Consider the following 144,179-nt stretch of genomic DNA (forward strand, 5'->3'; position numbering starts at 1 on the left):
GTTATCTGCTGCACTATCAGGTCATAATGGCTTCATAGAATGTAAAACAACAAAATAATTCCTTGGTGGTGGTGATATTCTCCTCCGTATACAGGGTCAGTCCTCTGAACCTGGCTGGCATGGCGGTGGAGTGCTACTGTACATCGTAGTGGGTGATAGAAATATGATAATATAAATATTACTTTTAATGGGGCCATACCGGAGATAATGGTCACTTGTTCCAGACAGGTTCCTCAATTTTGATAGGAAGTGGCAAATAACTAATTAATAATGATGATAATGAGAAAGGGTTGTATAATTCTTTGATAGCAGAGCAAGAAACTCTGGAAATGTAAAAATACTTTTAAAGTAATCAGATTAAAATTGGTGTTCAAACCCCAGGCAGGGAGCATTTAAAATGCAATTTACCAGAATGGTAGAAATATTATTAAGCAAGTAAATATTCAACTTTAATGTTATAATGTTAAACCTATATTAATAAACCTTTTAGATTGTTGAGTTTAAGAATTAGCTTTAACAGGAATACTTTAAGTAAACACACACACACACACACACACACACACACACACACACACACACTGAAGCATCATAAAAGTGATAGTGACAGTTAGCAACAAAGAATAGTCACACAAAGATGGTATTACCTGAAATAATGATGGAGCCAGACACAAGGATAGGACGAATTATGGTAATGAATTTAGTTTGATCTTAATTCAGAAAAAGTATTTCTCTTTTACAAGTCACAGGTCACAGCCTCAATATACAACTAGAAAGGTCTAGGAGGAGCCTTTACTTTACTTCCTTGTTTTGTCATTTGTCATTTCTTTGTTGCCAAGAAAGTACAATTTAAGTTTATGTCAATTCATTGTTTGGCCATGCTGGCTTCAGTGCAATTGTTGTTAATTTACTGTGCACAATTAGACCTTGCCTGTTGGAGAGAGATGATACACTTGTTGTGGATCCTACTAATTAGTGCAGTGGTGATTGACCTAAATTGGAACCAATTTGACTGCTTTTGATGTTGAGTTTGTGTTAATGTGAGAAGATTATGTACAATGTCTGTAATACAATATTTTCTTTTGATTGCGGTTTTACAACTAAACATTCTGCCAATGAAGAAACTCGTCTCTGTCTTTATTGGAGCTGTTGTTGTTAACTATCTGTCACGTCACATAAATGGGCAGAATAACTTTTCTTTCACTTAAAGGAGGAAACTGACAAAAAGATACAAAAAGAGAGAACTATGACTCATTTCGACTTTATCAGTGGACATATCAGTGGTGCAGTAGATCATATCATGGAGATGCGGTCCGGTACGCTCTTTTTTTTTTCAGTATCAGTTTCAGTTTCAGTTTCAGTTTCAGTTTTCTGAAAAAATGTTTCTAGTCAGTCATTCTTAAAGTTTTTCATGTCAAGGACCCGAAAAATATATGTAATTGGCCGCCGTCCTCCATCTGAAAATATGTTGTTCCAGGGACCCCCATGAAGCAAAGATTGAGTTAAAAACGATCGCTCTGACAGAATATATATTCAAAGATTTGCACCACATTTTCACGATTTTTCAAAAATAGCAGACCTACAAGCTCTGAGCACTATTAGCTTGTAGATCTGATATTTTTCAATAGCTAAAGTATAACATAATTCTTAAAACACCAAAAGGGGTTCCCGCCCGTCACTACACCATTTCACAATAGCAACATTTCACAATGGCAAGATCATATTAACATATTGTGTGGAAGGGTGGGGAAACACTTATAAAACCATAGTTCATCCCATCTTTATGCTACAAAAAAAAGCTATTAGAATTGTAAATTTGTCTGACTATCATGCACCAACAAACCCACTCTTTATTGAAAACCGTACACTGAAACTGCAAGATTTAGTCAACCTCAACTCCACTGCAATAATTTACAAGGCTCATAATAACTCACTTCCAAGCTGCATGCAGGAGCTGTTCAAGCCAAGAGAGGGCAAATATGACCTCAGGGGAACAGCTATGTTTAAAACAACAAAGGCAAGGACAGTTAGCAACAATGATACCTAGAATAGTCACATAAAGATGGTATTACCTGAAATAATGATGGAGCCAGACACAAGGATAGGACGAATTATGGTAATGAATTTAGTTTGATCTTAATTCAGAAAAAGTATTTCTCTTTTACAAGTCACAGGTCACAGCCTCAATATACAACTAGAAAGGTCTAGGAGGAGCCTTTACTTTACTTCCTTGTTTTGTCATTTGTCATTTCTTTGTTGCCAAGAAAGTACAATTTAAGTTTATGTCAATTAATTGTTTGGCCATGCTGGCTTCAGTGCAATTGTTGTTAATTTACTGTGCACAATTAGACCTTGCCTGTTGGAGATGATACACTTGTTGTGGATCCTACTAATTAGTGCAGTGGTGATTGACCTAAATTGGAACCAATTTGACTGCTTTTGATGTTGAGTTTGTGTTAATGTGAGAAGATTATGTACAATGACTGTAATACAATATTTTCTTTTGATTGCGGTTTTACAACTAAACATTCTGCCAATGAAGAAACTCGTCTCTGTCTTTATTGGAGCTGTTGTTGTTAACTATCTGTCACGTCACATAAATGGGCAGAATAACTTTTATTTTTTGATTGATTGATTGAAATATTTATTAACAGTTTGTAGAATTTACAGTACATTTTAAGCACAAACTCAATACAAAGACTGTTAACTGTGAGTGGACGACCCAATTAAGCATTACACTTGTTTACAACAGGGTCCACATTGTTCAATTCATCAAAACATTTAGAGACATACAAATAGACACTTCTATGTAGCTAAAGAACAGAACAGGAATTCATCATATAGGAAGCAAAAAGGGAAAAGATACATATACAGTGAGGGGAAATGGGGTGGGGGGGGGGGATTCAGATTTTACAGAGGCCAGTTTCGAATTGCAGCCATCCGTAGGTGCCCTTTGAGAGCGGTTTTGAAGGAGTCAAGGGATTCACATGTCTTAATGACTGTTGGTAGGGCGTTCCACATTTTGGTGGCATAGGAGCGAAAAGAATTTAGTCCCTTGTTTGTGCCGAATCTGGGTTGTACATGGTTTGTTGCACTCCCTCTGGTGTTGTGGGTGTGGACTTCGTTTACATTAAGGAAGTATTTAGACAGGTACATGGGTATCATGGTGGTGTATCGAATCTTGTGGACCAGACCCATTGCAAGATGCTGTACTCTGTCGTCGACCCTAAGCCATCCCAGCCTGTCAAAGTGGGCAGGGGTGAGGTGGGTTCGGGGGGTGAGGCCAAGTAGGAGCCTGACCAGTTTGTTTTGGGAGGTCTGGAGCCTTGTTTTAAGGGCCTTTGAGGTGCTGTGGTACCAAGAGGTGGATGCATAGTCAAAGAAACCTTGTACGAGGGCTCCTGTTAAGGTCTTCAAGGTGTTTTTGCTGACCAGTGAGGAGATCCTGTAAAGGAATCTTGTTCTTTGATTGACTTTTTTGATTACGTTGGTGGCCATCTTATCACCGGAAAGATTGGCCTCCAGGATGGAACCTAGGTAGGTAATTTGATCTTTTCGTGTGATAATATTGTCACCCACTCTAACCAAGAAGCCATCTGCCTTGCTGAGATTACTATTTGATCCGAAGAGGATGGATTCAGTTTTTCCCAGGTGTAAGGATAGTTTGTTATCAGCGAGCCAGGTGCAGATTCTACCGAGTTCAGAGCTGAGGGTCTTTTCAACCTGCAGTTTGTTCCTGTCCGAGACCAGCAGTGCTGAGTCATCTGCGAACAGGAACAAGTTGCAGTCACAAGCTGAAGTCATGTCGTTAACATATATTAGGAACAGTAAAGGCCCTAGTATGCTTCCTTGTGGGACGCCACAGCTCACTTTCACTTTCACTTTTCATTTTCACTCTTTCACTTAAAGGAGGAAACTGACAAAAAGATACAAAAAGAGAGAACTATGACTCATTTCGACTTTATCAGTGGACATATCAGTGGTGCAGTAGATCATATCATGGAGATGCGGTCCGGTACGCTCTTAACCCAATTAGACCTGAAGACATTTCTGCAAATGTCTTCTAAATCCTGACAGTTTTCTGAAAAAATGTTTCTATGTCAGTCATTCTTAAAGTTTTTCATGTCAAGGACCCCAAAAATATATGTAATTGGCCGCCGACCTCCATCTGAAAATATGTTGTTCCAGGGACCCCCATGAAGCAAAGATTGAGTTAAAAAACGATCGCTCTGACAGAATATATATTCAAAGATTTGCACCACATTTTCACGATTTTTCAAAAATAGCAGACCTACAAGCTCTGAGCACTATTAGCTTGTAGATCTGATATTTTTCAATAGCTAAAGTATAACATAATTCTTAAAACACCAAAAGGGGTTCCCGCCCGTCACTACACCATTTCACAATAGCAACATTTCACAATGGCAAGATCATATTAACATATTGTGTGGAAGGGTGGGGAAACACTTATAAAACCATAGTTCATCCCATCTTTATGCTACAAAAAAAAGCTATTAGAATTGTAAATTTGTCTGACTATCATGCACCAACAAACCCACTCTTTATTGAAAACCGTACACTGAAACTGCAAGATTTAGTCAACCTCAACTCCACTGCAATAATTTACAAGGCTCATAAAAAACTCACTTCCAAACTGCATGCAGGAGCTGTTCAAGCCAAGAGAGGGCAAATATGACCTCAGGGGAACAGCTATGTTTAAAACAACAAAGGCAAGGACTAACACCATGGGGAGATGTATAACTGTGATAGGAGTGAAACTGTGGAACAAATTGGATAACGAGCTTAAATTGTCTAGGTCAATACATACATATAAGAAATTATTTAAAGCAAGATAATTGATACATATATAGCAGCAGAACAAACAAAATGAGAAACGGTTGAATGGGTGCTTGGCTGTATATATTTGTAAAAAAGAAAACAAAAACAAATATGTATAAATTTTCATGTATAGACATTTAGATAAGTATGGTTATATTTATTTCTATTTATAATTATATTTAAGTTTATATTTATATTCATATCTATATTATTATATATTATATTATAGTATGTAATGACAAATGTAAATCAACATCCCGTTTACTTTTGTTATATTTCCTTTTCCTTTTCTGTTTTTAGTAATATTTCTATGATATTACTCCTTTTTTTCCCATTTGTGTTTTCATAAATTATGCTACTGTGATAATTGATCACAGACTTATTATTATTATTATTATTATTTGTATTATATAAAAAGGTGGGCAAAATAAGCTTTATGCTTCAGCCCATACCTTTTCGGTCAGAACTAGTCACTGCGTTGACTAATTAATGTAATATAAATTAAGCAATGTAAATTGCTTAAACCTATTTTTGTTTATCTGTTTTTGTAAAAATGACCGAAATAAAGATTCAAACTCAACTCAACTCAACAAGTTCAAGAGCATGCGCACGCCGCACACACACACACAAACACACAAAAAGACAAGATCAAGGTTTTTATTAGGCCGGTGTGATGCCTTCTTCTTGGCTGCCTACTGTACTACATGCTACAGTACATACAGTACAGTATACACATTGAGACACAAGCTTATAACCTTTTAAAATAGTTCAAATAGCCGATCTACAAGCTCACAATGCCTCGATGTATAGATCGGCTATAGTTGAACTATTTTAGAATGTTTTTCAAAATAGTAAAAAAATGGCAAATACGTTTAGGGATAAGGGATAAGATGGAGCCCCAGGGCTGTTTTCCAAAGGAAGTTATAAGAAAATCTCTTCACCATAGGTGACGGCCACCAGGAGAAGGACAGCGAAAACAAAAACCTTCATCTTGTCTTTTTCTTCTGACTTCTGCAGGGAAAAAATAAAACAGTTTTGCACAGAATGAATAGGATAGTAAGGCTACATTAATCTCTCTCTCTCTCTCTCTCTCTCTCTCTCTCTCTCTCTCTCTCTCTCTCTCTCTCTCTCTCTCTTCAATAAAACACTAACTAAAATGTTTTAAGTGAACTGCAAACTTCTTACCTTCTGAACTTACACAGGTGACTGTGTGCCTGGTCTTCCTCTCCCCTTTACTTTTATAGCTGACTGATGGATAAAGATCACTGCTGTGGGAGAGAGACCAGGTTGCATCAATGTTTGTACCTGCCATGGAATCGAGTAGCGGACCACATTGAGAGATATGGTGGGGGAAAACATCACCTTGGATTTCTAATCACACACACACACACACACACACACACACACACACACACACACACACACACACACACACACACAGTGCAGAGTGCAGAGTATAGCCTATGTACAGTATGTACTGTATGTAGTTTTATGCTGTATGACTGGATAAACATGATTAAGTACACGTGATTAATATTATTGTCTGAATGGGGTGCCGTAGCAGGGAACTATAAGCAAGGACGATACGGTGCCATCTACATTAGTGTTTACTGGGAAAGGAGAACTTTTTAGCCAAAATACTGCATAATTTCCGTCTGATTATGTTTGTTGGGGTTATCCTTTCATCTTCTTGGAACTCTAGGTTTCACCAACTTATCTGTGTCAGACTCCCATCGCCTTCCAAGGACGCTGTCCGTTTGAAATGTCTATTCTCTTTTCAATCCATTACTCTTTTTTTATTATTATCTTTTCATTATATTATTGTCATCTGTTGTAATTAAATACTAAATAATCTACTAAAGACATTTAGTTGCAATTCTTCATTCTCTCACAGAAGAAATATTGGATTTCCACAACACTATACAGTATGTGCTGGGCCTTACACAAATGTAACTCTGCTTGACCCGTTGGGTAGAATATTACTTTACATTATGGTGATTATGGTGATTTTCACGGTTGTAATCTGTTGAGAATTTTTTTCCAGGTTGCCAATACTGTCACATGGCACTGACATCTGGGGCAAATTCCAGCCTTGTGGAGAGTTGTTTAGACAGCAGTCTTGGCACCCACACACATCAAACATCGCTGCACTGCTGATTATGTCATAGACACCAAACTGACCCATGTGTCTGGTCCTTTGATTCTTCCTCTCAGTGTCACTGTCCGCTCCCTTGCGCATGGGACTTTGTGTGTGTATATTTGTTTTGGGACTTACTTGCATTTGTGTTCTGTATCTTATTTTGTAGTAGTGTTCTGTGCTTTCCTGTCTGCCTTGTTTGCTGTCACCAGCTGCCTTGTCTCACGTCCCTGTATTAGTGTAACCCAGAGTCGTATAGATGAGAGAGTTACGACAACTCAGTTCACTTCATGGGGCCAGTCTGGTGGTTCTTCTACATAGACATCTATTGGCAAAGAGTGACAAAAGCCTGAACTGGAAGTTTATGGAATGCATTGTAATCTATGGGCTTTAGTGACAAACGAGTTACATGAACCATGTGACAGGGTTGTTTTCTGTGCCCTCTTTGGCAGAACTCTCCTTTCAATGTCTCATGGTGTAACCCAGTCACCTGTGTTCTGTTTGCCTGTTAGCCCATACCAGTGTTGATTTTGATTGTCGGTTTCAGTTCACCTGTGTCAGTTTGTTGTCGTATTTTGATCGATCAGTTCCGTGTTATTCCTAGTTATTCTAGTCCTTGAGTATCTTGTTCCTCGTGTTTTCCTTGTGTGGGTTTTTGGATAATACAATCAAACAACTGATCAGATGACAAGACAGTAAAGGCAATGCTTTCTATGAAGGCCATGTCTATAATGCATTTCACACTTCAATGTACATTTATTATAATCTGGTTATGTGTATTGTATTCATAAAGTCATGAACTCATGAATATATATAATTTATTATTATAGTATTATTACAAAAATGTGTGTGATAGAGGGTTAAGAAAAGAAGATGCAGCAAATAGATGATGTGTCACACTGATTTGTGCTCCTAGAACCTCAACCCAAACTACACTGTGTGTGTGTGTGTGTGTGTGTGTGTGTGTGTGTGTGTGTGTGTGTGTGTGTGTGTGTGTGTGTGAGTGTGTGAGTGTGTGATTAGAAATCCAAGGTGATGTTTTTCCCCACCATATCTCTACCCAATGGGTCAAGCAGAGTTACATTTTTGTAAGGCCCAGCACATATAGTGTTGTGGAAATCCAATATTTCTTCTGTGAGAGAATGAAGAATTGCAACTAAATGTCTTTAGTAGATGTATTTAATTACAACAGATGACAATAATGAAAAGATAATAATAATAATAAAAAAAGATTAATGGATTGAAAAGAGAATAGACATTTCAAGCGGACAGCGTCCTTGGAAGGCGATGGGAGTCTGACACAGATCCCATAAGTTGGTGAAACCTAGAGTTCCAAGAAGATGAAAGGATAACCCCAACAAACATAATCAGACGGAAATGATGCAGTATTTTGGCTAAAAAGTTCTCCTTTCCCAGTAAACACTAATGTAGATGGCACCGTATTGTCCTTGCTTATAGTTCCATGCTACTGCACCCCATTCAGACAATAATATTAATCATGTGTACTTAATCATGTTTATCCAGTCATACAGCATAAAACTAGGCTATACTCTGCACTTTTGTGTGTGTGTGTGTGTGTGTGTTGTGTGTGTGTGTGTGTGTGTGTGTGTGTGTGTGTGTGTGTGTGTGTGTGTGTGTGTGTGTGATTAGAAATCCAAGGTGATGTTTTCCCCCACCATATCTCTCCATGTGGTCCACTACTTGATTCCATGGCAGGTACAAACATTGATGCAACCTGGTCTCTCTCCCACAGCAGTGATCTTTATCCATCGGTCAGCTATAAAAGTAAAGGGGAGAGGAAGACCAGGCACACAGTCACCTGCGTAAGTTCAGAAGAAAAAGACAAGATGAAGGTTTTTGTTTTCGCTGTCCTTCTCCTGGTGGCCGTCACCTATGGTGAAGAGATTTTCTTAACTTGCTCTGGAGAAAACACTTTTCATAATCCACCATGTACTTTACTTTATTTGTTTATTTTGACGGGACAGTGCATTATAAATGGACATTATATGTAGGCCTAAATGCAACGTAAATATAGGCTACCGGATTTAGCAAAGATGCAAATTTTCATCCATGTGAACTAGTTGAGATCTCAAATATGTCAACTGTGAACAGAAATACAAACACTTCATTTCTCTCTCTCTCTCCCAGGTGAGGCCCTGCAGTGTGCCAACTGTGTCCGTGAGGCGCCTGACGCACACCATCCTAATAAAAACGTTGATCTTAGATTTTTGTCCGTTTTCTTTTCCTTTTGGGGGGAGTGAAAACCATATATGACTTGTTTGAATTGGTTGATGATGAGCAGCGGTGTAGGAAGTATAGGCTACTGAAATTAAAGGGAATACCATAACATAAATAAATATACTCTGCTTATTTTTTGTGATAATATCAAAGTAAGTAAAAGACGTAAAATAAAGCAATGGTTTCTTCCCCCACTATGGCCCTGTAAAATAAAGCAATGGTTTCTCCCCCCACTATGGCCCTGTAAAATAAAGCAATGGTTTCTCCCCCCACTATGGCCCTGTATGTATGGGGTGAAGTGGTTACTGTAGGCCTATGTTTTGTGATACTTGTTTTGGCGGCGGGCCCGGGAGAACAATAACGTCACACGAGACAGTATCACGCTAAAGGTTCACGAAGTATTACACAAACAGGAACATATATAGTGCTGGATCATAATGACGTGACAACAAGACATCATAATAAGGTGCCTACTGCATGTTTTTATAATAACGTGCCTAATGAAAGAGAGACAGGCAGAGAGAGGACTGGACTGTGGTACATGGGCCAACTGATTAACAGAGTTTAAAGTAGGCTATGATTTCCACAAATAAAAGGTCAAAGTCCAGCATGATTTGAGTGGTTGTCGATTGCTAGCGGATCAGTGTTTGACAGAAGACAAAACAACAGGAGAGCAGAAGAATGTTTTTACTGTAGATAGGAGCGTGGACTCATGAAAATGGATTCATCCTCTGCTGTATCTGTGTGGTCCATGTGGCACTGGGCAGACATTCAGCTGCTGCTCATCTTCTTCATCGTCTTCTCAATAATAGGAGACTATTTCAAGAACCGTCGGACTGGTAGCTTCCCTCCGGGGCCCAGGATGCTGCCTCTCGTTGGGAACATATTCACTGTTGACTTTAGTAAGGCCCACACAAGTCTGACTGAGGTATTGAGAATCACATCAGCTGTGTACAGTTTAGTCATAATAATGCTTACCAAAATAATGCTCTCATGCTTGTATCTTAAGCTGGCTTTCATCCTGGCAAACATTTTGGGGGTGAGAAGAAATGAATGAATGGTTACTTTTGTCAAAACTCTTTGCAGTTGTCGGAGAAGTATGGTGATGTGTACAGCATGAGAATGGGCCAGAGCTGGACAGTGGTGTTGAATGGATTCAAGGTCATCAAAGAGGCGCTGGTAACCCAGGCAGACTGCGTGGCAGACAGGCCAATCCTCTATCTGGAGGCGGTGGACATAAGCAACAATAAAGGTGAGAGAACAAAACTACCTCGATTCATTCATTGATCTCCATTGAACTTCATATGATCATGTCCGCCATTCATTAACTCGGATGATTCCCAACAATGTACAGTACGTACTCTATTAAAGATGGAGTACCGTGATTTTTGTACTTTTTCTGTTTTGTATATGTCTATGGAGTTATTAGTTAACATTACTATAATAGTCTTAGACATCATAACGCTAACCCCACCCCAAACCACAGGCCATTATCATACAACACAGTAACACACAGCTGTCGGTGAGGCTTAAAATACACAACCAGGTTTGGGTTGTGTAGTTACCTTGCCATGATGCAACTTTAAATGTGGACAAGAAATCTAAAAGGATTGCTCCGGTGATTAGAAATTGATAAATCAAAATATGCTGCTCATTGACTTACAGTACATTGTGCTGAAACAAAGTCACTCTTTTATTACGTAAACAAACACAAACAAAGTTGATTCAGACAATATAGAGCAGTGGTTCCCAAACTTTTTCATGTCAAGGACCCCAAAATTGACACTAATCAGCCCGCGGACCCCCATTTGATAAGATATGCCAGGGACGCCCATAAGAGAAGACTTTTGCGGCTCTAGCAGTGATTCTCAACCATTTTAATTTCAAGGACCCACAGTTTGACATGCATTAGTCTATGGGCCCCCATTTAATGACATTTCTAACTCTGGGACCCCCAATTTATATTGTAAAATCAATGTTAATTTAACTCTGAGAAAGTACACATGGAACCAAATGGACTCTTGACTCTCTGAGTTGCAGACCCATAACGGTCCATTTGGTTCCAAGCTATCATTATGCTGGCCTTGCTGGGGACCCATTGGAACTCCCTCTGGAGAAAAGAAAACGGACTGGAGCCGTGGATCCGGATCCAGATCTTCAAATCAACAGGAAGTTTTTAGATTTCTTGAGGGTTTGTGTAGCTACAGTAACAAGCATTTCTCCACAGGTATTGTGTTCTGCAGTGGACATATGTGGAAACAGCAGAGGCGTTTTGCTCTGTACACTCTCAAATACTTTGGAGCTGGCAGGAAATCCCTGGAACCAGCTGTCCTGGAGGAATTCACACATTTAGCCACATATTTTTCTGAGCACCAAGGTAAAACACTGAATACACATTTCAATCAACACACAAACCCATAAATGACTTTGTTTCTGTCAATTACACGTGGGGTTTAACATGAGCTGAGTTCACAGGCAGACACTCACCCCAGCAAGTTCCTCGCTCGTGCATGACACTGTTCATGATAATTAGGGATGTCACGATCACGTTTTTTGCTCCAGATCCGATTATATTTGTTTATGGCCATATCACAATAGTAATAATATCAGGATATGAATAATATTGATAGCCTACTATATGGATGTCCTGATCACGTTTTTTGCTCCCGATCCAATTCCGATCATTTGAAAATGAGGTGATCGGTCCCGATTTCCGATCACGTGATTGGATTGGAACAACCCTGATGATAATAATAACAGCTCAGATTTATGTAGCACTTTTCACCCAAAGTTGCTTTCCTTTGTTCAGGTAGGCCCTTTCAGCCCCACTTCGCCTTCCAAAATGCTGCCTCCAACATGATCTGTTCCCTGGTGTTTGGCCATCGCTTTGAATACACTGATGAGAAGCTGATTAATTTGATGGCGAAGTTTGACCGTGCTTTTCAGTTACATGGCTCTATTTGGGCACAGGTAGCTTCCACATACATACTCAATACTCTCATAATTCATCATTTTATGTGTTTGATACACAGGACCTGCACATGAAATAATGCAACTATTGTAATGATGATATGGTATATATGCGTGTACATCATGTGTATGTGATTATATATATATTTTATGCATATTGTACATGTATTGTATATATTGTATGTGTATGTCACGTCGTCTCAAAAGTTGTCCACCAAAGGTTGCTGAAACAACTCAACTATTCTCACTTCTAGGTTGGCGTGTTGAGAATGAATTATCAATATCCAATGACACTTAAATGAATGGAATTCTCCACAATTCTGCAGCTGTACAACTCCTTTCCTACACTGATGAGGCATTTGCCAGGGCCACATAAGGCCTTACTGCGCATCTGGGATGAAGTGAAGGACTTGATAAGAGATGAGATTAAAGAGCACAAAAATAACTGCAATCCCATGAATCCCAGAGACTACATCGACTCCTACCTGACTGAGATTCATAAGGTGATTATAACACCTGACATAATGTCAAATTAACCCGAACCTAAAGGGTATGTCCTCTGACAAACCAAGTTTTGTGTTGACCCAGGAGCAATACTTGTAAACATTAAACCATAGAAGAACTTCAATGTCCCATCAATGTGAACTGTGATTTGACTTTCCTTAGAGTGAAGGGGATGTGGACTCAACTTTTGATGAGGAGAACTTGGTGATGTGTTGCTTAAATCTGTTCTCGGCTGGCACTGAAACCACATCGACCACCCTGCGCTGGAGCCTCCTCTACATGACCAAGTACCCTGAGATTCAGGGTAGGATCATAGAGTCCTTATTAGTAGTAGTTTATGCCAGTGGCATCGTATAGTTGGTTATAGATCTTACCTGCTTTTTTCAAATAGCCGATGTATACGGTTAAAGTGGTTAAAAATATATATTTTCCATACTATATTAACTCCTTTTGCTGGGGACCCTTGAGGGTCCTAAGACCACACTTTGAGAACCACCGGTTTATGCACAATGTGTCATTTCAGAAAGGAACTGAAGTGTGGCACAAAAGTAACCACTTTAGCATACAATAATAACAGATCTAAAAGATCACACGTCTCACAATAGCACTCAGAAAGTGCAGACAAGGAGGGAGAGAGAGGCCCAGGCCGTAGCGTAACGGTCTGGGCACCGGACTGGTAATCCAGTCGCAGTGTGCCGCGGGTTCGACTCCCGGACCCGACACGGCCTTTACTGCATGTCATCCCCCCATCTCTCTCCCGTTTCCTGTCAGCCTACTGTCTGTCCCTTCAAAAATCAATAAAAGGCGTAAGCCGCAAAAAAATATCTTAAAAAAAAAAAAAAAAAAGGAGGGAGAGAGAGAGAGAGAGAGTGGAAACACATGAGACATGATGGGAAGAGTTCACACTACAACAAGATAATGGTGAACGATATAGTTAAGTTATCATTATAGTGATAGTGCTCATTGTGAATGGCCATTAAGATGAACAGGATTTACGCCAAGATTTAGGACAGTAGGAAATTAGACGGCCAAGCAACATTACTAAAAAAAGTTAAACGTAATGTGTTAATAGTCAGAAGTTAGAAATGTGTTAATTTACCCACAGAGCAGAGCAAAGTATATCCGCCCTTCACAGTCCTGTTCTACAAATCATGTAATTATTTCTTATACCCCATCACCCCCTGGCTGTTGCACAGAAAAGGTCCAGGCAGAGATAGACAGAGTGATTGGACGGTCCAGACTGCCCTCCATGGCAGACCAGACTGGTCTACCCTACACTGACGCCGTCATCCACGAGATCCAGAGGATGGCAAACATAGTTCCCCTCAGCTTGCCTCATATGACCACCAGGGACGTCCAGTTGGGAGGCTACACTGTTCCAAAGGTCTCTTTCTCAAAACAATGCAATGAATTCAGCTCTGTGCACACCTGTAGTCCTTGAGGTTTCCACAAGGTGGCAGTATAGCCGCTTCTTGTTCCAGTTCAGTGTCCCATAGTTTAATTTGCTTGGCAGCAGATTTGAACAGGAAACACAAATGACATCTTTGTGTTTCATTCAAATCGACAGGCAAGCCATTACAATTAAGCTATATGGGAAAGTGAACCAGAACATCTTCTGAAAACCCGCCCCGGGGCCACAGTTATGCACCCTGAACTGTGAGATTTCACACAGGTTCTTGTAACCATAAACCATATCAAACAATTCTGTACAAAACAATTACTTTAATAACAGTTTTACACCGATGCTGAGCTGCTTTCTAATGACTTTTTAATCCCCAATGAACAGGGTGTGACAATAATCCCCAATTTGACTTCAGTGCTGTTTGACACGCATGAATGGGACACGCCCTTCACGTTCAACCCGGGACACTTCCTGAGTGAGGACGGCAGGTTTGTGAGACGAGCAGCCTTCCTCCCGTTCTCTGCCGGTAAGGAGCATCAAAACACCAACACCACCACCTTCTAAGTCAGTGTTTTTTAACCAGTGGTCCTTGAGGGGGTTCCAGGTGGTCCCCAGCTAAATGACGGATCTTGACCCTTACGGTCCATTTGGTTTTATTTGATTTCAAGAGTTAAATTATTGTTATACATCTGCATGCACTACTTAATTAATTTACAAATCTACACGATTAGAGAATGTATAGAATAATTGTTATTTTGTTCAACGCCTTGTTTCATACTTCATCATACAGCATGGAAAATAACGACAACAAAATATCAAAATATAAAGTCTTTGGTCTGAGAGGCTAAATCTCAAGTTCTAAGTAGCCTATAGTGCCTCAGACCCATATTTCCTATTACTGATTGACCGTGAATTCCACCACACTACCCACAGCAAAGGAAACATGTTCTCCCACAACATTATTGTTTTGTAGGTAAACGAGTGTGCCTGGGAGAGAATCTGGCCAGGATGGAGCTGTTCCTGTTCTTCACATCCCTCATGCAGAGGTTCACCTTCTCCATGCCCGCTGGTGTGAAACCCACGCTGGAACCTCACTTTGGGATCACCCTGGCACCGGTCCACTATGACATCTGTGCCACCCTACGTCACGACGAGTGATTCCATGCAATGGAAAGGCACAATTAGCCTTAAACATAATATACATGTCCTAGATTTTCAGAAACGTTCAAAACAATTCCCTTTTTTATTATTTTAAAAACATATTGCAGTATAGCCAATCTACAAGGTCACAACGCGTAGCCTGCAGACCTGCTATATTTTCACTATACTTCTGTGTGGCTGTTGTATGATGAAGTACGGCATTATTTTATGAAAAAAACTTAATGTTTTGAGGTTTCTACTCTCTCTCTCTCACACACACACACACACACACACACACACACACACACACACACACACACACACACACACACACACACACACACACACACACACACACTTTTTGACATATATTGCTGTGATTACTACTGTATGTGCAAAAGTGTATGATGCAATCGTCTAAGTAAAGTAAATTAACTTGTTATAATGAAACATAGTTATTGTGAGTCTTCTTAACATGATTGATTGGTATATATTGTGTGTTTAATACCGGATATGTCCGATTGAGTTTGTAGATCAAACAGGTTTGTCCTGTGAGAAGACACAATGTGTTTTCTTTCTTAAAGAATATTGTTTCCTATATTCAGCTTTATTTAGAATAGATGGTGTGTAGAGCAAGAGCAGATTCTCAACATGTGGGCCACTAAGGTGGGCCCCAAAATAATTTGTATGACAAATTATGTGATACCAACAAATAGGCACTTAAAGTATATTGATCCATGCCGGAACACAATTGATTACTTGATCATTAAAATAAACATGCTCTGAAAATGCACGCAGCACAAAAGTGGGCCCTGATTTAGCAATGTGTAGACTGTACTGTAGAGTATGAGAGACAGGACACCGAGAGAGGCAGAGAGGCCTTAATGTTTGACTTCACCCCACAAAGCCTTGAATTCATGAGATTCAAGACAGAGATTGATAGAAAATAAGTGAATTTCTGGGTGAATTTAAGCCAATAAACCCTATTTGAAGTGAAAATACCATTGAGCTTGACATTTTCTGATTCTTATTATTAGTTATTTATGATTGATAGAGGTGTTCCAAAATACCTAGAGTAGTAAGAATGCTGGTCTTTTGGTATGCCCGTCAGACGTTAATGGGGTATGCTAGGGGGGGATTTTATTTCCTTTATTATTTAATGTTTATATGGATGATTTGTCAAATCAATTGAATGGGTGTAATACTGGCTTGTGGGAGACACAGTTGTCAATCATCTCATGTATGCTGATGTATGCTGCACTCAGTATGGTAACGATTTTGATATAAAATATATAATGCCAAAAAAAGTAACATCATGATTGTGAGAAGCAGAGAAGACAGGAAGACTTTCCCTGCCTTTCAATTGTGTGATGATATTCCTCTCATAATATGCAAGCAAGGAAGTAAAATACCTTGGTCATGTTCTCACTGATGATTGGCTGGATGACAGAGATGTCTACAGACAACGTCGTAAAATGTATGCACAGGCAAATATGTTACTCCGTAAGTTTTCTATGTGTTCTGTTGATGTTAAGTGTTCACTGTTCAGAGCCTATATGTCACACCTCTGTACACTACTCATCTCTGGCATGCGTACTGCGTACAGAGTATGCAGAGGCTCAAAGTGGCCTATAATGATGCTATGAGGTTGTTGCTCCACATTCCTCGATGGCATAGTGCCAGTCAAATATTTGTGACCGCTGGTGTACCCACCTGTGATGCACTGTTAAGACAGTTGATGTATAATTGTATGTGTTGGCTTGATGTGTCAGAGAACAGAATCATAGAGGCTCTAACCGTTAGAGCCTCTATGATTCTGTTCTCTGACACATCTTGTTCTTCATGGGGTTGGTTATACCGTTAGTCTAATGGTATAACCAACCCCATGAAGAACAAGATTCCTTTACAGGATCTCCTCACTGGTCAACAAAACCACCTTGAAGACAGGAGCCCTCGTACAAGGTTTCTTCGACTATGCATGCACCTCTTGGTACCACAGCACCTCAAAGGCCCTTAAAACAAGGCTCCAGACTTCCCAAAACAAACTTGTCAGGCTCCTACTTGGCCTCACCCCCCGAACCTACCAAACCCCTGCCCACTTTGACAGGCTTAGGGTCGATGACAGAGTACAGCATCTTGCAATGGGCCTGATTCGATACACCACCAAGATACCCATGTTATGTACCTGTCTAAATACGTCCTTAAGTCCACAACCAACAAAAAAGGGACTAAATTATTTTCGCTCCTATGCCACCAAAATGTGGAACGCCCTACCAACAGTCATTAAGACATGAAAATACGTTGACTCCTTCAAATCCGCTCTCAAAGGGCACAGGTCTATGGACGGCTACAATTCAAAACTGGCCTCCGTAAAATCTGAATCCCACCCTACCCACCCACCCCTTTTTCCCCTCACTGTATGTTTCTTTTCCCTTTTGTGTATATTTGGACATCTATAAATGTTTTGATGAAAGTAAACAAGCGTAATGCTTTATTGGGTCGTCCACTCACAGTTAACAGTCTTTGTATTTGTTGTGCTTGAATTGTGTAATTCTGCAAACTGTTAATAAATATTTCAATCAATCAATCAATTATCAATCAATGAAAAGCAGTTACAAATACACAACCAGACATAGAGAGCATTGGCGTAACAGCCTCTATACTTTTTAGTTTATTTACCTGCCTGAATCCTGTGGAGTTGGCACTGGACAGACAACTTATGACTATGACTTGATGTATTTTATATATTGTAAATATTTATATACTGTGTCTTTTATATTCTGTGCTGTTTTCTTTTATATGGACCCACGGGTCTGAAATAAAGTTTATTATTATTATTATTATTATTATTAGTAGTAGTAAGTAGTAGTAGTAGTATTATTATTAAATGTTCTGAATGTCGACAGTATACTTCAGCAATGCATTAGCCTAATAACAAGAACATGTACTTCGTAATTTGTACTATGCTACCGACGCGTCTACCCTACCCTTGCCTTGAGTAAACAGTAAACACTGACCAATAATATTCAGGCAGCACTGGCCGCAGCAGGTGATCATGTCGGGTCATAACCATAACCTCATAACGCGTATAACGGTGTGGGTACCAGATCTCTGTCCCTACCAGAAGTCTGTGGGGTCCTAGTCGCGCAGGAGACCGACGTCATCACGTATCACGTACGCAGCTTGCAGTACACAGAGCTCTATGACACAGAGGTAATATTATGTTATATTATGCTTTATGCAATGTTATATTATGCTTTATGCAACATAATGACTAAACGGATGTATAATGTTGTGTGTTTATTAGGCTCTATGTTATGTGTTCATCTGATTAAAGAAATAGGAGCTAATCTAGCCAAACAGATGTCGTTGGTTAGCCAAACAGAGCTATTAAACCTGTTAGCTCTGCCTTGTCTACATCTTCTATTTAGCATAATCGTTTCAGGAATTTAACATCACAATGCAACGTTTGGTACTCCGATATCATGTATTATTAGTCAGTTAAATTAACAATGATTTTACAATATAAATTGTGGTCTCAGAGATATAAATGCCATTAAATGGGGGTCCGTAGCCTGTTGCATGTCAAACTGGGGGTGCTTCTTTGGAATTAAACTGGTTGAGAATCACTGCTACAACTGTAAAAATCTTCTCTTATGGGGGTCCCTGCAATATCTTTTAAAAATGGGGGTCCACATGAATGATAAGATCAATGTGGGGGTACTTGGCATGAAAAAGTTTGGGAATCACTGGTCTTGAGAACCTATTGAATATATTTTCCCATAAATTGGTTATTACTGGACAGTGCCAGAAACTATGTGGCTTTCTAAACATAATTGAGCTATAGATAGACAGTCAAGCTGGTCAGATAGACCTATTTGTTACAGCAGATCTGCTAGCTCACAATGTTGTGATCTTTTATGATCTTTGTATGTAGGGTAAAAGGTTAATAATTAGATGTCATACTGTGCAGATTGTAGATTGTACTGCTGATTGTACTGTAGGCCTATTCACATGCAAGTAACTTTAGGCAAAAGTGTCACAAAGCAACAAAGAAAAGCACTGGTGGTAGTACTATATCATACTGTATGATATACAGAGTGCAACTCTCTGCAATGCTCAACCTTGCTGTGTCACTTTAGTCCTGATGCATGTTAGTTTACATCAAACGTCAATCACAATTTCAATAAATTAGAATGTAAAGACGCTGTGTTGAGATTACAACTGTGATATATAATGTTTATTTTAGGTCAGACAGCCTGCTGCTGTGCATGGCAGCTGTTCATTTTACATTGTATTGTTTTTATATAGAAGTAAATTGAGAAATAAAAACAGAGTGACAAATACAAAATAAACTAAAACACACACACAACAACAAAACACAAACTCCAAATCAAGACAACCAAAGAACATTCAAAACACAAAACAATAAAAACAATATATAATATATATATATAAAAAATAAAACTCCAAACTCCAATATAGTCAATATACGTAGCAGATCTATGTCATTGATTTAGATAGATGTGTTGAAGAAGTCACTGTTTTGGGCTCTGTTGCTTACTTATGCTGCATTTCTTTTTTCCCCATGAATTTTTATCCCACGATCTTGTAACCCATTTTTCACCCCTGTGTCAATTATCTAATGTGATCCTGGGATCTACACACCCTCCGCCAACATGTAGTCCACAGGCCAAATGCCTCATTATCGGATAACGTTCCCATAAAAAGGGACAGTGATTTTTGTATTGCTACATGTCTGTAGTTTATGAAATGATGTGATAGCAATGTCAAAATGGCAGCTGATTACTTGTTTTTGTCCCTTTTTATCTGATATAAAATTGTATAGTGAATGGCATAACTAAGCAAATAATGGGCCGATTTGGATAATTCTGCCATCAAAGTATAGGTTTTCTGGGGTGGGGTGCCGAGTTGATTTATGAGGTGACTGAAGCAATTTGAGTGCAGTGCAGGTCAAAGGTCAAGGTCATTTTGTATCCAAAATGTCCTATAATACTACACTAAACCGTCTTGGACTTCTTTTGATCATGTTTTCACCTGTTATCCTCTGATCCTGAAGCCGTAGATTAGACATGGGAATACATCACATATATAAAAAGCATTTATCATGAAACATGCGTAAGCTAAGAACGTAACAGTGGAATATCTATATAAAGAAACTGTACATATATATACTATACTATGCTATACATATGTACTATGATGTGCTATGACTACATACAATGCAATTATAGTGCTGTCTACATAACATACTATAAGTAAGTATCCTTGCCGAGCCATGAGTCCCATAGGGCAGGAGCCTATCTCCTGTTTCGTGAGGCAGCTTGATGTACAAGTACACCCCCTGGACATGACGCTAGTATGTCGCAGGGACTTACCCCCAATCCAACCCTTGATGCTGAGTGTCAAGCAGGGAGTCCCTGGGTCCCATTTTTAGAGTCTTTGACTGCGATGCCCGGCCAGGGATCGAACCCCGACCTCCCAGTCTCAGGGCGTCCACTCTAACCACAAGGCCAATGAGCTGGTAACATGCTATAAGTCTGTATCAAATGCTATCTAAGTCTACAAAAGTGCTATCTAAGGGGTAGGGTAAGTGCTAAGGGCCATGATGATCTGAAAAGGTGGGTTTTCAGACTACAGCGGAAGATTGGGAGTGATGCTGCAGTTCTGACTGTGTGTGTGTGTGTGTGTGTGTGTGTGTGTGTGTGTGTGTGTGTGTGTGTGTGTGTGTGTGTGTGTGTGTGTGTGTGTGTGTGGAACAGATTGGTTTGTAGACTGGTCCGATCTAGAGGAAAAACACACTAAGTGTGCTGTTCTCTACCAGAGGCGCAGTGGTGGCAACCGCTGGTATAAGTCTAAGGCTGACAAAAGCCCTGAGTTCACCATCAACTCACAGCCCATACGTGTGTATGACCTACATGAGTCATACAACTTATAGGGCATAGATTTAATATCGCAGGGGAATGGAACGAACAGGTTGAGTACATAACATCTGAGTTTACAGCTAGATGAAGCGGTTTACAGCTACACTGCTGATGAAGTTGGAGGCTAGTAGGCATTTTGCACTGACTAGAGTACAACACCTCTTCTCCAACGTTCATCTATTCTAGCATGTAAAACACTTAGTGATCTAAATGATAATGTAGTTCACTTTGTAAGGAAGTGGTTCGGGCTTAAAACACCCACACCACCAGAGACATTATTTTCCAGTCCAAACATGACGGTGGGTTTGGTGTGCCGAACGTGGAGTGAATATATAACGCCACAAGCCTGGCTCACTTGAAAACATGCTAAACAGTGATGACACGACTGTCAGGGAACTTGCTAGATCTGTTTCTAGATATGAAACGGCTGTTTCATATCCAACCCCAAGTTTCTTGGGGTTGGATACATGCTACTGGGTTTGGGGTGTCGTCAGATTGGCTTGACCTCAATGACCTCTGCGTGAGAACTGGAGTATCTCTGTGCTGGGTTCGACCTGGCTCTGAATCTGTAGCAGTTTCTGAGTACATTATTACCAACTGTTCGTTCTCAGTAAGGAGTACTGTATACTGTACTACAGGGGAAGCTAGCCTGCCTTCCTGATTCAGACCACACCGTATCTCATACAATATTCAAGAAGTATGCAGTTGATGAGGATATAGTCACCTTTACAGGTCAAAGCCAGATTACAGGTCCTTCCAACCAGACTCAATCTCTCTCTGTGGTACCCTAACACGTTTCCTCCTCATTGTCTGCACCATGACCACACTCCACTTACAGAAACACTGTCACATATTCTTAATGGCTGCTATGTACAGTATATAAGGGTATGTACATTGCTAGGCACGACAGAATTGTTGACCTATTAGCTAAGGACATAAGTTCATTATGTTTCATCATCTGCCAAAATGTTTAAGCACTCACGTGTTTCAACTGCCATGTTCATGCACAATAATGAAAATGATGCCTTTTCAGATGTCACAGATAATACACCAGATATTGTTGTTGTTGATGAGGACAGTAGAGAAGTGACCATTTTGGAACTGGAAGTGGCATGTACATTTGACCACAGTCTGGAAGAGGCATTCCTTACCAAGGTGCTTAAGGATGCTATTATACAGCTTGGCTACAAATGTAAACTACTTGTGTTCATATTTGGAAGCCTCTGTCCATAAATCAGTCGTGAGGGGCCTGCAGATTGCAGGCATGACCAAGCCGAGAGCTAAGGCATCGGCAAAATTCTGTTCAGTGTCTGCAATAACTGGCAGTCGCCATATATGGAGAAGGCGATGCTTTCTGTACCCGTGATCTGTATCCTGAAGCACTTGTTGTAGAGTTTTTTCAAGTTTGCGCATCCACTATTGTTTGTGTTCAAGAAATGTCTTGTAAATTCTGAATGCAAATAAAGATGTTAAATGTGTGTGTGTGTTGTATTTTATCTCCAAGTTAAGTCTAGTTGTGTGGCCCTCAATTACTCATTTACATGTTCTCCTGAGTTGCGTTGTGTGCTGGGGTACAATCTTGAGTTTGAGTTCCTTCAAAGAAATGTCTAAATGGTTTCTACGTCCTCATAAACCCATACAAAGATGTATCACTCATGATGTGAGTGTGACTCCTCCTCTCCTCCAGGCTTTCAGCTATAGACGAATCCACAGAGTGACGCCCCGGGCGCATTACACTTATTACACTACACTATTACACTACGCTATTACACTACGCTATTACACTTATTACACGACTACGCTATTACACTACTACACCTATTACACTTTGCTATTACACTACGCTATTACACTACGCTATTACACTTATTACACGACTACGCTATTACACTACTACACCTATTACACTATGCTATTACACTACGCTATTACACTATGCTATTACACTTATTACACGACTACGCTATTACACTACTACACCTATTACACTATGCTATTACACTACGCTATTACACTATGCTATTACACTTATTACACGACTACGCTATTACACTACTACACCTATTACACTATGCTATTACACTACGCTATTACACTATGCTATTACACTTATTACACGACTACGCTATTACACTACTACACCTATTACACTATGCTATTACACTTATTACACGACTACGCTATTACACTACTACACCTATTACACTACGCTATTACACTTATTACACGACTACGCTATTACACTACTACACCTATTACACTATGCTATTACACTATGCTATTACACTACTACACTTATTACACTATGCTATTACACTTATTACATTACGCTATTACACTACTACACCTATTACACTATGCTATTACACTACTACACTTATTACACTATGCTATTACACTTATTACATACACCATTACACTTATCATAGTTCATAGTATCATATTACACATGTCATAGCAGCATCCACCCACCTGGGAGGTACCAACATGGATCATGAATCGTTCAATAAATGAACGATTAAATAAAACAAGCCTGCAGCCAACAAGCCTGCAACACTCCATGTGTTTGGAACCAACAATAGAGCCACAACATAGTGAAAACCTTCTTTTTTATTTATGATGTGTTATGCCTCATTCATACTGTCACACCACAGCGGCGCATGACGACAATAGCCAACCTACAAGCTCACAACACCTCCATTTGATATGCATTGTGATTTTGAAGGTCTGTTATTTGCGACAGAATACATTAGGCAATTATTTTCAACAGAAATTCAAATACATATTCACAACCCCTCCAAAGAATCCTGTGGTAAAGAAATATATCAGGATGGTTAAAGAAACCTTTTTCTTTTTAATTAGACAAAAAAGGACCACAATAAAGTTGTAATCGCTCTAAAAATAAATCCTAGAGCTGTTCTCCTTCCCCAACAAAAGTAAACTAGCAAAACGAGAAACAAACTTAAGCTGAAGAAGCAGTACCAGAATAATTGAACACTTGCTGCATTAGAGTCATGAAAAATGAAAAAATAAATAAATAAATAAATAAATATTATAATAAGATAGCAGACACGCGAACATTCCTTTTGTCGGAAACCTCTGAAAAAAAAAGTTCCATGTCAGCAGGATTGCGAAATCCAAATAGGAACGGTTCTCTGATGTCGTTCTCATCAGATTCCCCATCATGATTTAAAAAAAACCTGTAGTAGGCTGTCAGGGCCACCAGAGCGTCCTCCCCCCCCCATGTCCATTATAGAGGGTCGACAGACCGACCCCTGGAACAGGTGCCCGTTGAAGTCCAGCCACTTGCAGGCTTCTTCTATTCCCTTCATCACAGGAGATTCCTATTGAGAATTGAAATGTTCAGTCAATCACCCATACCCAACACATTCTGTTGCATGTTCTCTGTCTTGCTTTTCCTCCTGTTCTATGTGCAGTAGGGGTGTAACAATACATTTTAACAAAAATACGATACAACAACAGCAACACTAACCCACACTACATCCTCTCTCCACTTCTTTGCGTAGCAGTGTTCTTCTCCTGGTGTGAGGTGTCTAACAATATATCAATGCAGTTTGAGATTTCTTAAGAAAACTCAAAATGCAAGACCTGTCTGCAGCATTTCAGGCCAATTGAAGCCCAACACACGACGGGTGCGCAGCGACGCGGCACAGGCGTTGACGCGCGGTAACGCCTGGAAAATAGAACTGGTTTCTATCGGAGCATCAGGCGAGGCGTCAGCGCGCGTCGGACGCCGCCGGTGTGGGATAGCCAGCCAATTATTTGCATTGCAAAACAACACAATACAAAGTCAATGTTGCTGTCTACATTTCGATATATTTCGATTCTTGAAATTAATAGATTTTTCGATGCAGTTACTATATCGTTACACCCTACAGTTTGAAGTAAAAACACAAAAAAAAAACAATACCTTCAACATTTCTTCTGGACTCTGTCCTGGTGGGCTCTGCTGGGACAGCTTCAAACACTGCAGGACAACAGTATCAAACATCAATACAAAAACGGAACAAAAGGAACATAGCTACTGTGCTTCAGTAAACAAAGTATGCATTTAAAGATGAATAAAAACTTCAGCATAGACTGCCAGTTTTCTGCTCTAGGTCTAAATCAATTACAGCGTAAACAACAATATTAAGGACTTTGGAGACTACATGCTCAGCACTACAAGTACTTATTATCCGAAATCAGTCAAACGTTACAGCAATCAAGTTGAAAAGTGAGCTGAATAATATTGTATCTCCATAACACAAGCTTTGACTCAAACTTGTAGCCATCTTACCAGCCAAAAGTAGGGGTTAAATACATGAATCCAACAATATGTACTAGAGCGGTGTCCCTTGGGCACTGGCCTATTTGAAATGATGCAAGTTGGAAATACATGCCCCACCCAGATATTTATGTCTGTGTCCCTTTCATGCCCATATATGGAATTCTTTGTCTATGCAGACGTCAGAATGATGTCAGAACAGGCCAGCTCCATATATGGAGGCGGTTCTGGACAACTGTTGGTCCGGCGACTGGACACTGCACCTGTGGTGAGGTGGAACGCGTGTGTCGAATTTGAAGTCGGTGGTTAAACGGTTATCGAGTTAGGTGTATATGATGAGCAAAGTGTGCCTGGAGGGTGAAGGGAGTGAAAAATAGAGCAGAAGAATGCTAATCTTTTGCTAACCTTGGCCTGAGAGTGGACGAGAGCCACACACACACACACACACACACACACACACACACACACACACACACACACAAATGAAACCCGTAGACTTTCTTGCAAGCCAATAAATTACATTTAAATACTTTTTTGGTCAGTGTGTGTTACATTTCTGCTCACCCTCTTTTTAGGCCTTGGGAGGCTGTATATGGGCTCCAGCAACCCCTGCAGCAAGGCTGTGGCCTCATCGGTCCAGTGAGCGAAGCGCTGTCCATGGCTTTTGAATGAGATATTGGTATCACAATTAAAAGTTAACTAAAGCCCTAACGAATGGTGTTTAGGAAGTACAGTACATTTACATTTGTCTTACCCATCAATCTGGAACCGTTCCATTAGTCCAACACACCACCATTTCCGGACATGTGGCATGTCCCCTAAATGAAAGGGAAGATTTAAGTTGAGTTCATTTTAAGTCACAAATCAGTAGTTTACCATTTGTCTATATTTAAAAATGTCAGTATTATATGCACGTCAATGTCTGCAATGCAGAAAGAAGAGTTATAAATCCATGTTAAATAGACAAACACAATATAGTGGTGTGTGGTTAACACTAGAGTTTAATACACTTCTAAATTCTTCTTACTTTCTTATGAATATTTTAATTACCGAAATTTAGAAAAGAAACACTACTGTAACGGTGGATTTTATTTTGAAAGATACTGACCTCAGAATGCCAAAACGGGACGCCTGTGCTCAGGCTGAGTGCATACTGTGAATGGCAAAGATCAGTGAACTTATGAGTGAGTTTCAAATAAAATAATAACACTTTATATATAGACAAAAGAAAGTTATTTACCATCAGCATGAATATGCCACAACTATTTCCACTCGTCTGGTGAGGGAAACCCTGTAAAATAATTGGGAACAGCAATGCAGCATTAGTTCTTTTTACTGTGATATTGAAATGTATTTCTTTAAAAAAAGATTTCTATAATTTGTCTCCCACGATTTTGCAAGCCAGTTTTTTCACCCAGTGCCAATTATCTAATGTAATCCTGGGCGCTACACTTCCTCTGCCAACCTGGGGGGGCAGCGGACTGACCTCATGCCTCATATGTATGAGGAGTCCACTCCAAGCGGCTTCTTTTCACCTGACAAGGGGGAATTTCCTTGGCCGGACGTAGCGCGTGGAAAGAACACGTTATTCCGACCAGTTCCTTTCCCCTCCATCAGGCGCCCCGGAGGCAGTTTAGAGACCAGCATTACTGCATGTTTTTGTGAGGGTACCTACCCTAGGGGACACGGGGAGAACATGCAAACTCCACACCGAAAGGCGCTTTCGCTAACCCCACCTCGGGTATGGGCACTGATGACGCGGAGGGAACACGGCCACAGCATCCCCAGCGGGAATCAAACCCAGGACCTTCTAGCTGTGAGGCGACTACCGACTGTGCCACCGTGCCCCTATTCTTTTATTTATTTACCTGTGAATTTTGTCATGTCTATGCAAGACATTGATTGCATAGGGCCTAAATGTAAGACAGCAAGACAGCAAGGACTTTTTTGGTGCTATCCCTTTTGGAGTGTTTGACTGTACCCTGTTGCCGTTTTTACATTTCTGTCTAAAAAACAGATAGACAATTTAAAGTGGACAAGAAGAAAGACGTGCATGCGAGATGCAAGAGAAATGTACCTGAATGTCTGTCCCGAACATGGTCGTCCATTTGCCTGGAGCAATTCGTTGAGCTAGGTCACTGTTAAAAATAAATCAGAAAATACAAATTACCCACTGCAGTGGTTTCTGAAAAAAAGGTGTAAGGAAACCGAATGAAATCCACTATCTATAGGCTATCTAATTGATATGTCATTTATCTCTCTGGCAATATAATTTGCAAGACTACAGTACTACTACTGCACAAGAGATTTCATAATATTTGGTTCCCTTACATTAAAAAAATAGTAGTTACAACTATAGGGATGCACTGATGTATCGAACAGGCATTGGCCGATATGTGCCGCTATCAGTCAATATCTGTATCTGCAAATAACTTGACATTAACCGATGGCAGTAGCCAATATTAATCTGTTGTTGATAAGCATACATTTTGTGTTGGTTATCTGCAGCCTACAGTTGTAGATTGTCAACAGTATTTTTTTTGTATTCGTTTCCCTGTCACAAAAGGGGGGAAATCAGTATCGGCAAAGTTGTTATTTTAACATCAGTATTGGCCAAGAATTTCAATATCGGTGCATCCCTAGTTACAACAGCCTCAAAGAAAAACAGCCATTGAACAACGCTCAAAGAAAACAAATGGAAATTATTTTAAGGCCACAGAACAAGGCTTACGTTTAAAACAGCCTTTGAACAAGGCTTTTTTTGGCCTTCCTGCCTTTGATAGTATCAAGTGAAGATGGACAGTAAGGAGAGGGAGAAAGAGAGAGACATGCAGCAAAGGTCTTCATGAAAAGGACTTGAACACGCGACACGCTGTCAGGCCAAAGCATGCGCCTGTACCACTTAGGACTCGAACACACAACACGCTGTCAGGCCAAAGCATGCGCCTGTACCACTTGGCCATCGGGTGCCCTCTTTGAACAAGGCTTAAAGAAAACATGAAATGACTTCAGCCATAGAACAAGGCTTACATTTAAAACAGCCTTTGAACAAGGCTTGACTTTCACTCTTGTACAATTCATAGTATTCTGCTGCAGTCTTAGTTGTGGATGAACTGTTTTGTAAATTTAATACATCCCAAGGTTGAGCATCGCAGAGAGTTGCACTCTGTATATCATACAGTATGATATAGTACTACCACCAGTGCTTTTCTTTGTTGCTTTGTGACACCTTTGCCTAAAGTTACTTGCATGTGAATAGGCCTACAGTACAATCAGCAGTACAATCTACAATCTGCACAGTATGACATCTAATTATTAACCTTTTACCCTACATACATTGATTGATTGATTGAAATCTTTATTAACAGTTTGTAGAATTTACAGTACATTTTAAGCACAAACTCAATACAAAGACTGTCAACTGTGAGTGGACGACCCAATTAAGCATTACACTTGTTTACAACAGGGTCCACATTGTTCAATTCATCAAAACATTTAAAGACATACAAACATTTAGAGACATACAAATAGACATTTCTCTGTAGGTAAAGAACAGAACAGGAATTCATCATATGGGAAGCAAAAAAGGGAAAAGATACTATATACAGTGAGGGAGGGGGGGTGTGGGGGATTCAGATTTTACAGAGGCCAGTTTCGAATTGCAGCCATCCGTAGGTGCCCTTTGAGAGCGGTTTTGAAGGAGTCAAGGGATTCACATGTCTTAATGACTGTTGGTAGGGCGTTCCACATTTTGGTGGCATAGGAGCGAAAAGAATTTAGTCCCTTGTTTGTGCCGAATCTGGGTTGTACATGGTTTGTTGCACTCCCTCTGGTGTTGTGGGTGTGGACTTCGTTTACATTAAGGAAGTATTTAGACAGGTACATGGGTATCTTGGTGGTGTATCGAATCTTGTGGACCAGACCCATTGCAAGATGCTGTACTCTGTCGTCGACCCTAAGCCATCCCAGCCTGTCAAAGTGGGCAGGGGTGAGGTGGGTTCGGGGGGTGAGGCCAAGTAGGAGCCTGACCAGTTTGTTTTGAGAGGTCTGGAGCCTTGTTTTAAGGGCCTTTGAGGTGCTGTGGTACCAAGAGGTGGATGCATAGTCAAAGAAACCTTGTACGAGGGCTCCTGTTAAGGTCTTCAAGGTGTTTTTGCTGACCAGTGAGGAGATCCTGTAAAGGAATCTTGTTCTTTGATTGACTTTTTTGATTACGTTGGTGGCCATTTTATCACCGGAAAGATTGGCCTCCAGGATGGAACCTAGGTAGGTAATTTCATCTTTTCGTGTGATAATATTGTCACCCACTCTAACCAAGAAGCCATCTGCCTTGCTGAGTTTACTATTTGATCCGAAGAGGATGGATTCAGTTTTTCCCAGGTGTAAGGATAGTTTGTTATCAGCGAGCCAGGTGCAGATTCTACCGAGTTCAGAGCTGAGGGTCTTTTCAACCTGCAGTTTGTTCCTGTCCGAGACCAGCAGTGCTGAGTCATCTGCGAACAGGAACAAGTTGCAGTCACAAGCTGAAGTCATGTCGTTAACATAAATTAGGAACAGTAAAGGCCCTAGTATGCTTCCTTGTGGGACGCCACAGCTCACTGGGAGGGGAGGGGACAGTGTTCCGTTCACCTCCACCATCTGTTCTCTCCCCTCCAGGTAGGATTGCATCCAGCTCACTGATGTGCTATCAAAACCAATAGCTTTAAGCTTGTTAACCAGTATGGAGTGGTTCACGGTGTCAAAAGCCTTTTGGAGGTCCAGCATGACCATGCCGCAGTATTTTCCAGCATCCACCTCGTGTTTGATGTGGTCGCTCAAATAGAGGAGGCATGTGTCAGTGGAGTGGGATGTTCTGAAACCAGATTGGAACTCGTACAGCAATTTATTAGTGGCAAGATACTTTTCAACCTGTTCATAGACTATTTTTTCCATCACTTTCGAGATGGAGCTTAGAATAGAAATAGGGCGGTAGTTGCCGGGTTCTAATTTACTCCCTTTTTTGTACAAGGGGGTTACTTTGGCCAGTTTAAAATCTTGGGGGACCTGTCCCTGTTTGATGGAGAGGTTAACTATATGGGTGATGACTGGAGCTATGGAAAAGGCTGAGTCTCTGAGAAATTTGGAGGGAATATTGTCATGGCCAGTGGCCTTGTGGGGTTGGAGGGCACTCAGTTTTTTAAGTACCTCCTCGGTTGTTACCATTGCCATTTTAAAATCATCTTTACAAACACCAAGGTTTTTGTAGAAGGCTGTGATGTGCTCTACACCAAAACGCCCAGAGTGGGAGGGCAGTTTGCTAACCAGCTTTGTTGCAATGTTTGTAAAGAAGATGTTCAAGTGGTTGGCTACATCGAGTTTGTCAGTGATGAGGGTGTTATTCGATTTGATGTTTATGTTAGTAAACCTGGTTTTTAGTTTCCGACCACAGCCTAGTTGGTTGTTTAGTAACTTCCATAGCTCCCGAGGATTGTTTTTGATTTCCTCGGCTTTATCATTGATAAAGTTACATTTGGCTGATTTGGTCATGGCAATTACACCGTTTCTTAGCTTGTTACACTGGGCTTTTAGGTTGCACAGTTTGGTTTGGAGATCACTGTCGAAGCGCTTGCACTTGGCTAGTTTGGACTTGCATTTAAGAAGTTCAGAGCATTTGTTGTCTCTGGCTTTCATTGCAGTCAGTATGTCCGAATTCATCCATGGCTCCGAGCGGGTTTTGACCCTGACGGTTCTCAAAGGAGCCATGATGTTTAGTACTGATGTAAATTTGGTTTTAAAGCCAAGCCATGCTTCTTCGACTAGTGAGCTCCTGAGCACATCGGACCAATCCAGACTCTCCAGTTCAAGGTTAAAGGCCTCACTAGAGTAGGTTTTGAGGTCCCTAGATATGACTGTTTTGTGACAGTCAAACTTTAGTTTTTGTATTTTGCGGGTACAGAAAATCATAAAATGATCACTGAGCCCACATACAATAACCCCTTTCTTTGAGATTCTGGATTTGTCCGAGGTCAGAATGAGATCAATGACAGTTTGAGAAGAATCACACACTCTTGTGGGTTGGGTAATTAGCTGACTGATACTATGCAGATCACAAAACCGACTAAATGACTTGAACACAGGAGCTTCCTTATGACGCATATCCGTATTGTAGTCGCCAATCAGGATCTTCTCTACACATTCCTCCCCAGCTAAGCACCCCTCAAGTATATCATAGAACTCATTCTGATCAGGGGGTCTATAGACGGTGCCCACTAATACCGATTTAGCATTTTTGAAAACCCACACAGTTTCAATTTCATCATGCTGCAAGTCAGTACGAGTAATGTATTCAGTATCTTGGTGAATATACATGCACACGCCACCACCATGCCTGTTTCTGTCATTTCTAATGACTGAGTAATTTTCTATTTCAATCTCTGGGTCTTTAGTAGACTCATCAAGTTTAGTTTCAGAGAAACACAGTATGTTTGCCTTACCTTATGCTTTATGCCTATATGAAATGAGCAGATCTACAAGATCACAACATTGTGAGCTAGCAGATCTGCTGTAACAAATAGGTCTATCTGACCAGCTTGACTGTCTATCTATAGCTCAATTATGTTTAGAAAGCCACATAGTTTCTGGCACTGTCCAGTAATAACCAATTTATGGGAAAATATATTCAATAGGTTCTCAAGACCAGTGATTCCCAAACTTTTTCATGCCAAGTACCCCCACATTGATCTTATCATTCATGTGGACCCCCATTTTTTTGCAGGGACCCCCATAAGAGAAGATTTTTACAGTTGTAGCAGTGATTCTCAACCAGTTTAATTCCAAAGAAGCACCCCCAGTTTGACATGCAACAGGCTACGGACCCCCATTTAATGGCATTTATATCTCTGAGACCACAATTTATATTGTAAAATCATTGTTAATTTAACTGACTAATAATACATGATATCGGAGTACCAAACGTTGCATTGTGATGTTAAATTCCTGAAACGATTATGCTAAATAGAAGATGTAGACAAGGCAGAGCTAACAGGTTTAATAGCTCTGTTTGGCTAACCAACGACATCTGTTTGGCTAGATTAGCTCCTATTTCTTTAATCAGATGAACACATAACATAGAGCCTAATAAACACACAACATTATACATCCGTTTAGTCATTATGTTGCATAAAGCATAATATAACATTGCATAAAGCATAATATAACATAATATTACCTCTGTGTCATAGAGCTCTGTGTACTGCAAGCTGCGTACGTGATACGTGATGACGTCGGTCTCCTGCGCGACTAGGACCCCACAGACTTCTGGTAGGGACAGAGATCTGGTACCCACAACGGTGTGTCCCGAAGTGAACCTTTTAGGTCCCATAGCCCGGGGGGACGATGCTGTGATTGGCCTGTTAATTAATATTTTTTTGTTTCCTTTTCGGGGGGTGGGGCGGGGGAGACACTTAATCAGACTACATATTGTTACATTTTTCATGTTTATTTATTATCGTCAGATTGTTGCCTTCTTTGTCTAACAACGATAAAATAGCCAAGAGCACGACGTCCTTTCGGCCTATGGAATGCAGAGCATCACATGTCCCTCTGCGGCACCAGTACATCAGTTCCTTTTTGCGGCTGTCATCCACACAGTTCTAGCATATTCCGTGAAGGTCGTGAGTTATACTCGTGAGTATTCATAGAATTAGCCAATTAATAGTTATATTGTTCATTCATATATGTTCACTGTATTGTTATTGAACTCTGTGAGGATCATTTGGCTTTCCACATTTTCACAGCAAAAAGCTTTACTCACGTAACTCAACGCTAGCTGTGTGTCTGTCAAGCTAACATTTAGACAACAAACATTACAAGCTTGCTGAAGATGATGAGTTTCACAAGTGTAATGACTGATACATGGTGTAACGTTAGTTCTTGTTAAATATCAACAGACATTTTAGATAATTGGTAATAGCCCTAATTATGAATGTTACCTGGTTTAGTGGTGAAGGGGTATCCGGAGAACTCGCCAGTTTCCTGAATCGCCGGTTTAAGAGTAAGAGGGTCGTATGCTGTCCTGTCCTGGCTGCAAGGTTTATTATTTATGTATTGAGTACATTTCAACAACAATTAAGACCCACATGGGTCCACTTAATTGGTTCCATTTGTACACGCTTGATTTTAGTGGGGAAGCACTAACATGTTTGACCCCGACTTTGGGTATTTAGCACAGCTGCGCCCTCAGGCTCAATGTTATTTTATATGACATCCATCCACAAAACGTGTATCTCGCAAATGCACTCTTTTGACAATAGTGTTAGTTAGGTGACATGGAAAAGAGACTGAATAAGAATAATGTGCACGCCAGGCCATTAAAAACCATTAGAACACCTGAGCATGTAAGGCTAGCTGTGTTTGGGTTTATGGGACCTTCTTGAGAATCCTGCTATGCAATGTTATTGCATAAATGAACACTACAAAACTACTAGTTACTGCATAATATTTGTGAAATACTTCAATGCCATATGGAAATTGCAGTTGTAGTTTGACTTCCTCTCCTGCAGTCAGTCCACTTCGATGAATATCAGCTAGGCTAATGGTTCTCAAGTCAAAGTGCGGTACACGGACCCCCAGGGGTCCCTGAGGGGGTTCCAAATTAGTTAATGGCATCAAAATCAGTTTACCGGTAACCACTTTAACCCATATACATCGGATACTTATAAATTGTCTATTGTCAATCTACAAGCTCACGTGTTGCGAGCTTGTAGATATGTTTGAAACGTTTTAACATCAAAAATCGTTTTGAAGGTCCTTGACATGAAAAGGATTGAGAAACAACGGAGCTAGACCATGCTAAAGGAGAACATGCTAAACTTTTGTCTTTCTCTTCTGGTAGTTCACCATGTCTCTGCCCAAACCTGCTGTGATGAGAAACCTGCTTGCGAAGCGCCTGCGGTTCCATTTGCCCATCGCTTTCACCCTGTCCATCATCGCTGCAGTTGCATTCAAGGTGTGACATTTCAAATCACAAATACTTATGAACATAAAAAGAAATTTCCCAGTGGCCTGTTTGTACCACTTAGGTCTAGTACAGGGCTTCTAAAAGTGGGTGCCTTGACGCAAATCCAGGGTTGCCACAGAATACTTTTATAATATTTGGAATGTCACTTCAGTTTAACCACTTAGACCCAGTCTATACTTAGTAAAACGGACCTGAGTTAAACTTGGTGCGTTCTTTTCCACCTACAGTCAGTACATCAAGTCTCTTCCCCAAAAATAGCCAATCTACAAGCTCACAACGCTGTGTTGAATGTTCACCCCCCAGATTAGGAACGCTTCTGGGGTGGTTAAACGCCAAGTACAAAAGTTATTTTCAGTCTCTCCTAATGGAAACAAATATTCTCTCCAGTTTTCCTCGTGACATACTGTATCTTTGGGGGAAAGATTGACATATTTACGTACGGTTAATAAGACAAAAGCTGCTATAAAGTGAAGGCTCATTCATTGTCTGGATTTTCGGTGGTGAGGTGATCACCGGAGCTGAAATAACGTTGAGTGGTGGTGAGTAAAAACAGAGAAGGGCTGGGGCGGTGGCGGTGGTTTGCACTTTGCGCCTCACCGCGGCTCGTGACGTCATGTTGTAGTTCGGTGGTCACCGAAGATCCAGACTATGTATGAGACTTTACAATGTAATTTAGGGGTGCTGTGGATGCTGATTGTTGCACATTTTGATTTTAGTTTTAGTCATAGTCTCTTGAATAGTTTTTATTTAGTTTCAGTCACCTGGAATGTCTTAGTGTTACTCTAGTTTTAGTCGATTCAAAATAAGATTTTAGTTGTCTAAATCTAGTTGATTTAGTTGAGACCTTCAAAAATGTTTGAGGACCACTGGTCTATCGCATGAAGAAAACATTTGTCTGTCTGTCTGATTGATTCATTGTTCTCGCAGTATGCAGTGACAGAACCCAGGAAGCAGGCCTACGCTGACTTCTACAAGCAGTACGATCCCGTCAAGGAGTTTAACGCCATGAGGGATGCGGGAGTCTTTGAAAGTGTCCGGCCCTCAGGAGAGTAAACGCACTGTAAGTGCTGCAAGGCTTTGGTTTGCAAAGTGTTCACAGATTTTCATGTTCCATTCACAATAAATTGATAGGATTTACATTAGATAGTTAATATTTATTCAAATAGCATAAACATGTGTTTGTTATATTCATAATATCCCCATCCCAGAACCATTAGACAATACAAACATGTATTGTTTTCTTTTGTCTTTCCAGTTCTACCCCATTGTGCATTCCCGGTCTGAAGTTCTTCTTGTCCCATGGATGATATTTACTGATCAGATGTGAACATCGCTATGCTGATAATATGTTCCTCTAAATAAACTTTTATTGTTATGACATTGTCTTCATTTTTAAGTGCATGAAGCTACATTTCAGTACTGATTGTTAAACTAAACTATACAGAAGAATATGTAGTCTATTCTGATATCTGTCAGAAATTGTGGTCGATGTGGTTCTCAACCTGTGGGTCGGGCCCCAACATGATATTGGGGGGATCCCCAGATGACAGTGACAATTTAAAGACCTTTTTATTAATTTAATATTTATTTGTATTAATGCCTCAAAAGTAATCAACAAACTATACTATAAAAACTGGTCAAACATAGACCAAATTGCAAGAGGCAAAGCTTGCTGGCAACATGGTTGATATTCAAGAGACGACTTGAAGTTAAATGCTTGGTGTTATTCTACAGTTGTGAAAGAAGGGGTAAGAAACTACAATCCAAGAAGAAATGCAGTGGATTTATCCATACTACCCATGTGCAAAATATGCAATCAATGATCTTAATAGAAGTATGTTTTGTTTTGTTTAGTCCATGAATAATAATTTCATTTTTTTACAGAAATTGTATGGGTGAAAAAACAGCACAAATATTGTATGGTGGTCCATCCGTCCAAATGTGAGATTGGGGAATGTGGGGTTATTTTCAAAAAATCCCAACAGATTATGCCAATTTCCCCGGTTTAAGGTCCCTGCACACGTCTTTCGGATTTTTTGCGTTTCTCCATTGGTTTTCTGAAAAACGTGTCCAGTGTGCAACCACTTTTAGTCGCTGATCCCTGCTGTTTGGTTTGTCTGTCTATGACACTGGTCTCACATCTTTTAATGTCCCCATTAGGGACCCCCAAATTAATATGTATTTGGACATGGACCCCCATTTGAAAATATTTTGTGCCACAGACCCCCCATGCAATATTTATGCTGTTTCTTCGCCCATACTGTATGAGGCCCTCTTAAATTGTTACAGGAAAAAATGGCTGTGACTTTCGTTTTAAACTCAACTGCTTCTGACTTGGCAAAACTAAAATGATGAGTGGTTTGATATTAAGGATGTGGAAAGTAAACCGTTCAGAAAAAAGGGAGTGAGATTACATATATTATCGAGTCTTTTCATATCCGAAAGAAATAGTCAGACTTTAATGAAAACATCTATGCTAGTTTTTTTTTGTGGCTTTTGCCTTTATTTTATATTTTTTATGGCTGACAGGAAATGGGGAGAGAGATGGGGGGATGACATGCAGTAAAGGCCGTCGGGATCGGGAGTCGAACCCGTGGCACACTGCCAGACTGGATTACGAGCCACGGCGCCTGGACCGCTGAGCCACGGCCCAGGCTAGTCTTGATCCAAGTCTAGCAGTCTCCGATTTGGGATGGGCTGTCGCTGTCCAGTGCTGATCTGAGACAGGGGTGCCTCAGGTGAGCTTGCAAGGCCTAGGCTGTTCAAGGGTGGTTCAAACAATACTTTACTTTTACTTTATTTGGACAGAACAATGCATATTAATGGACGTAAATACACCGGATATAGCACAGTTGCTAATTATCAATGAATGATACAATGAAATGTTGTCCATGCTTGATATGGTCAGGTTAGTGTCACTGTGTCCCTCATTTGTACTTTGTACTAAGTTTAAGACCTGCCACCAATGAGCATGTGAGAATTCTTCAAAGGTTCTTACATTTTTTAAATTTGATTTACAAGCTCACAAAGTTCACCTAACTTTGCTACTACAGGGAAAACATGCTCATATAATATAAGAGCATGTTTTCCCTGTAGTAGCAAATGTATCATTATATTATGATGATACACTTTTTTCTTATCGTTTTTTGCTGTTATCTATGCTGTAGTATTGTCTGGAGGGAGGTACAAGTTACAGATTTACAAAGTAAAACCTTGAACCACAATGCATTGTGAGCTTGTAAATCTGCTATTTTCAAATAACCGAAGTATAAACTTTAAAGTGGTTAAACTGATTTTGATGATATATTAACTGAAGACATTTTGTTGGAGACCCCCTGGAAAATTAGCCTCGGTCGGTCCCAGGCTTACTTATCTGCGAATGCTGGAACGGTTAAACGTCAAAGACCCCTGGGTGGTCCCCGCACCCGATGTTGAGAGCCTAGTCCAACGTCGGTTTAAGCCAATCAAAGTGCAGTGCGAATCTGCGACTGCTGCGCCCGCCTGTCCGGGCAATGGGATGTTACACCTCTCCTAGCTGAGGAGCCAATCAGAGTGCAGTGCGAGTCTGCGGCCGCCCGTTCGGGCAATAGGATGTTACACCTCCTACCCCTGGCGCTCTCCCTCCCCAGAGTCCCCACTGTCCCCCACCACCGCCACCAGCAGCAGCAGCGCGATATTCTTCTTCCTGGTTGTAGAAGTGTTCTGGATGTCTTTCTGCTAGCATAATAATACAACAAACTGTCATTATCAGACAACACGTCTCATGTCGTCCTGAAACTAGCTGCATAATGGAGCCGAAAAGGAAAATATAAGAGTACGTATGAGCTTTGTCTTTATTCCAAAACGATTAAAATAAAACCACCAACCCGAACAGGTAATGTGACAGTTATTAACTGAAAGCGGTTAGCTGGTCAGCTAACTGTGCTAGAGAAAGCTTCAGTTTATAGTTATACAATCTCGCGACACAAAAAATAACAAATCTACATACAAGCCAACGACGGCGCATCACCGCGCGTTGTTCGCTTGTAGATCTGTATTTTGGCGAAAGGCGACACCGTCGTACTACGGCGTGTAAATAAATAAAATAAAAACAAACAACATTTAATTATTTCAGTACATTTTCTCAAGACAAGTACTGTACAATCTACTACACTATACAGAGGTCAAATATATTGTACTTTTACTCCTACAATTATTTGAAAACTTTAGTTATTATTACTTTGTAAATTATTATTATTATTATAAAACCTACATTATCCACTCCAGCCCTGTATTACATTCCTGCCATTTGAAAATAGCAGATCACAATGCGTTGCGATGCGACACATTGTCCAAAATAGTTTTATACATTTTAAAGCTTGTGAAATGGGACATTCTGCATAATGAGTAATTTCTACTTTTGGTACACTTAAGCACATTTAAGCATGGACTGGCACAGGAAATTGGCCCTGGCATTTGTGGTCTTCACCGGCTCAATTATTTTTGTTTTTTTAATTACCGGTAATCTTTCTTATTGTTTTGGCTCAGCCCTGGCCCCATGACTGGCCAGCCTTTCTGGCATATGCCAGGATTGCCAGACTGTCCAATCCGGGCCTGTTTTGATAGCAATAATTTGTACTTTTTTGTGTGTTCCAGACATTTACTTATAACAGATTAGTACAAAATGTGAGTACTTTTTTCCACCACTGCTGTGTATGCAGGTTTTGACAGGACTTGGACACATGCAGTAGCTGGGGTGCAACAACTACCTGCCCCAAAAAGATATACCACCATGGAGAGCAAGGATAAAGTACAGATGAGGAATCACCCCCGCAGGTAAGTGAACACATGAACAATACACAGAAGGTATACAGGGTTCCAAAAGGGCCTATGTATTCTATAGAAGTGTTTCTGAAAATGGGATCCAGGGTCCCCCAGGGGTCCTTTGAGGAGGTTCCAGGGGGTCCCGACTTCCCAATATTTACCCTTTTATACCCTTTTTATATGGATATTCATTCAGTCAGTGTCACGCAAAACAAACAATTGACAATTCTAGAAAACAATAATAAAGACAACACAAAACAATAAATAGACTTGGCTCCCATATGACATCATGTCTAAAAGCCAGATGTTGGAGGGGACCCTCAAAATGTATAGGTTACATACGCACAACAACTTTTCAAATGGGGGGTTTGCACCTAAAACATAACAAAATGGCATGGAAAATGTTTTTAACCTCTGTTCCCTAGAAGGAACATGTTTCCAAACCTTCTCACCAATTTACCATGGTGCTGTGCAACAGCAACTGTGTTGACCTATATGACACATCTATCATTGATGGATTGAGTTGTGTAATCAAGGGAATTAACAGAAAATGCGTGACAGTAGTATGTGTAGATTTCACTTTTTCATTGTAAGCTGTGTTGTCCGTAAATCAGTCTTTACTGAACTCAGAGAGTCAAATGGACCTTTTAAAATGACACTGAGGATTTCACTGAGTAGGAACTCAGTAGGAACTACTGTTGCCTCAGTCCCTCTATGGGGTGGGTGTCTGCACTGCGTTCGGTCTTATCTACTCTGCTCACATGTTCACTGTTTCCTGTAATTATATGTACAGTAGCAGGGATGCTGGGAAGTAATTTTAGTTGTTGGTCCATATCCGGCCCTGTTATTGGCTGACAGTCTTCATCCACATCTCATGTTCTCTTCATAACCTTTACATTCTCATTTTCAAAACAGCAATTCCAAACATAGTGACAGGACTCCACATTGACTCCTCTGTCCTGTGGGATTTGACTAAGTTTTAGTATTAGTATTTTTACAGTGTGACTCCAAAGAGGCGAGCCATTTAGAAGCGTCTGTGTGAACCTGTATCTTTGCTATTTTTGCTGAATGGTTGCCTATTTTCGCAGAATATTCTGACATACCGTAATTTCCGGACTATAAGCCGCGGCTTTTTACCCATGATTTGAACCCTGCGGCTTATACAACGGTGCGGCTAATCTATGGATTTTTACAGCTAACGCGGAGCCATCTCAGGCTCTGAGCTAACGTAGCTGCGGCTTATAGTCCGGTGCGGCTTATAGTCCGGTGTGGCTTGTATATGGGATTTTCCCTAAATTTGGCTGGTGCGGCTTATATTCAGGTGCGGTTTATAGTCCGGAAATTACGGTAGTCAGAATATGGATGCTAGGATGCATGCATGTGGTTAAAAGACCAACACGACCCATTTCAAACACTGATTGTCTGTGATATATAGGCATTAAATAGGCTTAAAGCAATTGTCATTGATTCTTATGTTGCTATATTAGGTTCTTGGCTTATTGATCTGCTCTTGTACGGTCATTGCTGACTTTGTATTCTTGGGTATTTAACATCTTAAAACATGTTAATGATTATATTTTTGGGGTGTGTCTCTGAATAACCAACAGAAAAAATAACAAGACTAAGCCCCACTTTTAGCCCAAAGAGGCCATGTTGCGCCTTACACCCAACCCCAAAAAGTGTCGCTAAGGAAAAGCCGTGGATTATGAGAAATTGGGATGGTTTATCTTAGATTATGAGCTATTTTGTTCTTACAAGAAGTTGCTATGATGTTATTCTGGCCTTTTAACGTTAATAAAGTACCATGATCTGCCCTATCTTTTATACTTCTTTGAGTGCTTGGATCGCCGCTCTTTCTTCCATGTTATTTTGGCCTTGAGGCTGATCACTCAAATGGTTAGGATTCATCTTCCAGGTTACATGCGCTTGGAAGGTTTCAAGGTAATCTTCTCAAAGTACTGTATAACAAATAAACCCTTCAATCTGGGACAGAATCTGTCACTTTAGATGTTGCTTTATATATGAAACATACGATTTTCAGAAAACTGTTAGGATTCAGAAGGCGTCTTTTGGAATCGGCCTCGGGTCTAAATGGGATGAACACAAGTAGAAAAGCATGCACATCCAAAATGTAAAATGCCGGGTGGAGGGCAGAAGCAATGCATCAATGAAGAATAGTCCACACACTGGGTCATGCTCCAAAAGGCTAAATATGTATTGCCACCTCGTAGCACCTGCTACAAGGTGGTAATAAATATTTAGTCTTTCAGAGCATGACCCAGTCTGGAGGCTCTATATTTGTGCAATGTGCAATTGACGGAGGATGACAGGTCACCAAAATCAGTAAAATCTTACCTGTTACAGTTACAGAGTACTGCTACTCTGGTGTCCGGAACAGCATCTGTGTATCTCAAACAGTGACATGTACTCTACTGTGACAGACTGCTGCCATGGCAGTCATAGCGTACTCGACTATGATGAATTGTCATCTATCTAGTTTACTATTGTATGGGCCTTTGGGAGATAGAAAGAGGAAATGCAATCATTTGGCTTTTGTCTAGACCTATAACTCACATCAGTAGCTCCAAAACTGTTCACACTTCACAGAGCGGCTCTGCACAGTGACACCTGTCATATTTAGCAAGTCAACTACCACAAATAAAGACACACTGTGACAGTGATGTGTTTTAAATGGAGCAAATGAGACGTTGAGTGTGGAGAACTGAGTGTGTGACTGTGTGTGGCATCCTGGCGTCGCAACAGAGCGAGAAAGATACAGATTTAGTTTCATTTTCTACCATTTGACAAGTGTCAATACCCACAGAAGCCCGTATTGGGCACATATCTTTTATGTAGAAATCTTTTGTTGGAAAAAAGGAGAGCAAGAAAAGGAGAGCAAGTTGAGTCTAGTCTCAGCTGATGTCTCATATCTTGACAGTCTGCTGCTGCTGTTTTAAGCATTGCTTGGTAGTAGTTGCTCTGGTGTTTGAAGCTATTTTTGTATGTAGGTTATTACAAAAAAAGATTCCTTCATGAAAGTTAAGCTAGAGAATGTGCAGTACATCCCAAAAGTACATAAAAGGTACAATAACAACTAACAGATACACGTACAGTAAATGTAAAATGTACAGTGCAGTTGCAATGACAGCTTTATAAGTGTTGTAATTCATGCGTTGTAAGCGCTTTTTTATTGAACATTTTGCAACGTATAAAGTTATTAAATATGTCGTCCATTCCTTGGTACATTAAGTTATTTGTCATATCTGGAACTTTTGTTTACAAATCCTAAAAGCCAAACAGAAATGTATTTTGTATGTTCCAATGTTCAATGACCAACACAGAATTAAACGTGCATCTTGTCTGTCCCTCCTGTGCATCTTGTCTGTCTGTGGGGGACTTCAGGCAGTTGAAGAAGTTGAGTGAGGACAGTCTGACCAAGCAGCCAGAGGAAGTCTTTGATGTGCTGGAGAAGCTAGGTGAAGGGTGAGTCACACACACATGCACGCAGCCACGCACACACACACACACACACACACACACACACACACACACACACACACACACACACACACACACACACACACGCGCAACTTTCATTCTACTCAAACACATCTTCTAGCTTTCTTTTCCTCTCTCTCTCACATACACACACACACATTAAGCTCCTCCCTCTGGCCCTACACCCTTGTCATAAACACTGGTTCTTTATTTCCTGTTTCTCAACTCACTTCCTTTTCTGAACTGTGTGTGTGTGTGTGTGTGTGTGTGTGTGTGTGTGTGTGTGTGTGTGTGTGTGTGTGTGTGTGTGTGTGTGTGTGTGTGTGTGTGTGTGTGTGTGTGTGTGTGTGTGATCCTGTCATCATTCTCTGCCAACCGCTGGTCTTTGTGACTCACTGTGACCCTTCAGAGTGTTGTGTGTGTGTATATCTGATATAAACAGTGTGTTTAAGGTTCATTAAGATGGCAAAGATTGTTGCCATTATACTGAAACTGTCCAATCATTGTGTGTGTGCGTGTGTGTGTGTACAGGTCCTATGGCAGTGTGTTTAAGGCTCATTATAAGGAGACTGGAGAGATTGTGGCCATCAAACAGGTTCCAGTGGAGTCTGACCTTCAAGAGATCATTAAAGAGATCTCCATCATGCAGCAGTGTAACAGGTAACATTTACTGTTATCATCACATGTACCATTACAGCTGAATGAAGTGTACTCGGGTGTGGAAGAATCAAGGCCAATGTTAATCATGACCAGCGGGGACCAGGCAATCGTATTCGGGGACAGTTTGAATTAATCTGTCTCGGTTTAAATCTGCCCTAAGTCTAATTAGTCTGGGTTCTAAATATCGGTTTCAATATATTTTCACTTCATTGCCCAGCCCTACTTGTACACCATTTATTTTCTCCTTGGCCACATGGCAATACACACTTCATTGATAGAGTCTTACAATGAGATGTGTTGTTGACTGGCTTTACATAATGCAAAATATGTTAATTTAAATAAAATACTGGTGGTCTTCCATAGCTTGCTCTCGCCACTACTGGTCATATTGTGCTGCTTTGGTGTCCACATGTTGACACTGAGGGCCGACCGTTTGGGCCGATTGTTGGTGCCAAAGATGAATCTGGAACATGAACCATACAAGGTTGTTGCTTCAGTTCTGTTTTATTCAAGAAACAGAGCTGTTTAAATCACAGACAAAAGGAATAGTGTGGGGAGAAACCCCAGCAAACCAAACATACTGTAATGTATGACTCAATGTGACCAAGTAAAGCTTTAAAAACATGTTCAGTTATTACTTTTTAGGCTGCTAGCGAAGGACGACTATGTTGTTCTGCCTGTTCCGCCACATTTTTCACTCAGTCAAAAAGTCAAAAAGTGAACTGGCAGATAGCCATGAAAGAGAATTCACGTTCCTAACTGATGTTGGTTCTCAAAATTATATGCATTTGGCTGTCGACCCATCTCAAAACATTTGATCTTTCATAAGATTTGAGTTAAAAAAGGAAGGCTTTTATACACCTGCACCTGTAATATGGTTAAACGTGTAAAAAATATTATGTACAGTGTATATACATTTTCAAAAATAGCAAATCTACAAGCTTGTAAATCTGCTATTATTTAATAGCCAAAGTATAAAATAATGGACTCCACTTTGAGAACCAATGTTGCTTTATCAAATCTAAAATGACACGGATGCTTTCCTGGTTCAGTTCCAATATAATGCGTCAAAAACTCCCAGTCTGTCCCAGCAAGAGTGAAGGCCTTGGCAGAAGGAAAGGGTCAATGACGCTCCAGTCCAATGTGTGTCAAGATTGGCTACTTGCTTGCTCACATTAAGGTGGGAGAATTAGAAGCATCAAATCGGCGATATTCGACTGCACAAATTATTAATCCTTTGAACTGAGCGCCGATGGATTTACCAAAACTCACACATACAGACACGCCATTTTGATTACAGATTAGATCCCTGTTTCCTAGAGAAACATTCAATGAGACATCCACATGGAAGTTCTCAGTCGCCACAACTGATTTCAGACATTTGGGTTCCATAAAGGTCAGCCTGTCACACACCAAAAATAGGCTATTTTAACATTGACGAGATTTTTTAAGTGGTGAAACTATCAATATTATACATGTTCAATCCAGAAAACCCTAACTGATCTCTGATATTTAATAAAAGCAAGCCTCAATCTGCATTCTTTTGCAGATTGGCTGGCTGTATGGCTACCGAAACGCATTACAGATTGTACCAATTGTTCATGAAACACAATGCGTGTGTGCGTGCGTGCGTGCGTGCGTGCGTGCGTGCGTGCGTGTCTCCTTTCATGTTGTTTCACCAATGGCAGATTAGGACTTGGCCCAACAACACATTCTTTCAGTCGTGAGATTAACATTTTGCTTCGATCCCTGCATCCACATTCCGTAATGTTGCCTCTACTGTAACTGTATGCATTGTCTTGTATCCATCAGCCCCCACGTGGTACGGTACTACGGCAGCTACTTTAAGAACAGTGACCTGTGGATCGTCATGGAGTACTGCGGAGCAGGGTCTGTGTCCGACATCATCCGACTACGCAACAAAACGGTAATATAACACACCCTGGTATACAGTACACACACACACACACACACACACACACACACACACACACACACACACACACACACACACACACACACACACTTTACTTACTTACTTGTGCTTATGGCTGTCCATCGATTTCGATGATGACGTTGCTCCAAGCGTGGGTTATTGGGGGGGGGGGGAGCGGCGGGGTTTGCGACGGTGCCATTCCATGTGGCTATGTAGGCCAATGCGTGAGCCGTATGGATTGCCAGATGAAAGGAGGTCCCCTGCAGCACGCTGGTGTCACTGTACATGTTGCTGTTTTCTCCTCTCCGTGGTCTGCTCCTGGAGGTGTGCGATGCCCTCGTGACTGATGGTGCCGCTAGGTGTGGCGATCAGCAGCCAGCTCTTCCAGTGCAGAGGGTTGGATAGCACAGCGCTTCAGGAGGGTCTTCATGTGGTCCTTGTAGCGTTTCCGCTGTCCCCCGGGAGACCTTCCTATAAGTGTGTTTACTGTATGATGAATTATAGACATGGGCATCACATAGAAAGTTTTACCAATAAGGGTATTATTGTTTGTTGTGTGTTGTAGCTAACAGAGGAAGAGATAGCCAGCATACTGCAGGCTACGCTGAAGGGTTTGGAGTATTTACACTTCATGAGGAAGATCCACAGAGACATCAAGGCAGGAAACATCCTGCTCAATGCGGAGGGACAGGCCAAACTGGCTGACTTTGGAGTGGCAGGACAACTCACTGTAAGAACAACACCTACACAGTGCAACCCTGTCTACTTTCTATGACGTAGAATATTGTTAGATACCCTCGCTGTCGGGCGACATAATGTGTCATTTACGTCATATTGTCTCTTTATTGTTAATGCCGTTTAATGTTTGTGTTTGCACGTTTGTTTTACATCACCTAATCAACATGAGTTACTATATTAGCGCCCCTCACTTCACACAGATGTTTTGTAAATTAACGCCATACTATGTGTCACACAAAATTTATCAAAGGTAGCAGATCTACTGTACATGCTCAAAACGTTGTCCAGTTGAAATTAAGACAATCAAGATGATAATGCAACTGCTAAAATGTATTCAATGAATGCTCCGTCAATCTATTAATCAATTATTTGATTAATCATTTCACGCCTAATTGTCTTAGAATAGATGAAAGAGGACACTTGGGAAAACTTGGATGAGATAATCATTTCTTTATCTTTTGTCTTTGTTTCTCTCTTTCCTTATTTCTCTTTATTTTCTTGTTACATTCTTTCTTCTCCCTGTGAGGACACGATGGCCAAGCGGAACACGGTGATCGGCACGCCGTTCTGGATGGCTCCCGAGGTCATCCAGGAGATCGGGTACAACTGCGTGGCAGACATCTGGTCGCTGGGCATCACGGCTATAGAGATGGCAGAGGGCAAACCCCCGTACGCTGACATACACCCAATGAGGGTGAGGCCTGGCACAATTATTGCATAATCACCTAATGGCAATTATTTGAGATGATCGCGATTGATTTGCATAATCATTATAATCGGGCGGCCATGGCTCTGGAGGTAGAGCGGCCCCTTGGGAAACGGAAGGTTCCCTGTTCGATCACCGGCTCCCCTAGAGTTGGTGTCAAAGTGTCCTTGAGCAAGACACTGAACCCCTAATTTCTGGTTGGTGCCTTGCATGGTTTCCTCTGCCATCAGTCTATGAATCTGTGTGAATGTAATGCACAATGATAAAGGCCCTATATAAATGCACAATTTATTTATTTAACCGTTTCCATTCTGTGTGTGTGTGTGCGCGTGTGTGTTGTCTTCCAGGCTATTTTCATGATCCCCACCAATCCTCCTCCAACGTTAAGGAACCCAGACCTCTGGACTGAACCTTTCAGAGACTTTGTCCACCAGTGTCTGGTGAAAAACCCTGAACACAGAGCTACCGCCACACAGTTACTACAGGTAACAATAGAACCCTGAACACAGAGCTACCGCCACACAGTTACTACAGGTAACAATAGAACCCTGAACACAGAGCTACCGCCACACAGTTACTACAGGTAACAATAGAACCCTGAACACAGAGCTACCGCCACACAGTTACTACAGGTAACAATAGAACCCTGAACACAGAGCTACCACCACACAGTTACTACAGGTAACAATAGAACCCTGAACACAGAGCTACCACCACACAGTTACTACAGGTAACAATAGAACCCTGAACACAGAGCTACCACCACACAGTTACTACAGGTAACAATAGAACCCTGAACACAGAGCTACCGCCACACAGTTACTACAGGTAACAATAGAACCCTGAACACAGAGCTACCACCACACAGTTACTACAGGTAACAATGGAACCCTGAACACAGAGCTACCGCCACACAGTTACTACAGGTAACAATAGATTGATTGATTGATTGAAATATTTATTAACAGTTTGTAGAATTTACAGTACATTTTAAGCACAAACTCAATACAAAGACTGTCAACTGTGAGTGGACGACCCAATTAAGCATTACACTTGTTTACAACAGGGTCCACATTGTTCAATTCATCAAAACATTTAAAGACATACAAACATTTAGAGACATACAAATAGACATTTCTATGTAGCTAAATTCATCATATGGGAAGCAAAAAAGGGAAAAGATACAATATACAGTGAGGGAAAATGGGGTGGGGGGGGTGGGGGGGGATTCAGATTTTACAGAGGCCAGTTTCGAATTGCAGCCATCCGTAGGTGCCCTTTGAGAGCGGTTTTGAAGGAGTCAAGGGATTCACATGTCTTAATGACTGTTGGTAGGGCGTTCCACATTTTGGTGGCATAGGAGCGAAAATAATTTAGTCCCTTGTTTGTGCCGAATCTGGGTTGTACATGGTTTGTTGTACTCCCTCTGGTGTTGTGGGTGTGGACTTCGTTTACACTAAGGAAGTATTTAGACAGGTACATGGGTATCTTGGTGGTGTATCGAATCTTGTGGACCAGACCCATTGCAAGATGCTGTACTCTGTCGTCGACCCTAAGCCATCCCAGCCTGTCAAAGTGGGCAGGGGTGAGGTGGGTTCGGGGGGTGAGGCCAAGTAGGAGCCTGACCAGTTTGTTTTGGGAGGTCTGGAGCCTTGTTTTAAGGGCCTTTGAGGTGCTGTGGTACCAAGAGGTGGATGCATAGTCAAAGAAACCTTGTACGAGGGCTCCTGTTAAGGTCTTCAAGGTGTTTTTGCTGACTAGTGAGGAGATCCTGTAAAGGAATCTTGTTCTTTGATTGACTTTTTTGATTACGTTGGTGGCCATCTTATCACCGGAAAGATTGGCCTCCAGGATGGAACCTAGGTAGGTAATTTGATCTTTTCGTGTGATAATATTGTCACCCACTCTAACCAAGAAGCCATCTGCCTTGCTGAGATTACTATTTGATCCGAAGAGGATGGATTCAGTTTTTCCCAGGTGTAAGGATAGTTTGTTATCAGCGAGCCAGGTGCAGATAGAACCCTGAACACAGAGCTACCGCCACACAGTTACTACAGGTAACAATAGAACCCTGAACACAGAGCTACCACCACACAGTTACTACAGGTAACAATGGAACCCTGAACACAGAGCTACCACCACACAGTTACTACAGGTAACAATGGAACCCTGAACACAGCTACCGCCACACAGTTACTACAGGTAACAATAGAACCCTGAACACAGAGCTACCACCACACAGTTACTACAGGTAACAATGGAACCCTGAACACAGCTACCGCCACACAGTTACTACAGGTAACAATAGAACCCTGAACACAGAGCTACCACCACACAGTTACTACAGGTAACAATAGAACCCTGAACACAGAGCTACCACCACACAGTTACTACAGGTAACAATAGAACCCTGAACACAGAGCTACCACCACACAGTTACTACAGGTAACAATGGAACCCTGAACACAGCTACCGCCACACAGTTACTACAGGTAACAATAGAACCCTGAACACAGAGCTACCGCCACACAGTTACTACAGGTAACAATAGAACCCTGAACACAGAGCTACCGCCACACAGTTAATACAGGTAACAATAGAACCCTGAACACAGAGCTACCGCCACACAGTTACTACAGGTAACAATAGAACCCTGAACACAGAGCTACCACCACACAGTTACTACAGGTAACAATAGAACCCTGAACACAGAGCTACCACCACACAGTTACTACAGGTAACAATGGAACCCTGAACACAGAGCTACCACCACACAGTTACTACAGGTAACAATAGAACCCTGAACACAGAGCTACCACCACACAGTTACTACAGGTAACAATGGAACCCTGAACACAGAGCTACCACCACACAGTTACTACAGGTAACAATAGAACCCTGAACACAGAGCTACCACCACACAGTTACTACAGGTAACAATGGAACCCTGAACACAGAGCTACCGCCACACAGTTACTACAGGTAACAATAGAACCCTGAACACAGAGCTACCGCCACACAGTTACTACAGGTAACAAATAAAACCACATAAATGTGAAAAAGAGGTTGCGCATCAGCAATGGCTTTCAGTGGAGTGCCAAACCCAAATTAAGTATACATCAAAAGCTATGCAGCCTACAACAAAAGCTATGCAGCCTTCATCAGAGCATGCTCTGATGAAGGCTGCATAGCCGAAACGCGTTAGCGTTCCATTTTGGTGTGTGCCAATAAATAAATGGAAATGTGAGTACCTTGTCCCCCGCTTGTTTAATTTTTGGATGTGCTACCTTTTTGGATTTTTTAATTCCTATTTTTTTAAATAAACCACATAGTAGATCTTCACTGGAAACCATGAACAGTATGTCCAAAACTGTTACTTTTCAGGAAATGTAAAATAGGTATTTTTTTTAATCCACTGGCTTCTTTGCAGCTTGTAGATCTGCTACTTTTGCTATATATTGCTATATATTATCCTCAAAGTAACGGTGCTGGACAGAGACGGTGTTCATGCCATTTCCTCTCTTTCTATTGTTTTTGACAGCATCCCTTCATCCGCTCGGCCAAGTCCAACTCCATCCTCAGAGCTCTGATAACGGACGCCATGGACATCAAGCTGAAGAAACAGGAGGAAGCTGAACAGAGAGAACTGGACGCAGAGGATGATGACAACTCTGTGAGTATGCTCACACACACACGCATACTTTAGATGCTTGTATGTGGAACGAAGCAAAGATGGTTAGCAGTAGCTTGCAATGCATACACATAATAATAATTAAAATCACACATTCCAATTCTGAAAAAATAACCCCTTGTAGACTAGCCGTTGGGGGAATATACAGTGCCATCCCTAACATTTAGTCTAGTTTGTATTTGTTGACTAAATGTTATTTTCTTTTTTTAAATGAGGTTTTCGTCAGTGACAAAAGGTAGTTGACAAACATTCATGGTCATAGTTTTAGTGACTCCTCTCCCGTGTTGCAGGACGAGGACGAGGTGGACATGGGGACCATGGTGATGGCGGGTGGGACAGGGGACTCCGGGACTGTCCGCTCCCTCTCTTCCATGGGCGGGACGGCCCGCACCATGATAGAGCACGATGATGAAGACACGGGAACCATGCGGTCCCAGCTCGGCACCATGGTCATCAACTCTGACGAGGAGGATGGCGAGGACTGCGGCACCATGAAGAGTAAGACGCTGTTTAACTCAATACAAACCCATGCCAAAGATGTCTTTTTTGTTTTTAAAGCTCACACCGCGAATGACATCTTTTAGTTTTGACACTAAATCTGAAAATGAGATGAGAAGATTTATGTTAAAAATATTATTCAAAAGTTTCCAAACATTTTAGCAGATGCACAAGCTTGCAGAGCATAAAACGACGCACTGTGAGCTTGTAGATATGCTATATATTTGAAAAGCCAAAGTGTAATATATGGGTTAAGTGGTTAAAATGTTATTGTGATGCTGCTGGGGAGCCCCAGGAACCCCCTCAATGACCCCTGGGGGTCCACTCCATGGACTTTATTTGAGTCCACATTTATAAAATACATCACAAGAGCCCAAATATTTGTCAGATGTCATTTTATTATGCACTCGAAATAGCATGGCCAATTCCTGCACTGATAATTGGGGACAAATCCCTGCTACTAGCATCATGTCCAGGGGGTGTACTGTACTGCTGTACATGTTACAAAATCAGGAGATAGGCTTCTGCCCTATTGGCCATGTGGCTCAGGAACCATTGGTTCTCTTACTTCCCATTTCCCCCCAACCCTGAATATGAAACCTTCTGGAAAGCAATCACACTGCACTTATTTGTATAGCCACTAGGGGGCACATTCACACTATGTCTGTTAGAGTATTGGTGTAGGTGTCTACTATGTGCTGGTATGTATGCATGCTCATCAGTGACAAGTCACACCCAGAAGATAATAATTAGACAATATTTTTTTCTAAAATGACTCCACTACTGAAGAGCACTGCTATGTATTAAAGGTATACTATAAACTATAATGCTTCATTTTAGGGTAGTGATATTTTGGTTAAAACAATGTTTTTTTGTTTGTTAAAATTGGTAGTACTTAAGATACTCACATTTCACACCAAGCACTATACAGGACATGATTACAGACATTAGCCTACATTACACAGGCACACACACACACACACACACACACACACACACACACACACACACACCAGTCTCCAGTCTAATGTTCTTGTATTGTGTTAGCAAGCATGGATCTTCATTTCCTGCAGTTTAAACCACATTAACATACGAACATTTAGAAGAAAAGTCTTTCCATAAGCACTGTGTGTGACTGTGTGCCCGTTTGCGTGCATGTGTGTGCCTGCTGTGCCAGTGTGTTGTACTTTATACATTGTGCGGCAATGTCACACACAATTGTCAGCTGTTTTCTAAGATTAGTATAGTAATACGAGTGTGTGTGTGTGTGTGTGTGTGTGTGTGTGTGTGTGTGTGATTGTGTGTGTGTGTGTGTGTGTGTGTGTGTGTGTGTGTGTTTTCAGCATAATGTATTAAATCAGATTATTGATCCTTACTAATGGCGATGTACAATCAGAAGAAGCCTTTGTGTGTCTTCTCTGATTAGCCATCGGACACACACACACACACTCTGTGTGTCTTCTCTGTTTCTCTGCCTATTACTGACAGACTTGCTCTCTCTCTTATAAACATGCACAGATATGCAGGTTGACTCATTAACCGCAACGGGGTCCTCGGTTAGCCCTCAGCTTTTGAACTAGTGATTTAGAAGGCATTTACAGAATCGGCCTCTGGTCTTAATGGGTTAATGTGCAAGGATACATGGGAACAACAACAACAACAACACAAACTGCCCAAAAGTCATCTTTATACAACGGACCGTGAAAAGTGCATACCTACACAGACAGCAGCAGTATAGAGCGTCGCAGTCCCTCCCCCTTTCAGAACAACGAGTGGCCCAGGAAATTAAAACGCAATGCATTTCCCCATAGGCAGTTCTTATTTAATTTATTTAAAGACCTTTTAAGCGTCGTACGAAGCCAACTCTTGTCGTGACAAATCATGACAACACACACAATTTTTCGGGCCAAACAAAGAATTAGAAAGTAGAAAAAAACGGCAGGTTACAACACTTTTTTTGTTGTTTTTCTTCTTTGTAATTATTTGTTTGGTCCAAAATATTGTGTGTGTTGTCATGATTTGTCACGACAAGAGTTGGCTTCGTACGACACTTAAAAGGTCTTTAAATAAATTAAATAAGAACTGCCTATGGGGAAATGCATTGCGTTTTCATTTCCTATGCCACTCGTTGTTCTGAAAGGGGGAGGGACTGCGACGCTCTATTGAATATAGCTCTAACCAAATTTAGCCCGTGTTCGTTTTAAATGCAATTCAAATGAACCATAATGTAGCCTCTGATAAATTATTTAGTAGTCGTACTCTGTCTCCAGCACAGTCCCCGGCCCTGCAATGTTTTGCTTTGGCGAATACATGGATTTAATTTGCCAATTACTCAAAGCTACACTTAGCTGGCATTCTCTTCCCCGTCCATCCTACAAGAAGAGACACTTTAAACAGTGGAAGGTTCTTTTAATCAGTGTCTAAATCACTGGTTTAAAATAGACCAGGGAGACAGTGTAGTCTCATGTAGTGTTAATTTTGACAGCACATTTTGATGTAGTTAGTCCTAGTTGTTTCAATAAAATGTAATTTAGTTTTAGTCATATTTTAGTCATCTGAAAAGTTAAAAGACCAAACAACCACACCAATGATTCGCCATGCAACTCCTTGCAACAATAACATGCAACTACTTGCAACTCCGAGTCCTTGCGACAGAATGGTGCTTTAACTTGCCTATAACAATATACAATTTAGGCATTTAGCAGACGCTCTTAATCCATAGTGATTTACAGTAAGCAAAAGCAAAAACATGGTAATACGTCAAATACATAAAAGTAGTCATCAAGAATCATACTTAAGCTAAGAACCTAACAGTGGAATATAATGAAACAATGCGTATACACAATAGAGTGCTATGTCTGCATTAAATGCTATTCAAGTTACATAAATTGAGCCTTTGCATATGCCTGTAAGGTCGTCAAGGCTAGAGCAAGTGCTACTGACGGATGGAGTCTGAAGAGGTGGGTTTTCAGACTACGGCGGAAGGTTGGGAGTGAGTCTGCAGTTCTGATTGCAATGGGAAGTGCATTCCATAGCCAGAAGGGAGAATAGTTTGGGACGTGTGGAACGTTTTTACTAGTGAATGTACTTCAGTCAGGACAACTCAAGAATGGATGGAATATATATTTATTGAATATCAAATGAGCAATATATTCATTATGGTTTGGCGATGTATTTGATCTGCTTTTTAGGTACTCAGATCAAGCTCATCAGTCACGACCATAGGGACTCCGAATCCCCCATACCTAAACAGTAGATCCAAAACGACAGGTGGTAGCTGGGGTGGAGGAGGGTGAACAGCAGGTTGTATACAGCAAGCAAGCAAGCAGGAGGAGGAGTGCAAACCCTTCCAGTTTAAATAGCCGGTATGAAGATGGAGTGAGTGTGTGATTGGCTGACTGAATCATGTGAATGAGAGCGTGATGCTGAGGTGGCCCAATAACGTCCGGCAGCGACTGCACTGAGGTTTCCTGAGTGAACTTGCTCCGCACATGTCTGTGACAGGCGCGATGCTCATTTCTTCCAGCTTCCCTGCGTTGGCTGATCTGAGTCTGCGGGAGGGTTTGTAGGGTCCGATCAGACTTGCAAGATATGGTGGTGGTGCCATACCTTTGGTTGCTTTGAAGGCCAGCATCAGAGTTTTGTACTCGCTGAAGGCAGCGACCGGGAGCCAATGGAGGGAGTGGAGAAGGGGGGAGACATGTGAGAATTTTGGCTGTTTGAAGTCAAAGCGAGCTGCAGTGTTCGGGATCAATTTGAGAGGCTTAAGTGCACATGTCGGTATGCCATTAAGGAGAGAGTTGCAATAGTACATTTTTGATATGTCTGATGTCTATCACACACAAGTGCCGAGGTGCTCAGAGTTTCAACAAATATCTGTTTCCACAGCAATGATTTTTGCGACGTGGCCACAAGCGTATTTGCGACTAGTATTTTCTCATTCCAAAAAACGTGCAAATAACTTTGGAGACAACTTTGATAGATCACCCGTATAATACATGGCCAACAACACCCAGACTTACAAATAGGTTCACACTTAGGGAACATCAATCACGATCACAAACACCACCAAGTACAATTCATTAAACAGGCATTTGGCTTGAGGTGAATGGTGTACGTCACAGTATGCACACCGTTACTGATGTAACAGCACAAGAGCATGCTTTTTAAACCAGTGGTTCTCAAACTTTTTTATAAACTTCTTCGATATAGCGCTTTTCAAGGTACCCAAAGTCGCTTTACAGAACAAAATAATAAAAACTGTTTAATTGATAATTATTTGGCCACGGACTCCCATCTGAAGCGTCTTTTGCCAGGGACCCCCAGAAGAGAAGATGTACACACAAAATGTTTCAAAAAATAGCACATTTACGAGCTGCTATTTTTGAATAGCCAACACACCTAAAGTGGTAATTTTAACCACTTTATGTGATGCTGTTTTAACTACTTTTGCTGGAGACCCCCTGGAACCCCCTCCATGGACCCCACATTAAACCACTGCTTTAAACCTCTCTGGTGTAGAAACTTCACAGCAACACACATCAGTATACTTTAAGACCTAGAAAGAACAGATCGTTACAATGTGTGCAGAGGACCTATGAGGATAGCATACTAGTATACGCCCTTGAACCCATGGATTAAAGTTCTCAATCACCACGGCTGATTATTTCAGTCATTTGTATTCATAGAGGCCAGCATTATGTTTACAAGCCAAGAGAAAGACACTTTCTCTTGGCTTGTAAACATAATGCCTGATTTATATTTGGTTGCACGTCAGGTCGTGCACAAAATAAATATCAGACCTAGTCCTGTACAAGCTCACAAGCATTTCAGTGCTAAGCTTGTGAGCTTGCAGATCGGCTATTCGCAGTGAGCGACACTGGCACACGACTAAGTATAAAAATGCATTCAGTGATTCACAACCTTTTTTAGTTTTAAAGACCCACAGTTTGATATGAACTAGGCCACAGACCCTCATTTGATAACGATTTGTAGCTCTGGGACCCCAGTACACACTTTAAAATCCTAAATAATTTAACTCCAATCTGAGTTAACTCAAGCCCTTTATGGGTGGGAGTAACACAACCACAAGGGCATATTTAGTTCCCAACTACCAGTCATTTAGCTTCCACATTGAGAACCAGTGCACACACTGAACATGGTCAGAATTATGACACTGAATGGAATTGGCCAGCTTTAAGGATTGAATCCAGGAAGCACTTGCAGTGAGCTGACAGTTCTAGCCACTTAGCTGGAGAGGAAATGGACGGCTATTAATTATCTTAAAAGAGACACATACATTATACTTTATAAATTAAAAAAAGATTTATGCCAGAGGCTAGGGCAGTGGTTCTCAAAGTGGACCCTGGGGGCCACCAGGGGTCCTTGAGGGGGTTCCTGGGGGTCCCTGCCTGGTACATTTGTTAATATGGCATCAAAATCACGTTGACCCTATGCATGAAAATAGCCAAAATACAGGCTCACTTGATTGACCATTTTTCAAATATTGTACACACAATATCTTTTATGGTATAAAATATTGTCAAAATATGGTCATTTGGAAGTCCTTGACGTGTAGAGGTTTGAGAGGCACTGAGTTCCACCAAACATATAGTGTACAGGCCAAATATCTTCTTAAATTTTATCTTTCATAAACACAACTTATTTATTAAGTGTGGGAGCTTATGATTGCCCTCAAAGATGGCCTTACATTGGCACAATAAAATCTTCCCCTAGAATCATTTTACAAGAAAACACTTTAGCTTCCTAAACATCAAGCACACATAAAAATATATGACATCTTGACAAGTGGCTTTTTGGCTATGCAACACAGTCACATACTATACTATTTTGAAGATTGCTTTTCAATCTGATATGCAGTACTGTGTGCAGGCGTGCCTAACTTTGAGTAATTTTGAGTGGGGAAGCACATATAAAACCTCCTCACTCGCCGCAACTGCTGCATTGACATTTATAGCATCCATACCTACGTAGCAGTTAAACAATTTATTATCGTCTTCCGTTCTCCAGCTAAATGTCCAGCTAATAAACGGATGTGAGCCCATGCTCTGCTTGGCGCCAATGACCAGGCACCAGTGCTATGCGCACTTTGTGCATGTACTACGTCATATTGTTGTATAGTCTGCGGTACTTTTTTAAAGGTGTAATGAAATGAAAAATAAGTTTTTCACACGTTTAGACCATATCCGTGATCATTATATGGGCATACCTAACAATGGATACCAAAAAAATGGGACAATTCTCGTTTTTGTGTGTTTTTTTTATATCAAAAGTCCATAAAAATAAAAACGTAATTACTTTGTGGGGGCACGGTGGCACAGTTGGTAGTGCTGTCGCCTCACAGCTAGAAGGTCCTGGGTTCTATTCCTGCTCGGGACGCTGTGGGTGCTGGCGGCGTGTCTCCTCCTCCGCGTCATCAGTGCCCATACCTGAGGCGGGGTTGGCAAAAGGGCCCTTCTGTGTGGAGTTTGCATGTTCTCCCCATGTCCCCTAGGGTAGGTTCCCTCACAAAAAACATGCAGTAATCCTGGTCTCTAAACTGCCTCCCCCTGGCCAGCCGGGGTGCCTGATGGAGGGGAAAGGAACTGGTTGGAATAACGTGTTCCTTCCACGCGCTACGTCCAACCAGGGAAACTCACACCTGTGTGAACTGAGTGGTGCAACCCCCCCCCCTCTTTCTCTCTCTCTCATTAGCAGGCAACTGCAGCACTCTCTCTCTGTTTCTGGCATAACAGCGCACAACAGCGCCCCTACTGGTACTCATTATACTGGTGCTCATTAACGTCACATAGATAGGTGAACACAGACACACGGGTCACATAGACAGACACACAGACATTGCTGGTTGTAGGAGTGGTTGCACCACTCAAAAAGTGAGACACAGGGGTGAAAAATGGGTTACAAAATCATGGGATAAAAAGAATAAAGAAAAGTGAGAGCTGAGCCAGAAGGCAAAGCTCTGTCTACCGAGCAATCTTCGTTCCTACTCTCACCTATGATGATGAAGTGTGGGTCATGACCGAAAGAATAAGGTTGCGAACACAAGCGGCCAAAATGAGTTTTCTCCGACGGGTGGCATCTCCCTTAGAGGTAGGGTGAGAAGTTCAGTCACACGAGAGAGACTCGGGGTAGAGTCGCTGCTTCTTCGCCTGGAAAGGAGCCAGCTTAGGTGGTTCGGGACTTCGGGCATCTCGAGCGGTGGTTGGGATGCCTCCCGAGCGTCTCCCTAGGGAGGTCCTCGATGCACGTCCCACTGGGAGGAGACCCAGGGCAGACCAAGGTGCAGATGGAGAGTACTCACTGGCCTTGGAACGCCTCAGGATCCCCCAGGAGGAAGTTACTAATGTTGCTTTGGAGAGGGAAGTCTGGAGCTCTCTGGTGGAGCTGTTGCATCCGCGACCTGACTACGGATAAGCAGTTGAAGATTGATGGATATTTTCAAAATTATAGTAATCAGACCACAGAGACACATTTTACTCTTGCACAACCACTTCCTACAACCCAGCAGGGTATAGTGAATATAATAGTCAGTCATTAGAAATAATGCCTTAACATTATTATTGCATTATATATACATTAAATCCACCTCCCTGGAGACTTGGATTTCCCCCGCAGTAGCTGTGCTGCCTTTTTAATAATGTTGGATAATACTAAATGCCAGTACAGTATACTTGATGTCAGCACAAGGGAATCTTTCTCTATAGACTCGATGTTTTGTCAAAAAGCACTCTCGCCCACAGCAGCGCAGGTTATTAAAGCCATGCATCAGGCACTGAACTGTACTAATGTATGGGGCAGGATGCCTTACTCTTACTGTAGTAGAATTAGGAATGCAGACAGGAGCGTGCAAGACATGCTGCTTGTTTCTTATACACTAGGAAGTATTTGTGAGGTTGGATTCTCCATATTGTTGGCGGAAAAGAGAGAATCGATAAAGAAGCCATTTGGTTGCCTCAATGTCTCATGCACTTCTGTTGAGTAATATGCTGAGAAAGCTAAAAGCCACTGTGTAGACTAAATTAGAAATCGATATTAAGACTGAATCAAATAAACTGTCATATATATATAGGCTACTCAGGAACGATGTAAGTTGGAAATGCGTGCCCACCCCGTTATATGCAATATCCCTTGTACCCGTTGTGTGTGTCTGTTTGTCTGCCTGCCTGTCTGTGTTCCTTTTATGAGTATAAGACAGCAGTTCTCATAATTGGTTCTAGTGAGCAGAAAGAATCAATAAGTAGACTTGGTAACCTGATTGTAGAAAGTAACAGTACAGTAAAGAACTTGAGGGTCATTATTATTGATTTAATACACACACTAATCAGGTTATCAAGATTGCCTTCTTTCGTCCTAGAAATATTGTGCCTATCTGTCATTGTAAGATGCAAAAACGCTGATCCATGCCTTTGTTTTCTCTCAGCTTGATTACTGCAATGCACTTTTCTGTCCTGCCAAAGAAAACAGCTGACAGATTACAACTTGTTAAATATGCGGCAGCCAGAGTTTTAACTAAAGCTAAGATGAGAAAACATATTACTCCAGTTTTAGCTTCACTACATTGGCTCCCGGTTGTTTTTAACTTGTTTATAAAACTCTCAATGGTCTCGCACCATCCTACCTACATGACTGCCTGCCTAGTTATGTCCTGAACCGCCCCATCAGGCCCTCCAATGCTGGTCTGCTCGATGTGCCTCAAAAAACACTAACTAAGAAACACGGTGAAGCAGCTTTCTGCTTCTTCAGGCCAACGGCATGGAACAAACTCCCATTATACCTTCGACAGGCAGACTCTGTAGACATTTTTATAGCACAGCTCAAGACCTACTTCTAGTCTTCTACACTTTTAAAATCCTTGTTGTTATTATTCATGTTCCTCACTGTATTGCCTTATTCACTGTTACAAGGTGCTATACAAATAAAGTATTATTATTATTATCATCATTAATAATTGTGACAGACCTAGCCACTAGCCTTTCTTGCGACCACAGGTCGCAGTTAACTATGGAATCTAGCATTTCCCGTCAATGTGTGTGTTGGTTGGTTGGTTGGTCACCCCAGGCAAGCCCCCATAGGCCTATATGGTGCCCGGGTCACCATGACATCACACATATGGTGCCCACTGCCCAGCCCAGGCCATCATGACATCACGTGATATCATCATGAATGGAGATCCCTGATGTCATAGTAAATGCAACCTATGGGATCTGCCCATATATGCAGAATCCCTGATGTCAGTAATATTGGCCGGCAACTCAACTCAAACCCTTAGATCTCCATATATGGATATATGTCAGAACCTGTTCTGACATTCCATATGTTGATCCTTCCTTCCTTCCCCATCCATCCCTCCTTTTTGATGTCTCCCTTTTGACTTATACCTGTCCATTCAAACTCTAGACGGGCCTGCCCCAAAGTTATTAGTGCAGCCGCACCCGACAGGCGGCGAAAACTAGAGTTCTCAACAGGCCCGAAAATTAAGGCCCGGCCCTACCTGGGCTCTCATCAAACCCTGTACACTCAAGAGAATGTCCCCGCTACCGACTAGATCTCCGTATACTGTACCCTGTACACTCAACACACGCTCCTTATATGGCCAGTACAGAATTCATTCCAAGTTGGTCTGATCCCCCATGCCAAAGCGCCAGCGGTCGCCCAGCAGTCTGCCGTCAACGAGGCGGATGCTTGCACACGACCTCGCCCTCAGACGTCTTGCTGGTTAATGTTGGAAATTGTTGAAAATAAATATTATTATCATGGAAATGAACTAAGGAGCAGTCAGCAATGAAGTCATTCATTTTGAAAAGGTGACTGTATTATTCAGAAGTCTGAGCAGCAGGCAAGCTTCCACTCCAACCACAGTTTAAGACCTCTGCCAAAGAGATCTGAAATTAGATCTACAAAGAAAGCTGCAATGATTGATGTTGTTAACTACAAAAGGTAAACAAAGCTAGAGGCCATTGTGTCGGACATTATGGAAAAGGGCATTTACAACACCTTATCTACGTACCTGCTGTATTAGAAATTCTATTCGAGTCCATAACCTTGGTGGATACTCTCGCTCTTCCATTCTAAACATGCACTATAGATTTGACCGTGCACTTCCTGATATCTTTATTGCAGTAATTTTAGTTGGTTGCTTGAATTATACTATAGATTATTATCTGTAGTTAACACCTGTTTAAATGTAACCGTTATTTAATACAATTAAAATGTCCTTTTTTGTCACACGTATAAAGCTTCAAAGACTGTTCACTTTGGCTATTTTTTGGCTATTTTTCAACATCTTGAAAGTGTGAGAACTACTGATTTAGAATCTGTCTCAAGCTTGTTTGTGCCTCGTAAAGCACTTTGAATTGCGTATACTCTGAAATGTGCTGTACCAACACTGTGTGGCTTGCATTCTCTTGTGTGTCCAGGGAGAGATGAGACCATGCAGCCGGTGAAGGCGTCCTTCATGGACTACTTTGAACAGAAAGAGAAGGAGGCCAACAGTCACAACGACGCAGCAGGAGGAGGACGAGGAAACAACAAGCAAGCTACGGAGGGAGACCTGGAGGTGGTGAGTACAGTACTGGTTACAGTAAGCCCCATTGTTGTGGCTGATGGATTCTAAAATCCACTGTCTGGGTGGAATTGGTATCAACTCATTGTTATATCACAGGCATAAAGAAGTGGGTGAAATTAGTTTAGGTTGTTTTCAGAAAGAGAAAAGAAAACGGCAAAGAGAAACACAGAGGGTAAGGTTCTTGCACACTGCTGCGTTTTTCGGATTTCTAGCTGCGTTTTTCCGCCGGTTTTCCGAAAAAAGCGTCCGGTCTGCAAGGACCTGTAGGCTAAGATATCTATCATTATAGCATAATGTGGTTGGTACTGTACAGTACTGTGTACTGTGTAGTTGTTCGATGTTCGAGTGTGCTATTACACCCATACCTGTTCTTCGGTTGGCTGTTTCAGCAACCTCCAGTGAATTTAGATCATGTTGAGTAACTTAATTTGTTGACAATTTCCTCACAGGAATAGAGAAATGTCCAGGTGGTCATCTTGTGCCTATCTCTGACTCGCTATAAACCTTGAAGTTCCACTGCAATAATTTCAAATCAGGATAATGTTGATCTTGATAACGCAACAAGCATAATTACTTGCGCAAGCAGAGCGCGCAAGTAATGTGATCGGCCTGGTCCATTTGTCGTGACAGCCGTTCCGCCATTTCAGGACCCCCCCAGAAAAACATCAAATCTGTGCCCGTATTGCTGGACCAATGATGACGAAATGACCATATCTCTTACGTCATCATTTAGAGCTGGTCATACACGTATTTCTTACGTCATCATTTAGAGCTAGTCATACACGTATGTGTATGACTAGCTCTAAATGATGACGTAAGAAATATGGTCATTTCGTCATCATTGGTCCAGCAATACGGGCACAGATTTGATGTTTTTCTGGGGGGGTCCTGAAATGGCGGAACGGTTTTTTTGCTGTCACGGTTTTTGGACCAGGCCGATCACAGAATACCGCTAATCAACTTACAACTACACACTTTATACAGTATAGAGTATAGAGTATATAGATATACGTATATAGTATATGCCTATATACGTATATAGATATTGTATAACTGCTCTCAGTAATGACGTATGTAATACAACATTATGATTCTGGAATGTATAAAAGTCACAACGTGTCAAAAATGTTACCATAATTATTAATATTAGTGTGGTTTGCAAAATTAAATATATATCGAGTATATAATTATATATGCAAAAACTAAGTTATAATATCGCAAGAAGCTCAGTCATTTAACACTCTCCGAGAAAGACGCAGACAGACTTGGCCATATCAACAATCCAGATCATTTGACACGTCCACGGGGGAAGGCTAGAAAGGGTGAAAGACTCTCAGGTGTACCAGTTAGCTGGGGTGACTCTCAGCCAAAGACTCTCAGCTATCCTATGCACAGTGAAAGAAGGAAGATATTGAAACCAGGACTCTCCGAGGAAGACGCAGACAGACTCGGGCATATCAACACTCCAGATCATTTGACAATTTCACACGGAAGCCTGTTGTAAACACAGATCTAGATCAATAGGACACCTCCACACCGAAACTGACATATCAACAATCCAGATCATTTGACACGTCCACGGGGGAAGGCTAGAAAGGGTGAAAGACTCTCAGGTGTACCAGTTAGCTGGGGTGACTCTCAGCCAAAGACTCTCAGCTATCCTATGCACAGTGAAAGAAGGAAGATATTGAAACCAGGACTCTCCGAGGAAGACGCAGACAGACTCGGGCATATCAACACTCCAGATCATTTGACAATTTCACACGGAAGCCTGTTGTAAACACAGATCTAGATCAATAGGACACCTCCACACCGAAACATACAGAAAAACAATGGAACTATCTACAGATATACCTTCAAATAAGAGGATAAAGAAGGACCCCGTAATTAAAATCTCAGCATTAAGTTCATTATCATTTGGAAGTCGTGAAAGATGGAAAATCTGTGGAAAGGTAGTTACTAAAAGTGAACAACGTAAATTTACTAACGGAATATACTTCTTCTTTCGGATTACAGACAGTACAGCAACAATTAAGGTAACAGGATTTACTCAAGAATGTGACAAATATTTTAATTTGATTGAAGTAAACCAATGTTATTTCATCACTGACGGACAATTTAAAGAAATAAATGCAAAATATTCTACGGACCGCGAAAAATTTGAAATTATACTGAAATCAAGGACAGAAATTATTGTATTTGATAGAGATGTGGAAATTTTGAAACCTAAGTTTAATTTCACCAGGATACCTGACATACAGTTGTTAGAAGACAAATGTGTCATAGACGTATTGGGGATTTGCATTAATTTCTCAGAAGTAAAGACTATTTCTACAAATAATGGACCACGTAGAAAAAGGGAATTACAGTTACTGGATTCATCAAATACAAAAATTATATATACAGCTTGGGAAGAAGACACAACCATGGATACCGGTTCTCTTTACCCTATTTTAATTTTACAGGGAACCATCATAACTAGCTATAATGACAAAAAGAATCTGACTAGTAATACAGGTACTATATTATATAGTGAGCTTGATATACCAGAAGTTCAAGAATTAAGATTATGGTTTGAAAAAGAAGGAAAAAAAGTAATATTAAATGAGGAACCAACAGAAAAGTTTTCTTTTAATATGAACAACGTAAATGACTTAGAGACGGAAATATTATATAGTTATTTGGGGAGGATTATTGAGTTTAAATTGGAAGATTCGCCAACGATTTTATGTCGAACTTGTGATGAATCGGTCATTCGACTCGTGGATGAAGGTTACTTTTGTAATTCGTGTAATACAACATCTGACAATTGTAAATCAGGATTAAAGATCATATTTAAAACGCAAGATATAGCAGTGTGTGATCAATACCTTTTGATAAGTTGTCAACATGATATTATTTCTGAAATGTTGGGTGGGCGAAAAGATTACATGCGCGCTCTGCTTGCGCACTAGTTGGCCATTTATGGCCTACTAGTGTGCAACAAGCAAGTATGCACTCGACAGAGTGCAGTTCTAGTTATATTTAGTTTTGGTCTGTTGGATGGTACAAAACTTGCCTGAAGGAGAGTCTAACCCTCACTACAACCTTTCTGTACACTTAATTGGGCACTTACTTAATTACTTCACTGTATCCAGTGTTAAAACCTTTGTCACGCACTGTGCCTTAGTGTCCTGGTTACTCTCCACTTATGGCAGTACGCTTTGCCAGCAACCAATTACCCACTTTGGGTGTTAGCCAGATTGAGTGCACCTTTGTCCCAACCTCTATAAATGTGAGCAGATCTACTACCTCTGCCATCATACCCTGAAGAAGGCATCTTCTGTCGAAACGTTGTAATCTTAAAATATAGTATATTCGCACACCGGATAACACACCGGGAGCGCACTCGCCTATTAGTCTGTATTGGCAGGGCGGTCAGCGCACCTATATCGAACACACCGAGTGCCACCCTCCTCCCGACCGATAGGGGCGTGTAGTTGAAAGCCAATGGCAAAATAACAGCTCGGATAAAAATGCTTTTTATTAAACAACGCGGGATGCAGCAATGCTAATCGCTGTACCAGCAAAAATGTGGCGAGTACTTTATATTTGGAATCTGAATGTTTATGTACACGTTTACAATGTAAATGTAGCGATCGCGTAAAACAGGCTGCAGTTGCGCCATGACACTCGTGAAGTACGAGCGTCATGTGAACCATGGCTAGCAAAACCCAGAAATGTTCATGCAGGAGACACGTGAAAACGACGAATGCCGACTAAAATGACTCTCTGGACAGTGATGAAGAGCTGTGAAAGAATATTCCTGGATGCTATAGGTCTAGTCTCTAGTACATCCTGTATATAGAAAATCTGATAACTCAATCTGATAAACCCATAACTTCAGTAGAATACTCGCCTGTATGTAATACAGTTGCTGTATGTCAAATATAAAGACTATGGTTTTCATTTACCTTTGTTACAGTAGTTGCTTTTATTTAATCCTGACCACAATGTTGAGGTCTTTATTGGATTCCTTTACCCAAAACACATAGGATTAGCATGTTTAATTAAGTTTCTAGGTTGTCTAGAAGCCAAGATGGCACCAATTGGGTATTTTATGTCGGCCATTTTGAACGTCAAAAATGGTGTCTGTGCAAAAGCCAACATCGATTTTTGGATTCCCCATGCTCTGAAGATTCCAAAAATGTATAGTTTTACTAATCTCCAAACATTTGTAACGAATGAATATACATATAGCGAACCTGACTAATAGGCGGGCTGGCAGACTGCATCTGTAGAGATAGTGGGGCTGCGTGCAAAAATCCCAGGCAATGAAATCACTGGATTCAAGCACACAATGAGCTCCCGCTCTACTTTGTAAAGGAGGAATTCCTACAGAAAGCAGAGGCTTTGGGTCGATTAAGTTAGAGTATTAGAGAGGAATGTGACTGGTAAAAGTCACTTTTGGAGTGAGATCAAACGCTGACATTCACATTCAAGATGGTCTCTGATTGATTTAAAAACACAGGGTGCATTAGGTGGGAAGCACAAGTCTGCTTTCCTCAAAGAGTGCAGTTCAGATCCATCAGCTTATCCACAATACATGACGTATTCCATCTCTTACTCCGCTTATTAAACCGTTCTAATCTACTCCATGATACAGTATATCGTCTCTGTCAGGTGGAAACCTCATACAGTATGTCCAAACTGTTACTTTTCATCGTTCAAGTTCAAAAACAGCAGAAGTAGCAGATCGACGAGCTTGCGGAAGTGCTACTTTTGATACTTTGTGTGATGCTGTATTATGGTCAAGATGGGCATGAGTTTACTTTAGATATGGAGATAAGAGGTTTCTGCCCGACAGAAACGATATGTAAATACTGAGGAACGGCTCTTTTTGCAGAGATATGGAAGCGTCTTATGCAAACTGTTACTTTTGTTTTTGACACTTCTGTGTCTCTAAGCATCACTTTGAAGCCAGGTAATCTACACAGCTTCACTTTGGTCCCAAAGGGAATAGACTCTGTCTTGCTTTATTAGATAAAAAGCCTGTTAGCTATGATAAGTGTGCGTGCGTGCGTGCATCCGTGCACACTTGTGCTAATAGATGTATAACTATAACACACCATGTTACATATATATATTATATACACAACACAGTAACAGTAATACATCCGCACACACTGAGTGTTTTTATTTTCCATTTGATGTATAAAACACACTTCATTATGTTTAATAATGTGTCGCCCAGTCTCTGACACACACACACACACACACACACACACACACACACACACACACACACACACACACACACACACACACACACACACACACACACACACACAGACAGACAGACATCAATATGACAGAAAAAGTCATGTTAGCTGTACCACAGTAAAACGAATGAACATGAACAGTAACACATGCCATCATGTTTAATAGATGCAGCTCACAGTGGCAGGTGTCATGAGCACGCTATCATCTTCAATAGCAACGTCGCCACAGTACACGAACAGAATTGGGTCACTAGCAAGCTCTGCTATTTTGTCATTTGAGAGAAATGAATACAAAAGATGATACAAGCTTTCTCATGCATATTCTACATTTTAACACTGTGCTTAAAATATTAAGTTTACTTACAAAAAACGGGCTTATGAATGTTTCATTTTAGACTTTATTTGGCCTGTTTAATAAATATAGTGTCTCTGTCGGGTGGAAACCTCTTGTCCAAAACTGTTACTTTTTAGCTTTCGTATTCAAAAATAGCAAAAGTAGGTCTCCTACTTTTGCTATTTTGAGCTTGCAGATCTGCTTTTGATGTTTTTGTGTGACGCTGTAGTTAGTATGATCAATTAGGGTATTCATTTATGAAGAAGAAATCACTCCCGTGTGAAGTGAGAGGGACTAATATATTAAAGTCTAACTCATGTTGCTATGATTAGGTGATGTAATGGTGATGTAAAACAAATGGTGACAAAACAAACATTAAATTATCTTTATTGTTAATGGCATTTAATGTTTGTGTTAGGGACAAGATGACGTACATTTTCCCTTCATTGTCAATGGCGTTTTTAAAACAAACATTGAACTAAAACAAACATTAAACCTGTATATAGGAGGGAGGAGAGATTAGAGGACAGATGAAGTAGTCATAGTGGACAAGTCACATTGTGATGCGTTGTGAGCTTGTAGATCTGCTATTTTGGGCGAATGTTCCCTCCCCCAGAAGAGGGATGCTAGGGTTAACGGTACACATTGATGTACTGTACACCGGAGAGTGGTTCTCAAGGGGTCCTTGACATGGTTCCAGGGGGTCCCTAGCAAAAGTATTCAATATAACGTCAAAACCCCTTTTTCTTTAAGCAAAAGGGGTTATTTTTGTTTTTGGAAAAAAAAAAAAAATTCGAACAAAATCTTGTATGGGGTCCCTGGTTCAGAATCAGATAATGGTACTATGTAAACTCTTAATTTCCATGTTCCAGCCATTCAGTTGCAAAAATAATCTGGGGACCCCCCCATATGATTTCGGGACCCCCCTGAGGGGTCGGGACCCACAGGTTGAGAACCCCTACACTAGCTCAGCATTAAATGGATCCAATGTTTTGGTACGCGTGCATTCCATTAGACTTCTGTCGGAGTTTTATATTAGGCTACTTTGAAGCGTCTTGTTGACAGCTCTGTGCTGACGGAGGCAAGGAGCGGCCTCTAATTTTAGACATTTCTGTTATCAGGGCAATATTATGTTGACGGCATAAACACAGCCAGTGTGCAACATAAAACCCTCTCTGTGGTGGTGGTGGTGGTGGTGTAACTCTGTTCGTGTTCCCTCATGTATCGACACAATCATTTACTGTCTTAAGGTCAGGCTGGGCAATGAATCGAAAATACATTGAAACCGATGTTTAGAACCCAAATAACCGACTTGTATGACCAAATAATCGAGAAGCAAGGTTTTTGTAATACGTTTTTGTATATATCAACAAACATATTATAATGGATAATATAATAAGTGGCCGTACTATACAGTCCAGGCAGTGTACTATATTTATTCAGTGCTTGTTCATATGCCTGATGGCAGCCAAGAAGTAAAGTAGCCCATAGTCTTTTATCCAGTCCTATGTGAGTCTTCATAATGTTGTTTGTGTGATGGTAGCTGGACGGTAACAACATGTGGAGGGAGAGAGAGAGAGAGCACACATGTGCATTATACATGAACGTTATACATGACCTGTGGTCACGGACAGCCACTGCAGCACTCTGCTCTGCCCTTCAACATGCTTCCATTCACTTCCATTTATTCTTTTGTGTTGCATGTTCGTTTTATCTCTCTCCCTCCCACCCTTTTCTTATGTCACCCATCAGCCACGGGAGTAGTGTGGTTGAAGAAACGCACTGGCCTCTCACTGTGTTTTGGTGTTTCCACTGTTTTGGTATCCCAAAAACATCCCCGTCTACCAAAACAAACACCAATACAGCTAGAGGGGAATGTGTTTCTGCAGATAAACACCACCACACTACCCCAGCTGTGGATTACTGCTGCTATATGGGGAAATGATGGGTAACTATTGTGACCGCAGCTCGCATTTACTATGAAAACGTGCATTTCCTGTCAGCCAGTTAGTTCGTTAGTCACCACCAGGCCTGACCATACAGTGTATATCAGGGATGGAGATCCCTGATGTCATCAATATTAAGCCCATATATGGAGATCCCTAATGTCAATATGTCATCAATATTGGCCAGCAACTCTACATCCGACCTTAAACCCTTAGATCTCCATATATGGAGCTGACCTGTTCTGACATTCCATTTGTTGATCCTTCCTCTTCGATGTCTCCCTTTTGACTGATGCCTGTTATTAATATATTAGTGCATCCGCGCCCGGCAGCCGGCGAAAACTAGAGTTCTCAACAGGCCTGAAAATTAAGGCCTGGCCCTACCTGGGCCCTCAATAACGCTGTACACTCAAGACACTGCCCCCGCTGCCACCCTTAGATCTTATATGGAGCTGACCTGTTCTGGCATCTGCTAAATGCCTAAATTGTAAATCAAACCCTGTACACTCAAGACACACTCCATATATGGCCAGTACAGAATTCATTCCATATGTTGATCTGGTTCCCCATTCCAAAGCGCCCGTGCTCGCCCAGCAGTCTACTGTCACCCTAAAAGGGTGAGGTCGCTTCTCGCCCTCAGGCGTCTTACTGGTGGTAAACTCATATGGATTCAATGTAATGTGTAGTGCAGTGGCCCCAAACCATCATGTGTGGGTGTACAGGCCATTTGTGATTGAAAGGTTTCTTAACATTCCAGCCATGGCTCCCTGTCCTTTCCATTAAGTCTAGGCAGTTTCAGTCTGGTCAAATGGATGTATGTTTTGATATTTTCTCTCATGTCTTTTTAAATAATGCATGCATGAGATGGACTTTTTCTTTACCTTTCAACACACCTTGAGGCCACCCGGATGTCTTAAAATAGTCTTAGCATCCTCTCCTGACAGCATGCTTCCTTGCAAAAACATCCAGATACATGCACCCATGACACATTTGTAATGGTCAGAAATCATCACGTCAATATACATTTCTCTCCAACCCACATTGAACAACTACTATGAAATTAAATAAGAAACAATTTGCTTAAGGGGTCATCCAACTAGGAATGAACTAAAATGAAAGAAAAGAAATCCCGGGCCGCTGTGTGATTTTAAAATAAAGATGAGATGAGACGTGCAGCAGCCTGTTCCTGCAGCACCGCGGCTGCCCACAAGGGACGGAGGGAGGGAGGGAAAAGAGGTCGGCAACCTCTCAAGGTTGTTGCCCTGTGGGGGAACAGTCTGCATTTAAACCGTCCTAACTATTCTGAGCAGTAGGGCTGAGATCCGGAACCGGAGGAACCAGATCCAATATTGAGGAATGGGAATCGAATCCATCACATTTGGATCCAGTTCCAGAGCCTTTTAGAGCGGTTTTATCATACGGTCACAATCCACAGTTTGTGGACTTAAGCAGGTCGATTTTGAAGGTGCGTTTTACCAATGGAAATACATAAATTGGCCTCGCTCTGCGCACATTCGTATTATGAAAGGCATATCGGCCCGTGTTGAACGCACTCGGCCGTGTTGAACGCACACACATTATGGCTTACCGCGTTGCTGAATATTTTAGCATTGTGGGAGTGTCCATATGTTAATTATTTTCGCTTTGCGCAATTTGCTATTAAGCCCCTTGACCTAAAGACACTCAGCGCATAACGATTAGACGTGGGTCTGACCACCTCATAAACGCAAAAAGCACTGTTTGATTTGACACTTGAGCGGCTCTGAGAGGCTGCTAGAGTGTTGCCATGTCTGTTTATTATAAGCGGCTTATTTTTCTGTAAAGTTGCTTTCTGTGCATGCTTTTCTTGTTTCTAAAGTGGTTATTTGGGCTTTTCTCCTAATGTTGTTTAAACCAGTGATCCTCACACAGCACATTCCCATGTCAAGGATCCCCAGATGAATGCATTTGCCCAACTAAGGACGGCTAATCCAAAAATTAAATAAAATGATTACTTTTGAAAATAGCAGATCTATACCAGCTCACAATGCATCACATTCATTCATTAAAACTATGAACTCTGACTGCAGGGGGATATATAATGATCAGTATAACAATGTGCAAGAACATATTTAAAAAGAAGGAAGAACTTTATATTTGTGGACAATCAAAATATGTTTTTTTATTTTAATGTGGTGTCATTCAAATTAATCTGGATATGGCAGACTCACTATTTAGAAAATAAAAACATGGCACTTCATTTAAAATAGGTTACAGACCCCTGTTATATGCGCTTCTTTTGGGATTATCTTTATAGACCTATTTAGTTGTTTCTATGCGGGACATGGCAACATGGCTGCTCTCCGCTGCGGCAAAGAGAGAGGCTCTTTGGTAAAAATGTTGAGATTAGAAACGGCCATAATTCTTTCATTTCTCAACCTTAAAAATAAATAAAAACATCTCCATAATCCTTGGGAACTTTGCTTTCATACGCTGTATCACACCCGATTCAAGTCTTCTTAAATAAAATGCTACGAGCGAACTCAGCGAAGACCATACCATCGGGGCCACAGCATTACGCAGCACGCATTCAACTCATTCCTTCCTCGTGATTTGAATTAAATAAAATATAATAAACGTTATTTGACTGTTTTTTTTCTTCAATAGAAACAAATAAAGAGCGTGTGTAGGCTACTGTGTGCAAGTGCAACAGTGCATATACATGCATGCACTAGGCTATATTTCTTCCGTGTCGGGATGGTGATTGAGCTCTTCAAGTTCACAGCATGTTTGTCTTTCATAAAAAACGTTGATATTAGCCTATAAACACTCATGGTTCTCTCATTTCTCAACCGTTTTATTAAATGTAAAAATCTCCATATTCCTTAGGAATCTTGCTTTCATTCGCTGTATGGTACATGGTTCTATCGTTATCGAATTAAACAATATCAAACGAACGGGTTAGACGATTCTGGGAACATTACGCATGGATTTCACAATTTGCAAATATGCTGCTATCACGCAGTTCCATTCCGATCTGAAAGGTGGGTCTGTTCTTTTGAGGCATAAAGGTGACAGCATGCAGTGCAATAGGAATAATTAACCCAAATGTGACAAAGGCATGTCATGTCTTCTATGGTGCCAGCCTGAAGAAATGTACTACCACGATCCCCAAAGTGCGCATTCCGTATGTGACATCAGCTGACTGGTAAAGAGAATAGTACGGACATGTTGATTGGGTACGTCTCAAACACGCCTTAAACACACCCATGACTAATTCAAGGCCGTTTTGCGCACTCCGCGGGGTGTCAAAAGCGCTTCTTAACATGCCCAAAATTGCAATATGACATACTACACGCCCACAGATCATAATACTGTAATTAGATTAGTAATATAGAAGTAAGTAAAATAGAAGTCCTAAATCGACCCCAAGGTCTGCTGTACAATTACAATAATATGTGTACAATTGTATTGTATGATAAGCATGTATAATGCTTATCAAAAATGATGATCTATCATTTGTAATAAATACATTACATTCAATGAAGATCAGTGGCGGTCACGCACAAATCAAAGGCAGGTTCTGAACAAAGGCTAACCTCAGTACAAGGCAGAAATGAGTCCGCAGTCCGCACACTGAATATATTCCCTTGCCTATCCACTTTGCGAGGGAACCATTCGTCTCAACCCTTCTTAGCAGTGTGATTCCGAGTTTCAGACAGCCACTGAGCAGTACCAGGGGGGCAAACTGCTCTAAGGTCAGTGTCTGTGGTCAAGGCCACTGGCAGCAGTATGTACCTAACATGCCTTTTGGTGTGGGAGAACAAACTCTACAAAGAAATTCCCCAGATCAAGCTAGCTATGGAACGGGTATGTGGGGTCCACAGCCATATACATGTATATAATATTTGGGGGTGCTTGTCACAGCCATCTCTGGGCTACATTAAACTAACGTCATGATCCCAGGACAAATGTAAATGTTTTATCCTATTATAAAGTATCATTAACAGCTTGACTTGTGGTGTGGTCAGACGCACATAGAGTAAGTGATCTGTCCAGGGAGGGAGATATCTTCGCTGTCGGGTAGAAACCTTGTATCTACATATTTCAACTTTTTATGATATTTCTTTCTTAATGCATTAAAACCGGTAATTTTAGATTTTAGCATTGGCTATTTTGTTGATTAAGTGTGTCTGTGGGTTTTATAAATATTCAATCGATATAGTATTAACGAGCGCTTGTGACAAAAAATAATTACGACTACGTACATTGGGACACCGTTTCTTTTTTCCATCTCCTGAAAAGCAACAGTTTTTGAACATAGGAGGTTTCCGCCCGACGGCAACGATATTCTGTGTTATTTTAGCTCCATTGATTGTGAGTAATAAATAGCAGCGGAGTAGAGTGCTGCTGGTAAGAGCTGAGTGGAGGGGGAGGTCCCCACGGGACAAGACGAACACAGGCCCTGTGTCCCTATCAGGCCTTGGACGTAGAGACACCACATTGAACGGATGCCAGGAGATAACCGCCCAGAATAGATCCCTTGTAGTTATCTGAGTCCAAGAGGCAGGCAGGTATTCTGTCTTATGTGGCCATTGATGAGGGCATCAGGTTCTCTCTCAGGGTTGCAACATTGATGCACTTGTAGTACTTGCTTTTAGTATATACTGTCAATAGTCAGATATAATTACTTATTTGTTTAGTAACTGCTGTCAATACTGAGATATATTAGGATTTTGTTAAAGATTTAATGTGGCTACAAGCTCACAGTCACAACATGTCGCTTCGCATCACGTTTGGAGCTTGCAGATCTGCTGCTTTTGATGCTTTTGTGTGACACTGTAGTAGTGTGATCCAAGTAAGTTTGGTAGGTACAGTTGTGATCCTGTAGTTTCAGCATGCAACCAAGTGTAAAATCAGCCATTATGACAACATCAAGGCCCGCCAAAATAAACTGTAGATTTAGTTGACTAAAATCTTATGTTAACTAAAACTTATGTTAACTAAAACTTTTCAGATGACTAAAATATGAACACTGATTGACGTGTGTTGTGTGTTCAGATGCGTTCGTGGACGGTGGAGGAGCTGCGCTGAATGAACACTGATTGACGTGTGTGTTGTGTGTTCAGATGCGTTCGTGGACGGTGGAGGAGCTGCGCTGAATGAACACTGATTGACGTGTGTGTTGTGTGTTCAGATGCGTTCGTGGACGGTGGAGGAGCTGCGCTGAATGAACACTGATTGACGTGTGTGTTGTGTGTTCAGATGCGTTCGTGGACGGTGGAGGAGCTGCGCTGAATGAACACTGATTGACGTGTGTGTTGTGTGTTCAGATGCGTTCGTGGACGGTGGAGGAGCTGCGCTGAATGAACACTGATTGACGTGTGTGTTGTGTGTTCAGATGCGTTCGTGGACGGTGGAGGAGCTGCACTGATTGACGTGTGTGTTGTGTGTTCAGATGCGTTCGTGGACGGTGGAGGAGCTGCGCTGAATGAACACTGATTGACGTGTGTGTTGTGTGTTCAGATGCGTTCGTGGACGGTGGAGGAGCTGCGCTGAATGAACACTGATTGACATGTGTGTTGTGTGTTCAGATGCGTTCGTGGACGGTGGAGGAGCTGCGCTTGCGGCTGGGCTCTTTGGACCCCCAGATGGAGCAGGAGATCGAGGAGATCCGCCAGCGCTACCAAGCCAAGAGGCAGCCCATCCTGGACGCCATCCAAGCCAAGAAACGGCGCCAGCAGAACTTCTGAGGGCTGCCGGACGGGCCCGTGGAGATGATACCGTAACATCTTCACAATGTCTGGCATCACGGAGGTTCTTGGTTCAATGCACGCTTCTCTACAGTATGACCAGGACATTTTGGGACAAGTCGTCCTTGAACACAAGATTTTATTTTATATACATACATTTACATACGTTTTTTTTTTGGTTGTTTTGTTCCGTACAAGAATAGTTCACAGGTATGTTGCACTGGTTCAGGAGATTGGATTTACGTCTCAAATATCAGCCACACAACCACGACTCCATTAAATGTTGACATTATAATGTTCTTATTCTGTAAGCCACAACGTCAGGTCTTGTGACGGTTTCCACAAAGGGACTGTCAGCTAGAACTTTGAACTCTTAAAGCTTCAAGAACTAGTAGTAAATTATCGTGTGTCTTCTGAATATGACTTCACTGCTGGAATCTATAGCTTCAGTTTGAAGTCAAGCTGTCCACACTGCTCTTCACATAGCTGGAGACTTCAAGAACAAGTTGGAGAGTAATCTCCCCCACCTAAAAACAAAATATTATTTTTCTTATTGCTCCTTATTTTACCAGGCTTACTGTTTTCTGCCAAGCTTGCACACTTGCTATGGTGCTGTTTGTGAAAGGTCAATTCAGACCTTGAAAACCTGAGTCATACTTCGTCCAACAATGTCGGTCGTTCTCGGCATGCGGCGGGGCATAAATTAGACTTAAGTATTTATTATCTTGTTATTGTGGTACAAATGTCTTTTTACATTCTGTTGCAAACTCTTTGGTACTTTTTTGGTGCTTAATCTTCATTCTCATTCCAATGCAGGGTCTGGAAAGGGGATGTAAAATTAATCTGGTAATCGTTTAGTTAAGGTTTTGGAATTACGCAAAAAACAAAGTGTGGGGAAAATATAGTCATCCACCTTATTTTGCGGGGGGCGGGGGGGATTTCAAATTAAAATGATAAACAGAGATCTTTATAGTTGTGGTATCGAACAAAGTTGTTTTTAACCCATTCTGACCGGGCACCCATTTTGGTGTTGGCATCATGTTATGCTTTAGCTATTGAAAAATAGCAGATCTACAAGCTCATAGCGCGCCACCGAGTGGCGCGCTACGAGCTTGTAGGTCTGCTATTTTTGAAAAATCGAAGAACGACTGACATTTTTACAATCTGATCTCAGGTCAGAATGGGTTAATCAGACCAGTGTGTGTCCAGTGGAAACCTCATATGAATCTGATCTCAGGTTGGTGGATGGGAAGCTGGCATAGTATTGTGTCCTTGTCGCTGCACAAGCAACCCCTACTGCTTGGGCCGCCTGTTCAACAGGGAACTGTGGAAGCTACAGTACCGATGAAGGCTCCCCTGGTGGAACTGTGTGTCTCTCCACCGTCCCCAGTACAGTACAGTACAGGACAGTACAGGCCAACAGTACAGTTTGACAGTTACAGGAACCACATTGCATGTTGTGGGGGGTGTGTGTGTGATGGCTGATTTAAGAAATCACACCTGGCCTTAATCCCAAACTAATCGGACACAAACTCAGGAGAGAGCCTCTGTCATCATAACATGGCCATCTGCTCTGGCTTGTAACATCTTGTCACCCTCTACTTTATTTAAAAAAAGAAATCACATAATTTTTTTATTTGCGTTAAAGGATTTGCGTTGTTAATATGTTCCCAAAATATTTCACATATTTAAAACCATTTTTATAGCCGATTTAGACGCTCGTTGCATGATGAGCTTTAAATCGGCTGTTTTCAAATGGCTAAAATAGGAGGATAGGAGTGTGTGATGTTTGGCAAAATGTTTAGGAGGATGTTTTTTTGTTTAGTTTTTTGCAACAATTTTCTTCATTTTGTTGAGGAAGTGCAGATCCAGATCACTCATAGCATCTCTGAGGATAGAATGCCTTTGGCCTGGTGGAGACAATTATGTGTAGCCTCATTATCAAACTGAAACACAGAAGCAGTAAATGTGTTTATGGACGTAGACATGAGATGAGATGATGCTTCCTGTAGCTTGTATTGTACCTCAGCTTGTTAAATAGGATTCTCAGGTCTTTGGTGGCATGTTTGCCTCCATATAGTCCATACCAGACTAGAAGTTCTTGCACCTCAACCACAGGAGGATAAAAGCTATACAAGACCCCGTCTTCGATGCTGGAACGGAACGCTATCGGGTTCTGTTCTGGGTCTTTACTAGCACAGTTCACATACCTGGGCCAGTTGGACCCAGTCTGTTCCTTAGCTTAGGTTTCTCTTCTTGCGGATCACCCAGATGTAGCCACTCTCTCTAGACTAACAGCAGTGGCTCTCAAACCTTTCTCTAAAATACATTGCCACCAGCAGAGGCAAGATGTTACCAACCAACCAGAGGACATGCGCTAATGACAGGCTCTCTGCTTAGTGTGGTGTGTGGATGACGGATTCATCCTGGGGGTGCATCCATGCACAACGGATGTGCAGTCGCACCCAGCTCGGACTGCTTCAATCAGCCATCACTCAACACCACAAGGGGGACTTAAAAATCAGGCCTTTTCTTGATGTTTAAATACTGGTTTTAACTTCAAATGAACATGGGGGATGTATTTAATCATTTCTGCTTACAGGGCAATCCACTGCCACCACATCACTAACTTAAGGACTTTAGGCTGATTAAAGGGAATACTGTCATAATTGGCCTACATTATGACAATTCAAATAATGTGTCACATTACATCTTGTGTCTTTTGAATGCTGTGGTTTGATATATGAGGTTCAGGTATTGAGAGCAAAAAAACTAAGATGTTGCAGATGTTGAGGGACTTTATTAATATGATTTGCCTTCGGTTTTCCAATTTTGCCGTGTACTCCCCCCCCCCCCCCCCCAAACAAAACATCTGTTCATAGACCTCAAGACCTGGGTCCAATTATTCTTATTAGTTATTCCACAAGGAGGTTCTGCAATTCACTGGCAGGCTAAAGCAATCGCTTACAAGCAGTTCAATAAATGACTATTAAATATGAATCTAGGTCTGTCGCAACTTGGCTTCAGACATCCCATGGAGCCGTTTGGCCCCTTACATCGTTGCTGTCGGGTCAAAACCTTGTATGTCCAAAACTTTTACTTTTTTAAATTATTTTAAACTTTTATTTAACTGGCTATTTTTGGTGGCATGTTTGCCACCAAAAAAAGAAAATAAATATGGAGTTACAAGCTTTCTGCCCGACAGCGACGGGCAGAAATTCTTTATACGCTTGAAGAATTTTTCTCTTTTCTTTTTTTTGTACACGTCCAGCACATTTGTAAAAGGACAGTTTATTTTTGTACTTTGTACTAGATTTAGTTACACAGGTTGGTTCAGTCAGTCAGTGCAGAGACTGAACATGCATGGTTGCTTTCTATTCCAAGGATGTTTTTGCGAGAGCAGGTGAAGCTACTGTACCCTCTCAGGTCATACCAAACTCCTCAGGTGTGTGTGTGTGTGTGTGTGTGTGTGTGTGTGTGTGTGTGTGTGTGTGTGTGTGTGTGTGTGTGTGTGTGTGTGTGTGTGTGTGTGTGTGTGTGTGTGTGTGTGTGTGTGTGTGTGTGTGTGTGTGTGTGTGTGTGTGTTGCTAATTGCTGTAGATATTAAGGGAATCATTTATATATAGAGGTGTATAAGTTATGATAATAAGCACATGTTTGGTTGGAGACCTTACTAGAGGACGAATTTCCAGACTTTACAGTACATTCCTGTATGGTGTAAGGAGGAGTTGTAAGCACAATAGTTGGTCGTCATGGAGTGTTTGGAGTATGGCCTTTTCACCATTAGAAATGACACTGTCATCTTTATGGAATGACTGGAGAAAAGGAGGGCTTCTTTTTCTAGTCGGCCTGTGTGAACCGACTGTGACTGGCATCGATTGAGTTCTCTGGAACGGTTGGAGCAAAGCAAAAGGGAATGCTTCTATACTGCCTTAATTTTGTCAGCATTGGATGTAGTACTACACTGTTAAAAAATGGTTAATTTAACTACTGTACAAATGGACTTGTACATCAGCAGAGTTCAATTAACACTGAAGATTCTACGTTCCTTTTTTTTCCTTTTGCCTAATTCTTGTAGCAGTGATTGATTTTTGCTGTGATTGATTCTTGTTGATTTATTTTTGTATGATACCGACAGAGGTTACCACGCAGTCATTGAAAAAATAATGCTGATGTATTTATGTTGGAGTTGGGATTGGATTTTTGACTTTTGGAAGTCATGAGTGAGCTTTTTGTTGCTGGCAAGGCCACCATGCTGGTACTTTTGAACGATGAGTCAGATGTTATTTGATTAAGTAGCAATCACTGGAGAACAGTTTATCCTGAGCCATATATATAGAAACAGCTCTGTCATCCCTTTGTCCACTTTAAAAAAGCTTTAATGGGTATGTGCTTTCTGCCTTCCACTTCTTCAGACAGGACTTCATACAGTACTCCTGCATCTTCTGTCTGCAACGGTTAGCCTATATTTTTCAGGAAATGGAGGAGAAAATAATAACCTGTTCTCATGGATCCAATGTCATTATTTACTCATTATTTAAGCTCTTGTTAATAATACTTTTCATTGTTTCAATATTTAAAAACCCTACAGACAGACACTTTACTCTTTTTTTTTTCTTTCTTTCTTTTCTGCTTTTTTGTGCAAAAATAGGAGCCTTAGGAGGTCTACAGACTCACAAAGTGTCGCATCATCACAACATGTGCGATGTAATAATCTGATTTTATTGTTAAAAAAAAAAAAACATTCAGGACAAGGTCACAAAAGGTCAGACAGAACTCTACAAAACAGTCCTGTGAGGACTATTGAGCATTTTTGGCATGTTTGTTTACTTAGATTTATTTGTTAAAAAATGGAAATTACCCAATGATTTCACGTTAAAGACCCTTCAGTCGTGCAGAGGACTAGGAGGGTAAAGGATGCTGTAAAGCCTTCAGGCCACTTAAACATTGTTTCCTTTTTCAAACTGGTAGACATTTTCTTCTTTGCTTTGTGCACTCTGTATATCTATTGGTAACTGTTCCTACAGCTGCTGGCTCTGATAAATCTACTGTTAATTCCTACAAAAAATGGTTGTTAAATATGTCTCCATGCCTTTAAAAGTAAACTGTAAGTTATGGGTACATTTTTAATCACTGCCGTTTCATTTGTGCTTTTTCTATTTTTCCTTTTCTAATTAATAAAACATTTTAAGGGATATGTTTTGTGTTCTTTATTGTCCCCTCGGTCCACGTCTGCATGCAAGGCACTTTACCACCTTACATTTAGTATGAATATTTAAAATAAATAAATGTAAAGCATGCACATCCATTCTGGTTATCAGGTGGACAGACATCCCAAACAGAAGACCAGCATGAGGATAATGATAGTCTACACTGTTTACAAATCTTAAACGGTGGGAGAAAACCAACAGCTCGTTATCTTTATTACATTTCAATTACCATTGTTTAGCGTAATCTGTTCCCAGCTACCGTGTTCCCATCTCAGTATTTTCTCTGTGTGCCAAAATGGCACTGAATTTTTTATCCGTCTACAAATCTGATCTCTCTCTCCTTGACTGTGCAGGGTCTGGTGTTCATTTCAAGCTATACAAGTGTGTGTGTGTGTGTGTGTGTGTGTGTGTGTGTGTGTGTGTGTGTGTGTGTGTGTGTGTGTAAGTTTGAGATTCTAAAGAGTAACCACTGCAACTCATAAATCATAATGTTACCACATTATGACATTCAACATATCTCTGCTGTCGGGAAAAAACCACCTAACTTCAAAATGTTCATTTTTCAGATAAATTAAAATGTGCATTTTGTTGAAAACAAAGCAATACTGCCTCATCAAAGTTAGTGTTGTGACTGTGAGGGGGAGATAAGGTGGAGTTAGCTGTTTTAGCAGACAGTTTGAGGGTCCAATGGAGTTGAGAGGTTTTGTCCGAAGCTCTTTTTATTACTTTTCATTGGTTCAATATTGTTTTAACCATCACACAGATGCAAACCTTGAACCTTGAAGACATGATGCATTAAAGAAAGTATTCAGAAACGTGATGTTGAATTTAATGTGGATGTCGACGAACTAGTGTCGTTTTTCCATGATTTTTTAATCGTCAAAAACCATGAAAAACAACATACTCTAGTACAGTATAGGACCACAATTGTTTTTGTGATTATGCTTTTAGCCCTAATGTCTTACTGTACCAAGCGCTGTTTACATTTCTGACTAACAATAAAGTATTCAATCAATCAAAGTTTTCATGCTCAGTCTAGCAGTAGAACTGGCTCCGGATTTTATTGACAATCAGTATTACCTTTACCTTGTACTTTGAATGATGGAATCAATAGTGACTGGATCTAAATCTAAGGAAGTGATGCTGTCTGAAACAGTTCCAGTCAAAGTGGCTGTGGCCGTGAAGACAATCAATATTTGTTATGTCTGCCATAGTGAATGCATTACACCATCACCAGTGGTTCTCAAACGGTTTCATGTCAAGAACCCCCAAATCAATAATTGTATGTATTTGGCCACTGACTCCGATCTATACATTATTTTGTGCCAGGATCCCCATACATTTGTGTTGTCAATTCAAAAATATTCCAAATTCCGAAAATAAATCAAGATTTGTTTTTGAAAATAGATACAACCAGACATTGGCACGATGTGACACGTTGTGTCTAACCCATTTAGACCTGACACTACATTCTACAAAATGTCTTCTAAATCCTGAAAGCTTTCTAAAAAACTGCTATTTTTCAACAGCTAAAGTAGAACATGATACTTAAAACACCAAAAGGGGTTCCCGTCCAGAATGGGCTAAGCAAATGTATAGTGTAGGGTTAAAGTAGTTAAACGTATTTTGACGCAATAGTATATTAACCCCTGGAACACTCTCTGGGGGTGTCCTCGGACACCACTTTGAGAACCCCTGCACTACAATGTCTGCCATGGTGAACAGATGTTCCAGGTCCCTTACATCCATCCTATAAATGCAAGATTTATTTTCATTGTGTCGCTTTTATAATTGTGAATTTAGAACATCTAATCGTTTAATGTAAGATTTTACATTAAACTTAAATCATTGATTCTTGTATTTTCACCTCTCCAAGTTGTGTGCATTCCTCCCCTATCCAGTATTAGAATTCATATCTAAATCGTTCAACAAGTTAATTAGGAGATATGGGAATGTAATTGCAAGTACTTTATGGGACCGTATATAGGCCTATGTAGGATTGTTCCCATTGTGGATTTTACCCAGTATACCTACACTGTAAAATCAAACAAATTCGAATTGAACCGTTAAGGGTGATACCATTTTTTACAGCAGTCTTCTTAAAGGCACAAGTCAGCAACATTACTCAGGTGTGCAAAGAAATTAATGTTTATAGACAGCTGTGTTGGAAATCTTGTATCATCCTCTACCATAATTCATGCATAGAGGAAGGTTGTCTGTGTCCCAAACATATTACAGGTACACAGGTTCCAGGTCATCTGGTTTGTACGTTTGTACGGCTAAATTAAGAAAATAAACAGCACAATGCTCAATGTTTCCAGTGTCTACCAGCCTTAATTGCTGCCTACCCCTAACATCCCAACCCAAATATCCTTCAGAACAGGTAGTCTTTATTCTTCATGTAAGTTACGGTATATATTCTTTATTGATCACTGTGGGGAGTACATTCACCATCTTCCTTTGATCCATCCTTTCTATCAGGTGCAGTGGGAAGACACTGAGCAGCTCCTCCAGCCGACGCCTATGCCTTGCTCAAGGGCACTGGTAAGACTAATATGCATGCCTTTTGGTGTTTGGAGGAGATTAAGCCCTGTGAATACAGGGAGAACATGCACACTCCACACAGAAAGGGCCCAGTTGGGTTCAAACACACAACCTTGTTATGATGAGGCAACAGTGCTAACCACCGTGCCACGTACTGCCAACCATATATTGCCCTTAAACACTCAGAAATGAACGTTACATATTTCTCTTTTTAGTTTTTCAGTTCTACTCAGTTCATTTCAGCTTAGTTCCACTCCATAAGCCAAAGTAATTACGTCATAATCCTCGTTGTTAGGTCACCAGCACTGATCCAAGTCACTTCACAGTACGAGCCAATAGTTAGTCCCGAAGTCATTAGTAAAACTGTTGTACGTTGATGCAGCATGTGGTCAATTTAAACAGTGACACAAAATCAGCCAAACCTCCAAAAGACCATCCTGATACTTCGGCTAACCTGAATTTCCATTTAGTTTCACATTATTCAGGCTGGAAGTGCTCCCATTGAACCCAAGATGGGCATAATCAAAGTGCAGAAGCGATTTTCATCCCCAAACCAGTCACAATGGTAAAGCGCTTCATTGTTGTCACATTATGTTGGTCTCTATCAAGAACACCTGCCGTTTATGTAGACAATTTACCAATCATGGTACTTAGGGCACTTAGTAAATAATACACACTATGGAACATTTGTCTGGGTGGAGGAAGATGTAAATCTTTTAAAGAGATGACAAAACGCTTCAAACAGCTTCAATAACAAACAGCTTCGACATAAATTCCATCCACTGATTTATGTTACGCCGCCATTCTGTCAGGAGTTATTCTGTTTGAAATTCCAACTGAGAAAACACACTGACGGTATTACATCAAAAGTAATCATCAATCTATAAAAACTGGTCAAACATTAATTGGGCAGGTTTTCAAATAATATACAGTAAGAAAGAGGCAAGTGCTCAAGCTCAGTTGTGAGCATGTAGATCCGTCAAACTAAATGTAAGACCTCAGCCAGCACCTACAATTCCAAGTGCTTGTTATGATTATTTTGGGGTGTTCAAAAGGTCTGGGCTGAAAAGGTTGAGAATCACAGGAAAACGAGCGTCACCCCGCCGCCAGCCAGCGTATCAGGCTCGCTGCACGTAGGATGGATGTTCCATGTAGCTGTAATTCACCACACCACCTTCCTCCTCCAATTCCACATCGTCTTCCTCGTCCAAACACCTGCTGTCTCCGTCCGACCCCTCCTCCTCCTCCTCTCCTTGTGCCCCGTGTCTGTCTCTGTCCCCCAGTCTGACGCGGAGTGTCTTCCAGGTGCTGTTGCGCACCGAGGCCTCCAGGGCCTTCTGCTTGCGGTAGAACAGGGAGAACTTGTTGAAGATGATGGTGATGGGCAGCGCCACCACCAGCGTGCCGCCCAGGATGCAGCCGCTGGCCGCCAGCTTGCCGGCCACCGTCACGGGCACCACGTCTCCATAGCCCACTGTGGTCATGCTCACCGTCCCCCACCACCAGCACGCCGGGATGGTGTCCAGACCCACGTCCTGGAGGGGGGAAGGGGGGTAGGACAAGAGGTTAGGAGTAGGGATGCACCCATATGGAAATTCATAACTATTTAGCCGATAATGATAGTGATATATGTTTATTTCGTTTTTGTTGTTTTTATTTCCCCCTTTTATACCAGGGAAACAAATACATCTTCAATACAAGAAATACATTATGTTAAGCATCTACAGCTTGGTAGGCTGCAGATAACCAACACACCAACATAGCCAATGCAAAATGTATGCTTATAAACAACAGATAAATATCGGCTACTGCCATCGGTTAATGTCAGTTTAATTTGCAGATACTGATATGTGGCCGATACATCGGTACATCCCTAGTTAGGAGGCTTCAATGAAGTAGAACAATGATGACGTTGAAAACAGATAGGGTGGAGAGAAATAACTGAAGAAGAAGAGAGAGGGAGGGAGGGAGAATAGAACAGAAAGCGGCCATAGCTGAGTGGGTACAGAGAGGCCAGGTCAAAGTGTCCCTGTCACCTCGAAAGTGTCCCTTTTCCACTGGGATTGAACAGGTTCTGTACTTTATTGTCTCCACCAGGCCGAAGGCATGGGGAGAGTATGTTTTGCACTCCGTCCGTCCGTGTGTCCGTCCGTCCGTCCGTGTGTCCGTCCGTGTGTCCGTGAGCAGCTAATCTCGGCCACCGTTAACCCGGTCGATGCCAAATTTTGCACACACACTCCCTGGATGCCAACGATGAACCTCTGCCCCAAACTTTCCAGAACGGCCTGTTATAGCGCCACCAGGAGGCCGCTTTGTGCAAAACAAGTTTTTGCACAGTACACCTACAGATTTTGTCCGAACATCACGCAAATTGGTACACAGTCTCTCTAGAGCCATTCAACGAAACGGGTCTTTCACATTTCTCAGACTCCATCCTGATTGGTTAAGATTGGCTTCCAAAGTTCACAGGAGTGCTCAGTTTCAAACAAAATGCTGCAAATCATGAACACATCGCGTGATTTCCGTGAAATTGTGCACCCACATTCCCACTAGGCCGAGGACGAAATGCCACATGAACAATTTCAACTCAGACTCAAGGTGGCGCTATAACTGGCCGAAAAGTGTTTTTACCTCTAACTGCACGGATCTGTGGATAACTTTGTATGCCAACTCCCTAGAGGCCAAGGAAAAACCTTTGCCTGGAAATTTTCACATCTGCTCTTTATAGCGCCACCAGGAGGCCGACATATGTAAAACACATTTTCTATTATTACTCCTTCAGATGTTATCCAAATTTCACGCAAATCGGTATACACTATCTCCATAGTCATGTGATCAACACGGAGCGGCACCATTTCCCATCTTCCATCCTGATTGGCTAAGATTGGCTTCCAAAGCTCACACGATTCGTCCATTTCGAAAAAAGGCCACAAATCACAAACAGTGTGCAATTTCCGTTAAATTATACACGCACATTTTCACTAGGCAGAGGACGACATGCCACAATTTCTTCCTCAAAATCAGCCTCACGGTGGCGCTATAACAGGCCAATTCCTGTTTTTAGCTATAACTGCATCGATCTGTATACAACTTATGTATGCACACATGGAAAAACATTGTACCTGCATCCCTCCAACACGAACCTCCGGCCCAAATCTTCCTCAACAGCCTGTTATAGCGCCACCATGAGGCCACAACCTGACCTGCCCTGGTGGAGACCTGTGCCGATTGGCACTTTGTCTAGTTCCCACATAATTTTGTACCAAATTAATTGGTTCAGATCCCTAATAGTTGGTTCAGAACTGAAACAAAAAAAAAAAGTTTTTCTTGCACTGAAGTGGGAACCAAAGTGTTCAGGTCACTATTCAGGTTGGAAGATGCAGCTGTGATAAAAACATCATAAAAAAAATAATGAACGGTGGAACCTTTTATTTCTGTGTAAAAGGAGCCATACTGTAACCTTTAACTGATGGTCCACGGACACACGGACAGAGATTTCACCCATTCATTGTAAGGAAGACAGAGAACGGCTTCTTTTTGTTTGATTTACTCATTGTACAACTATATTATATTAAATAATTCAAATTGAAGCATACCTCCTCGTATTCAGCCGTGTAAGCCATTCCAGAGAACACAGACACCCCGACAGCCAGGTACAGCAGCAGAATGCCCACCTCCCGGTAGCTGTGCTGGAGACGGAAAACACATGGAAGATTATACTGCTTCTCAACCTGTGGGTTGAAAAGGTGGGCTTCCTCAAGCCTGAGGAAGGTCGCAAGACCGAAACGTTGCTCAATTAATAAAATTGCTCTGAACTAGCAAGTGGCAGTGTGCGGATGTCCCTTCTTCCACATTGATTGATCATTAAAATAAACTGCTCTGAAAATGCCTGCGGCATGCTTTCGCCTGCTGTGTTAAGTGGTCAGAAAGGAGGTGTATCATACAGTAGTATCAAGGGCAAGACCACCAGGTTTATTAAAGATGGAGTGCCACAATTTTTGTATTTTTGCAGTTTTTCATGTGTCTATGAGGTGACAGTACTTCATTAGACACCCTGGAGTCGTTTGTATGTGCAATGGTGTATTAACTTTGTATTTAGGGTTTCTTCCTGGAGGATGGAGCCTTGACAGTCAAACGGGCCAATGAAATAAACAGTAATATTGTGACATCACACTATCAGCCCCTCCCCTAACCCCTCCCCCTTTATCATACAACTACAGCTGTGGGTGTCAGTTCAGGTGGATCACCCATCACCACCCGCCAGGCAAACCAGGCATACTTAATGAACTGGTGGGCGTGTCCACATAAAAGCATGATTTTAACAAATACGGTACACTATTATATTTTAATAATACCTGATAGCCTGGGCCGTGGCTCAGCGGTCCAGGCACCTTGGCTGGTAATCCAGTCTGGCAGTGTGCCGTGGGTTCGACTCCCGATCCCGACGGCCTTTACTGCATGTCACCCCCCCATCTCTCTCCCCATTTTCTGTCAGCCTACTGTCTGTCCCTCAATAAAAAATATAAAAATAAAGGCAAAAGCCACGAAAACATCATAATAATATCTGATGATCATGTTTTAGGGTGGAAAGAATCGTGGCACTCCATCTTTAACAACTTCCACCCGACTACCTAGCTCTATGGACCAGAACTACCGGCTACCCTCAGACTGTACACCCATTCACTGCTCACTAGCAGCTTTTCCCACTGTGTGCGAGGTTTTACTTTACAATTCCCCGAAAATAAACAAAACAGTCATTTCTTCTACTACGGCATTTCCGGTTTTTGCCTGCGCTGATCTGGTTGGATTCATTTTATTTAATGACTAAAATAGTGCATTTTAGAGAGAAGCTGGGGACCTGAGACGCACCTATGCACCTCTCCTCCACTCAAACTCTTTTAATAACAGAACGGCTAGATTCTGCTGTTTCTGTAATACAATTACGGTCTATTGATTTGTAACTGCATGTACTGTCTAGGACACAATGCTTTGAATGACTTTCTTTAAATGGAGATGGGACGGGAAAAGAATTGTCCACTCTAGTTCCTCTAGCATTTGATAAATGTTTCATATGGTACGAGGAAAGATGGCAGACATCAGTAGAGAGACCAGTGAATGCACTTAGGCATATACACTTTTGGTTTTGTAAATAAACAGGAAGGATTTTACTGAGCATGAATGAATGATCTTCTTTTTTGTTTTTTACACATATCTAGGAGCTGCCCAGTATGATTACAGCCTTGTACTATTGGCCACCAAGCAAGCAAAGCAGCTCCATTTAAAGATGTAACAAATGTGTAAATAAGTGGTTTAGGAGTCATTGAAATGATGGGGCTCCAATGCAATCCCCAGCATCACAGTCAGTTTAACCAGAGCCACAAATAGGGACAACCGGAAGTTTACGGAATGCATTGGAGTCTATGGGCTCGCGCAAGTACATGAACCACGTGACCGTGCTGTTTAATTTCTGCCCCCTCATTATTGCAACTATAATTAATCTAATAGAAGTATTAGATGGCTCTGAGTTTAACCACTTTAACCTTTTATACAAAACCAGAGTCATGTGTGGTTTCTGGGTTAGAATATATGTAACAAAAATGTGGGAAGGCTAAAATCTGTTTTCCAGCTTGAGGAATTCATACCAAAACATATCAACCTGAAACAGACAAGCATATGAAGTCGATTTGGGTGACAAATGCTCACATTCATTGAGATGGGTCTGTCTTTATTACAATAGCAGATAGTGTAATTTGATCTATTTGTACTACTCACTGACCTTACATTACATTCTATGTTTTGGTGGGGATTCTTGTAAATATATCACTGCTTTGAAGGCTCATAGTACTTTATAGGTATAGGATAACTGATTCTGCAGGGGAAACAATATCTGTGCTTGTAGTGTAATGTGATATACAAGTTGTGGGAGCTCGAAAACACATCGAGAAAAACAGAATGATGTAGGGCTAGGCGGGGGGGGGGGGGGGGGGGGGGGGCAGTGGCTCAGGGGTAGAATGACCGGATGGGAGCAGCAAGGTTCCCAGTTCGAACCCGGGCTCCCCCAGAGTTAATGTCGAAGTGACTCTGAACTCTGAACCCTAGGGTAGGTACCCTCACAAAAAACATGCAGTAATCCTGGTCACTAAACTGCCTCCCCCTGGCCAGCCGGGGCGCCTGATGGAGGGGAAAGGAACTGGTTGGAATAACGTGTTCCTTCCACGCGCTACGTCCAACCAGGGAAACTCCCCCTGTCAGGTGTAAAGGAGCAACTTGGACACTCAGGCATGAAGGAAGCATGAGTTCAAGTCCGTTGCTCTCCCCTTGTCCCCCATATATGGGGACTAGGTTGGCGGAGGGTGTGTAGAGCCCAGGATCACATTAGATGATTGACACAGGGGTGGAAAATGGGTTACAAAATCGTGGGATAAAAAATATATAAAAAAGACTCTGAACCCCTAATTGCTCCCGACGTGCAGGTTGGTGCCTTGCATGGTTTCCTCCGGCATCGGTGTGTGAATGGGTGAATGCACAATCTTTGTAAAGTGCCTTGGAGAAAAGGTGCTGTATAAATGCACCATTTACAATTTGTAATATGACAGTGACACACACACATACACACACTCAGAGTCGTCTCCTCACCCGTAGTGTTGCTCCCAGAGAGCGGAGCCCTGTTGAATGTCTGGCCAACTTCAATACTCTGAAGACTCTCATCAACCTGAAGACCTGAAAAGAGAGGGAGGGGGAGGAGAGGGAGACAGAGAGAGACAGATATGTTCATGACCTGTGATGTTACGGCCGGTAGCCAATGCCATAAGCCAAATTCCAATACCCAAATCTCTGCTCACTTGGGCCTCCAGCTTAACCCGGAAATAGTTGTCCCAAATGGTCATTTGCTTTTGGAGGACTGTTCTCGTCCTCTCACCAGAAGTGTTGACCGTCTATCTGTTTCTGTTATTGGATGGATGGGCTTCTCCGGCTATGTTAGAGAAACCTTTCTAGAGATGGGGTCTTAAAAAAACAGCAGTGGCGCATCACAGACTTCAAAGGGACGTTTGACCATTGTGTGCCATTGTGCCTGCATGTATATGTGTGTTGAACGGTTTGAGGGCGAAAGTGACTCACCTGATTAAACTGCAGAGATACTGAAGTGCTATATCATTGTGAACAACAGAGGCATTTGTGCCACAAAGTTTTACACCGATCGTGATGGTGCAGTTATAGGTACTAAAAACATAAATCGGACAGTTATAGCGCCATCATGAGGCTGATCAAGTGGCATTTCTTCCTCTGCCTAGTGGGAATGTGCGTGCAAAATCTCACGGAAATCCCACGCTGTGTTCATGATTTGAGGCATTTTGTTCAAAACGGAGCACTCCAACAAACTTTGGAAGCCAATCCTAGCCAATCAGTATAGAGTCTGAAAGACCTGTTTCATTGAATGGCTATAGAGAGACTGCACCAATTTGCATGATGCTTGGACAAAATTGGTATACTGTCAAAAAATCTACCTGCTCTGGCATCCAGGTAGTGTGTGCAGAGTTTCGCTGCGATCAAGCCAACGGAGCCAGAGATTACCTGTCATAAAACGGACACATGGACGGACACACACACACACACACACACACACACACAAGGACGGAGTGCAAAACATACTCTCCCTGTGCCTTTGGCCTGGTGGAGACAATAACAATACACCAAATGCATCTAACCTGCATGAGACGTCCCACGTCTCCCAGTTCGGACTCGGAGCCCAGCAGCAGGTCAAAGAGCAGGGTGATGTAGATGGGGACCACAGACACCATGTCAATCATGTTGAGAGGGTGATGGAAGAACTTCCTCCGGTTAGGGGCCAACAGCAGCCTGGTCACCACCTCCAAGATACAGAGAGAGAGAGAGAGAGAGAGAGAGAGAGAGAGAGAGAGAGAGAGAGAGAGAGAGAGCATGAAAAACAGTGACAATAAATAGTAACACACTTCATAACGACGTTAGCATGTCTGTGCCTACAGTGTTTGATTGGATTATGTTTTTGACTAAACTACGTACAGTATACATGAGCTGCTCTTGGGAAGAAACCAAACTCCAAAATGTTTATTATTATATTTTTCAGGAAATGAAGAAAACCTTATATTTTGAAAACAAAGCAATACTGCCTCATCAAAGTTGGTGTTGTGACTTTATATATTGTCAATTACTTGCGTGAGAGGGAGAGAGGTGGTGGAGTTAGCAGTCCGTTTTAGGGTTCAATGGAGTTAAGGGGTTTTGTCCGAAGCGCTTTTTTTTTTTTCACTTAATTTTTATTGAAGGAAGAAACATACACAACTGACAAGACTATATGGAAAGAAAAAGACAAAAAGTAAAAAAAAAAAAAAAAAAAGGCTGCATTTCTCATATTACAAAAAACATTCAATGAAATCCAATTGCAATATCGCTAGGCTGAGAGAAGAGATTCCACTTTTCCCACTTTTTATAGAATTTATCCTCTTGTAGTCTAAGTATGAATGTTAGTTTTTCCATAGAATACAGTTCCTCAATAATGTCCATCCATTGATCTTTCGTTGGTGGGTCCTGCTGGCATGTCCGAAGCGCTTTTTAATACTCTCCATTGGTTATTTTTTAACCAACACACAGACTAGGGTATTTAAAAGCACTGATTTATGCAAAAAAACATCTAAAACCTAAAAAATAGAGTTAGGTGGTTTCCTCCTGACAGCAAGCTTGAGAGCGTATTTCCATTGTCAGCTTCAGGTCTAAATGTGTTTAAACTCATTTTGTTACACGTTCGTACTCAAAAGAGCACAATAACTCTGTGATAACTGTGTTATCATTTTAGCATTATTGTATAACTGTGCCATTGCACTTTTTTGCAAACTGTTAAGAAGGTATTCAATCAGTCAATGGAAATAATTTTGTCTACCTCGAAAGTGAACCAGCTGGTACAGAAGACCTCCAGGGCTTCCATGGTGGGGTCCTCCATTAACTTTCCATCTTCATCAAATTCCTGAGAGGGACAAGAGCAGCAGTGGCCATAAGGGACTTCAGCCCCTAAGTGGCCATAAGGGACTTCAGCCCCTATGCATTCATGGCCATAAGGGACTTCAGCCCCTATGCATTCATGGCCATAAGGGACTTCAGCCCCTATGCATTCATGGCCATAAGGGACTTCAGCCCCTATGCATTCATGGCCATAAGGGACTTCAGCCCCTATGCATTCATGGCCATAAGGGACTTCAGCCCCTATGCATTCATGGCCATAAGGGACTTCAGCCCATATGCATTCATGGCCATAAGGGACTTCAGCCCCTATGCATACATGCAACTCAAGTCATGCATACACGCATGCATACTGACCACTGACCTGGTACTCAGGTATGCTGTTGATACACATTGTAGCAATGGATGTAAGAACCACTCCAATGGAGAGCAGGCTGAATAGCTTGGAGGGGATGGAGTAGCCTGGGTTCTCCAGGGTCAACCACAGACACTTCCTGATGTGGCCGTAGCGCATGTCCTGGAAGTGCAGAATGTCTCTGGAAGGAGAATGGATGAGGTGGTGTTTGAGAACAAGAAATACAGCTGTGCCTTCGCGGTGCAGTCTGTAGCTATGGCCTTGTAGTTGGCTGTATGCACATATAGCAGCATCGCTTTCTGGTCCACAGCATTAGCGATTACACACTAACTAACACTCTGCCAGGAGCACTGTATAGTAGTGTGATGTCTAAAATCCAGCGTAGCGATAGTTCAGGTATTCACGGAAGGCTGGTGGTGTGTAATGCTATCTCACTCCCGTACCCCCACATTCATTCCATAACAAGTTCATTGCCCACAAGTAAGTCTGTCTCTCCATGTTCAACCTCACTTAATTCTCATTCGCTTAAATTAAAACTCACACACGCCCTCAAACCCACAGTGCAACTCACTATCCACTGTTCATTCTACTACGTTAGCGGTCACAGCGCCCAGCCTCCTCCCTATGGCATAGTCCTTATATCAATGGATGATTCTGTGATCGTACTGTTCTTCTATGGATTGTACTATGATGTGGTATCTTGACTCATGCAATTGAAGGCAGTGTTATGAATTTGACAGACTATTCTCAGTGGTGGGATACCTTTTGTATAAAATCAAGACGAGAAAATAAAATACCAGAGGGAACATTTTGTATTCATTCAAGTGTGCCACCTATACAGATCTGATCAATAGAAAATGATAATAAGCTTTCAACATCATAAAACTGCATTTGTAGTGCAGCAAATTATATTCTTTATTTTCGCTCACGTGTAGCAATCGTACAGCTGGTCATTTTATAGTCTGCGTTAGAGAGAACTTGCCAAAGCTCTGGACCAGAGCTAACAGCAGCGTGAGGTGAGATGTGATAGGCGTAGCAGCATCAGCTGAACCACCCGCTTCCAATGTTATCAACTGATAATCACCAGTATGTTCTTTTGTGCTCTCGCCTTTGGACCACAAGTTCATGGTTCGATCCCGGACACCGCCAACTCAGTGTATGAGTAGCACGGCTTGGGTGCGGCAAGTCATGTGGGAAGTATACTGGGAGCTGATGGTGTGGCGCTCCACCTCAGCAATCCATCTCCCAGGGGTCTAGCTAGCACATTGTTACGGGGACAGACTCCCACGTGTTACCAGCTGATACCGACAATAAGCCACTCCCGACCTCCTACTATATGTTCTTATCAGGACCATGCAATGGAGGCAATATGGACATTTCCACATACTGCCTACGACTACGAAATGCAGAAGTGAAATTACTGCTAAATTCAGACTGATATGAGGTTAGGGGACTTACGTGGGGTGTTAAAACTGAGGTTAGGATTCTGGTATTTCCGCAATAAATTGTAGACTTTTCTTGAAGGTCTGAGGTACAAGCCGGTTAGGTTTCTGGTATTTCCACAATAAATTGTAGACTTTTCTTCAGTTATGGTTAGATTTAGGGTTAGTAATAGGGTTAGCCACTCGGACAGTGGCTGTCAACAACGTCAATATGTAGGCTGTAGGCATAATGGCTTCATTGCATGGTGCTGATAAGGGCTGATGATGGAGAGTAAATCATTTGATAACATCCGAAGCCGCTAGCTGAACAGAAATAATATAAGAAAGTAAAGCTATTTAAAAAAACCTGCTCGCGATCGATTAACATACATGAGCTAGATTAAGTCAGATGTAGGTTTTAAATGTCAGTTTCGATATACTGTATTTTCGGTTAATTTTAGATTTTCATGACAGAGTATTGTAATCGGCCCCTTCTGTCAGCGACGTAACCATAGGGGACGTAACATGAGAACGCATGGTTGAATATCGAGTCGAAAAGGCCAAAGGTTAAGGTCACAGTCAAGGTCCAGGTCAAAGGGCAGATTTTCACGAAAGTGAAATGGATGTAGTGCTGTTGTTCTGCTCTGCCACTAGGGATCAAGGGAAGGTTCCAAGAACAGAACTGAACACACCGCCCGGGCCGGCCTGGCGGTCCGGGCACCTGGGCTGCTGATCCAGAAGGACAAAGTGTCACGGGTTGAGATCATGTGTGGTGGGAAGGGATGAACATTGGGTCAAAAAGGTCTCGGTCACGGAAATGTCATAATGGGTCATACTGTATATCCGGAACTGAAGCGAGTTTCCTTGCTTGTTTATTTAATTAACCGGGGTTATCTTCATAACCTATAGATAACTGAGGCAGGGTTTGCATTTTCCTTTTCTTTTTCTTTTACCTGTTCAGGTCAGATATCTCGTCCACCGAGGTGTCGATGCTGCTGACTTCGCTCTCGTCATCCCAGCTGCGATGGCGGCTGCTCTCCAGCTTCCGGTCATGGTAACGGTAACTGCAGCAGGTGTCCAAGAAGAACTCATTGATACCCCAGTACTCAATCTCCTGGCTGGATGTGGAGAAGACAAAATAATCCATTGTGTATTCACAAAGATGTGTTAATTTTTTTATCCATTCTATGCTCACAATGATATGTTAATGTTGTGTGCACTTCAAATTGTAGGAGTTGAGGCATTACATTTAGTTTGAAATATTGTGAAAATCTACATATCTACAAACGGCTCGCAGTGCAAGGCATTGTGAGATTATAGCTATTTTCAACATTTGTCTCTGTTTTATATTATATGACAATCTGGCCAATGTTTGATTAGTTCTTTTGAGTATTGAAAAGGACTTAAAAGTCCTTAAATTGGCACTTCACTGTCATCTGGGGACCCCCCTCCCCCCAAAACTCATGTGGGGACCCTGAGAACCTCTACAGTAAGGTACAATACAACACAGCACAACAAGACGGGGGCTGCCCATAATTCCGACATGCCATTACTCCGACTACATGGCTTCGCGTGTGGTTAGGGATGGGATTAGTAATGGGGCGAGTCGGACTAACACAACGTCGGAATAATGCGCCTTTGGAAACAATGCCACGCCACCAACAAGACAGTACAGCACAGACAAATTAACAGACAAAGTCAGAGACAGACAGATGATTGTTGTACCTAAAGGAAAAGACACACAGCTCGTCCATGATGTGCAGTTTTCCTGTCTGATAGAAGTGGAGCACGTAGGGGAACAAACCAGGATTCCTATCAAAGTAAAACTCCTTCTGCTGAACATCATAGTCATCACACACCTACAACAAAAGATTGATTTGTTTTATTAATGGTAATGTTCGAAGTACTGTCTACACAGCGCGCATGCGTGATCGACCGTGCACGCGTGGATTTCGGCTGGTTTTAGGTAGATTACATCGGGCGTTAGCCAAACAAGCTAAAAGTTGCTACATTTTGTTATATTAAGCTCCCGATTACAGAGGATTAAACGATTACGTCAATTATGTACTGTAGGTGGCCATAAGGGATTTATTGATTAATTACGTCAATTACGACACTGGCCATAATCCGGTTAAGTCAACTGGTGAATGTAATGTTGAGTAATGTCTAAACCTGTAGTATGTCCTCCTCAGAGTCACAGGCCAGCAGTTTTCCCAGCCTGGTGTCGGGGAACTTCTTCAGAGTGCTGGAGCAGAGACTCCTCTTCAGACCACCTACGTTCACATGAACCAGGCTCTCCTCAGGGCCCTGGCGTGCCCACTGGGGAAGCCTCTCCTTCACCATGATGATCTAATGATGATTGCAAAGTGATTTCAACATGATTGAGAGGTTTAAAGAAAAAGGGGTTGTGGTGATTCACTGCAAATTATAATTCATATAATAGTGAATGAATTGACAAATACTAGCCTCTATACCTACCATTTATTTTAACACGGTTTACTTAACTCCAGGTTGCGCTCTCTCTTCTCTTCTCTCCCTTTCTCTATATATTAGCTGTTCACTCTCTTGATTTTATCCCATTAGGACCTCTACAAATGTCTTCTAAATCCTAACTGTACCGGTAATTGGCCACAGACCCCCATCTCATTTTGTTCCAGGGACCTGGACATTTTTGTTAAAAGTTTTCACTTTAAACAGTACTGTATTCAAAGATTTGCACAAATGTTCAGGATTTTTCAAAAATAGCAGATCTACAAGCACATCTGAATAGCCAAAGTATAAAATAATGGTTGAAGTGGTAGACAGAGTAACATGAGTTCATATTGCTTAGGGAAACCTCAGTGAAGCAGGAAGCAGAGGTATCCCTTTTCAGAGCTCTAAGTCGTGTTTCACCGCAGGTAAAGTGTGACTGTAATGTAATTTAGCAACATTAGAGGCTGTAATTGCAGAAGGAAATGGCCTCTGGTCTCATAGACGTGGATTTAACACGATTAGACCTACTGCAGTCTGTGGATGTCTCCCTGTGTCGGTCCAGGCCTTTCTCTCACATCTTCAAATATGTTGATAGTAACTACATTTCTAACCTCCTGCTGTGTTATTAACTACACACTCCACTTGTTTTTAGATTTTAAACTGCAGGTGATATGCTGAAAATCTCAGTTTTTAAATCAAAGCCGAATACTTTGATTCATTTCTTGCACTGCATTGTAACAAAGTAACAAAAGTAAAGGAGTACTCCTTATGCCGAATGTCCCATTTCACAAGTTTTCAAAATGTACAAATGAAAATAGCACACAATGCAACTGCTCCATGACTGCTGCCCAATTCTGCCACAGAGCTCCACTGAGTGCGTCGCCGGTGCGTCGTGTTGTGTTTGTTCGGCATAAAAAAATGAACCGGGGAGAATTGGTGACGCCGTCCAGACGCCATCCAAACACAACCGTCAGCAATGGAGTACCCTTTATTAATTATTTCTGTGCCATTAGGTGGCAGCAGAGTGTAGGTAAACCCTGCGAGGGGTTTTTGACTATGTTTAGTCATCTTAATTTCCGATTTCCCGGCCTGGAGACCACCATTGTAACGATCGGCTATTATTAGCGTTAGCTCATGCTGTTTACCTTTCGCCAGAAACGTTAACATGTCGGGGGCGATACGAGACAAAATCACAAATCACATCGGAACCTTGGGATTGGATCGTCAAAACCACGGACAGCGCACATAGTTTCAGAGATACGAGGCATAGAAAACCCTACTTTGACTGGAGGTAAATGGGGGCCTGGCTCAGGTGATGGAGGCGTTGCCTAGCAACCTTGCAACCTTGACCAATGTTTATATAACCAGATATTCTGCTAAACCGATTCATATATGGTGTAAAGCATATATGTCAAACTCAAGGCCCGGGGGCCAAATCAGGCCTGTGAATGAATTATCTTTGGTTCTAATACTAATATAATTAGTCTAATACTAATATAATTAGTATTAGAACTGGCCCTCTGGTATATTGCACGGACCACCACAATACTACAAATCCCACAATGCAAAGCAAAGTTACTATGTTTACCCAGGGTAACTGGACTAAGCTCAAGAACTTGTTTACAGCCAGGCCCTGCTCATAGAACATTTCATGGTAGGAGTTCAATGCCTTGCTCAAGGGCACTTCAGCTGTGGTAATTTTAACGTGCTGGTCCGGGGATACGAACTAGCGACCTTCCGATATCAAGACCGCTCCGCAAACCGTTCGGCCACCACTGCGAGTGCATTGTCACATCGAGGGCCCGCAAGCGCAAGCATGCGTCTTCTCTTCACTATTGATCAGCAGTGAAAGTATATCACTTGTGGTCAACTTTCAGCGACCCCTCTCCCCAAAAATGGCCGGTGTGTTGAAACACAGTCCGGCCCTCGACTTGTACCAATTTCTTTATTTTGGCCCACTGTGTATTTGCGTTTGACATCCCTGGTGTAAAGGGTATACGTAGCTGGCAGATAACGTCCCATGGGGGGGTACGAATATATACTTAGCTGGCAAAAAAAGTGAATTAAAAAAGGAACATTCCCTGCGTTGGCACCGACGCTGGCGGACACCCAATAGCTGCAGTGGAGGGCCGGCCTTACAAGTTGACAGATGCTTTCCCTGATTCAAGCGGTTAAACATATTTTCATTCCAGTGAAAGTTAAATTCCCCAATGTCATCCATTAGCTTTTGCACAGTCCTGTTTCATTGATTCAATCACTCAATACATCCTGGGCTGAATGTCATGATGCTCTAACTCTCAGCATAAGAAGACCCTGTGCCTGTATCAGCCTTGAACATGAACAAAAGAAAAACTTTTCATACAAAAAAAAATCTTTCACCATGTCAGCATGCCTCCACTTCTCTTCTCTCAAAGAGGCTTCCTTGTCAGTTCCCTGTGCACACATCGAAATAGGCTAAATACTTCCTTCTAAAATTCTAATTCAAAGCCTGTGCACTATGAAGGTCTGGCACAGATATTATCTTCTCTAACATTAAAATGTGACATACTGTAAACACCTTAATTAACCATTTGTGAGTTTCGGTTAACGGTTAAAACAGACAAGGCTAAAGACTAAATCAGAATCTATATCAACTAAAATGGAGTCTGCAGGGTACAGTGGATTACAAAATGTGGTCAAAAGACCTGTCCCATGGTCAACATGACATGTTGGAACGTTAAGTAAAATACAGTCCAAATATGGGCATAATATTTTTAAACTAAACCATGCGTAGTTACCTTTGGCATTTAACCTATACAAAAGTATTTCTGGTTTCGATTGACATAATAATAGTGTTTCCCATACAGTTACAGGCTGGGCCTCTCTCTACTCACCCTTGGTGGAGTGCAGTGCACCTCCTGACTAATGAGGCCTATATTAAACACCTGTGACATTTGAGTAGCCGTGTGTGTGTGTGTGTGTGTGTGTGTGTGTGTGTGTGTGTGTGTGTGTGTGTGTGTGTGTGTGTGTGTGTGTGTGTGTGTGTGTGTGTGTGTGTGTGTGTGTGTGTGTGTGTGTGCGTGCGTGCGTGCGTGCGTGCGTGCGTGCGTGCGTGCGTGCGTGCGTGCGTGCGTGTGTGTGCATGTTTGAGGACTAAGGAGGTGATGGCAAATTGATAAATGCATTCCTGTGACAGTGCAGTTGTTGCTAAGGGCCCAGCTGTCCCTTGTGGAATGCCATGTACACATTGGCTGCTACAATAAGATACAGGCTACCATTTTTTTCAATAGAATCCAGCGAGGTGAAGATACAAAGATGCATTTGTTGTACCGGTATGTTTGTAACAGCTACAAAAACATTGAGCTGGTTTCAACTTCAGCTACTGTACAAAGATACGAAGCTACAAATATGCTGTGTGCCTTTGAATCTTGTGTATCTGCCAGTGTGAATGCAGCATAACAGTACCTGTTAAGAGTTGGGGGGTGGCAGGTTTACTCATTCTCTCTCTTTTTTGAATGACACAAAACTGAATTCTGAGGTTCAGTTGTAGCAGCCTTCAGGGACATGCAGTCACACCATTCAAAGGTTGCTAATGGAAAAATATATAAAGAAACCCTGCCCCTAAAGTGCAGTCATCACATTTCAAAGAATCTGCATGACTCCCACACACACATACACAAGACAACCTGGGATTACACACAGGCTGAAGACAAACATTTGTTTTGTTTGTTATCCCTCTCACCACTTCAACCCCATATGATTATGGCGAATCCCTCAGGGCTCCATACTAGTGTATTTTCTGTTTTGTTATTGTATAATATTTCGCTGAAAATAACAAGCTCACAACGCGCTGTGAGCTTGTCGATCTGCTATTTTCTGCGAAAGCTTTTGCCACAATACGGATGCTGGGGTTCAAGTGGTTCATTTGGTCTCTCCTAACTATTTATAGAGTAAGGTAAAATATACGCACAGACAGAGAAACATGAGAAGGCATATAGGTAATCATTTTGTGAGTGGCTAGTAGTAGCTAGTTAACATGACCCTGGATAGTAGGATCAATAGTTGATATTGATATTATCTTACTTAATTGAATAGTAGGCACCATGCTGCAAGCTATAGCTTAAGTCTTAAATAATTAAAACACCAAAAACAATTCCCAGCTACCCCATCAAGTTCATAAATATGATCTTTTGGAATAATGTTTTGAAACATGGCACAAATTATGTTCAGTTGTGGGAGTCTTTGACATGAAAAGGTATAGGCCTACTACACTAGACATAACTACACAATTATGTATTTGTTGCATTACCATGAAAATGTGACTACTGAAATAATATAGCAGGGGTCTTTAACGTTTTTCAGGGCAATATGACCCCTTAGCTGAGAGAGATGCGCGCACACGCACACACACACACACACACACACACACACACACACACACACACACACACACACACACACACACACACACACACACACACACACACACACACACACACACTGCACGATTAGCTATACCCCCCCCCCCCCCCCTCTCTCTCTCTCTCTCTCTCTCTCTCTCTCTCTCTTCAGGGTCCATCCATGCTGTCTGCAATGCTCCCAGGGGGGTTTCCATGCATATACAGAAATAAAGTTGATCTATAATTCAACAGAAGCACTTGCAGCTTAAAATCCCAGGGCAAGATAAAGCTGTCCAGTCCAATATCCCTGTATACAGATTTGTAGATTTAATTAAAAGTAATGTCCTGCAATAATAGCAAATAAACATGGGCTGCTATACTGGAATCAAAATAATTAATGTGCAATGTAAAGACAATATAGTGTGTTATATTATAATGTAGCCTATTATTACATTATATTATTATGCTATTCTATAAAGCAGGCATTATAACTCACATTGTATGTGAGTTGCATGTGTGTGAGCTTTGTGCGCATAACTGCCTCTGCAGAATCAAAATAAATAGTGTGTAAGCTGATTAAAGCATATACCGGTAAGCCTAATAATTAAATGTAAAGAGCCTCACCTGCAAATGTCTCCAGACGCTCAGGAATGTTTTCCTTTTTAAATAGCTGCAGAATCAGCTTCTTCAATCACCCCATGGTAGACAAAGTTCTATCTGTCTTTCTTTTTTTTACCAACTCAGAAAGTAGAATTGCTACAGAAACACTGGAAACAATCTTATTGAAATCTGAAGCCTAGCGGCCATAAAGTGTCAAAGTGATATCAGAGGTAGAAAGATAGTTCCTTCCTTCATCAGGTGATTTATTTGAATGAGTCTCCAGTTCAGTTCAGTTCTGTAGACACTAGACAGTCTCCTCCGCTCCGCGTGTCTCACCACAACACGAGGGAGAAACAGATCGGCACATTCCGGCCGGGCTCCGGCTCTCTCCGGCAGGCAGGGATGGTCCGATGGATGAGGGATCCCAAATCATCCCATTATTCCCTTACATAACTCTACGATCCCATTCCCATGATAACGTGATTCTCAAAAAAAGGACCCCCAAATTAGCATAGGACTATGTGGGCCAGCCCAGGAACCTCCAATATAATAATTTTATTGTCTCCACCAGGCCGAAGGCATGGGGGGAGAGTATGTTTTGCACTCCGTCCGTCCGTCCGTCCGTGTGTGTGTCCGTCCGTGTGTGTGTGTGTGTGTGTGTGTGTGTGTGTGTGTGTGTGTGTGTGTGTGTGTGTGTGTGTGTGTGTCCGTCCGTGTGTCCGTGAGCAGCTAATCTCGGCCACCGTTAACCGGGTCGATGCCAAATTTTGCACACACACTCCCTGGATGCCAACGATGAACCTCTGCCCCAAACTTTCCAGAACGGCCTGTTATAGCGCCACCAGGAGGCCGCTTTGTGCCAAACAAGTTTTTGCACAGTACACCTACAGATTTTGTCCAAACATCACGCAAATTGGTACACAGTCTCTCTAGAGCCATTCAACGAAACCGGTCTTTCAGATTTCTCAGACTCCATCCTGATTGGTTAAGATTGGCTTCCAAAGTTCACAGGAGTGCTCAGTTTCAAACTTCAAATTGTGCACCCACATTCCCACTAGGCCGAGGACGAAATGCCACATGAACAATTTCAACTCAGCCTCAAGGTGGCGCTATAACTGGCCGAAAAGTGTTTTCACGTCTAACTGCACGGATCTGTGGATAACTTTGTATGCCAACTCCCTAGAGGCCAAGGAAAAACCTTTGCCTGGAATTCTTCACATCTGCTCATCCTGGTGGAGACCTGTGCCCAGAAGGGCACTTTTTCTAGTTTAATCTGAAGAAGCAATATCTCTCTCTCTCTCGCTCTCTCTCTCTCTCTCACTCACCCCTTTTGGTGTTAATCGAACGACTGACATAGAAACATAGCTTTTTCAGAAAACTGTCAGGATGTAGAAGACATTTTTAGAATCTGATCTCAGGTTAGAATGGGTTAATAGGCCTACTGTAGGCTATTTTGTGTTAAATTGGTTACATTTATTTCTAGCTATAGGCCTATATTAACACATTTATCTGGGACCTGGCCTCAAGGACAAGGTATTGTTGAGGGTGCCCTCGCGCCTCGCGGACCACTTTGAGAACCACGTGCCTATAGGCTACTTGACTTGACTGTCGATTCCGTACGTGACAAAGTCCTGAGGCCTACTTAACCATTTACCGGTAGATTACATTGTTTATGTGTGCTCGTTAGCTCAACAACAAAACAGATGTCCAAATGTCTCACTGCCGTTAACAAAGCAGGCCTGGCTGTCACTTGCAGTAAAATAATATTAAGGCAAAACAATGCAGGGACATTTTTAATCTGAGCACAGCACAGCACAAAGTCAGTAAAATATCGTGTTGTCTCATCCTAATTAACCACACCTGCGCTTGATTGTACCAATAAGGCAGCCTTGCCCTCGACGCACCATGTAATCAGGGGAGATTCCCCAAGGGGTCAGGCGGCCCTGCATGGCCCCAGTTCCCCTAGGGAGGACGAGAAATTTCTGGGGGATTATTTTGATTTTGATTGATTGAATACTTGAATACTACCTAGGTATAGGACTAATAGGAGGACAGGAGTCACACGTTTTGTATGACTGTTTGTAAGGCATTCTACTATAGGAATGATAGTTTTGAACCAAATGGGTTGCAAAATAATATATAGGCCTATATATTTACATATATTTTAAAAGAAAAAGTATTTCGAAACTATATCCTATAATTGAGTAGCCTATTGAAAACTTAAATTCTCACAAAAAGCTGGTTGTTTCAATAATTTGACTTAATTTAATGTTCATATGGATTTTATGTGAAAATATCTATTTATTAATGAAAAACAACAACAAAGAATAGATATGCACACACAAAGTAGCAATAGTATTTCGGACTCCTCAGGTCCAGAGTTGAGAACATGTGTTGCATTGTCTCCATCTAGTGGTGAATGTATGTTCTTGCAACAAGGAGTAAAATATTGATCTTGATAATGTTCAACTTCTCACCAGTGGTGGAGTCAACCCCAGTACTTGAGTCAAAATACTCATACTGTATACTGTGTTGACTCCTGGTCAAACATTACTCTACTACAAGTGAAGCTGCTCTGTCTATATTCACTGGTGGATGGACACTATATATATATATATTCTTGCCATGTGTTGGGTACAACTTCTCCAATATAGAATAGATAGTGTCCATTATAATTTCAGAAATAAATACGTGTCAAAACCGGGAAAGCTTCTGTGTCATTTTAGTGACACAGAATAGCAGATCTACAAGCTCACAGCGTGTTGCGAGCTTGAACATCTGCTATTCTCTAACACTTGAAAAATCTTTAAAGTCTTCTGGGGGTCCTTAGTTGGCACAAACAGATTTTAGATGGCGGGTCCGCTGGGGACCTTGGCATGGATAAGAGTGGTGCTAGAGGAAAGGTCACTGGGTCAGTCATGTGGTTAGGGTTCATACTCATATGTTTGGTCCGACGTACTAACAGTCCGACACGCAATAGTCCGACACGGCTATACCCCAAACCTTAACCTAACCATAAACCACACGAGTAAGCGTGTGGTTTATTATGTTATTTGATGTTGAGTCAAAACTCAGAAATGGACAAAATCTGGTCAGCATGACATCTCACACCTCAGAAACTACATCTCCCAGAATGCAGCAGCAAGATGGCTGCTCGTTACCTGATTAGGAGCACCTTAAAAGGAATGGAGCTTCAGTCATTCAAACAAACACCAGATGCAAACAGCAAAGACTACTCTTGGGTTCTACCTCCAAAGACGCCAATGGTCGGTGTATTGTTTTATTCACACTTTTGTATGCAGCACTGTTTGTGGTTTTGTGGTGTGATGTGGTTTATGTCTGGCTAATTGTATTTAGTAGGTTCACACATTAACACTGCAGTATAGCTGTCATTAACTTACTTGATTTATTTTATTTTATAATATTTGTTTTATTTGGAAAGAGCAGTACATTACAGTTAGCAATTTCACATATGACACACGAGCAATTCCCAAGATTTTTCCTTTTTTTCCACCCCTCTTCCCTCCCTCATCCCCCCCTCCATGTGGCTCCAACTCCAATGTCTCTGTATAGTCCTTTTTCATATGACATCAAGTCCACACTTAAACGGGGACAAACAGGGCAATATCACTTCGGATTGTAACATTTCAGGAGAACAAAAAGAAAAGAGTGGGCAGAAAAAGACAGACAAAAAAACAACAACCGACAAAAAAAAACGAAAGTATATACACCATTGCTGAGGGGGACAAAAACAATGCAGCTTTGGTCTTCGACCCTGAGAGAAGGAGAGGTGTCTTAAACATTTTCTACAATCGTAAAGCAGGCAAAGGACCAGTGAGATTACACAAAGTCCGCTCTCAGAGGGGCAATGTGCACTATCCAGTTGTTCCAAATTTGGTAGAAATTGTCTAATCTAGTTCTTAACATGTATGTTAATCTTTCCATTTTGAAAATATCCAGGACTATTCCATGCCAATCGTCCATTGTGGGTGTGATTGGGGTTAGCCATATTCTTGTTATAGAATTTTTGCTGGCTGCCAAGAGCACCTGCAGTAGCTTTGTGTATCTCGACTGGTTTACTTGATTTCATTTATGTTTAAAAGTATCTTTACAAAAGAATAAGCCTAAGTTAGAAATCTTAAAATGATTTAAGAATTTAAAAGACTACTAAAAATGTGGACAATTCATGTTAAAGGTTTAAAATGCCTTGTTCAATTAGAGCTTATCTACAAGCTTAAAGTTCAGCTACTTATTCAATTTAAAATGCTAAATGTTTACTTAACTTGAATCATTTATCCAAGCTTAAAGGGTAAAGTAATGTTGAATTGTTTAAAATGTTGACTTTGATAAACCTAAAAAAAATAAGAACAATTCCAAAACCTTTTTTTTAATGTCACAATCCCTTTAAGAACACTAATTGTTTAAAAGACATGATTATTTAAGAATATTTAATGTTTAAAAAAGAATGGTTAAAAATGAGCCAAAAAAATGTTTAGACAAACAACAGACAGCAATCCTTACAGCCCATCAGAGCCCCACCACTAGTGGGTTAATCATCATAGTCAATGGAAACACTCTCTCAACACATGTGGTCAGATAGACAGAAACTATAGTTTTCACTGTTGGCCTTTGACTCTATTTTGCAAGCGTTGTTTGGTGTTTCTCTACTACTGTGGCACTATGTAAACAACATCTGCACGTCTTTCTCAGTGATATGATCTGCTATTTTGTACCAGGTCCAGTTTAGATTTTGATGCATGGTACGGCCAAGTTAACATAAGGTTATATAAATAAAGCTTCATAGTAACGGCAACAACCCTCACTCTGACCTCAAAACACAGATGATGAGATCAGGTCAATTGCGTTGAAAACCCCCACTTTTAAAAGCCATCTTTCATAACTAATAATACAGATAATCTTTCCTATAAATGCTCGGTGGATATCTTTGGCTGTGTACACTGGGAAGGCCGCTTTATTTCACACAGTACTAATGGTTTTTGGCCAATGCTGTGGTCTTATGTTTTATAACATACGTCACTCGCTCCAAGTGCAACACCGAACAATGGCTGAGTGTGTGTGCATGCATAATTTTCTTTTTACTATTAGTCTAAATGCCGGAGCAATCTGTAAATGCAAACACAGATAAGGCAGATATTTTATGTAGTGGTTTGTTGTATTACTTAAGCCTTTTCACAATATGTTGGGGAGAGAGAGAGAGATGCACCACTCGTGTGATCTTTATTCTTTTAGAGGGGGGGGGGGCTAGAAAGTGGGTAGAAAGTTTTACCATTTTAGCCAAAAAAGGGATGGCAGGGTTAATGTTATTAAGAGCAAGCACACATGCATGAGAGGGAATTCTGTAAAACTAATACTAAAATACTGCAGCCATAATAACCTATACTCAGATGAAGGCTCTGGCCAAAACGCATCACCCACTATATTTCCACTTTATGTGTTGATGTTTTTAGTTGGTTTTTTTGCCATATATACACACACAGTATATAGTGTAGTATAGTCCCATGTACACACATACATTATACATGCACACACAAACATCTGCACATGCAGACACAAACATAATACACACATCTCATTTGTGTAAAATGGACCCCGAGTGTCTCTCTATGCATGTTGATGATTGCTGTATAAAAAAAAGAACTTGGTTGTGATTTACTATTAACCACTTTATACCCTGCAGGTTGACCCAGGTCTACTTAGATCCGCTCATTTTTCCCTCAACACAAAAATGTCTTCACCAAATATAGGCAATCTATAAACTCTCACACGCACGCATGCTCATACTGTATTGTATATAATATCCTTGTACATAATGGGCCTATGCTAAATCCCTCATGTGGGATCATCAAAAGTTCAGCTTCTTAATAATTTCCTAATGTATATAGTGTATTTGTTTTTATACAGTAGGCTATGTACATTATCATTGTTTTCCGATATCTCAAACCCTCACCCTAACCCTAAAATGGCGAAAGCAAACATTCTTTGTTCTGTACTCATACAATAGTATGGTACAAAAGTCCTTAAACCAGAAACCTAACCTCCCACAGGGCAGCACACCTAAACCTAACCTTAACCCCCTCCCATCCCTTAACGCACCCCTCGCCAACTTTAATCCGGTAGTCTTAACGCACCCCTCACCAACCTTAATCCGGTCGTTTTAACGCAACCATCACACACCTTAATCCAGTCGGACCAATGCTATGTTTAACCAAAGTATGCCTCCCGTGCTTTCTAAGATTGTCTGTTGGGATTATGTATGAGTTTTATCCAGATTTTTCTAAGGAGATACCACAGCCTCAGCTCAGTGGACACTAGTTTCCCAGTTCTCACTAGAATCAATTATGTTTGCGTGCATTAGTTATCTTTGCTAGGCTGAAAGGCTGTGTTGCGGAGATTAACATTTCCCCCCCTGCCAGTCTGTCTGTCTGTCCGTTCGTGTGTCTGTCCGTGCGTCTGTCTTTGTGTACAACTAATCTCTGAACCTTTGCATGCACACTCCCAGTAGGCCAAGGAAGAATTAACCTCCACTGCACGTTTTGCTTTCTTTTTATCTGCCTCGTTGTGGTGCTATAAACATGTTGTTTTGGCCTGTACCTCATCATACAATCGTACAATACAAATACTTTAAATTTGAATAAATCGTGGTACAGTACATGTCCCTTAGTTGACAAAACAATACTTTCCCAATCTAGATCCATTGCATTTTAGAAATGTAAAGTTAGCTTCCACAATGTTCGTCTCTTCAGATACTGAGCACCAAACATAACTCCCCATGCTTGCCTCCATGATTCACTTTGCCTCTTTTTCCAAACTGACAGAATGCACGTTGACGTCTGGAAGCTTTGCAACCACAGCAAGTGTATCAAACTTCAAGTAGGCCACCATCTTATATGTCTCCTGTGGTGCTTTGGGGAGTGTTAACCGCTTCACTCTTTTGATAAATGAGGGTTAATGTTACCACGAAGTCTGGGGAGTTATAGTGTGTTTACTTTAGGGCTTAAAAGCCTGTCGGTAACCGCTGGCAACAGGATGGCCTCCCTATGAGTTTCCACTTCATCATAACTGTCAAGAGCACAGTCTGAATTCAGCAGCTGATTGGTCTGATGGCAACTCTCCTTTGTTCTCGATTGGATGAGATCAAATTTGTCGGACGAAACAACTTTCATAGTTGATATTATTATGTTAAGTTATATTGTGTTTCAAATAATAAACATCGAAGAGAAATTGTTTCTTTGAATATATATATATATATATACATAATGAAACACCACAAGGCCTACCTGTAAATATAACTACGTACAGGTAGGCACAAAATATCGATAATCGATTTCTGATAACATCAGGGTTCCCCGTATCTCCATTCTCCATATTTTGTCTATCGCTTGTATGATAGTGGGTACCGCACAGGGCACAGCGTGCAGTACAATGGGTACTTTAACAACATGTACAACGGGTACTCTGACAATAAGTACAAGTATTGTATAAACAGATGGGCGATGCAATCATGTATGTCACAGGGACTTTCCCCCAATCCAAACCTTGATGCTTCTCAACTTTGATTGATCTCTCTTCCCCTTGCCCCCCCCCTTCTTCCCTTCCTATTTTCTATGGAAATAACAAACGAATTTCACCACTCTTTTCCTTCTGTAAACCTGTGATGTGACAATAAAGCTGATTTCAGTATGATGTCCTTTATACTGTAGTTAATTTAACCAGGGTTGATATCACATGCACATTCAACAGAGTTGTTATATAATATAATTAAGCAATATTACCAAGCAATATTACACGAGTGGGTGTTCTTTATCGTCATTAATGCACACCTGCGATGCCGAAATGCAGAGCATAAGTGCATTGATGACGTGCAGAAGTGCATTAATGAAAGAACACCCTCTCGTGTAATATTGCAACAACAGTTTAAACCCTTAAAGCAAAAATATTCACAAAAAAACATCATCATTTTTAAATGACAGATGTAGCCACTACGACTACAAATGTCCCAAGAAACGAGCTAGCCTAGCCACAGAGTCTGCTGCGCTCTGGGAGAACAGAGCAGGTGCTTTCTTTGTTTTTATTAGGTGTTCCAATATCGTGGTTTAAGCACGGCTAGAAAGCTGTTTCAACCAATCCTCGAAACGACCTGTTGTATAATGTTGGATTGTGATCCTTTGATCTGAGTTCATGTCACTAATTTGTTATGTGACCCAGTTCTTCTTATCATGTTTGTATAAGATAGTAATGCTACAATATAAACACAATCATCACTAATGCAGCGAAATATCCCTCCCATTATAAATGAATCCTTGTACTCGGTTGAGTTATCAAAACTGTATTTCACATTACAAATGCTGTCATTAATGCTGGCCAAAAAAGATTTAAACAATCTCCTTTCTTTTGTGCAGTAGCAGTATGGTCTAAAGTTAAGATACACAACATTCATAGCTGCTCTATCAGTTCCATATTACTCTTCTCCTGATAGTTTCATAATTACGATAATAGCGTTGTAGAAACAGCTGCCACTAATGGAAGGTGACCTCATAAGTTAAAACCTCTGCGGAGGTGCAGTTCATTTTCTTTTCTAACTGTGAAGAATTCTGAAGATGTGTTTTACTCCCCTTTCTGGTCTTATCTGTCTACTCTTTCATCTTCACTGTGGTGTAAGCACTATGGGAGAAGGTTAGGTCAGTTAGGACAAACACATTAATAGGTTTAACTTAGAGTTCAGGAAACTTGTGTTCATCTGTATGCTTTCCAAAAACAATTATCTCATGTAAACGATTTCATGTAAGTAAATATGAATATAAAAAAATACATCAAGCCCTTGATCGTGGGTGATTCCTATTGGATCCCTCTTCAATGTAATCCCTGTAAGACCGCAGTATACACTTTTTTCCCCATGGTCTGTTGGGTGGTTAACATCATCAACACAGTGGTTTCAGAGGGGAGAAGCATCCCCTCTATGAGATAGTGAGGATTAGGAGAACTAGCTCAACCCTCCATGGCTGCACTGCAAAGCCAATTGTACAGTCCTTTATGTCAGTAGCCATCAGGCTCCACAACCAAGCCCCCATAATGAGAAATGTACAGTAAAGGTGGTTGCAATGCACACTGGACGCGTTTTTCGTAAAAAAAAAACGCTGCTAAAAATCTGTAAACGCGTCCAGTGTGCTGCATGCAGGGACCTTAAGACCTGGTACTGACTGGTGACTCCTGACCGATGGACGCTTCATTCCATTTTAGATTTTTAGCTATACATTTAGTTGTACTTTTACTTGAAAATACCTTTGAACTTTTACTCAAGTAAATTGTGAACGCAGAACTTACATTTTCTACGGAGCAGCTAGGGCACTATGTCAGGCACTCTGCCGATGGTGATGGGGAGCAAACTGATACTGTTGGAGCCGACCCGGGACTGTCGTAGACGCACTGCAGCGCAACAGCGGAGCTGCAGAGATATTTATATGGGCTCCATTTTCGTCACCGCTGAACCCCTTATCCCTAAACTTCTTTGCCTTTTTTACTATTTTTAAAAACATTTTTGAATAGTTCAACTAACCAATCTAAATTGACACGTTGTGAGCTTGTAGACTAGCCATTTTAACTATTCAAAAATGTATGCAAAAGAAAAGGCAAAGAAGTTTAGGGATAAGGGGTTTAGCGGTGACAAATGGAGCCTTTTTAAGACCTCAATGCTAGACATGGGGATGTGGAGGGCAGCGATTCCCGAGTTGGCTAGTCCGCACATGCATCATATATCGCATCGACTCAAGGATTACAAACATGGTTGTTATATCTTAAAATATAACTCTCATTTTAAACAATGATGGGGAAATTAAATATTTAACTAAACTATAAAACTAAAAAGTATAATTTCTCATAGACTATCTGTTTCAATCATATGCAGCGTTGGACTCTTAAAATGATATGGCTAGTGTTACTGATTTCTTTTAAATGGCTTCAAACCACAGACTCTACGCCGTTTATTGAGACGCTCAGTGCAACGCTGAGATGTTTTGTGCGACATGACAGATTATCTGTTTAATATTTTATCTTCTCTGAAAGGCAGATAACGTCAACAAACATGACGGAAACTGCAACGATAGAAGGCTTTGGAGAATCTTGTATATATCTTCAAAGATAAGTACATGATGAACAGTGGGACTCTTCTTGACAGATGGAATGTGCCCTATAATCTGATATGGTGAAATACAATCTGGGATGTCTGGGATTATAGTTGAATACCCAATTTTGGTAAATAAAATAAATCTTTGAATCAGAATCACCTTTTCGTCATATCACAGGTTTACAGCTGTATACAAATGGGTGGAATTTGTTTTTGTGCAATCTATGTCATTTTTATTGGGGTTTTTTTTCGCAAGAGAAAAAAGGAGTGGAGAGGTAGGGAGAGCAAGGAGAGAAAGAATATGTAGCATAATAGTTGGGTCATATGTCCAGAAGTTCCATGACCGTGGAGAGCGGAGGTCTGTTTCTCAGTGGATTTGTCATCAATGAAGGTCAAAATTTCGAATTGCCATCTTGGATTTGGCAATAAATTAATAACTACTATAGTTAGTCGCCAAAACAACGTGGATCACGGTGCACACGAGGGGAATGTGCAACTGTCTATAAAAGTTTTTTGAACTGAAAAACGCAAAACTTCAGTTTCACCTATAGCTGAGTGCTGCCCATCAAGCCTGGGACCTCTGGCTCCCCGGGCGGGCTTGCTAACCATTCAGCTAATGCCATCCCCCACGCTCAATGCCGCCCCTTGTTATATTATGTATCCTAATCCTATGTGTCCTGAGCTAACCCTGTGGGCCATTACACAAACAATCAGTATCAAATAAAACAGTGATATCACTTTGCATTCCAAGTTTCTCTGTTTACAAGACATGCTTATATTGTATATCTTACATTATCTTATTTATTGTTTGTAGCGCATGGTTCACACACAGTAGGCCTATACATCAGTGTAAATTAACTCAGAGGATACAACATTTATTAACCAAATTAATGTATTGGTTCCATTTGTACACCCTTATCAATTTTGATAAATGAACACGCATGACCCCAATCAGGGGGAGGGTACTGACTCAATTAACGTCACTTGTACTGTATTGTTTCAGAAAAGAAATGATAGTCACTCTGCATCCTATAGCTATGTGTGTTACTTGATTGGCAATCTTAATTCATTGAATATTCTCCTGAAAATACATTTACCTCCTTTTCACCCTTTGTAAGCTGACTTAATCAGTCAAATATTAATTTAACTTGGTTTGTTGGTGCTCAGTCTGTCGTTCATCCATCCATCCATCCATCCATCACTTGTATGTGACACCATCCACTTATCCATGTAGCAGTTTGTTCACACACACACACACACACACACACACACACCTCATGCTCTTTTTTGTGAATGAGTAGACGGTTCTCAGGTTACGTCCCAGCGTGTGTGTTTGTGCAGGTGTTGAGAATTAGGAGCTTGCGAGAAGGGTCGCGAACTCGCGACCCTGTCCGTCAGCACTCTTCACACGTCGGAGACAAGATGAGTCCACAACCTTGATCCTTATCCAGAACACACACCTCACTGAGCCAGAACTTATCCAGAACACACACCTCACTGAGCCAGAACTAATATCCAGAACACACGCCTCACTGAGCTCTGTGGACGGCAATGTCCACCGCTCAGTCAGTCCGTCGGTCAGTCGGCCGGTCGGTCCAACACTTGAAAACTTACATAGTGTTGTTGTCAGGCGGAAACCTCCTATAATGGTTTGTGGGGGGTTTTTCTCGTAAAGTAATGCCATACTAGATCATACTAGTCAATATAGTGACTGTGTCACATAAAAGCATCAAAAGTAGCAGATCTGAAAGCTTTGTGCCGTGTTTTGAGCTTGTAGATCTGCTACTTTTGCTATTTTGGAATTTGGATCCTGAAACCGTTTTGGACATGGTTTCCACCCGACAGACGATATCTTGAAATCTTTCGGCTGGATTGTCATATAATTCCATTGCTGTTGAGCAGAAATTTTTATCTCCATATTTCAACATTTCTGTATTTGTGTAGATGAATATACTATACTGCATCATATGACAGTGGCACAAATAGCTGATCGACAAGCTCACTTCTGTCTCATTCTTATCAGCTGCTGCATTTCCCATTGGATAGCCTACTTTTAGACACTGTTAGCACTTCGACTGAAAGAGAGACAGACAAAAAGAGAGAGCTATATGCAGACAGAGAAGACATGGAAAAAATAGAGGTCATCTGAGGTAAGAGACAGAATGAGGGAAAGATATAGTAGTGCTGAAATCAAATCCTGGAATAAAAACTAAAAGAAAACAAAAAAGTCATCTACATCCGTCCAGTCTGTCCTTTCCCACAGAGTGAGGTGAAAGGGCTGTGCCCTCCAATTCACCAAATACCGGCAATAAAATGTAGAAAGACCCTACTGTATAATTAAGACACTCATTTATACTACATTCTGATGCATCTCAGGAAAATCCTCAGATTATACAAATAAAACCAAAATGGTCTATCTCTCTCTCTCCGAGTTAAATTGTACAAACATTTGTTTGCTCCTTGAATTCAAACTAAGGATTTTGATGGCATACACTTGTGAGCAGATATGGGAGTTAATTTCCTTGTTCAACAGCCTCTGTCCAAACAGAGGAAATGGCAGCTAGGACCTGGAAAGGCCCCCCCACAGACCACCGAATGAGACTGCACACGCTCCTCGCTTGCCCTGTGATTTCATTACCTGCATGAGCGACGTTTTAGATTAGTTCTATTTGTGCTTTTTTTGTGGCTCCTGACACCAACCATGAAAGACTGAACAGAAAAATCAGTGACGTTGCTTTTTTCCCTCAACTGCAATAAGTGCTAATGCAAGCACTGTAGCAGGATGTATACACCATTGACCACTTGAACCTGCAGCATCCATATTCCGAGGGAAACATTAGCCAAAAAGGGTGCGTACTGCATAGCATTAGTCCGATGTCCCAATAAACCAACATTACTAACCCTTCCCCAAACCCTAACCGCACAAGGAAAAAAATGGGTGATCTACAAGCTTATAACTTGCTGGATTGTGAGCTCAACTCTTTTTGGCAAAGAGATTTGGGGGTTTGATGGAAAAAAGCGATCCAAGTAGCTACAGAGCCAACTCGGGTCCAATTTACAAATAAAGTAATTACACACAATATTTAATGATTAGCCAAACCTTTCTTTGTAAATTATTAGCCTTATTTTCAATGCAATAGCATCTGACTGACATTTTCCTTGGATAGTGAATCTCTCTCTCATTACCAGCATTTACTGGTGTCTATATATTAGACTTGTTGGTGTATTCGGTTTTAGATAATTTAATACTTTTTTAAATGGGTTGGAAACTCGCATCTTTATTCTAGGGCATTTGTATATGTTTTTGTTCTGTGTGCCCATTCTATCCTGTGTAGCTCTGTGCTCTCAGTGTGTCGTGTCTACAGCAGTTCCCATGAGAATGGTCTGCCGTAGGTCCAGAAACGTTCCCTCTGTAACCTCCCTGCTCTCCCACATGACATCCCTCCACTGACATTAAGTTACTGGCCCAGGGCCCCCGCCAACATGAAGACGTATCCTCTGACTTCAGAGTAACACAAGACACAAGGTCATGCTAAAATGGGATACAAATATGGCTGTGTTGTACCCAAACAAAATAAGTAGATGAGAAGATGATACTGAATACCTTCACACAACATTGCTGGTGTCCTTACAGTACCATTAATATGATTTAGATCAGTGGTTTTCAACCTTTTTCAGATCAAGGCCCATTGTTTATTCTGCATTTAAGCCACGGACCACCATTTGATGACGTTTAGCCCTGCAGACCCAAAACTAAAGAATATTATGGTACCACATCCATGCTGCATTGATGTGGTACCATAGGAAAGAGACTGCGGACTTTGATCAAAATAAGAACAATTTTACATGATCTAATTGTGTAGTGTAGACTTCTTGTAAATTCTTTGGATATATCTTTACATCAACGGTGCGAGCACAACTCCAACTAGTTTCAATATTACTGATCTTTCTTACCGGTGCACGGTCTGGAAAAGTTAACTTTAGACCTACAATAAGTAGCCTACTCGGTACAGTATATAACTTAAATGTAGAAATAAAAGTGCCTTAAAAGGACAGTGAGTGCTGGTATTCTCTTATAGAGATTTATTGTAATGTTATTTAGATAGACACTAGTTAGTCTGTTATTTAGATATACAATATAGGTTCTATAAATCTATATGCTATATGTTCTTTATATGAAAGCTAAAGGTTTGATTGTTAAAATAAGTGTTAAATGATGTCTATTATTCTGAGCTTGTTTAGTACCCGGGGTTCTCCCCATCTCTTCGGGGGGGCGGGACTATCAATTGCATCTGATGTAGAGAATACATGGATACAGGATAAACAAGTGAAATTGGAAGTGATGGAATACAAATTAGCAGACAAAATACTAATAAATGATAAATGGTGATATGTGAGTTATGTTATAGATGCTATATTATCTAGATTGTTATTTATTTTATTTACATAGATGCTAGGTGGAAGTATGTTTTAGCTACAAACGAATCAATACTATTAAAATATAAAGTACTATTGTTTTGCTGTGGTTTCATTGTGGTGGAGAATACATCAGTAGAGAGAATAATGACCATACAAGGCTTCTGAACACAAACAGCAGCCAGGACACCAGATTGCAACTTGCAAGACACACATGACTCTCTCTCTCTCTCTCGCTCTCTCTCTCTCTCTCTCTCTGTTAGCTTTTCATACATTATGTCTTCCTCACAGTCAAATGATTGATAGAATTCAGGTTGAAAATCGCTCCATTTGAATTTAGTTCTGCTCCTCAATCTGTCACTTTCTCTGGCTGACTGGGACAAAAGACAGACAGTCTTTTGTCCCAGTCAGCCATATATCTCACTCTGTCGTTGTGGCTCTGCCAATCTTTTCTACTGACTCGTCTCCCTCCTTTTCTCATCTGTCTCCATTCCTAACCGTTGTCTGTATTTCTGACTCTCTCCCTGGCCATCTCATTTAGCTCAACTCTCACTCTTTCTAATTCCACCCATAATTCCTTTCCTTCCCTCGTCACTCCTTGCTGGTTTCCTTCTGTCTTTCTCTTTTCTTCTCAGCCCACACAGTGTTCTAATGGACCTCCCTCTGATCACCCCCCCCCGCCCTCTAATTCCTCCCTCCCCCCGCCGGCCCCCCTCAGATAAGAAGGGGGCCGAAGCATTTCTCCTTGGCCACTTCTGAAACTGGAGCCACCAGTGCAGGATGGAAGGGGAAAAAACGAACGCGCACTCCTCTCCTCTACTAATTTCACTCATTGACTCACTCTTCCCTCCTTCTCTGGACGTTTGAAGACAAAGGGGCACATTTCTTTGTGGGGGATTTACACTTTTCTTAATTCCTGATCTTCAAATTCAATTTCATTCTGTCACATTTTTATCACACGTATTTATTTATTTTTGTTTTGTTTTATTTCTTTGACTTCTTCACTTTGCGGGATATATTGGACATCAGAATAGCCCTTTACCTCTGTCTCCCTCACTCATATTCTCTCTGCTCCATCTATCTCTCTGTCTCCCTCACTCATATTCGCTCTGCTGCATCTATCTCTCTGTCTCCCTTCCACATCTGCTGCTTCTGTCTCTCACCGACCAACTCAGCCATCCAAAGTGCATCTGCACTCTGGTGTCGCAGTGTGTCTGCAATTAGGACCAGAGGGACTTCAGAGGGAACTCTATACAAAGAGCACAGGGCCCCCATCCAAGAATTATACAGTTTGAAGGAACTACAAGATTCAGGAAGAAAACATACTATCGTCTCTCTCTCTCACCGTCCCTACCAGAGGTACAATGTTTGTCCTCTGTACATGAGAGTGAGGGAGGGCACAGGGGAGAGTCATTTCAGTGCAAGACCACCGGTGTTGCAGACTGGCAGGTGTTTCTGCCCAGGTCTGACTTTCATTGGAAGAGAGAGATCGCTCACCATTCAGGAGCGCCTGAAACTCAGCAGTGCTTCTCCGAGACTGTGGATTAAACTGCAAAAAAAACACAGTGTATCAACACTGCCTCCTGCGTCCTTCTGAGCTCCCTTAATTCACCCGAATGTGAATTAGGGTCAGAGTGAGTAAATGAACTTCTACCCGAACCTCTGTGAAGGACGTCTCAGACAAGGAACCATGACACGCTTTCAAGTCAGCAACGGGTTTCTTTTGCTCCTGGTTCTCCTCCTCGTCGGGACTCTGTCAGATCTCACCGAGGCAGCAGGTGTTTCGAGTGGAGAGCAGAGAGCTGCAGGAGGAGGAGGAGGAGTTGGACGAAGCCAGAGAAGAGGAGGAGGAGGAGGTGCGGAGAGGCGAAGGAGGCTCCACCGCGTCCAGAATGGCCAGTGCAGCTACACCTTCATCCTCCCGGAGCTGGATGGATGCAGTGCGGGAGGGCCGGTGGCGGGGCCGGTGGCGGGGCCGTACGGCGGCGGTGGCGGGCCCCGGGGCCCCAGCGTGGTGCAGAGGGACGCGCCACCACCCACCCTGGACAGCGAGTGGTCTGCTCAGAAGCTGCAGAAACTGGAGACCGCCATGGCGAACAACACACAGTGGCTGCACAAGGTAGGGACAGAGAGCATGGTTGACACAGTGGTTCTCAAACGTTTTCAGGTCAAGGACCTGTAAATTGATATGTATTCGGCCACGGACTTTCCCAGGGGAGAATATTTGTGTTTAAAAAAAGATCAGAATTGTTCAAGCGTTTCCAAACATTTTCAAGGTTTGTGTAAAAAAAAAAATATTATTATATATTCAAACATTATTCAATATTTTTCTGAATGTTTCAAAAATAGCAGCAAGCTCACAGCGCAGCAAAGTGACGCACTGTGAGTTTGTAGATCTGCAATTTTTGAATGGCCAAAGTAGATGATGTGGTATTATTGTATACAAATTTAGCTGGGGACTCCCTGGAAGATGCACTCCAGTGTCCCCAGACTGCACTTTGAGAATCACTGATGTGATGTAGGCCAAATAGAAACAATGTGCGAATTCATCTAAGAAGCAAAGTAGTATAGTGTCATGTGTCATGGGTGTGGTGGTTGTCTGTGGTAGAATCTGTGTTTTGTCAGCGTTGTGGAAATATTGTGTGCGACTGCGTGCGTCTGCATGTGGCTGTGGCATTCATGCCTGTGTCAATATCATGGAGGTACTGTTTTGATCTCCTGTGCACTGTTGGTGGTAGTCATGCGTGTGTGTGTGTGTGTGTGTGTGTGTGTGTGTGTGTGTGTGTGTGCACACGCACGCGCGTGCGGACTCGTGCATGCATGCGCGTTTGTGTGTGATTTCTGTCGTTATCGCTGGTACTGTTATGTGTGCAGTCATGTGTTCGAGCAGCTGTGTGTGGTAGGGTATTATGACTTGGTAAGGACTCTGAGTGAGGTCATGAATGGGATGCAGGATACACTTAATTGCATTCCAGTAAAGTAAGTTCCTCCTCGGTAGATGATTAACTCACATTTATCACTTGTTAATTCTACTACATTTTATTTTATTGTATCAGTTGTTCCTTTTATCATTTTTTTTTGTCAGTTCCTAGATTCAAACTAGTTTTGTTTTAGTTGCATCCTTAAACACAGAGTCAGTCTATAGGTCTATGTCGTGTCCTGCCTAAAGTATCAGGAAGAGAATGCAGCTTATACTTAACCCAGTAGATGTACTGACGACGGTTAACGTTTTGTTGTTGTTGACTATTATTATAAACGCGTTCAGTTTCAGCCTTCTGTCCTTCAAATTTCCTACAGTACCTGTTGCACTGGTCCAGGGAATCGGCTAAATGCCTCAACATGTGCTAACAATACAGTTATTCAGTTCACATGGGCTGGGCTGTGGAGATCTAGTGACACTGGCTGCAGTAAAATAAATGCTTTCAAACTGATCCGCCCATATAAAACGCTTTCTGCAGCTGATGTCATTTAAGCATTCGCTCACTTCGCTACCGCAGACAATACACAGAACCCAGTGGGGTGGTGTTTCTCAGCAGGTGATGTGAGTCTATGAAATCCAATTAGGGAAAGCAAAACATTTTGAGAAGGAATCGGCCAGCTTCAACTTTGCATTCATCATCATTATTTGCATGTGGCAGACAAATGAGAGATGCAGTCAAGCTTGAATGATGATTCCGTTTTTAGAAATGTGCAGTAAAGTGTCTAATGTTGCCCCAGCATTTTCCTCATATGAACTGCATACCTGGTAATGATTTCTGACTCTGACACTAAAGTAAGCCATCAGTAGCTAAAGACATGGCCTTCAGTCATTTCATCCTTAACAAACAGGGGGAAATGACTGCAAATTGGGACTGTGATGGGTGAAGTATTAATTACTTTTATGAGATTAGATTTCACTGATACATTATACAGTTCCGAATGCATTCCAATGCAAATGGACCGCGTAAGAATTTAATTATTTCTGCTGCCCACCAAAGTCGATCCGACATGGGAAGTCCTTTTTTTCCCCTCCTCTTGGCTGTATGAAGAGAGAAAGACGAATGAGGGATTAAATAACTTTGAAAGACTGCAATCAGGAGTCAGAACGACGCTTCAGTGAGATTAGACCATTGGGAATTTAGCAGGTGGACAATGGGTATGGTGTGTGCGTGTGTGCGCGTGCGTGTGAGAGAGAGAGAGAGAGCATACTGTACAAACTTCTTCACCGTATAAATGATTCTGGCTCTCAGTCTTCTGATTGTACTTCAGCCCAGTGACTTAGCCTAGTTAGTGGTTTGATTGCTCAACAGCATTGATGACATCAAACAGGCTTTGATGTACAACTCACTGATATGTGCATGCATGCGGGACGGGACCTTGTTGTCATGATGTTGACATCATTATGTTCTCTGCTGGCCCCAACATCAACACATGCTTTCTTTCAAATTCACTCAGATTTAATTCAATTAAGTTAAAAAACAAATAACAAACAATCTTCCCTCTGACCTTTTTAAAGCAAATCTGCGCCTTGTTTGCCAGGCTTCGTAAAAATGTTCTTAGCTGCTCATTTCTCACGTTATACTTGCACCTGATTCATAGAAAACCTTTAGAGTTGCATAACATCTCTGTTGTGTGGAAACCTTATACTGTATGTCAAAAACTGTTACTTTTCAGGATTCAATTAGCAAATGTAGCAGGTATACAAGCTCTTAAGTGCATTGCTTTGCATGCATACATACATCCTGTACATTATGTGGTTAAGTCTAACTTGGACTAACTTGGACTCTGCCTTGCATAGTCCCCAGTGAATAGGCATGTTGCCCTTCACTGGTAACCCTATTTTGGAATTATTTTTAAATATATGAAGGTATTGTGGGCTGGGATTTTACAAAAAAGCCCCCCTTATAAATAAATACATACATACATCTCAGAAGTTGAAGCAGTTTTTAAGGACCCACTTTTAGGCCAGTGCAACAGAGCATGCTTTTGCCTTTTTTTTAAACCCTATACCCATTTTAACCACATGCATACATGCATACTGATACATACATACATACATAGTTGTTGGAGACTCTCTTTAAGGAAGTGTCTCTGTAAACTGCAGTAAGTGAGGCAGTTAACAGAGGTTGTTTAGATTTCTGCCAAATGACTGACTTCAAATGAACCGCGCCTATTTCCCTGACACTCCATGAGAGTCAGAGAGAGGGGGAAGAGAAAAAATGGAGTGCGAGAATAGAGAGTTGCGAGAGGCAGGGAGAGGACAGACATGGAATGAGTTAAAGTACTTGAATATCACATTATCAGATAAAATACAAATTAATAATAAAACCACCACATAACTTTAAAATTATCGTCTGCAGGATCTGTGCTTGTTGAATGCTGTTTGACAGCCAATCACACACACATTCCTAAACCTTCACCAATTGCTTAGCTAGCAAGAAATTGGTGAATCATTGTTTGAAATGGGTTTTTTTTAAAGCTGCACTTTTATAATGGCTATCAGGTAGCGAGGTAGCCTATTATTAGCATAATTATGTTGTTAAAGTATATGCCATTCTTTTCCTTTCGGCTTTTCCCTTCAGGGGTCGACACAGCGAATCATCTGCCTCCATCTCACTCTGTCCTTTGCCTCCTCTTCTCTCACACCAACTAACTTCATGTCCTCTTTCACTACATTCATAAACTCTTTGGTCTTCCTCTGTCTAGGCCTCCTGCCTGACAGTTCCAACCTCAACATCCTTCTACAGATATACTCACTATCCCTCCTCTGTACATGTCCAAACCATCTCAGTTTGGCCTCTAAGGATAGGTGCTGGGGAAACAGTTTGTACTCGCTCTGGAGTGTCGGTCAGAACACTGGACGATGAGGCAAGATACAGAGTCCAACGGTTTTAATGGGAGTTAAGGTGGTAGCATGGACAGCATACAGATGCACAGGTATTGCGTGAGGTATTTATATGCGTGTGTGGTTTCTGCGGAATAAACCCAGAAAGGTATATGTCAGCTCTGTATACTGTACTAAAGATAATATTAACGTTTTAACACAGAAATAAACAGGTGAAAAACATCAGATAAACACAATCAACCAAAATGTACATGTTCAGCACCGTGGTTACTTTCACAACTTACTAAACATACAGCAGTTATTGTCTCCACCAGGCCGAAGGCATGTGGGGAGAGTATGTTTTGCACTCCGTCCGTCCGCGTGTCCGTCCGTCCGTGTGTGTGTGTGTCCGTGTGTCCGTGAACAGCTAATCTCGGCCACCGTTAACCCGGTCGATGCCATATTTTGCACACGCACTCCCTGGATGCCAACGATGAACCTCTGCCCCAAACTTTCCAGAACAGCCTGTTATAGCGCCACCAGGAGGCCGCTTTGTGCAAAACAAGTTTTTGCACAGTACACCTACAGATTTTGTCCAAACATCACGCAAATTGGTACACAGTCTCTCTAGAGCCATTCAACAAAACGGGTCTTTCAGATTTATCAGACTCCATCCTGATTGGTTAAGATTGGCTTCCAAAGTTCACAGGAGTGCTCAGTTTCAAACAAAATGCTGCAAATCATGAACACATCGCGTCATTTCCGTGAAATTGTGCACCCACATTCCCACTAGGCCGAGGACAAAATGCCACATGAACAATTTCAACTCAGCCTCAAGGTGGCGCTATAACTGGCCAAAAAGTGTTTTTACCTCTAACTGCACGGATCTGTGGATAACTTTGTATGCCAACTCCCTAGAGGCCAAGGAAAAACCTTTGCCTGGAATTTTTCACATCTGCTCTTTATAGCGCCACCAGGAGGCCGACATATGTAAAACACATTTTCTATTATTACTCCTTCAGATTTTATCCAAAATTCACGCAAATCGCTACACATGATCTCCATAGTCATGTGATCAAGACAGGTTTGTTTGATTTATCATATTCCATCCTGATTTGCCACGATTGGCTCCTACAGTTTTCAGGAGTAGCCCGCTTTGTACAAATCGCCACAACTCCTCAACGCAGCGCCCCATTGCGATGAAACTGTGCACGCATATTCACACTAGGTTGAGGAAGAAATCCTGGTGGAGACCTGTGCCCAGAAGGGCACTTTTTCTAGTTAATAATGTTCAACACACAGGAGTTTCATTCCAAGCCACTGACGTCACTAAATGAACCATAGTTACGTTTAGGTTACTAAACTAGAGTGCCGCGAGACGGCCACTGTAGCAGCAGTTGGCAATTATTGTCTCCACCAGGCCGAAGGCATGTGGGGAGAGTATGTTTTGCACTTCGTCTGTCCGTGTGTCCGTCCGTGTGTCCGTGTGTCCGTGAACAGCTAATCTCGGCCACCGTTAACCCGGTCGATGCCAAATTTTGCATACACACTCCCTGGATGCCAACGATGAACCTCTGCCCCAAACTTTTCAGAACGGCCTGTTATAGCGCCACCAGGAGGCCGCTTTGTGCAAAACAAGTTTTTGCACAGTACACCTACAGATTTTGTCCAAACATCACGCAAATTAGTACACAGTCTCTCTAGAGCCATTCAACGAAACGGGTCTTTCAGATTTCTCAGACTCCATCCTGATTGGTTAAGATTGGCTTCCAAAGTTCACAGGAGTGCTCAGTTTCAAACAAAATGCTGCAAATCATGAACACATCGCGTGATTTCCGTGAAATTGTGCACGCACATTCCCACTAGGCCGAGGACGAAATGCCACATGAACAATTTCAACTCAGCCTCAAGGTGGCGCTATAACTGGCCGAAAAGTGTTTTTACCTCTAACTGCACGGATCTGTGGATAACCTGGTGGAGACCTGTGCCCAGAAGGGCACTTTTTCTAGTTGGCAATGATTAGATCGCGGATGCAGAGCACTCGCGAATGTAAAGAGGGGAATAATATATAGACGGTAAACATACATTCCAAACAAACTGTAAACAATACACAACCCAGGTAAATGCTATGGAATAATCCAGGCAGGTAAACTAGGCTACAATGTCAGGAAAATAACACCTTAATAGCATCTTGTCTGTATTGTGGATCAGCGCATGAACACGCTGACCGAGTCATATAAATAAATGACAGAAAGAAAGTTACACTCAGGAATAAGTCACAATAAAACACTCCTTGGGCTAAAATAAATTAAGCGCATGAGGTGATTTCACTCCTCCTTCTGAGTAGGAACAGAGTGCATTCTGGGACGGATTGGGCCCAAACACATGACCGCGCTGCCGTTGACTATCATTGCACGCGTTCACGTGCGTTCACGTATGAAACAGCGTTCACATGTCATCGTGAACGTGCACAATGATAGTCAACGGACCAGCGCATTCATGTGTTTGGGCCCACGCTGCAATACCAAATTCGGCCACTATGTCCATTTCGGCTCAGGGTTTCCTCCGGGTGCCGTCTCTATATACTCTAAGATCCCACCCCACAACCCCGGCTGCCAGACTACCAGGAAATGTCTCTTGTTCAGTTGGCTTTCATTGTTTGAACCGAACGTGAACGAAAAGAAAAGCCTGGGTACCGAGGCTACCCATAGCAGACCTCACCACTGTCTTACAACTTCCATACATGTCCTGCACCACTCTAACATACTTCTCTGTCACTCCAGACTTCCTCATACAATACCACAGTTCTTCTCTTGGCACCCTATTGCTTTCTCCATAAAAACACAATGCAGCTCCTTCTGACCTTCTCTGAACTTTTCTGTCAACATCCTCAAACCAAATATTGCATCTTTAGTATACTCTTCCTTGGCATCAAACCATACTGCTGCTCAAAAATGCTTACTTCTGCCCGTAGTCTAGCTTCCACTACTCTTTCCCATAACTTCATTGTATGGCTCATCAGCTTTATTCCTCTGTAGTTGCCACAACTCTGTACGTCACCCTTGTTCTTAAAATTCGGCACCAGCACACCTCTCCTCCATTCCTCAGGAATCCTCTCATTCTCTAAGATCCTGTTGAACGACATATAGTCAAACCCACCTCTGTCCCACCTCTTCTTAGCTAGCCTCGGTACCAGGCTTTAATGTACGTCGGCGCAAAAAATGAAAGCCTTGAGGAACACATTGGCCGCTCTGGGCTAGAAGTGGGAGTCAACCCTTCCGGGTGGGCGTTGCTCCAAATGATGTGACGTAGCACTGCACTGGGGGGAGAGGAGGGGCCGGGGGTGACTGACAGATCGGTGAGATCCAATCAGGGTGTGCGCAAATCTCTGCCGCGACATGCCTCTCTAGACCAGAAACTTAACACATTAGCTCAGGCTACTTCTTAGCTAACCCCGTTCTTCTGTATCCTGCACTTCCTACTTTCCTTCCAGATACTGTAATATTTTGAGAATAAACCAATAAAAGTAGAATGCCATTGTGGCTGATTTAGACAATGTCACGGTGTATCAGGAACTGAAGCTTACAAGCTTGCCCTTGTGTCACTCTGGATACGCATGTCTGCTAGCTAAGTGATTAAAATAGTATAGTACACAAGCATGTATAATATCATACACAGTAAACCACTACACGTTTAAATAAAGGCAAAAGTATTGACAAAAAAGTTGACCTAGTTGTGTAGAAACATCGGGACCCCTACCACAATCTAGAAGACCCCCACATTAAGGCTCCCTCATCCTTTACATTCATACATCAAACGACCGCTAAGCCGATGGCGGTGACAGCACTAATAACAGTTAATAGCAACAGCCAAACTATGGCCCATTATCTCCTGCTCAGGACTGCACTCCAAAAACAAACACCCTCTCCATTCTCCCATTTATATGCAATTGGGCGCTAATTGTGTCATTTAAAGAATTGTCAGTGCAAAAGTTAGAAATGTTAGTTTTTTTGTTATAAAGCGAACATTATTTGTATAGCATGTTATATTTCACAGTGCTGTTTACTGTAACAGTGATGGAAACACGCAATGCAATGTTGTCTACAGCCTTCTACTATACTGTAAGGAGGAAGACCCTGGCCTGCACTCTCTCATATCTTCATAAAACGATAAAAGCAAAGCTTTACTTTATTTTTAGATGTATACTGTAGAAATCCTGTATAGTTTAATACAGTTTTACCCTTTTACAAGAAAACAGGATACTCAAGGTTCAAATGTAGAGGTGCCTAAATTAGTTTGTATGAGGAACGAGGGGGCTGTCTCCCTCTGGAAGAGGAGAGTCAAGTTCATTCTTTAAATTCAAGAATAGAAGATTTGTTTGAAGCAGTTTAAAAGCTTCTGCTGACTCAGCAGTCAGCACCGTTCAATTTGCATTGGGTGGGGAACAGTTATCATCTCTCGTTGTCATCAAAGGTGCATGTCCTCAGCGGCAATATTGGACCCAAAATGTCCCAACCAAGCATTGAGAGTCGGGAGAGAGAATGTGTTCTTATGAAAATACGGACCGGTAAATGTACTTATGACAATATGGTAATGCAGTGCTTTTGGTAATGCAATGAATTCCTCAATCTGTTTTTACATGCAACGTTCATTGTTCCCCAGGGAACGCGTTCATAAGTTCTAGTCGCTGAGTTTTCTCTCAGTTTATTTCCCTGCTGGGAACAATGATCAGGAATCATTAACGGCCATGGGGATGGGAATGTTTTGGGAATGGTTTTCTCTCTGTTTAGCTTTGCGTTGTGGTGAGCTCAGGGGGGCATGTGTTAAGGGCGTGTGTTTAATTGCATCATAAAAAAGCACTGTAGCATGCAGCCTCGAGTCGCTGCTGGTTTATGATGCCATAAGCCAGGGTACCCCAATAGGCGGCCCGCGGGCCATTTGCGGCCCACAGAGCGCCCCCTTGTGGCCCATGAAAGAATTTCAAAAAAAAAAAAAAAAAAAAAAATAGTTCTTTCTTTTTTTCTTTTTTTTTAAGGGTCCCAGATATAAATGGCATTAAATGGGGGTCAGTAGCCTATGCATGTCAAACTGGGAATCCTTTTCAAATGGGGTCTTGCCCTGAAAATGAATTTTCAGGGCAAGACCTCGACCTCGCGCGTGCAGACTCGGCCCACAGCCTGGTACGCTAGTCAAAATATGGCCCTTGAGGAAAATTAATTGGGGAACCCTGCCATAAGCCGTATCCTTGTCCTTTTAATGGGATTCGGCTTTGATATGATTTGGTCAAACACGCTGGATAGTGACACTAGCGATGTTATGTGGTGGATGACATGAGCGAATAACTACTTGAACCCAGCATCCCCCTTGAAAAGGAATTGCTGCAATTCAAGGGACTTATCCCCTAGTGAAATAAGAAGAGATTTGGTGAAATAAGTACAGTTTCAACTCAGGTCTAGAGAGAGGTTTAGAGAGAGTTTAAGTGGTTAACGACTTAAGCTAGAGTTCACATGGTTAAGAGGACTTTAAAGGGATTGTGATGTCACTGTTTTGCCTGTTTTCATTGCAGCTCAAAAGGCTCCCAAACCCCAGAGAAAACTCCAGACCACAGAAAATCCACTGACTGTTCAAAGTTCTTTTGGGTCCTAAAACCTAAAAGAAAAACCAAAAAATGCATTTCAAACCATAGATTGGTTTGAGAAATCATGCTGAAAATCACTGAAAACAGGCAATATCTGGCTGAAGCCAATCGGAATGGAATCTGAAGAATCTTAGGAAAAAGTGGGTTTTAAAGAAAACTTTAATTTTCTAGTCATGCCACGTGCAACATGTAGATGAGTTCTTTTTGGTAATGCTGCAGCTGCTATGTGACTGCATGCGGCTGGGTTGTCGGCTTTGCTTTGCGGGGGTTTTAACTGCCTCGTAAAAGAGCAAACAAAATGGGCCTCCTTGGCTTCACGGGCTTTCCTTTCTAGTGGGAGCCAGGTCTTCCTTCCATATCACTGCTGCTGATTACTGCCCTGTTATCAACGCACGGCATCTCTGACTGCTGCTGCACACACTTCAAACGAAACCTCCCAGAGAGAGAAAGAGAGAGTGGTGCATGGCGGCATGCAGAGAGAGAGAGAGTGGTGGCAGGGGAAAATGCTTCCTTCACAAACTGGAGAGGAAAAAAGGGGGAGAGAACGGTACGCAGGGGGAGAAAGATGGAGTGAGAATTGGAAAGGCATATGGGGGAACGTAAGAGAAGATAATAAGGTAAAGGATCAGGGGAAATGAACAAGTTGCCAGAGAGAACAGAACGTCACATTGCAGTGCTGAATTATGTTAAAACAGCATAAATGTGGAAGTAGAGCTGGATCTTTATATTGCTACCAGCCCAGATTTTCTATCTCCCATTACCTCTTTAATAGGTCATCGCACCAACCTTGATATTTGACCTTCAAGTTGATGATGATGTAATGTATTGGAGTGAACACAGTGACACACGCATGCACATCGCACGCACATCGCACGCATCATGCAACACACACATACATATCTTTTTATAATTTATTGTAACTTTGAAATTGCATTATAAATCAAGTGTGGGATCATAAACCAGCCTTGTGCTCATGAAATATGCTTTTCCTTTGGCAGAATGGACAGATATCACTGACTGATGGAATGATAACAAAAGTCGCCTGCTCCTTTTGTCAATGGTGGTTTATGTAAGACTTTCCAAGCTGGCTTAACCTTCACACCCACCCCCAGATGGGCCCTGGGAGGAGTCCCTGTATGGCCTCTCACTTTATCTTTGTTTAAAACTTTTACACAGGCCCTATAGCTGTACAAACTCTTTCTCCCCTCTGGGTGTAAACGCTTCCCTTCCAGGGGCCTCAACCATACAAACCCCACACTGTTCATATTAGTGATGTTGGGAGATATTCCCAATCATGGGGAAAAGGCTCATTGACAAAGGCCTTGTGAGAGGAGAGACAAAGCAGGATAACCTGGAGTCATCCTGGTAAGGTGTGCCAGGCCTCAAAGAACTTGGAATGGTTGGTGGGAGACTACTACTGCTGTCCTGTATTAGGAGAATAGAGCTGGCACATCGACTGGAGGGTAATCGGGGTATATAGGTGGAGGACCATGGAGGACTGGAGGGTACAGGTAGAGGACCATGGAGGACTGGAGGGTACAGGTAGAGGACCATGGATGACTGGAGGGTACAGGTAGAGGACCATGGATGACTGGAGGGTACAGGTAGAGGACCATGGATGACTGGAGGGTAATCGGGGTATATAGGTGGAGGACCATGGAGGACTGGAGGGTACAGATGGAGGACCATGGAGGACTGGTGGGTACAGATGGAGGACCATGGAGGACTGGAGGGTACAGGTGGAGGACCATGGATGACTGGAGGGTACAGGTGGAGGACCATGGAGGACTGGAGGGTATAGGTGGAGGACTGGAGGGTACAGGTGGAGGACCATGGAGGACTGGAGGGTATAGGTGGAGGACTGGAGGGTACAGGTGGAGGACCATGGAGGACTGGAGGGTATAGGTGGAGGACCATGGAGGACTGGAGGGTATAGGTGGAGGACCATGGAGGACTGGAGGGTACAGGTGGAGGACCATGGATGACTGGAGGGTATAGGTGGAGGACTGGAGGGTACAGGTGGAGGACCATGGAGGACTGGAGGGTATAGGTGGAGGACTGGAGGGTACAGGTGGAGGACCATGGAGAACTGGAGGGTACAGATGGAGGACCATGGATGACTGGAGGGTATAGGTGGAGGACTGGAGGGTACAGGTGGAGGACCATGGAGGACTGGAGGGTACAGGTGGAGGACCATGGAGGACTGGAGGGTATAGGTGGAGGACTGGAGGGTACAGGTGGAGGACCATGGAGAACTGGAGGGTACAGATGGAGGACCATGGATGACTGGAGGGTATAGGTGGAGGACTGGAGGGTACAGGTGGAGGACCATGGAGGACTTGAGGGTACAGGTGGAGAACCATGGAGCACTGGAGGGTATAGGACTGGAGGTTATAGGTGGAGGACTGGAGGGTAAAGGGACGGGACCATGGACTGGAGAGTATAGGGACAGGACCATGGACTGGAGAGTATAGGGACGGGACCATGGACTGGAGGGTATTGGGACGGGACCATGGACTGGAGGGTATAGGGTCAGGACCATGGACTGGAGGGTATAGGGTCAGGACCAACGCAAATCACAGGCACTTTGAATAAAATAATAGTCTGCACACGGTGGCGTACTGGCTCACGGACAGTCAAAAGCTTTATTGCGTGATTCACGTTTTGACTAAAAGGTCTTCAGAATTAAGCATATATAGGACAACACAACACTCTCAATGTCAAACACCTGTCCATGCTTTAATTGGCTGCATTGCATTCTCACACAGGTGCAGTCAATGTGTTCAGAGTGCCCGGTCTCGAGTACAAATGGGCTTTTTACAAGACTGAATCATGCACACAACATGCGAAATGCAGCCTAGGAAATGTTAAATAAATACAATACAATGAACAGGAAGTGATGTATTTTGCATCACAGTACTTTTGGTTGAAATGTTGCGCAATAAGTGTCATGGAGTTTTATATTAACTGTAAACTGTGAGGAAAGCAGCCATCGTCCTTCGCATACATTTTGTGTAAAATGTGGAGTCATTCTGAGCTTGTGTGTGCTGTGAGACCCAGAGCAAAGCTGATTTAACTCCATGGCCATCCTCTCGGATTAGTGTAGCTTGATGTTTGGTATATGTGTAGCAGCAAGATGCTAGCAACTCTGGAGCTAATATTCTATGTAGACTAAGAGACAAATGTGGGCCTACTGTAAGTCTAACATAGTTGAACTGTTTGGTTTTTTCACATCAAAGTTTTTTAAAGATTTTTCAATAGGAATACAAAATACACATGACTTACATGAAACAAAAAGACACAAAAAACCAAACTAACACCCCTCCACATTCTGTTGTTGACACGACTACTGATCAGATACATAACATGATTCCAGATTATTCCAAAGTGCCTTATTGACACATTTTATAGCTGAGAATAGTTGTCAAAGAGTGGACTATTGCATGATTACAAACATTATATTTCTGATAATTGCGATTATACTGTAGATAAGTTACTTATATGCCTTTGTTGCTGCTCAGACTGGTGTGCAATGCATGGCCTCTGTGATCAGTTTATGGTTTCTCTGTGAGCCTGGAGGGGATATGATGGGTTGTGCAATGTTCTGGTTATGTTAAACTTTGGTGAGGATAAAAGGGCAAGGTGCAACAGCTGACCAAATAAGATGTTTGAATTCATTGTCAAGTTTCATAATTACATTGTTGTGACCCATAAAATCACTATTTATGATCACGCTGGATGAATTGTGCAGCCGCACGAGAGGCAAGATATTTTTTTCTTTCTTTTTAGTGTTAGTTTTTTAAACTGCATCTCTAATACATGGTGCAGGGACACTGTTATTCACTGGAGGGTATAGGGACAGGACCATGGACTGGAGGGTTTAGGGACAGGACCATGGACTGGAGGGTTTAGGGACAGGACCATGGACTGGAGGGTTTAGGGACAGGACCATGGACTGGAGGGTTTAGGGACAGGACCATGGACTGGAGGGTATAGGGACGGGACCATGGACTGGAGGGTATAGGCGCAGGACCAACGCAAATCACAGGCACTTTGAATAAAATAATAGTGTTAGTCTTTTTAGTGTTAGTTTTTTAAACTGCATCTCTAATACACGGTGCAGGGACACTGTTATTCACCACTTGAAGCACTTAACTTGAGAGAAGAAACAAAGGGAGCAGAGATGAGAGAGAAAGTGAGAGAGAGAGAAAGAGGGATACCCATTGAAAATGTATACCCATTGTACTGTACTCACACAGACAGCTGCCTTACTTTACTTTAGACATGATGTCCATGACACGTACTCCAACAGAGAGAGAGAGAGAGAGAGAGAGAGGGGGAGAGAGAGAGAGAGAGAGAGAGAATTAGGGTGAGATAAAAGAACAGGCGAGACAGACAAAGAGCTTCAAGGAGGAGACAGAGAGGAAGAATTGTCACCTTTGAGGTTAAGAGTCAGAAGACAAAAAAGGAACTAATCACAGATTAAGCACCGCAAGAATCCAGAACAACAAAGCAATGAGACTTCACTCCATCATGCTCACTGTTATCCACACAGAGAGAGAGAGAGGAAAGGCTTCTCAACTATATCACTGGAGAGATAGTGTGCACGCGTGCGTGCGTGTTTGTGTGTGCAAACAGTAGAGAGATAGAGAGAGGGAAGAGATGTCTCCTATTGGACCACGAAAAAGACACCATCAGAGAGAGAGAGAGAGAGGGAGACAGTTAGAGAGGCTTGTGTCTGTCTGTCTGACTGACAGACAGACAGACAGTGATAACGGAACACTTATACACTACTACTTCACAGAGACCAGCGACACTTCTGCTGCTCCCAGCAGCTGTCTGATGTCTCATCTCTGAGACGCATGCACGCACGCACGCACCACGTTGTTGGTTCCTTTAAAGCTGAAATCTGTGACTTAGCCTACCCCAATTTCATTAATTTATTTTAACTGATTTTCAAGGACTGTAAACAAGGTGTGGCAGCAGTTACTCAGCTGTAAACAAGCTCCCACCCTTGTAAACATGGTTTCCTTCATGGACCATTGCTGGACTTTCAATGTCAACTATGTTTTGCAATGAAAACAGTTATGGTGTTGTTCATTAGATCAACTGTTCCCAAACGTCCCAAACTTTAGCAGGCAGCGATCCCCCCAAAAGTAATCATGTTTGAACTGGGGACCCCCCACCCTGACAGACACTTGGAATGGTAGTTGTGGTAGGGATGTAAATAGTTAATCGATTAATCGCTGTTAAGAAATTATTCAGAAATTATTCGTGCAACAAAGCAAAACAAATGCTTGCAATGTATATCATGAAAAATGTATAAAACGTATAGTTTGTTAATGGTACTATCACCTAATTTAGCATTTTTGTCTCCACCAGGCCGAAGGCATGGGGGGAAGAGTATGTTTTGCACTCCGTCCGTCCGTGTGTCCGTGTGTCCGTCCGTGTGTGTGTCCGTGAGCAGCTAATCTCGGCCACCGTTAACCCGGTCGATGCCAAATTTTGCACACACACTCCCTGGATGCCAACGATGAACCTCTGCCCCAAACTTTCCAGAACGGCCTGTTATAGCGCCACCAGGAGGCCACTTTGTGCAAAACAAGTTTTTGCACAGTACACCTACAGATTTTGTCCAAACATCACGCAAATTGGTACACAGTCTCTCTAGAGCCATTCAACGAAACGGGTCTTTCAGATTTCTCAGACTCCATCCTGATTGGTTAAGATTGGCTTCCAAAGTTCACAGGAGTTCTCAGTTTCAAACAAAATGCTGCAAATCATGAACACATCGCGTGATTTCCGTGAAATTGTGCACGCACATTCCCACTAGGCCGAGGAAGAAATGCCACATGAACAATTTCAACTCAGCCTCAAGGTGGCGCTATAACTGGCCGAAAAGTGTTTTTACCTCTAACTGCACGGATCTGTGGATAACTTTGTATGCCAACTCCCTAGTTTACTTTTGTTGCCCTTTTATCCAACCACCAGAGGAAGGCAAGCTGCAATGTCCTACATTCCTATCCTGGTGGAGACCTGTGCCCAGAAGGGCACTTTTTCTAGTTCAATATGTTCCATCACTGGGATTTCTTAGGACTTTTGATATGTTGTTGTTACTAACATATTTATGAAACAAAACCAGTTGAAAGCGTTTCTGTGCTGCATCATGTCTAATAATTTCTCGGACTCACCAGCCTGTGGCTGTTCATCGTCTCGCTCATATTTAGACCAATTGTTTTACTTACCTCATGCGAGCGAGCATAGGCACACACGCACACACACACACTCATGCACACACACACGCACACACACATGCGTGCGCACGCACGCGCACGCATGCACGTACGAGAGAGAGAGCACACTTGCACATGCACACACATCCCACTCTAATCAGCTGTTGTATTTCCCATTGGTGAGCATGCACAGAGGGTTCATTTGTCAATTACTCTTTCCCAGGGAACCTCAGTTGGCAACAAACCCACAAACAATAACACAACACAATGATCACAACTTTCCCATTACTACCTCTGAGAGACAGTCGCAGTAGTAGGCTTCACTCACACGGTCACAACAGATTGTTGTATAGCTGATGCATGAGACTTGTTTACTGATGCAACCTCACAATTCATTTCCAATGGGAGTCACATGGTTTGACACAACATTTTTGTTGTTTAAGGGGAGGGGGGCAGTCGAAACACAGCCGAAAGCCATACAACAAAAATGCGTGTGTGTGTGTGTGCGTGTGAGGTACGTATAGAGGAGATTTTTTTTCTATTACATCTAATAAACTATACAGTATACAGTAATGACATTTAAAACCCGATTCATACTCCACTGCACGATTGTGTGGCGTCGCCTTGTGAGCTTGTACGTCCGTCTGTTTGTGCGTCTGCTTGTATGTCTGCTGGCGTATGTATAGGACGGTCAATAAGAACAGAATTACATCATTACAACAGCAGTGACTTATAACGGCCTATTCATACTAATTTTAGGTGATACGGTGACCACCGAAACGGTGGTTAGTAAAAAGTGAGTGTTTGGGTGAGCGGTGAGTCGCTTATCACCACAATGTGACATCATGTAGTTTTTGGTGGTCATGTTATCACCTAAAACTGCACAATTTCCATACTCACTCTGTGTCTCATTGGTGGGCTATATGGACAGTTCAGAAACATCGTTCAAGGAGATTGTAAGCTAATACAAACTATCCTTTCTATCTGGTCTACTAATTTGGTTGAAAATGGGTGACGAACTTTGTTTGGAGTCTGCTGCAAGCCCTGATGATGCTGACCAAAGTTCTTGTTGGAATGGAGTATAGAGCGTCGCAGTCCCGCACCCTACGAGGACCCAGGAAATAATTCCCCGTTCATTTTCCCCATAGATATTTCAAAAAGTATTTATTTAAAGACCTTTTAAGCCTCGTACAAAGCCAACCTGAGTTGTGACAAATCATGACAACAAACACAATATATTTACACAAACACAAAACTTATTGTTTGGGCTGAAAGAATTATTAGAAAGAAGAAAAAAACGGCAGGTTACAACTAGAGTGTTGTTGTTTTTCTTCTTTGTAATTATTTGTTCTGCCCAAAATATTGTGTTTGTTGTTTTGATTTGTCACAACTCGAGTTGGCTTTGTTCACAGTGTAAACATCTTAAAATATATACTTTTTGAAAAGCCTATGGGGAAAATGAACGGAGAATTCACTTCTGGGTCTCTTGTTGTCATGAAAGGGACTTCACATGACTGCGATGCTCTAGTCTAGTTACTTACTCTGTTTACGTTAATAACACATTGCTTCTGTGCTGTGTTGTATGTCTCTACTTTACTCCAATAAACAGATCTCTCTGTGACATTTAGTCAAAGATATAGAGGGAGATTTGTGTGCAATTTAACCCATGTACGTATCAAAGTGATTTGAGAAGCCAATATAGCTAGTCTGGGAAGCCCCTTCAACCAAGCATAGATGGAGAGCCAACATCAACAATGATATAAAGATATTTAATCACAATTGGGGACAATTGTAGAATGTGAAAGCATTTGTATAGCCTAATGCTGACAACTAAATACATGGAGATTTGATCACTATGTGGAATAATGGACCTGCTGTGTTATTGTGGTAAAGACCTGTAATTTAACAGTAAAACACCATCTGCACACGCACACGCACACACACACACACACACAAACACACGCATACACACACCATAAAATCAATTCTCATAATGGCTAGTGGATACTTATCTTCATCCAGTGACGTGTGTTGCTACGTGTTTATTTGTGTCTGTCTGGTCAGCCAGTCACTGAGTGATTGAACGTCATGAACACAATCTACTGATGTGCTGTAAATAATGGGCCTCATTTGGTCACATTAGACAATGAAGCATAATGCTGGGCATGCTAATAAACAGTCATTAGCTTAGTGTGTGTGTGTGTGTGTGTGTGTGTGCGCGTCCGTGTCCGTGCGTCCGTGTCCGTGCATGTGTTTGGCAGGTTCCATTAACAGCTGCTACAGTAACACATTCTGTCTCAAATGTCAGCTGGAGCAAGTTTAAGGGAGTGCATAAGTGATATTTCTTTGTTAAAATACTGTAAGTGTTGAATAGCTGTACATTCTGATAGTATCCATCGTTATCCACTTGTTTCCGGTATCTTACGAGGTATCCTAAGAGGCCTTGCACCAAAAAAAAAAGAATATTTTTTTATATATATAATTTCCCTGGTTGTCATTATTTCAGTTCAAGAGTGATGATCCGGCAGATCCGTGTCAGAAGATAATAATGTGGGAACACTACCTGAACCTGACAGATGATAATGTGGGTGACAAAAAGTGACAAAGTTTGTCTGCTGTTACCTCTCTCTCTCTCTCTCTCTCTCTCTCTCTCTCTCTCTCTCTCTCTCGACAGACCGTTGACTAACTAAGGAAAAGAGGGAGGAAAATAAAAGAGCTGTTTGTCCTTTATGTTTTGACGATGGGTTCTCAGATTGGCTGTTACCTTCTGCAATTGGTCGTTGGGAAAATGAGATCCCTCTGGAAATGATATCATCTTTATTTATTCCATTTGAAAGATTCAAGGAATTTTGAGCATGGTAACCATTATTCACTATTCTATTCTATTCATTTAGAGCCATACAAATAACAAATAAACGCTTCTATATAGCAAAAAAAAAAAAATCATAAACGAGGTAAAAGGGGAAAAGAAACATAATACAATGAGGAGAAAAAGGAGTGGGTGGGTACCGGTAATTCAGATTTTACGGGGGCCAGTTTCAAATTGCAGCCGTCCGTAGGTGCCCTTTGAGAGCGGTTTTGAAGGAGTCAAGGGATTCACATGTCTTATTCTATTCAGGTCCGGTCCTTTCCATTCCATTCTTTGCTGACTCATTCTAAGGCATGCTGTTCTTTTCCATTCTATCCCAGAGACTGTAGGCCTATAGAAGAGCTTGCACAATGAGCATAATGTTGTTGTGAAAATAAGTGTTAGAATCAAACAGATGGATCCAAGTGTCTCTACCAGAAAGACATGGACACACACGCACGTGCGCGCCCGCATGCACTTATGCAGGAACGCATGCACGCACACGCAAATGCACACGCACATGCACATGCACACGCACACGCACATGCACATGCACACGCACATGCACATGCACATGCACATGCACATGCACACGCGCACACACACACGCGCACACACGCACACACACACTCACACACACACACACACAGTCACACACAGACACACACAGTCACACACACACACACACACACTGGGATAGGAACACATACAGTATTTGGGTCATTACTCCAGCAGCACATTTTCTCAGAAGGTCTGGTGATAAACATTTAGTGCTTTCTAGAGCTCCTCACTCCTCTCTGATCCAAAATAAATGTTATGTGGAGTTTTCATCCAGTATACACTGCAGTTCACATTAACTATTCATTTTTCTAAGACATGAAACACTGTTGTTGATGTTGAGAGTGTCCTATATACTGTTGCTATATAGGCTATATGCAACGTTGTTACATTGTCACTGAACACTTCCGCGAAACGTACAGTTAGACTATTTTCTCTGCATGGTGACATGGCTGGCTTTATAGACTGCACTTGTCACATATAGGCATATACACACCTTTCATTTGTCCAGGGTGTGGGTTCTGAAAAAAGCACGATCACTTGCGACCAATTGGCACAGGCTAAAGCCGCACTGCAGCGGCCCGATCACTGTCGTCTAGTCATGGCATGCAACCTGTCTGTCTACTGCTGAAGGAACATATATGAAACTCTGCATCCAAACACAGTTTTTTTCTGATGCTTTGGTCAAATAACAGCTGAGGAGACAATTGAGACTTTCACTATAGTTCATGTAATAGCGATCTTGGCTGTGTTGTCACAGTTCCTAGTTGACTGTAATGCTAATCTATTTACTTCGCACACACACACACACACACACACACACACACACAAACACACACACACACACACACACACACACACACACACACACTTTTTAGGGAGCTAGTTAAGCCAGAGTATATGCACACAGCCACATACTGTAGTTATGCAAGAGTTGTTTAGCATGTTTATTTAAATCCTAAGTTTGTATACAAATGACCTTTCGGGTTGCCATCCACGTCTTCGTTCCTTTGATGTATATAAGCATTGTTTGGTCTGACTGGCCTCATTCCAGGACCATTAGGTCCAACCTTCATTTATGATGATTACACTGGAAAGTTTTTACTTCACACAGTTAAATGTCTGGAAATTGTCAGATCTTTTATTTTTTAAATGCCTGAATTTTAATACATCAATGCATTGATTATAACGATAAGGTTTCTGAACTGTCCACAGCCCTCCTCTGAGACACAGAGTGAGTAGACAGAAATGGTCCCATCTTATAATGAACATAAGTGAGGACCAATTAATGTTGAAAATGGGTAAAGTGGTAATTTTTTTTGTTTTTTAAGAATTCACCTTTGAACATAAGTATTTTTAAAATAAGTACAGCAGCGCTTTAACTCGAGTGTAACTTTGATACTTCACTTATATGACTTTTATTTTACACAACCAACACCGCTGCTGCAAGATTGGCACTATACAATACTATACTACTACTATGCAATGTATGAACTGATCATAATCCTTCTCCGTTCCCCCTCAGACCTTCCAAAAATAAAAATAAAATGACATTTCTACATTTGTTTTATCTAAGCCCCTCAAATGGGACTGAGGTTGAGTACTTTGTCCACCACTGGCGACACATAATCCCAGTGTTATCCCCCCAGCAGAGAAACATTTCGTGCAAGAAAACGTGAATCCCATTACCTCCCACCACTGAGTGGTTACCTGCTAGCTTTAGACAGCTCAACAAAATGCCTTCTATTGTTGTGTGTACTTGTGGGGTACAGTCTGTGGCGTACCACATAAGCTTATAGGTTGTGAAAGTTCCAAAAATGATGTTGAGCTTAACTTTCAAGGAAAAGTTGCTTTTAGTTGACATATTGACTGTTGATTTTGTCGTAGTTTATTGTGCTCATCTGCAGAACACTCATTCTGGTGTCACCAGCAGCCTCTGCCAGTAAAGACAGTTTCTGTATAAAATATGTTTAAATCTGCATTTAAATGGAATAAAATGTAATATATGTAGCCAAATACAGAAAGCTACAGTTCAGCATTAAGTCAACGACTATCTATATCACACTAGAAATGCAACTAAGTGAGTAATGATGAGTCACTTTTTGTCAGGTGAAACCTAACTAACGTATAGGTGTGAAATGTACGCGACCAGTAACGACCATATAGGTCACGACCTAGTCGACTCCAGCTAAACTTGGATTGTTTTTTTCCCACAGTTGCTTGCCTGGTTTTTGGAGGTTGGTTATCTTATTTTTGGTAACAACAACCTCGTGATTCGCTGCTTCTAGCCAATGGGACGTCAAAGCGGCCTCTGGGCAATGGGAAGGGCCCAAGCCCAAGGGGAGAGGCATATATCCCTGGCAGCCTGTCACACACTGTCACTCACTCGATATAACTTAAAAGTTAACCAAACGCGACTGCATACACGTTACTAAAATAATAATCATACTAATATGGGGCGGGACACACACACACACACACACACACACACACACACACACAATGGAGACAGCACACGCAAACGGCCGAGAAGCGCGAGATTGTGACACACAAACATACACGTTACACGTGTGTGTGTGTGTGTGTGTGTGTGTGTGTGTGTGTGTGTGTGTGTGTGTGAGACCCCCCCCCCTATTCCTGACAACCCGAGGCGTTTATAGTGTGCTCTTGTGCTGCAGGGTTCTGAGGGGTTTCACTCTGAGCTGGGAGGAGGTATTGACTTTGGAGACGATACAGATAGTTGTTGGTCAGGAGGTCAGGAGTGTCTTTCTAGAAGAAGGGAAACAGAGGGATGAGGGGTCACCGACCTCATTGAGTCAGAAATACAACACAGAACTATCCTGAAACTTAATTTAAACTAACTCTCAGAGAGCACAGGAAAGAACGCACGCACGCACGCACGCACACACGCACGTACAGTATACTGTACACACATGTATGACCAGCAGATGTATGTACTGTACATGAGGTTAAGCATAAGGTGCAAAATAAGTTGGTAGGTCCACATAGTGTCAGGTATATGTGCGCACTATTAGACATAAAGTGCGAAACACGCATAGGGCAGAAAATACAGGTAAAAAATAAATAGTAATAATAATGGTAATAATAATAATAATCCACATGGCACTGATGGCCGCTCCAGGTGGGATGAGGTATGATAGTGATGACTGTGAGCTGTATGTAGCCTGAACGTATTTCATAAACTACAGAAAATGTTCTAAAACATGACAGTGAGTATTTGGGATTTTATTTCTTGAGTACAAGTCCCTTATTATAACACGCTGTACTCCCCCCTACTCTACTTTTAGCCATGCACTGTTTGTTTATGCTAGCTGGTGAAAGAGGAATCTCTCTTCTTTTTGCCCCTGCGTTGCTCCTTCGCTCAGAGCGACTGGGTCAAAGCTCTTGTTGGCCCAGTTTGGGAGAGTTTAGGGTGAGCCAGCAGCATCTGAATTGCTAAGAAAACACAGAAAAATCCACTTCCAGCCCAATCCCCCAATTTTATGATAACACATAATTAATCGCGCTGGAATCTACTGGCACAATCACATCTGCTCTTAACCCCCTGCCACCTCCGTGTAATTACGCGACAACATTGAAAATCAGCAATTTGAGCTCTTTGTTGCTGGGGGGAATTTAGTGTGTCTTTAGTGTGTTTTGTATGCAAACAAACAGAAGGCAAACAAAGAGAAAGCAACATTCAAAATGACAGATTGCCAAAGCACGTTTTCAAACCCAACAACGTGGTATGTTCGAAAGGTATGCTCAAACCAAATGCATCATCATACTGAATGCATACATGAGACTGTGCATATGGTTAAATATGCACGCAGTGGTGGAAAGTACATATACAGTACAGTACTTTATAAAGTACTGTACTGTAAAGTACAGTACTTTACTAGTATAATGTTGAGGTACTTTATGTCCAGATTGTCCATGGTCACATGAGGGGAAATAGCCTACTGTAGCCTACTTTTTACTCTTAAGTGCTACAGTTATTTGAAAACGACGTTAGTAAGTTTCTGATTTAGATTATGATTATAAAACATGCAATAACCATTTTAGATCTTTTTTTTCAACTATCGACCATTAGAAAATCTCTACTCTACTCTACTCTACTCTACTCTAAGCTGGCAAAGCGATCTGATGCATTGATGGTACTTTAAGAATCTTTTGGCGCCGTTAATTTACTATAAGTAATTATGAATAGAGGTATACTGCCCATTATTCCGACATCCCATTACTCGGACTACGTGGCGTTGTGTTAGGGTTAGGATTAGGAATAGGGTTATGCGGCGTCGGAACAAGGACACGGCACCAGCCTTTTACTTGTAACAGACATTTAACACTAGAGGGTATGCGCATGCTTAAAGTGAATGGCACATCGAGTGGCAAACCAACATGCAAAGTGAGTTTAACATTGTTTAATGTTGTTTAATGCAATCAGACATGACTTTTATGTGTGGATGTCTGGGCTGTCAAGGCCAGAAAGTCGTTTTTTGCCACTCAGTAGGCGTTCCTGGCTCCTGCATAACTTCCTGGTTTGATGATGATGTCACGCGCATACCCTCTATAGGCAGCATGGTCAACATTCAGCCCATTATGTTTAACCACTTCTATGAGCACCTCCCCACTAGTGGTGTGCGCTCCTTGCTTGGAAACCTTTGCAGGAAACCGATTGACAAGTTGCGATGTGTTGTGAGCATGTCAATCATCAGACAGACAAAACAGGAAGGACACTAGTATAGAGCCCTGAGGGACTACGGTCTGCCAAGTATAGGGTTTAAGTGGTACGTGTGGATGAACCCCAACAAACAAATATTTATGATGTTAATAAGTGGATAACCTCAATGTCAAAGTCATGACAGATAAATAATTATGAATTGTGTTCTCTCAAGAGTTTCCCATAGAGACAGAGAGAGTTTCTTTAAGGGAAACAGACCAATCATTGCCATGGCAATGTTAACGACAGTTTGCACAAACTGTCATTACACCATCCTCAGAGTTGTAACTGATTTTCAATGCAATTATGTTGTTGTGTTGTGGAGAAACTAGTGTTTTTTCTGCATGGTTTGCCCTGATGAACCATAGCACAAACAAACCCGTGCAAAACAACAGTTCATGCATTCAAACAACTGACAGTGGTTTCGCTGACCAGCTGTTTGAACCTCTGTGATGTACTTATAAGTACCACACAAAGTGAAGGTTAAAGAATGTGGCAAAACAGATTTAGTTTTTCCCTCTGAGATTGTACAAACAAGCAAACTAGGGGAGTTGGATGGTTTATAAAGTGGCGAGTCTGGGCGGGAAAAGTGTTTTGTTAAATGTTTTTTCTGTGTATGACAGAAAGATTGTTGACTTGCTTGTGGGACTCTCTCGCAATGAATATTGTCTCCTTGAAGAGCAACAAACAGAGCAGGGAGTCTCTGGATGGAGGCTTGTTGGACATACTGTACAGTACAGTAATGAGATGGACATACAGTGCAGAAGTGATTCGCAAACTTTTCCATGTCAACGACCCCCAAATGAATATGGATTTGGCCGCAGAACCCCATCAGAAAACATTGTGTGCAAGGGACCTGATCCCCAATACAAGATTTGTTTTGTTAAAAATAGTGTTTGAAACAGATGTTTGCATTTTTCTTCCAAGATGTTTTGAAAATAGCAGATCCACAAGCTTGTACTTTCAAATAGTCAATTTACTGTGTATAGGTTTGAAGTGGTTGAACAGATTTTGATACTATATTAACTCAATTAGCTGGGGACCCGCTGGAACCCCAACAAGGACCCCTGACCCCACTTTGAGAACCACTGCAGGTCAGTATTGTAAGGAGTGTCTCAAAGGGACTTTGATAGGGGATTCACACTATGGTCCCGGGTGCGCACTCGGGACCACTTGGCAGATGTTGTGGTAGTGTGAATGATGCGTACCGTTCCCGGGAGCGGATCGCCCAACCGTCCCCGGGACCGCATGGGGGGCGGGTCTCTGGACCGTTGAAGTGTATTCAGATACGGATCGTTCCAATGTGAATGAATGCGTACCTAAAGAAGGAAGTGGACTGTTTTTTTTTTTTAAGAACGTGACATAATCTCTAGTCGACGAGCCAAGCCTCAACAAAAAAAAACACAGCCGCTGCACGACGCGTAACACTGCAGCGCATTTCTCAACGCTGCCCGTCTCCTGTTGAATCTGCGTATACGCGCAGCACCGCAGTACGCGCTGATCTTATTCTGCAGACTACACGTGGCTCTTGGGCTTTGCTTGGCACAGTTTCCAAAGTAAAACAATATAATAATAATGCTGAAGTAGAATCCATAGCAAACTAATACACTGGAGCACAGAACTGACTGACACAGTGAATAGCAGGCAGGCTGACAGTGAAGTAGTATAACGGCAAAAAGCCAAAGAGGCAATGCAATGCAGTGTGTCTGGATTTATTTGAGACAATGTCGCAGAGTTGATGGTCAGTGTCCGTGCGCGCCAGCCGGGTGCATCCCTCCATTCCTACATGCTGCCATTCCGACATCCCCCCATTCCGACATGCCCCCATTCCGACATGTTGCCATTCCGACATCCCCCCATTCCGACACATTTTAGTCCCACCATTCCGACAGTCCACAAATCTTAAATGTATTTTCAAGGCAATGTTTTAAGGGGTGTGTAGCAACTTATAATGTAATAATCAGCTCATAATTTAATTAAAAGACGAGCACATAACTTAATAGATTTTTCTATAATGTAATAATGTGTTACATTAAGAACCTCCACATAGGCGACTCATACTGTAATAAAACTTCATAATGCAATAATGTCTTTATAATATATGAGCTGATTGAGTTTTTATTACATTTTAGCCATGATACTGACATGACACTGACCTTGACACTGACATGATACTGACCATGACACTGACATGATACTGACCATGATACTGACATGATACTGAGTTACTGACCATGACACTGACATGATACTGACCATGACACTGACATGATACTGACCATGATACTGACATGATACTGACCATGACACTGACATGATACTGACCATGACACTGACATGATACTGACCATGATACTGACATGATACTGACCATGACACTGACATGATACTGACCATGATACTGACATGATACTGACCATGACACTGACATGATACTGACATGATACTGACCATGACACTGACATGATACTGACCATGATACTGACATGATACTGACCATGACACTGACATGATACTGACCATGATACTGACATGATACTGACCATGATACTGACATGATACTGACATGACACTGACCTTGGCACTGACATGATACTGACCATGACACTGACATGATACTGACCATGATACTGACATGATACTGACCATGACACTGACATGATACTGACCATGACACTGACCATGATACTGACATGATACTGACCATGATACTGACATGACACTGACCATGACACTGACATGATACTGACCATGACACTGACCATGATACTGACATGACACTGGCATGATACTGACCATGATACTGACCATGACACTGCCATGATACTGACCATGATACTGACCATGATACTGACATGATACTGACCATGATACTGACATGATACTGACATGATACTGACATGATACTGACCATGACACTGACCATGATACTGACATGATACTGACCATGATACTGACATGATACTGACCATGACACTGACATGACACCGACCATGACACTGAC

At 41.8% G+C, this 144,179-nt stretch overlaps 7 protein-coding genes across 8 annotated transcripts in view; 4 read left to right on the forward strand and 3 right to left on the reverse strand.

Annotated features, from left to right (window-relative positions):
* Window positions 1-783, reverse strand: part of LOC310863480 (P2Y purinoceptor 13-like) — an 8,594-nt gene extending 7,811 nt beyond the window's left edge. Inside the window, exon 1 of the mRNA XM_083771844.1 lies at window positions 645-783. The gene's annotated coding sequence lies outside the window, so the exon portion shown is untranslated. The remainder of the gene's footprint in view (window positions 1-644) is intronic.
* Window positions 784-9,929: 9,146 nt separating this feature from the next.
* LOC310862902 (cytochrome P450 2J6-like) lies at window positions 9,930-21,186 on the forward strand (the record flags this gene model as incomplete). Its single annotated transcript, XM_083771023.1, has 11 exons — window positions 9,930-10,139; window positions 10,298-10,463; window positions 11,439-11,588; window positions 12,021-12,181; window positions 12,508-12,684; window positions 12,848-12,989; window positions 13,882-14,069; window positions 14,472-14,613; window positions 15,061-15,241; window positions 18,335-18,440; window positions 21,073-21,186. 11 exons carry the CDS (start codon window positions 9,930-9,932, stop codon window positions 21,184-21,186), a joined length of 1,737 nt encoding a protein of 578 aa, XP_083627149.1.
* A 3,168-nt stretch (window positions 21,187-24,354) lies between these two features.
* On the reverse strand, window positions 24,355-32,709 carry LOC310862903 (uncharacterized protein; the record flags this gene model as incomplete). Its single annotated transcript, XM_083771024.1, has 8 exons — window positions 32,668-32,709; window positions 27,538-27,598; window positions 26,701-26,751; window positions 26,569-26,613; window positions 26,215-26,278; window positions 26,025-26,121; window positions 25,104-25,160; window positions 24,355-24,516 (listed from the first exon to the last, which is right to left on the reverse strand). Exons 5-8 carry the CDS (start codon window positions 26,271-26,273, stop codon window positions 24,355-24,357), a joined length of 375 nt encoding a protein of 124 aa, XP_083627150.1. The 5' UTR covers window positions 26,274-26,278; window positions 26,569-26,613; window positions 26,701-26,751; window positions 27,538-27,598; window positions 32,668-32,709.
* Window positions 32,710-32,968: 259 nt separating this feature from the next.
* On the forward strand, window positions 32,969-80,041 carry LOC310863481 (cytochrome c oxidase subunit 6C-1-like). Of its 2 annotated transcripts, XR_014569668.1 has the most exons (5): window positions 32,969-33,125; window positions 34,333-34,446; window positions 35,386-35,518; window positions 35,714-35,822; window positions 79,566-80,041. XR_014569668.1 is itself a non-coding variant. In XM_083771846.1 (4 exons), the coding sequence occupies exons 2-3, from the start codon at window positions 34,339-34,341 to the stop codon at window positions 35,509-35,511; spliced, it is 234 nt and encodes a 77-aa protein (XP_083627972.1). In that variant the 5' UTR covers window positions 32,969-33,125; window positions 34,333-34,338; the 3' UTR covers window positions 35,512-35,518; window positions 35,714-35,836. The 2 variants fall into 2 exon arrangements, 1 of the variants encoding a protein (XP_083627972.1); XM_083771846.1 differs by lacking the exon at window positions 79,566-80,041 and having other exon boundaries at window positions 35,714-35,836.
* LOC310863478 (serine/threonine-protein kinase 4-like) lies at window positions 38,114-75,675 on the forward strand. Its single transcript, XM_083771841.1, has 12 exons — window positions 38,114-38,272; window positions 39,159-39,273; window positions 42,664-42,744; window positions 43,291-43,419; window positions 45,232-45,346; window positions 45,921-46,085; window positions 46,620-46,787; window positions 47,147-47,284; window positions 50,341-50,472; window positions 50,781-50,988; window positions 61,425-61,567; window positions 74,688-75,675. Exons 2-12 carry the CDS (start codon window positions 39,230-39,232, stop codon window positions 74,844-74,846), a joined length of 1,482 nt encoding a protein of 493 aa, XP_083627967.1. The 5' UTR covers window positions 38,114-38,272; window positions 39,159-39,229; the 3' UTR covers window positions 74,847-75,675.
* Window positions 80,042-83,671: 3,630 nt separating the features above from the next.
* On the reverse strand, window positions 83,672-101,137 carry LOC310863479 (delayed-rectifier potassium channel regulatory subunit KCNS2). The gene is made up of 10 exons (XM_083771842.1): window positions 100,840-101,137; window positions 95,537-95,713; window positions 95,090-95,223; window positions 94,318-94,482; window positions 91,953-92,124; window positions 91,512-91,595; window positions 90,307-90,468; window positions 89,237-89,320; window positions 86,197-86,289; window positions 83,672-84,135 (listed from the first exon to the last, which is right to left on the reverse strand). The coding sequence occupies exons 2-10, from the start codon at window positions 95,705-95,707 to the stop codon at window positions 83,719-83,721; spliced, it is 1,482 nt and encodes a 493-aa protein (XP_083627968.1). The 5' UTR covers window positions 95,708-95,713; window positions 100,840-101,137; the 3' UTR covers window positions 83,672-83,718.
* Window positions 101,138-116,142: 15,005 nt separating this feature from the next.
* The window catches only part of angpt4 (angiopoietin 4), an 86,709-nt gene continuing 58,672 nt past the window's right edge, over window positions 116,143-144,179 (forward strand). The window contains exon 1 of the mRNA XM_083771840.1: window positions 116,143-117,491. Within this exon, the coding sequence (XP_083627966.1) occupies window positions 117,015-117,491 (477 nt within the window). The 5' untranslated portion in view covers window positions 116,143-117,014. The remainder of the gene's footprint in view (window positions 117,492-144,179) is intronic.

This window comes from Protomyctophum parallelum, assembly GCF_964188405.1.
Source record: "Protomyctophum parallelum genome assembly, chromosome: 8".
NCBI lineage: Eukaryota > Metazoa > Chordata > Actinopteri > Myctophiformes > Myctophidae > Protomyctophum > Protomyctophum parallelum.

What these genes read in the sequence shown, in the direction of transcription:
- LOC310863481 (XM_083771846.1), top strand. Translation starts at nt 34,339, where the DNA reads ATGTCTCTGCCCAAACCTGCTGTGATGAGAAACCTGCTTGCGAAGCGC. An exon ending in TCGCTGCAGTTGCATTCAAG is followed by an intron (nt 34,447 to 35,385) that starts GTGTGACATTTC and finishes TTGTTCTCGCAG; the next exon opens with TATGCAGTGACAGAACCCAG.
- LOC310863478 (XM_083771841.1), top strand. Translation starts at nt 39,230, where the DNA reads ATGGAGAGCAAGGATAAAGTACAGATGAGGAATCACCCCCGCAG. An exon ending in CCGCCACACAGTTACTACAG is followed by an intron (nt 47,285 to 50,340) that starts GTAACAATAGAA and finishes TGTTTTTGACAG; the next exon opens with CATCCCTTCATCCGCTCGGC. An exon ending in CAGAGGATGATGACAACTCT is followed by an intron (nt 50,473 to 50,780) that starts GTGAGTATGCTC and finishes CCCGTGTTGCAG; the next exon opens with GACGAGGACGAGGTGGACAT.
- LOC310863479 (XM_083771842.1), bottom strand. Translation starts at nt 95,707, where the DNA reads ATGGTGAAGGAGAGGCTTCCCCAGTGGGCACGCCAGGGCCCTGAGGAG. An exon ending in ACAGCATACCTGAGTACCAG is followed by an intron (nt 91,596 to 91,952) that starts GTCAGTGGTCAG and finishes TGTCCCTCTCAG; the next exon opens with GAATTTGATGAAGATGGAAA. An exon ending in ACACGGCTGAATACGAGGAG is followed by an intron (nt 84,136 to 86,196) that starts GTATGCTTCAAT and finishes TCCCCCCTCCAG; the next exon opens with GACGTGGGTCTGGACACCAT.